At 35.7% G+C, this 144,179-nt stretch overlaps 4 protein-coding genes, 1 long non-coding RNA gene and 1 pseudogene across 7 annotated transcripts in view; 2 read left to right on the top strand and 4 right to left on the bottom strand.

Annotated features, from left to right (window-relative positions):
• The window catches only part of LOC129240251 (protein sarah), a 54,047-nt gene extending 9,426 nt beyond the window's left edge, over nucleotides 1-44,621 (top strand). Inside the window, exon 2 of the mRNA XM_054875937.1 lies at nucleotides 39,554-44,621. Coding sequence (XP_054731912.1) covers nucleotides 39,672-40,520 — 849 coding nt within the window. The 5' untranslated portion in view covers nucleotides 39,554-39,671 and the 3' untranslated portion in view covers nucleotides 40,521-44,621. The remainder of the gene's footprint in view (nucleotides 1-39,553) is intronic.
• Nucleotides 12,730-12,913, bottom strand: LOC129236590 (U2 spliceosomal RNA; annotated as a pseudogene).
• A 10,224-nt stretch (nucleotides 44,622-54,845) lies between the features above and the next one.
• On the bottom strand, nucleotides 54,846-107,729 carry LOC129250175 (organic cation transporter protein). 2 transcript variants are annotated; one of them, XM_054889813.1, is made up of 4 exons: nucleotides 107,616-107,729; nucleotides 107,049-107,153; nucleotides 56,296-56,918; nucleotides 54,846-56,239 (listed from the first exon to the last, which is right to left on the bottom strand). In XM_054889813.1, exons 2-4 carry the CDS (start codon nucleotides 107,089-107,091, stop codon nucleotides 55,250-55,252), a joined length of 1,656 nt encoding a protein of 551 aa, XP_054745788.1. In that variant the 5' UTR covers nucleotides 107,092-107,153; nucleotides 107,616-107,729; the 3' UTR covers nucleotides 54,846-55,249. The 2 variants fall into 2 exon arrangements, with proteins under 2 accessions (XP_054745788.1, XP_054745796.1); XM_054889821.1 differs by having other exon boundaries at nucleotides 107,557-107,728.
• Nucleotides 107,730-136,213: 28,484 nt separating this feature from the next.
• On the bottom strand, nucleotides 136,214-136,699 carry LOC129240391 (uncharacterized). Its single transcript, XR_008582070.1, has 3 exons — nucleotides 136,605-136,699; nucleotides 136,387-136,548; nucleotides 136,214-136,311 (listed from the first exon to the last, which is right to left on the bottom strand). It is a non-coding gene; the product is annotated as an uncharacterized LOC129240391 (long non-coding RNA).
• Nucleotides 136,700-138,333: 1,634 nt separating this feature from the next.
• Nucleotides 138,334-139,887, top strand: LOC129235585 (uncharacterized). Of its 2 annotated transcripts, none has more exons than XM_054869496.1 (4): nucleotides 138,334-138,602; nucleotides 138,672-138,963; nucleotides 139,062-139,173; nucleotides 139,633-139,887. In XM_054869496.1, the coding sequence occupies exons 1-3, from the start codon at nucleotides 138,414-138,416 to the stop codon at nucleotides 139,130-139,132; spliced, it is 552 nt and encodes a 183-aa protein (XP_054725471.1). In that variant the 5' UTR covers nucleotides 138,334-138,413; the 3' UTR covers nucleotides 139,133-139,173; nucleotides 139,633-139,887. The 2 variants fall into 2 exon arrangements, with proteins under 2 accessions (XP_054725471.1, XP_054725470.1); XM_054869495.1 differs by having other exon boundaries at nucleotides 138,672-138,986.
• On the bottom strand, nucleotides 139,727-140,888 carry LOC129235587 (single-stranded DNA-binding protein, mitochondrial). Its single transcript, XM_054869497.1, has 4 exons — nucleotides 140,754-140,888; nucleotides 140,612-140,690; nucleotides 140,441-140,549; nucleotides 139,727-140,240 (listed from the first exon to the last, which is right to left on the bottom strand). The coding sequence occupies exons 1-4, from the start codon at nucleotides 140,775-140,777 to the stop codon at nucleotides 140,021-140,023; spliced, it is 432 nt and encodes a 143-aa protein (XP_054725472.1). The 5' UTR covers nucleotides 140,778-140,888; the 3' UTR covers nucleotides 139,727-140,020.
• Between the last annotated feature and the right edge of the window lie 3,291 nt (nucleotides 140,889-144,179).

Here is a 144,179-nt window from a genome sequence, read left to right as displayed (position 1 = left end):
CTATCGTGTTGGGAGTTTACGAATTGCACAATGCTCGGAAATTGACCGCTTTCAGTCCGCGAAGCAACTCATCTCGCTCTCTCAAGTCTGACTTGTCGCTGCTTTGGTGTGAGATCATGCGCCTTTGGATCTTTTAAGGCTTGACTTTGAGATAATTTTTCAGTATGCGGCGGATACTACGGTCAGATATTTTCAGTTCTTTAGATTTAATTAGCACTTCGTTGGTGATTTCGCTCAAATCGCTTCTCCACTTTTTGAACCATTTCACGTGACTTGCAGTAAAACAACGGTAAATATTTTTGTGGAACATTTTAACCCCCTAATGTCCCCATGGATCTTTTAAGGGTTTTTTGTGGGAAACGGCAAAAAATAGTCATAACAGAGGGATATAACGGTTTAAAATGTATCACAAAAAATTTGTCATAAAATTCTGCTATAAGTCTCTTAATACAATAAAGCTCAAAATTCAACATAAAGGTCAGAGAAAAGTCGAAAATGTGGACGAAAAGGAATTAAATTTATAAAACAAAACTTTATGTGCTAAGTATAACAGCCAAGGTTTGAGCGGTGTTTTCCAAATGCCTCAAAGTATTGTATATATACTATATACCTATAAGTATATAAGCAAAATGCGTGTTAATATTTGATTGATTTGATTTTTTTAGGGAAACCTTGAAATGGAACATAAGTTCGTTTGGATGACATCCACGGCGGGCTTTACAGTAGCCTATTTGATTAGTACAAATTTTTAATTCTGCTTAAAGGCTCGGCATTTATATCACCATTGGCAATATCGATTTCATGTTCCAACTTTTGATACTCTCTGGGTTGTTGGCGTAATATTTATTTTTAATGTTGTCGGGAAAAATAGCATATTAGAGTCCAACCTCAGCTTCTAGGCGACCAATTAACCACCCTTTTGGCTGATTGTTTGGCATTGCATTTCATGTATAAATCAAAGAAACGATAGTTCAAGTTCCAAACGCTAGATTATCCACTCTTTATAATTAATAATGAAGAAAGGTATAAACATTGTTCATATAGCGAAATTTTTTAAATTAGATTGAGTCTAGAAGAAAAGGGTTTGTTTCACTTTTAATTGCATAGTCATTATTTATTTTGTTATATCTGTACCCTAGGATGGCGAAAAACTGAATTTTTTCTTTCTTTCCATCATTAAAGATAATTCTAATGGACTATGAATAAGTTCGTGCGGTTTTTTTTCGAAATTTGAATTTCGGATCATTCCCATGGCTTTTAAACGTTTGGAAATGGTTGATTGATCAACTTCCAAAGTTTTTGCAACCTCTTCTTGCGTTTGAGCCGGATCTTGATCGAGCAATTCCTCCAATTCGGTATCCATGAACTTTGGCGGCGCGGCCAAAATCACCACTTTTAAAGCGTGCAAACCACTTCTGGCACGTTCGCTCAGCTAGAGCATGCTCACCATAAACTTCCACCAAGATACGATGACTTTCGGCTGCTTTTTTCTTCATATTAAAATAATGAAGAAGAATTCCCCGCAAAAACACATTATTTGGCACGAAATTCGACATTTTCAAGTGTGGTAAAAATATTGTTGTTTACGCTTCAAATAAAAAACTTATACTGACGTTTGTGCCTTACGACAGTAGCTCTCCAATGAATGTTTGGAAATGTGGATCGATGGAATAATAATCAAGTTACGCCATCTGTTGTAAAACCGCACGAACTTATCCATAGAGTTCGTTAGTTAGGGCTTTCGTTAGACTTTTTTAAAGGCTTTTGTTTTGGCTTTATTGCATTTTCCGCTAACACGTAAGATCGTCTGCGTTGGGTATGTTAACTCATCACAGGAATAACCGTGACGAAGGTATACAGTTTTCCTTCGTTTCTAGTCTGCTCACTACATTAATCAAACTCATGAACAGGCCTTCCTGCCTTTGGGGAGGCCATTTCAAAAGAAAAGTCTTTGTAAAAATAAGTAATGCAATTTTTTTCGAGTCGGCAATTATATATATATATATATATTTCTATATTCTATATTCTATATAATGTATATACACTTTTCGAATCCTTGTCTTTATACTATTTAAAAAAAAGTATTTTAATCGGCTTCTGGCTTTCGAAAAAGACATATTTTATTGCACTTTTTGTCAAATGGAACTTAAAAATATTTTTTACTTTAATTGAGTTATTGCTATTCATCATTAAAAATTCTGTTACACAGGAGCAACTGTTTCAGTTTCTTCAGTTATCGAATTATTTTCTTTGCTGTCGAAGATTGAAAAGTGATCGCTTTATAATTTATGTATTCTCTGTACCTATCTCAATCAACAGTTCGCCGTTTTTTATCTGCATTTGAATTTAGATCGATTTTCGCACTACACACAGCCTCCCCACTCGTACGCCTTCTTCTTTTCATTCTCTTCTGAATAAAGCGTCGTTTGGCCTTGCAACTTGCTACCACTCAGCTTGCCTTGTGCTCGATCGCAATATGGCTTTCTATTTAAATTTATATTAATTTTCCTCTACATACATATGTATGTAAACACAAAACATACGCAAATGTTCTTGAATTGACAGCATTTTTACTCTGAATCATTATTTCTGTTGAAGTTTCAATGAAGCAGAGTGTAGAAATTATTCACACCATGGCTCATCATACGGTGCATCTCATCTCCGCACTTGAGAGAGTCAATCATGGGATTTTCCGCTTTATGTGAAGTGAAGAAAAACTGATAGACACTGGAAAGCAAAATCACTTAAAATTTCATGGACAGACAGTGCGTAAATCATGTTCAAGCAACAATAAAAGAAATTAAAAACAAGAAGCGCGTCATTGTAAAGCAGCAAAATTACAAATCACTTTATCTTAACATTTAATTGCCACAACTCGAAAACTGATGGAAAGTTATTACAATATTTGTTTTAATGTTTACACAGCTGCTCTGATCCCGTTGCGAGAAAAATAATTATTTGCTTTTTGACAGGAGAACTTTTCTCGTCAAAGATGACATGCGTGGATTTGATTTGGTTAGAGTTAAGATAAGGTGAGGAGATGTAAGGTGATGAGATATAATGACATGAAATGGGGCAGAACTATATTTCCTATTTAATTTATAATATTGCATATTGCGCTAGGCGGCGCTGTAGACGAGATGTCTTTAAAAACCGTATTTCCTTGCAATTTGCCTCAAGTTTTCATTTCATTTCGCTTATTCAGTCAATAATTACATACATTAACTCAAAATGTACGAGTAAGAGTATAAAAATTGCGCCAAAATGAGACCTCGGGGAAGCAAAATCTAATTCAAAGTTACTAAATATGATATTCTATTGAATTGCATAAGAGTTCTTGCAATAGAGTAAAAAATTACAGTTAGCTTTTATTTGTTCAAACTGATAGAGAGTGGCATCTTTGTCAAATTAAATATCAAAATGAACGAATAGTTGTGTGTTTGTTTCTTCAATTATTGTAAAGGTTTTTGCACAAAGTAAGTAAGATAAAATATTTCTTTATTTGAAATTAATATCTATTTAATACTTTTTGTACATATGTACATATATTGCTTTATGATATCGAAAAAGCCTTTCCACAGCCGATCAACTCAATAAAAAATTTCTTGTGCCGTTTGCCACTCCACTTGGATCATAGAGCAAACGTTGATCCACTGGTTGAAGGTTCACTATCTCCTAACGCGATATGTCATGAGCCAAATACACAAAGCACATATTCCTGTCTTCCCGTTTTTATTAATAGAATTTCAAAATTTTAATTCAAGCTACTACTCGTAATTCTTGTTTTCTCGTTTAACTTTTTTTTTTTTGTTCCCCCATTTATTTTATACATCTGTCCATTGACATTAAGTATGTTGTTTAACAATTTGGTCAGGATTTATATACATCGCTGAATGGCTAGTGTCAAAAGTGATAAAATAAAAATAAACAAAATAATATACAATTAAATAATATACAATAATACAATACAAGTTTCACTTTACTTGATTACATTTTACAACTATTTTAACTATTTTTAATTATTTTTTTTACATATTTATGGTTTTTTAGCATTTATCATGCTAGGTCGCTTGGTCGGGTTCTCTTTAAACGCCTTTGCCGTTTCTTTCCCTTTCAAGAAGTTTGTTGATTTCTGCATTAACTTTAACTTAACTTAATCTCAACAAAATTGTTGTCGTTTAGTTTGCGATAATCGACAGATTATCCAAATAGCTGATTTGGTTTTATCGATTATCGTTATGAAATATGTTACCGAATAGCAAAATCGTTAAAATTGGGACTAAGGAAAGAAAACAAAGCGAATATCATTGAAACGTATTAGTGAATCGCATTACACGATGTCATTGATAAACAACAGCGATTCAATGTTTCTTATCGATTCAAGCTACTTCATTCCTGCCAACGGTCAGTAAGGTTAGCAAAGGGTAAGAGAAATGAAGTTACTCGTGGGCAAAACGAATGAAACTCCGCTGCATTTTTTCAATTTGATAAGAATAAGTTAAATATATCGGATTTGAGATAAAGAAAACATATCCCGATTTTAATTGTAGGTACAAAAAAATTAAACGACATTTTCCTTGTATACGGATCTGTAAAGTCTATACAATAGTGGTGGAAAAAAGATAGATCAGAAAGATAACACAAAGAGGTTTAAGTTTTTAGAAAGAGCCCGGTGAAAACATTTCTTACGTATTAATTTTTTCTTCTACTCCAATTAACCAAGTCTATGAGATCATCTTGTAAATGCAAAATATCTGGCATGCAAGGCAAAATTGCCGTTATTGGTCACCAAACTAGTAAAACATCAACAGCCACTTCACAACAACAAAGTGACGGTTTGGTGTGTATTGTCAAACAGTAGAATAATTGAATTACATTTCTTTGAAAAACATAGAGGGTAGACAGTTTCTGTGGACGGTGTCTTTTATAGATGTTTCTTATATGCTAAACGATTATTTTTTGCCAATAATGAGAACAAAATCTTGCCGTTTCGGTGGCATATCCTGAACCCTATGGACTTTTTTCTGTGGGGGTATCTCAAAATTAAGTATATGTGATAAACCCGGCGACCATCGCATCACTAAAAGATAATAAATGGCGCGGCTAATGGCATCCCGATATCACTTCTTCAGCGAGTGGAGTACAGAGGCTAGACTCCAAAAGTGTATCCAACGTAACGGTCAACACGTTGTAATAGTTATTGAAATAAACTTTTATCATTAGTAATTATTTTTTAATGTAGCTTCTAATTCCCAATTCTGCCACCGGATACCATGTCCATGTAAATGTTTTGGCATTCTAGTGCCCCAACTCGCCTTGCTTTGTTTGTAACTTGTCAGTGAATACTAAGAGAAATGTCAAAAACATGTGACTACTTAAGCAGGTATGTAGGTACTTTCATAGATATCCCTATTGAAAGCTCTGTGCGTCTAAAACGAATACTCATTTTGTGTGCATGTGGAATAAGTATGCAGAATAAGTAAAAAAGGTGGTCGAAACTAAAATAATGTTCTGTAAACAATGCCAACAGCACTTGGCGATGCCACAACCTCTTACTCATACACCTTTCGGTGATCTCAATGTATTCACTCGAATGTGTGGATGTATGAACATAAGAATGCAGCTTTCTATAAATTTCTTTCCCTTTGTTAATTTCCTTGGGAATGTTTGTAACAAAGTTAACTAAGTGTTATTTAAAAGTTATTTTCTAATCTGCTGGCAAGCACCACTACATTTGCCAACCACAATCGAACAAATCTCTATTCCCTCGTAATCGTACTATAATATGCAAAGTTTCAGGTGGACGACAAACAAACAATATGAAATTTGTTGAATGCAATCAGTCATGCAGTATCTTCAGTTTTATGCCTGAATGAGCATTTTCCATGCTATGGTAGGAAAGTAAAAAAATGGAAAATAGAAAATACAAAATACATGGAATGCAACTAATCTGCGAAGGAAGGAGCAAACGTTATTGTTGAACAGTGAAATGGAATTTAAAAAAAATATAATACTTATGGTCTTGTCCGTTCTGCCGGAAATATGCTGAGATTTCACCTTGCTAAACGTCATGCATCAGAAATGTAAATTGCATACTTTGAGCTCTTATAAGAAAGAAAATCAGCGTCATATTTGAAGGTTAATTAATGAAAATTGTTACTCTGTATGAATAATATTCGTTATATTCCTTGAAAAAATTTTAATTTGGGCAAACAGTCGCTGAAGTAAATGTATGTAGGTAAATTTCGAAATAAATAAAAAATTGCTTGTCTATTAATATATGTACATATTTAGTTTAAAAATTTATTTACGAAATTCAATGATTTGCAGGGTTTTTGGTTATGCGGCACATTAATCTATCGTAGGCTAATGAAGAAAGGCATTTGTTTAACCCAAAATTTGCAAATATATGAACAATCATCCATTCTCCATATAAAAAGTGATCAAAGCCACTATAAGCACTAATCTGCATCGCCTTTGTTATACAGGTAAGTCGATTTGTCGCCGCGACTTAATTCTTCAAGATTTCTCGCTACTGAGAAGCTAAGCAGTTCTTCATCTTTCTCTATTTATTCATGATTCAGAAAATCTTTTGAAGGTAGCTTCTAAAAAGATTTAACTTTTCAGTAATAAGCAAAATTTAAACGAATAGTTTGCTAGTAGTGTCCAAAAAACGTAATATCTGCTGTATCGAGGAATGCCTGCGTAATATCGAGGAATGCCTGACTTCTCTCTCGACTGCATTCGACTACTTCGATATAAGGCTCATTTGGGTTCCTGGTCACAGCGTCATAGAAGGAAACTGTCGTCTTCGCCTGGAAGGATGGGGCTCGCGTGAACTCAGCGAGCGTTGGGCTAGTGCGCAAACGTGTGAAATCGCGAGATTCTTCTGGCCACGGGCAGATCGGGGGCGCTCGAAGGAACTTCTAAGGCTAACGAAGTCACAGCTCTTGAATTTGGTAGGTATCTTTACCGGACATTTTCCGTTAGATGTACATGTGGTGAGACTTAGGATTGCTTCAAGTCCTTTCTGCAGAAGCTGTATGGAAGACGATGTGGAATCATCTCATCACCTCGTCGGGCAAAGATTTAGGCATCTGGGCTCACACTTTTACCACACCTGCGGATATTTCGGTTTTAAATATCACACATTTGTTGAAATTCATCAATAGCTTGAAGCGGTTATACGAACGTAATTAGCCACTGTTGGTCGTCATCCTCTAATTCAAAGTCCCATTTTTCCTTTTTTCCACCTTTCTGTTCCCTTTGCTTCTCCTTTCCCCTCCTCGCCCCGTATGGTCTCACAAAGGACGAATTTTGAATATTTGTTCAAGTGGGCACCTCGCAAGGGCAGCCACTTATCCTAACCTAACCCTTAACTGAGCTCTGCATTCTTTATCACTTAAATTTGCATCCGAAAATAAATAAATAAATTTTTGCATAAAAATTACAACTTGAATAAGCAACGGAAAAAACTAATATTAGACTTGTCGTTTCTTTTAATTTATAGATAAATTGTCGACAATGAGCCAATATTAATGCAGCGTCGATGTGATGTCGACTGAAAAATGACGACGATGTCGACGACACCAACCATAATAGGGTGCTTGTTTATACAGATCAATCATTCTAAAAATAACGAATGTAAAAAATGAGCAAATATGTAACAACAAAATGCATTCGCTCAAAACCAATAGATTATTCCGAAATACACATTGCAAAAAAAAAAAATAATATTATCTAATAACAATAAAGTAAAAAAATAGAAAAAAGACTTCAACAAGACACATTTTCTGACATGTTTAGACCATTATTACAGTTATTGCTTTCACTTTTTTTTCCACCATTGCTCCTGACATTCCCTTTTGTTGTTGACACTTTTGTGCTAAATGATTTGCAGCGTTTATTTTTTCTGAGTGGTTTCAAAAAAAGGGCAATGGTGCATGGCGGCAAACACACAAGCAAGGCGCTTGTGTAGCTTTAACAGTTTACGGCCTGCAAAAGAAATATATGTACAGGGTGTCACAAAATTCGTACAAAATGTAATTTGACTAGGTAGCATTGGGTTTCAGCCTGAATTTGCGCATAAACTTCCAAACAGTAAAAAACAAATGTTTAAGGTCTATTTACACACAACAGTTCCTTACCAATTGAGCATTGGTGCCGATCGGTATTGGTCAGTAATAACAATTCACACACATCCATCGTATACCTTGTGCTTTCAGTGACTACAACGCACAACTTCGTCAGTGAAATATATTTACCGACGTATTTATAAATCACGAAATGGCCACTGAAGCAACACTTTGATGAAAAACGGCTCCGTACCTGACATGTCTGAACTGGCATATTTGAGATTTAGGCAACTATAAGTTAAAAAAATAAATAATTGGCGCGTACTCTTCTGTTAGGTGTTAGGCCGAGCTCCTCCTCCTATTTGTGGTGTGCGTCTTGATGTTGTTCCACAAATGGAGGGACCTACAATTTCAAGCCGACTCCGAACGGCAGATATTTTTATGAGGAGCTTTTTCATGGCAGAAATACACTCGGAGGTTTGCCATTGCCTGCCGAGGGGCGACCGCTATTAGAAAAATGTTTGTATTAATTTTGCTTTCACCGAGATTCGAACCAACGACCTCTCTGTGAATTCCGAATGGTAATCACGCACCAACCCATTCGGCTACGGCGGCCGCCAACTATAAGTTAGGGGGACTAAAATCCCTAGCCTATTCTGTGGTCGTCGTAGCCGAATGGGTTGGTGACTATGATTTGGAATTCAGAGAGAATGTATGTTCGAATCTCGATGGAACACGAAAATGAAAAAGAAGTTGTTTCTTATAGCGGTCGCCCCTCGGCAGGCAATTTCAAAGCTCCATGTGTATTTCTGCCATGCAAAAGCTCCTCATTAAAAATATCTGCCGTTCGGAGTCAGCTTGAAACTGTAGGTCCCTCCATTTGTGGAACAACATAAAGACGCGCACCACAAATAGGAGCAGGAGCTCGGCCAACCACCCGAAAAGGGTGTACGCGGTGACGATGAAAAATCAGCCGTTATTGTAATAGGTCTATCGATAAGTTCGTGCGGTTTTACAACAGATGGCGTAACTTGATTATTATTCCATCGATCCACATTTCCAAACATTCATTGGAGAGCTACTGTCGTAAGGCACAAACGTCAGTATAAATTTTTTATTTGAAGCGTAAACAACAATATTTTTACCACACTTGAAAATGTGGGGGAATTCTTCTTCATTATTTTAATATGAAGAAAAAAGCAGCCGAAAGTCATCGTATCTTGGTGGAAGTTTATGGTGAGCATGCTCTAGCTGAGCGAACGTGCCAGAAGTGGTTTGCACGCTTTAAAAGTGGTGATTTTGGCTTGGAAGACGAAGAACGCGAGGGTGCGCCGCCAAAGTTCATGGATACCGAATTGGAGGAATTGCTCGATCAAGATCCGGCTCAAACGCAAGAAGAGGTTGCAAAAACTTTGGAAGTTGATCAATCAACCATTTCCAAACGTTTAAAAGCCATGGGAATGATCCGAAAGGTAGGCCATTGGGTGCCGTATGAATTGAAGCCAAGAGACGTTGAACGCCGTTTTATGGCATGCGAACAACTGCTTCAACGGCACAAAAGAAAGGGTTTTTTGCATCGAATTGTGACTGGCGATGAAAAGTGGGTCCATTACGACAATCCAAAACGTCGGGCAACGTATGGATACCCTGGCCATGCTTCAACATCGACGTCGGCGCAGAATATTCATGGCCTGAAGGTTATGCTGTGTATCTGGTGGGACCAGCTGGGTGTTGTGTATTATGAGCTACTGAAACCGAATGAAACGATTACGGGGGATGTCTACCGACGACAATTGATGCGTTTGAGCCGAGCACTGCGAGAAAAACGGCCGCAATACGCCGATAGACACGACAAAGTTATTTTGCAACATGACAATGCTCGGCCACATGTTGCACAAGTGGTCAAAACATACTTAGAAACGCTCAAATGGGATGTCCTAGCCCACCCGCCGTATAGTCCAGACCTTGCGCCATCCGATTACTATCTCTTCCGATCGATGCAACATGGCCTGGCTGACCAGCACTTCCGTAATTACGATGAAGTCAAAAAATGGATCGATTCGTGGATTGCGGCAAAACCGACCGAATTTTTCACAAAGGGAATCCGTGAATTGCCAGAAAGATGGGAAAAAGTAGTAGTAAGCGATGGACAATACTTTGAATATTAAATTTGTAACCATTTTACGTCAATAAAGTTTCAAATTTCGAAAAAAAACCGCACGAACTTAAACATAGTCCTATTAATAAAATTTATTGGGGGTGTTAGGCTCATAGATATACTTTGAATCCATGATATCAAATATCGTTGAATCTTTCAGGTGTCAGGGATAAGTCCATCATAATAATAAAAGTAATATTTTATTTATTACTCACATTGATACTGAACTCCCACGGCACTGATGTGTGTAAATAGATCTTAAATTTTATAGTTTTTTCAGACTTATTAAATTTTTTTTTCGATTTGAAGGAATAGAGTTCCATGTACTAAAACGTATACATCTATTTGCGTTTAACCGATGAATAAGGCAATCATTATGTACGCAAATATCTACTCTACCTGAGGAAGATAAAAATTTGCAAAGTGCCTATCCATATGGCGTTTGGTACTTCATTTAAAATAATTAAATATAATAATAATAATTAAATAAAAATCAATAATTAGAGCGTAGACTTGTGTTAGGTATTTGGCCGAGGTCCTCCTCTTCCTCAAACGGCAGATATTTTTTACGAGGAGCTTTTTCATGGCAGAAATACACTCGTAGGCTTGGCATTGCCTGGCGAGGGGTGACCGCTATTAAAAAGAATTTTTTCTATATTTTTGCTGCTTCGTGCACGGAGGTTCGAAGCTTCCCCCTCCCGAACGTTAGTTACGCACGCACCAACCCATTTGGTTACAGCGGCCGCCTACTTCATTTAGCCGTAGATAAAAATGTATAAATATTTGTTCGATTTTTTTTTATTGGAAAGAGTAGACATGGTAAGGTAGACATGGAACATATTTCAATTTAAAGGACTTCGACGACTAGTTTTACAGTAGTCCATTATGTCAAGCCAATTTTCCAGTGCATTTTCGCGAGTTCCGGCACTTATCTCACCAATAGCAATTTCGATGTCATATTTCAAATACTGAATCGTCTCTGAATGGTTAGAAAAAAATGTATCCTTAACGGTTCCCCACAAAAATAGTCTATTGGAGTCAAATCACTGCTTCTAGGTGGCTAATTGTTTCGGCTGATTATTCGATTTTCCAAGACAGTGCGCAAAAGATTGCATGTAAGGTTGGCTGTATGCCATCCTTTTGAAACAAAATGGTTTATATGGCGCTGCGACTTTTAGTTCATTTTTCGAAAAAGGATAAAACAAGGTGAAAATGAGCATCACTTGATATTATGATTTTTCGATAAAAATTATCAACTTCAACCAAACGTTCTTCAGTCTTCTTGTTCCAGCGAAAATATATGTAAATATTTATTCAGAAATTAAATTGATTGTTCAAATTCCAAATGCTGGAAAGGTTATCTTATATAAAACTTAAGCGCAGTTTGAGAGGTATGTTAAACTGCAGAAATGACAGAAGCATCTGCAGCAATACATTTTTTCAAATAGCTGATTTTCTTGGAGGTTTATTGACAACAGATTTCTGCCAGAGCTGCCTGCATTTTTATGTAAAATGGGTGATGTAGAAGTTTGATGTTTTTTCTTTTTTGCTTTTTTTTTAACTTTTTATTTCTACATAATTTCATACTTCATTTATTACAGAACATATTTAGTTAAGCTAAAACTAAAGAAAAAATACCAGTCTAACGGTTAGACTTGATAGAAGTGAAACCTTCCGTAAAACAAACTGAGAGAGAATAAGACGAAAGCAGCATTAGGAGCGGGATAATTATAGGTTCATTATAATATTGCTATAAAGTTCATATTTTATTTTCTTCATTTTATCATTATTCATCCTCAATGTTTTCAATTTCAACAAATGATACGAGTGGCTTATGATAGATAAAATATGATACAAATGCTTTGGTTTCGATGTTGTCAAAAAAAATACCCAAACGGACCGAAGAAACAGACTTACAAATTTCTTCCATTTTCGTCTACTTGTATTCATATAAAAATTTATGTCTCTTCCCACCAAAGCTAAATGTATTAGTATATTTTTTCTTGTATTTATTCAAGGCTGAAATCCAAAAAACTGTTTTCAATAAATAATCAGAAATGTCCTACAATGCAAATTTCAAAAAAAAAAAAATTTTATTTCTTGTGATTCGAACCAAGAATTTTGGATCGGAAGCTCACATTGCTAGCCGCTCGGCAATCGCGGAATACTGTCGGTGTTGGCCTAAAAGTTATTTAGTTCGTCGCTACGTTTATATGTAATTCGTTTCACTTTTTCCCAAATCACTCCCAACAATTCTAAAGAAGTTTTCACTTCAAAAATTAATGTACGAAATATTTATACCGATTCACTTAAACTGACTTTCAGTATCTAAACCAAAAATAGAAAAGCCAAAAAACTGTTTTCAATAAATAATCAGAAATGTCCTACAATGCAAATTTCAAAAAAAAAAATTCCATTTTCGTCTACATGTATTCATATAAAAATTTATGGCTCTTCCCACCAAAGCTAAATGTATTAGTATATTTTTTCTTGTATTTATTCAAGGCTGAAATCCCGGCGGTACTGCAATACCGGGTCAGCCCGTGGCAGAGGCGGAGCAAGCCCATAAAACACTCCGCGCATTTCCAAAAATTAGTTTAACATTTGTTGTCCTCCGATGGAGGATCTGTCAGATGTTAAGCTGATAACCACACTACCTAGTCAATACATTTTAAATAATAAACCTAATAAAACTTTTGAGAATTACACGCTCACAAAAATTATTTATATCAACATATAATATAACGCTTCGTAACTAAATAACTTTTAGGCCAGCGACGACAGCATGGCGCGGTAGCCGAGCGACTAGCAATGTGAGCTTACGATCCAAAATCCTTGGTTCAAATCACAAGAAAAAATAAAAGTTATTTTTATTTATTTCGTCGCTACTTTTATATCAACATATAATATAACGCTTCGTAGCCAAGTTGGTCGCTTTTTTCGTTTCACTTTTCCTCAAATCACTCCCAACGATTCTAAAGAAGTTTTCACTTCAAAAAGTATTTTTCTAAAAGAAATTCGTCAAAAGAATTTTTGATTGCAATCCCAAAACCTTAAGAAAATGTTTTTTAATGAAACTAAAACTTTTTTAACGAAATAAATGAAACTACTTTTTTGTATAGGATACAGCTCTGACTGCGCCTGAAAGCATCTTAAAAAATGCATTTTACTTTTACATTAATAATACAGTTATCACTGTTAACATAACATTTAACTCATGATAGCATAGTTAGCTCTGTTTTAGAAAGCGAATTAACTCGCACACAATAGCAGTGAAACATTTCGAATTTGTTGTAGCTAAACATAAACTGTTAAAGGTCGGTGAAAATATGCATGCATATGTATGTATTTATATTAATATCATAGTTGGCCATACATGCGTACAGTATTTCTACTGTACTCATCCATCTATCATTTTGTCTCCAAAGCGTGTAATTTATCATGAACACTTGAACAATAAATTATAGTACTACATCAGCAAATGTAATAAAACAAAATCCAGCTGCTATTAAGACAAATGCTGGAGCACGGTGTCAATTATATAAATTACTTGCTGTCAGAAAGAGTTATCATCTTCCGCTGAAGTGTGATAAATGACATACTATAACTAGAAAGTATCCCATGAAGTTACCACCAACGATTGGAATTACAACTAAGAAATTACATCTTTGTAAGTTACTTTTCAAAGTGTGCCCAACTAAGACACAGAGACTAATATATTTTGCACAAAGTAGTCTTCTTTAAACTTGAACCTAAAGGACAAAATTAAACTTTTGTGAAAACGCAACAGTCCTTGAAAAGTTCAACATTTAATATTAGCATACTTTCTACAAAGAATATCCAAGAAAAACAATCAGCTTTCATTTTTTCGTCAAATGTGCAAACTTTTACCATTACGACCAAAACAACTCACTTGTTGTTGTTATATATTGCGCTATTTTGTGGTAAAAAAAAACACATATGCATACATAGCACCGCTAGAACATGCGTGTGTATGTGTGTACGTAATAAAGTATGCTTCGACGTGTAAGCATGCCTTGAACTAGTACTAGTATGTGCCTGTATGTTTGCTATGGAAAGCTTGCAATGCTTACTTAACATAATCACTTATACGCCCTGGGTGCTTTCTCATACCTTTTGTTTAAACGTCAACCTATTTTTCCTCAATAGACATTCCCCCCTTATTCAATTTCGTCTTTGTCTTGCATTAACATTTTCAATTAATTTCTTTTTACCGCAACGACAGTAGAAGCAGCCTGTAGGTGACTGCTCAGTTGGTTGAAGTGTGACTGACTGAAAGTCGACTACATACTTAAGCATGTACGAGGGCTAGTCAAAAAGTTTACACATTGAAGACGAAGAGGCGTAAATTTAAATATTGAATTAAAATTCCTTTTTAGAGGTTCTCCTTTCAAGCCTTCAGATTAGCCAAAAAAAGTGGTTTACTTCATGAACAAAAATTTTTGTTTTCTGAAGTTCTCTTTTGATTTTTGGAAATAAATATTATTCGGAAGATGCTAAAATGGATCATAGGAAAGGTGGTGGAATGTTTCAATGCCACGCTTATTTAAGACAGCCATCATAAGGTGATTCTTAAGAATGTATGCATATTCATGCAAAGTTAGACTTCAAATCATTTTTTTACTTTTTTTTTTGTTTGAATGGCATGAAAAAATGAACATTTTTTAAAAGTCTAGCGGTATTCTTCTGTTATATTGACATCTTCGTTGTTGTTCTTGTAGCAGCATAAACATTAGTTATGCGGTTTCTGGGATGACAGTTCTTGGCCGGATATAAATCGGGGTCGTGCCGGTAACGTCAAACCATGAGAAAGTGTCAAGCGTGAAAACGTCTGAGCACCTTCGTCTTTTTCATCGATTAAAAAATACGCCTTAATATGAAAATTAATAGACTTCCACTTAAACTCAGATTCCTAGTGATCAACTCAACTTTCGTCTCGAGTACCAATTCGACTCTCTCGCTGAGCGTTCAATGCGTTTGAATGCGTTTGAAGTCGTGTGAGCATTGGCCTTAGGTATGATTATGGAGGATGTTCCAGATGATCGCAGATGATACTGCAACTATTTTCGCGCCTTACTACTTTTTCAGGGCAAGTTTTTCGACGTTTTAATCATTTGCCTCAATTGGCTGGTCACCTTGAATTGACTCTCTACTTTGCTTGAACGAACCTCGTAGTTTATGGGTAAATGTTTTTCCTGGCTAGAGTCCTTGGATAGTGAGGAATTAAGTCATGGGCGAAATTGATTTTTCTTGATGTCGTAGTTGATGATTTCTGCTCGATTGACTTGTCCATGCCCGATTTGATTGAAACTTAGGTTTTATAGTTGTATAGCGATGCCAGATACTGTTATGTGAAATAGAACTCTCGTCCCTCTTCAGCCCCACAATTTCACCATTATCTCTCTCGTAAATTTACAGACACAAATAGGTATATGCATATAAATGTAGGCTTGACATTGATAAGAAACCGCATAACTAATATGTTTTCGAAATAGTCGTTTTTAATCGATATTACTGATATTCATTAAATTCTGCATTATAATATTCTCTTGGCTAAAATGTGAAACAAATTCTTAACAGCCTTGATTTTTGTGGGTCACAATTGTGTTCTTTCAAAATTCTGTAAAGACAAAATATTGTAGAATTAATACTCTAGGTTCTAATATTCTGTAAACGATTCTATTTTTCCCCATAATTCCGCATTTTTAGCTGCATGAGAAGTAACTATGTCGATAACTATTGTTTGAAAGCTAAGAATGACAAACTGTGTTGACATTTATGTTCAGTAAGGCTTGGGAAGCCATCATGAATCGTTTAACGCCACAGCAACGCTTTTACTTTGAAGAAAATAAATCTGTTCGCTAAGTTCATAGAGCGAAGTGTTGGAGAAGATGCCGAAATGTCGATTCGTCGTTCTCAACTTGATGGCCTTTGCGCTTCAAGTCGTCCGCATAGAGTAAATATTGATAGTACCTGAAACCATGAACAACGTCATTAATGAAAAATATAAACAATATAGGATTAATAATGGTACCTTATGGTACACCAGATATTGACACAAATGTATGAGATTTAGCATTCCCAATTTCAGTAAATGAGACTCTATTTGACATGTATGATTTCAAGGAAACCGAATGGAAGTCTAGATTTTCCAGTTTCCGTAGGAGTATTTTGGACCAAAGTTTCGAAAGATCGGAGTATTCGGTTTCAACTTTAGACGTACTTTTAAACTCAGAGACACAAAAAAACGAGAAAAATAGCTAAATTTGTTACAGTAGATCGTTCACCAATCAAATTAGGAGCATTTCTTTAGAAAGCAAAATTGAAATATTTTTTAATTGTGATGGAACTTTTCCTTTCAGCCTTCATTGATTTTCGTTTTCCTGTAGCGGCATCCATCTCATAGTCTAAGATCCGGCTGCAGATTTGGTGTAGTCATCGAGTACATGCTGAAATCCACATTTTTACCCACATTTATGATTAGGAGAATAAAAATTCACCACGGTGCCAGTAGAAATGTGGCCGAAAGTATTTTTAATTAAATTATTTTTAATTGATTTTGCGGGAAAAATTTAATTAACCAAGTTTTGAGATAAAATATCGTTCGGTATGTATTTTTGTATTAAATTGAAATTTTACTTACTGTAAGTGTTTTGAATCTACCGAGGATTTTGGATATCATACAGAGTGCCATAAAAAAATTACAGTTTTAAAACAAAAAGATAAAGAAGAATTTGAAAATTTTTGCGAAACACTTACAGTAAGTAAAATTTCAATTTAATACAAAAAATACAGGTTATAGTTATAATATAAATTATACAGTGCTAATTTCGAAGTATTTTTTGTTAAAAACTATTATTCTTATTTTCTTATTCTTAGCCTTAAAATGTCGTACAGCTGGCAATCGCTATCCTTGTTAGACTAGTGATGTTACGCGTTAGCTTCCTCTCACTCAACCTTCAATTTTTCCCATCTTTAACTGCTAGCAACCCTAACTTGCGGCCAGATTTAATTAGGTTGCCGTATATCATAATAATGAGAAAAAAATTAGCTATATTTTGATCTATAACAGATCAATATACGTTATGGATGTATAAATATATCGAAATCATACCTGTTTATACCTGGCTGCGGAGAGGTGCGGCCAAGCGCGCAACGGCAACTACGGTTTTTTTAAGTCTTTACACCTATTGCAGTAAACCGAACGATATTTTATCTCAAAACTTGGTTAATTAAATTTTTCCCGCAAAATCAATTAACAATAATTTAATTAAAAATACTTTCGGCCACATTTCTACTGGCACCGTGGTGAATTTTTATTCTCCTAATCATAAATGTGGGTAAAAATGTGGATTTCAGCATGTACTCGATGACTACACCAAATCTGCAGCCGGATCCCGTACTATCATAAAGAGTTTGTATTTGCCACTAGTCGATTGATGTGTTTTGTGATTGCGCATCACTTCTTCGACAGTGTCAGTTTTTACGTCACGATGTATATCAGCGTTCGACATATGTCCCATCATTATCTATTGTCCGAAGAATTTAAGGCTGGGTCCTGCGTAATGAAGTTTAATCTGCTATATCTAACATGGTTTGGTCTTGGGGCAGTTTTTAGTGAACACTGTATCTCACCGTTTTCTTTTAGATGTCAAGTCGACTACATCTACACGGATTTCTTCAAATCTTTCGATAAAGAATCTCATAACATACTGATTAACAAACTATCTTGCCTATTCTTTCACTAATTTTTTTTTTTGCAATGTCCTAAGTCGTATTTATTGACGATGTGACATCTGAAACCTTCAGTATGCAGTATTCTAGACCCGCTCTTTTCGTATTGTTCGTTAATGATATTAGCTCTTATTTTTCATGTGCTAAGTTTCTGTTGTACACTGATGAGTTGAAAATTTGCTCCTTAGTAAATTCTGCATCTTCAAGCTGAGATTGAAAATCTTTATGACATTATAAAGGGAGATTTTGACTGTGCTGCTCTTCTGGAAAAAATAAATATTAATGTTCCAAGATGGAAACTTCGAAATTCCTACCCATTAAGGTTGTAATAACAAAACAAATTAAGTCCGATACGCGCCAATTGCTCGCGCTCTAAATGAGCTCAACCAGAACTCATCTCTTAATCGAATTCGAGTTCTCTTTGTCTAATCATGTATTCATTAACCTTCTAAAATCTTGAATATAATCTTATTTAAACAGCTCTGGGTATGGCCGAAAGTTTGTCACAAATAAAATGAACAGCCATTGAGAAAACTATGCACAATTTTTTCTTTATTAACTTTTATTTGGCCTTGACGATTTTCTTCAGGTTAGAGAACGAAATAAAAGAGGTTTAGATGGGGACACAACAAGTAACTCCTGACAATGCAGGAAGTGTTGTTTGTATTGGTCATAAGCATGACGCTCTTTCAGTGAACCAAAAACACACACTTGGATGATGAAAATTCTTGACCTCAGTGCAAGCCATGAAGCAAGCGAATATAGAGCCACGTATAAAAAGAAAATGTAACAGATCATGAAGACAAAGCTATTCAAATTATGTAGCAGCTCAGAATAAGGTTTTCTGCACGTGTGCGTCCATGGCACTGACAAAAAAAAGCGTTTACTAAACTTATGCCTAACAAACTTTATGTTTACACTTTCAGTTACAACTTTGTTCAAAAATGTTCACAACATACACATTAAAATGTACACGAGTTAGCACGAAACAAAAAGTCAGGAAATTTGCAAAAATTGTGCTCAAAAATAACTTTTGTGTAACAATAAATTGCAAACCAAACCACTAACTCAACAAGTTAGCCACAGCCATTTTTTGTACTCGTAGTAGCAGCCAGAAGCAGATGATTTTCATTTAAAAATGCCACAAACTGTAATAAACAAGGATTCGTCGGAAACGGCATTGAAAACCCAATGCCAGTAGAGCCAGTAAAGAAATAACGACAAATTCACTTATTGTGTTAGTAGGTAAATGTACAGGGTGCTTAACATGAAAGTGTATTTTTTTTAATTTAAATTTATTGAATGGAAATTCATTATCAGTTTATGTTGTAGAGGGTATTCAATGTATGCAGGACTGCCTTTTCTAATTTATTTCATTTTATTTAAATAAATTCGCCGTGTCTGCATTTTAACGAGTATTCTCTTTCCTGTTCGCGTCCTCGTTCCCTTTGTCACATTTTTCATCTAGTCCGTTCCTTCTCCTCGGTAGTCAGCGTTGCATTTATCAATTAATGTGCTAAACAGAATTATAGGGAACAGCGGGTAACGGGTAACGCGCAGAGGGTACTCGTTGTCAAAATGAGAACACATTTAATCGTCAAACCTATATCCGTTGTCAGCTGCAATTCTGTTTTGGGCATAAAGATCAGTACGAGCATCACTAAGTGGTAATTGAGTATATTCGTCCTTAGTCGATAATTCATCAATCCCACATTTATGAGTGACAAGCGGTCTTTTAAAAACTTTTCCTCTGCGTCAGTTCCTTTGATGACGTTCAGGCATAATTGAGGCTCTGTGCTGGCAATTTCGCGCCGAGTATTATAGTTCAAAGCCTCAATTCTGCTTGATTTGATCACCAAAACTTTATCTTTCAGATGGGAATGCAATAAAATCTGTTCAAATAGTTCAAAGGCATTAATATTATTCTGCGCTGGAGTTTTGTTTGCAACTAATGTTTACATTTACATTTTTCTAATAGCGGTCGCCCCTCGACAGGCAATGGCAAACCTCCGAGTGTATTTCTGCCATGAAAAAAGCTCCTCATAAAAAAATATCTGCCGTTCGGAGTCGGCTTGAAACTGTAGGTTCCTCCATTTGTGGAACAACATCAAGGCGCACACCACAAATAGGAGGAGGAGCTCGGCCAAACACCCAAAAAGAGTGTACGCGCCAATTATATATATTTAATGTTTACGTTGCTTGTGTGATACTTGCACCATCTTATTGAAATCACTTATTCGCTATATCCATACTACCAACATTGGGCAATAAAACCGTTGTTAATATATAATATCTTGATATCGCAATCCGTTCACGGAGAGATATTTCCAACCACATTTTCGCAAAAAAGCGGCCCAATGAAACCACACACCAAAATACAAAATTAATTACCCTGTGCGACGAAATCAGACTTTCTCCAAAATAACAATGTTTCGGCAATGAATGCTGATAGAGAGGGCAAATATACGCGTATCGTCCATCGTAAATGCTAAAGGGTAATGAGTTAACTATAGCTGAAAAAATCATTTATACCTTCACATTGAAGGAAAATTTACGAAATACATTTGTTACATATTTAGTCGGTGTCGCAAAAAGATGGAAACCGTAGTAAAACGGTGTAATTTGGAAATAATGAAACGCAATGTTCGATGAAATTTGTTGACAGTCAAAGAAGAACACCGCATCGCAAAATCTATAAAAAAAAGGTTTTGAGAAAACGTAATCTTTAGTAGCAAGCGCAAGTATAACGTTTTTGGATCGTATGGTCGTTGTACGATAGGACGGAAGTCAAATGGAGAGCTGTGAATCAAAACCCTTAAACCCATTGTTAAGCACGGCGGAGATTCTGTCATGGTTTGGGGTTGTGTGCTGCTTGCTCAGGGAGTCGGAAAACCAGTTTTTGTAAATGGCTCGATGGGTAAAAGCACCTTTGCTTGTTTTTCGCATTCTAGTGTAAAAAAATGGTTCCGTCTAAGAACGGGGTTTTATTTCAATACGATAACCAGCTCAAACATACAGATTATGATGTTAAAATGTGGATACTTATCAACACAAAGCCTTGCAAACACTTTCGCAAAGTCCTGTCTTAAACTCTATGCACAGTTTTTAGGCCTATATCGAGGTGCGGAACACAAAATTTCATCAAAAAGTGACCTTAAGGCTCGTTTGCGCGAGGAGTGGGAAAAATACCCGCTGAATTTCATTGAAAGTTGATAGAATCTATGCCACGGTACATAGAGGCTGTTTGAAAAAAAAAAAAAAAAAAATTATCATACGAAATATTAAATAACTTGTACATAAAGTCAACGTCAAAAGGAAGTGTACAACACATATTGACAAGTTTTGACTATGTACTTATTTAATTATTTACTTTTTAGTTTCAATTATTCTTATTCAACTATGAAAACATAGTTCATATCACAACCAAAACCATATATATAAAGCAAAGTTTCAAACTTTGTATAAAATTTTCAAGGGTTCGGAAAAGTTTCAAATCCTTTCTTATAAAAATTTTAAGTATTCAATTTTATAGCTAATACCATTTTGGTAAGTAATTCTTAGAAAAGTTTCTGGTATGCAGTTGTATAGATCACTGAATTATGGTATAACGGGCAATTTTAAAGTAGGTCAAAAATCACACTGATTCTTGAGAATTTTTTTCGGTCGCGGTCTTTTGCATTTTCTCCATTTAACGCCTACTTCACATTTTTTTAAATGGAAGAAAACACTCAACAACGTCAGGAGAAAAAATTATCAAAAATCAATACGATGAACCACTTGAAACTTGCACTTCAGTATACCAAAATTCTCTGACTTTGCTTTATATGGTTTTTGTTGTAGTATGAACCATATTTTTATAAAAAAAAAATTGAAATCACAAAATAATTAAAAAATAGTCAGAACTTAGCAATATGTGGTGTACACTTTCCTTTTAAATTATAAAAAAGCAGAAAAATTTTAAGATCTACTTAATCGTCTTTATATGAAAACCACTTATGTGAGCCACTGTGTGTAAGTTACCGTACCCATTTTCAATTTTTGTATCGTGCAGTGTTATCAGAAAGTAACACGAGAGAAATGTTAATGCTTCGTCACATATTGTTTTGGATTTTCCAATGCCCAAATACGGCAATTTGGTACTTTACGTACTCCTTCAAATGGTAATGAGCTTCGTCTGAGAAAATGATTTTTCAACTAAACCATCTTAAGGGGTCTTTAATTATTTGTATACAACACTCGAGTAAAATCGAACTAATTTTAGTAGAATTGTAGTTTTTCTACTTAAAATCTGTCAAAAGATATACCTTCCAAGTTTGACAGCTGTCAAAAAATGCGCGTCTAAAATAAACTCGAACCCTGTATAACAGCTACTGTAGTCATTCATCCTCAATGAATGTTTATGTGTGTGTGTGCATGTATTTGTATGTAATGTAGCATTATGCTAAACACATTGTTCGGTGTCAAGGTTAGCGCCTACTTTGTTTCTTTTTTTTTTTTTTGCTATACTAATAATAAAGCTCAAGTTACTTTGGCCTATAAAGCGTGAGTTTTCGCGCACAAATAACTACATTCAACTAAATCCATATACACTTACATATATATCCATTAATGTAACAGAAGAATATCAATGGGTAACACATACATGCAAATGAATGATTGATTGATATTTGCCAACAAACGAAAAATGAGGTCCGAAAAATCTGTTTTTCATGTGCTGATCCCCTTGAAAGTACTCTCTAAAAAACTACATCGTTAGCAGAGTGGCAGGCAACGGTTTAAAAAAATACGGCAACCACTTAAGCACTCAACGCTTGACACTCTCTCTCGGCGTTTGTACGTGACATGTAATATCGAAATGAACACGAAGGCGCTGACTAAGGCGAAGAGGCAATCAATATTGGCGGATAATCCAATCCAACGTGAACATCAACCATCACTTCCGCTTCCAATTATCCTCTTTTTTCTCTTTCGCTTAATATCTACGAATACAAGTACATTACTGTATTTTCGCTATGTGTGTTAAGACTAATAAATTTTTGTTCATGTATGAGTGCAGTTCACTTTGCGTGCTAACTACTGTGTATTCTTCTGATGGATATTTGTGATTAATCGAAACGGAAGTAGAAAATGACTAATGGTGTGCTCCAGTCAGCGAATCAAGGCATGCGATGGTTTTTCTTGATGTTGTTGTTATATCTAAATCAAAAAGCGAGTGTGAAGCGTTTATCAAATGGTGTGAATGCTAGACTTCTTTGTGGTCGTGTGGGAAGGTAAAAGATGTTTCTGATATTTGTAAGCTACATTGCGTCGGCTGAAAATGAGCTGTCGCGTTGTGCTACCAATGACGCAGACGCCATTGAAAATGCCGAAGAAAGAGTGCATTAAGTTGTCAGTAATTTCCACTTTCTAATGCTATTTTTAATTTGTCGGGTTGCTTTAGGTATATTTTTAACATTTCACTATAATTCTGTGCACTCGTCTATTCATCGTGGCGCCTTTTTTACTGCAGTGGTTGCAGAAATGCAAAATTTTATTGAATAGAATTTGAAATCAACTTACGGTAGATTTAATATACCTATATTTCATAATAATCGAAATACCAGTATACCCTGGAAACGAGAATGTCCATAACTATGCCAGGAGGGGTTCCTTAAAAGTCTCAAGCGGAAAGCTCCCCCAATAGATTTGATTAACCTGCGCATTCCCTCATCATCTTCAGCGCGCCATCATAGGTCATAGATCGCCATTCTGCATGATCATATAACTTATCTGGTCTGAACATAATATTAAAAAAGTATCTATGCTGTTAGTAAAGCCCAGGCCCGACACATCTGAGCCTAGTATAATGACTGCTGCAGAAGTTGTGATGCAAGTTAACGAAGCACAATCAAGCACCTTCTATGTAAATCAAGTTTTCGTCGTAATTTCCTGAAGAATACCCTGGGTTCTGATCGGAATGTATCAACATTTCAAGTGTTTCTGGTAAGAAAAAAGTAAATATTCTTTTTTTAAATTTCGCCTACAGCTATTCACAACTTCTGCAGCAGTCATCATACTAGGCTCAGATTTCCAGCTGCTAGTGTCCGGCCTGGGCTTCGCTAACAGCGTTGATATTTTCTCGGAGATGAACTCAAAAGTAGGCTTTTGAAAATGTTTCTATTGCAGCTTTCTTGTAAAGATTTGCGGGGAAATTTAGTCACTAAGACCGGAAATGCTTGTTACGTGCTTCTGCGATTTCTTCAGAAACATATCCTATTTGCAACAACTCATTTTTATAATAACTGCGCCATGAACAAGTTTTTTGTGCATCGAAAGTGTCATGGATGGGATGCCACGGGTAAAGATCAACATATAAACGCGCAGTTTCTTTTGCGTAACTATCGGAATTTTACGAATCGATTGTTTGGCTGATTCATATGGTTTCTAAGATAACTTTTAATCTATAAACTAACTCGTAACTGGTTCCCGTAATTGCTGATGTCGCTTTTGGATCCTCGAAGAACTTTGGTCCTCCGTTTATTTCTGCTTTAGAATGGGCAAACTTATTTTATAATATAATATTTAGATTTGCTCATTGCTGTAGTCGTCACTACAACAAAGTTGGTTTTTTAAATAATTTAGTTTTGCCTCCAAATATGGTAAATTTTCATTTTTAAACAGTCAAATAAATGTTTTTTAGTAACGATCCTCATTCCCGATGTACCCATTGCATCTACGACAAAGAACATTTCGTTTAAAGCGACAAAACGAAAAACTATGTATTCATACAAATTAACACATTGAGTGCCAAGGGGTTTTGACGAAAACCTTCCCCGGGTGCCAAGAACATTTTTTGCTATAAACTGGTGTAAAAGTAGAAAATATTCAGTTCTGCTCCAATCCCGGATGATTTTGTGGTTTATTTTGGATTTTATAGCGGTTTTTTTATGTCGCACGTTTCCGTACGACATGGCACTGCACGACGGTATTGTAATCGTAAAAACCATTGTCGTACGAAAATGTGCGACGCTATTTTGTTTGCTATTTCTTAATTTTTTTTACGCATTTTCATTTACATTTATTTAAATTTTGTATTATATCTGTTTTTATTTCAATTTTTTTTTTATATGTCTTTTTTTTGTTTTCTTTATATTTATTTTGGAATTTTTGGAAAATTGGATACCAACAACAGATTTTGAAATGAAGAAGTTCCTTGGCCTTCTTTTGTGGATGAGTTTGGTGAAGGTCGGGAGTTTAAAAGACTATTGGTCCAAAGATTCGCTCTACAACTTTTCAATTCCGGGGAAAACAATATCACGTAATCGCTTTCAACTATTGCTTAGTTTCCTGCACTTCACAGACAATAACTCAATTGTACCAGGTGATAGGCTTGGTAAAATAAAACCACTATTAGACATGCTACAAATGAGATACCAAAGAATTTACGTACCAGGTGCAAACATAGTAATTGATGAGACCCTTATTCCATGGCGAGGCAGACTATCATTCCGACAATATATACCAAATAAAGCTCATCCTTATGGTATAAAGCTTTTTAAGCTCTGCGCTACTGAAGGATTCACCTGGTCGTTGAGAATATACTCCGGAAAGTCATCAAGTGGATTGAGAGAAGTCGGTTTGGCAAAAAGTGCTTGCGAGGATCTGATTATTGATTTGAAAGGTCAAGGTCGAACTTTATATGTAGACAACTTTTACACAAGCTATGAATTGGCTCGTTCAATGCTAGATCAAAAAGCACATGTTGTCGGTACACTCCATGCCAACAAGAAACATTTCCCAAAAAAAGTTATGATTGCACCTATAAAGAAAGGCGAAGTAGTGGCTAGAGAAGATCCCAATGGTATAGTTGTTCTGAAGTGGAAAGATAAACGCGACGTCAGAATGCTATCGACGGAACATGCCCCGATAATGGTATCCACAACAGATGGAGCACGTAATCCTGAAGAGCCGTCAACTAGTCGAGGAGCGAGGCGTAAAAGACGAGCAACAGAAAAGCCATTGTGCTAGAATATAATAAGGGGAAAGCAGGCATTGATCTTTCCGACCAAATGGCTTCTTACTCAAATACCCTTCGCAAAGGGTTAAACTGGTATCGAAAGCTGGGAATTGAACTTTCCGTGGTTAATGCCTTTACTGTGTATAAAGCAGCGTCGAATAATAAAACCATGAGTATACGAATATTCCGTGAACGCGTTGCTAAGGGCCTACTAGGCCTTACCGCAATCGAGTCATATCATGACCAAAAGAGTAGATGAAAATAATAAAACCATCCGACGTGCTTGCGTTTTATGCTAAGCTGAAGCAAAAAGAACACTCCCCAATTGTGCATTGAATGCTTTCCAAAATATACGCAATTAAAAAATTTATGTAAATTGAAATTATCATATCTTAATTTTAATATTTTTCTATCTTTTTTATACTTTTTTCGAATGAATTCTAATAAATTTTCAAAATTTAAAAGAACCTCCGAGTTTTTATCATAAAAACTGCACAAATGAAGATATCTCTATGAAGCTTGGACCAAAATTTAGGGCAAACATTAGGCTACTTGAAAAACAATAAAAAAACCCGGTAGAGTCAAACAGAAACGAACGACAATATCTAAGGCCAGACAATGCCTGTCGCACGTTTTCGTACGACGTGGCACCCCAGGAAGTTTTTGGTGTCGCACGAAAACGTGTAGCCATGGCACTCAATGTGTTAAGGAACAACTTTTCAAGTACCAAAATTTAAGTTATCCAGGCTTATCCGAAATCAAATTTTTGGTATTCTTATAAATAGATCATCAAACTAAGCTATCCACTGCAAAATAAATTTTTGCCGGATATATTCCGATAGTATAACAATTTACCTTTACAAATTATTAAAAAAAACAAGCTCTATAAATTAACTGCTAATAAATAAATAATAAGCGCATACACGTCTGTTAGGTGTTGGGCCGGAGGAGCTCCTATTTATGGCGTGCACCTTGATGTTGTGGAGGGACCTACAGTTTTAAGCCAAATCCGAACGGTAAATATTTTTTTGAGGCAGAAATACACTCGGAGGTTTGCCATTGCCTGCCGAGGGGCGGCCGCTATTAGAAAAAACCTTTGTAATGTTATTTAATTCGTATCAAATAGAACCTTCCAGAAGAGTTTCACTTCAAAAAATAAAGGCCCTTGTGCTAGTCGGAGCATTCTATGCATGCTTATTAGTCTACATATTTTAAGTCCTTATTTTATAGGATGTAGAGATTTGCTGTGGACTAGTGCAATTTCAGACTCATTAGTCAGCATGTAATTCTAGATATGTGATTAGCCATTATTTACTACCTGCTTCTTTCACTTTCTTTTGCAATAATAGTTTTGCTGACTGCTATTTACTATTTTTACGACTTTGTTGTTTTGCTCTCGGAATTATATGCCAACCGAGTGATGACGCATTTTTATACAAAAGAAATGTTGACGAAGCAAGTCGATATTCAAACAGGCAAGTACATGTATTGTACGTCATCAATTCTACGTCATGTAGTACTACTTTCACTCACTTAACATCCATTTACCATTTCGCTCCATCACTTAATTATGGGTATTTCGCCAATTATTTTTACCTGCCTTCCTGTTGTTGGCCTTGCCTGCCGCCTTTCTGCTATAAACTGCGTTTAGCAATTCAGCCTAGTGGCGCCCAGCTATGCTTCCTTTGACTTAGTAGTTTGTTTTGTTAATGTACTTTTTTATTTTTATTGTTTTATACTCCATCCCTCTATAGTTTTCAAATGTTTTCTCTCTCCACATGTATTGTAACTTTGTAGGTATGCAATAGAAATGTAATATTTCCATGGTACAATGACAACTGCTGCGACTGAAGAAATAGAGAAAATGTTCTCTGTACTTATTTCATACCCAAAACACAAATATCGTATTTTATAAAAAGTAGTTTATTACTTTTTTCATCTAATGTTAAGATAAATAAATTACTTAGCGTGCGGCAAAAAAAGTTCGTCGCGCACCTCGCAGTCTAAAATATTTCTGAAAGACAATTTCGATTTTTAAGGTTGCCGTTTGACATTTTACGTCATATCTTCGGCATTCACAGTCGCTTCTTATGTAAGATATATTGATGTTTTCGTCTCAGGGAGGGAATTTTTCTTGTTCTACAGTTCATTAACCATACCTTGTTCTAGTACCTACCCATAAAATCTCAGGTCGAACAACTCTAACGAACCAACTTAATTTCAGTAAGTTAAAGCACGCCAAAAATCATTGTATTTTTGCGGAGAAAATATTTCAATTCGAAGCCAATTTCGATTTATTTTTTTCGATTTTGTAACGATCGCCGCTTTACGTTTTTTCTTCCAAAGTGCATTGACCTCAAACATGTCTTTCTAGTACCCCACGTTCGGCAAAAAAAATCGATTTTGTCTAGCTGAAAATGTTAATTAAAAAATTTAGTAAAATTCTTATACATTTTTTTAATGAACCGATGCAAAAAGTCCAACATCACTCTGTGTAGAATGTATTTGAAAAGTTGTGTACCAGTTTTTAGGTCAATCGAATGGAAACTGTTTGAGTTGTCAAAACTATCGTTTTGAAAACTGTGGCTTCGAGAAAAACGCAAATTAGATAAAAACAAAGCCCTCAGCGCTCTAATGCACATTTTTCTTCAAATACTAATAACGTCCCTATATCTAACTATGTTTATCGGAAATATCTTAAAATATTTTTAAGAATTAACAAAACTTGAGGATGATCGTGCCCCTTAACCTCTTCAACATTTAGTGATCTATTGACGATTACAACGATCTATTGCACAAACACAAACATTTATTTTTTAGTATTAATTTATTGAAGTTTTGTCAAAACTAATCAATCAACTGTCTTTCATATTTCTCACTAAAACTTGCGTTGGGTGTTAAGTTTTGTTCTGCATGAATTTATAAGCTTCTGTGCCCTTCCATGCTTGTTATTGTTAAGGATCACCATTTTTCTTATTACTCACACATCTACATGTATAGGTACATACGCATACACACATATAAGTGCAAGATAAATGAGATACAAACGAAAATACACTGAGCGAAATAGCTCTATGGGACAAACCAACTTCATAATTTTTCTTCTAAAATACTTAGCTGGATAAAACATAAGTTGACTTGCCTTATAATGTATTGATATGTATGCACAAACTAGTGGTAGTTTTAAATTAATTTCTAGTTTGCTTCAAGTCCTGTTACGTTTGAGCGTTACCAGAAATTTGAGTTTCTTGAAGGAAATAGTTGTAAGGGACAAGTGTTTTCGTTAAGATTTTACTTGTTGTTGTGGCAATTGCGTGCTATTTTTATACACATTTCTCAATTTAAAAGATTCCTTAAGGTAAGTTGACTAGTTTGCACTAGCAAATACCGAAATGAGTCGAAAATAACTTTTTAGAACACTATGCCAAGAGAAACGCAGCTATGGATATGGACAAATTAAATGAACTGACGACAGGTTTAAGAAAGATACGACGGACGGATGGCTGTCAATAACAACAAATTAGATGTGAACTTTCTCTGAATGTTATAAAGGGAAGAATACCGCAAACTTTGAGTGAAAATTCGAATTTAAAATATCAAAATATACTGGCTAAACGGAAGTTTAGAACTCGCAACAAAGCAGCTAGACTTGAATTCGCCGATAGTCATAACATAAATTCTGTAATGATGAATGCGATCCTTAATTTTTAGCGATTAAACAAATTAAATCTCGATTGGCTTGATGGTTGTCAGAAGTATTGGAGAGATATACGTGAGCCACGAGAAACACGTCACTCCCAAAACGTCCACGGTTGCTCTCTTATGACACGAGGTGCTTTTAGCTACCGTGAAAAGAGCCCAATTTTTTATTTCGCATAAGATGAACGCAGAAAATGACGTAGAGGTCTTGGACAATGTTATATTACACAGCGCTAAGCGTGCAGTTTTTCGAGTCAAAAAATATTCCTGTCCCAAGGTGGCCCGCAGTTAGTCCATGGAGAACCTCTGTAGCATTCTTAGCCAGCAAGTTTATAAAGGAGGCCGCCAGTTTAGGAACCCATTGCACCTTAAAAAAGCTACTGAAGACGAATGAACAAAAATTTACCTTAGTGTCCTTCAGTTACTCGATGCCACCACGACTAATACCAGTTACAGTGAATGACGGTGAATAATAAACACACTATAAAACATGCAATATAAATACTATTTTATATTGTTTTTTTTTTAGATTTAATTTAATATTAGTTTGGTCCCATATTTCTATTTCCTTTTAGGCCCATGAAAATTATTAAATTTTTACAATAGAATTAATACAATTCTTTCATTTGTTTTCTTCCCTTATGCCGAAAGGTAAAAAGATTCAACCTCTCAACACTTTATTACAAAAAAAAAAAGAAAGTTTTGTTCAGTGTCTCAAATAGCTATTTTGCTTAGAATATCTTCGCTGAAATTGATAATATTGTTCGTTTAATATATTAAGCGAGTATTTTCATTGAAGTGATTAGATATATATTAATATATGGTTTCGATATATTGTTGTACATTAGTTGCGTAAATGTCGACAGTTTTTGGCACACATTTCGCCCATAAAAAGATTTATATTTTGTTTTGTATATTATTTCTTTTACGGGTGAAAGTTGTTGTGAATGCTGCTTGGCGACGCTAGGAGTCGCCTCGGGTATTATTAATACGTCTAATTTTATAAATGGAAATGATTAATTGAGCATCAGCATTAGTTTAGCAATAAACATAATAAAAGGAAGTTTAGCTTAATTAAATCTTCCACATTTTACTTACTTAGTCATAAATAATAGACAACCAGTGAAGAGAAATAATTCGAAATAAAGTCATTCTGCGTTACAAATACATTTCTGGAATGTGTCTACAGTTGTATAACTAGTAAACAATGCACACAGGTGCCTCCACTTGTGGCAAACACTTGTGTTGCCGGTGACACAAACGTTTTTTCATTGGAATATTCGCACCAAACTTACAACTGGTATTTTTAATGATCTAACAAATATGAGATAGATGTAAATGTTAATTAACTCCAAATCTAAGGCTATATTCTGTGCATCATTTCATCGCGAAAAATACATAACAGCAAAAGCCCAGAAAGGGCATCTATTTTAATTTATTAGTATCACTTGTAGTCAAAAATTTGTCCAATAAAAATTCTCAATGTAAGTAGTAGGTTTTATCCAACTACTTTTACAATTAAAGTATAAAATGTGATAAAATTTGTCAGTTTTTTGGTTTTGCAAACCCTAATAGCGACCCATGAAAATTGAAATTTCTGTTGATTAATTTATTTTGTACGCACGATATGAGATTTAAGTTTGTATGTGAAGTGCCACGCCCTTTTTCCAAAACCTAGTACATTTCGCCTTAAGCACGGCATTTGTAATTTATGTAACTGTGAAATTTCAGTACCTTAGGATGAGCGGTTTCAGAGAAAAGCTATATGAATGGTTCAGCTTGTATGGGAGCTGCCACGCCCCCTTTTCACCATAAGACAGGTATTGCCAATTGGTGTAGCTGCATTATGAATTCTTGCCGCAATGAATTTCATCGCCCCTCATTCTCTTCTTTTCTGTTTCTTCCCTCTTTCCTTCCTTGTAATGGTGTCACAAAGCACATTCTTTGATTTATCGTCCTTTCAATGGGCAACCATGTAACCAAGCCTAACCGTTGTGATTGCTGCTGGGCTTAAATGTTTCAAGGAATTGCATTAACGTTTCAATTTGCTATCCTCGTTTTATTCCTTGTACTTGTAAGCATAATTTTGCGGTTTCATTGCGAAATCGATGGAATTCTGTATACTTAAGATTTAGTTTAAGAAGGGTAGAACCTAGGCAGGAATACTCTAAAATTCCAATAACAGGTGTTATTTTGAATGGGATTGCGTTATTGAGAGATGATTAACGATTTTTTATGGCCGGAATTGGATGGTATTAATCTGGACAACGTTTATTTTCAACAAGACGGCGCGGTGACAGACAAGCAACGAAACCATTGATTTAGTGCGGGAAAAGTTTCCGAATCGCGTTATCTCTCGAAAAGGTGATCACAATTGGCCACCGAGATCTTGTGATTTAACACCTTGTGACTTTTTTCTTTGGGGCCACCTGAAATACAGGGTGGCTGATGAAAGCCGCTACCAAAAAAAAATTGAATAACTTTTTTTCTTTTTAAGTTATCTGTTCCATTTTTGTTTTAATTTGCAGATTGATCTTTAAAATTTGTTAAAATGGATAACTGGGACACGCAAACAAGAATTTGGGTAGTCCGCCGCTATCACGCACTGGAGTCCGTAGTTTTGGTACAGAGAGAGTACAGGCGGATGTTTGGCGGCGATCCCCCGAGCAGATGGACCATAGTGAGACTGGTGAATAATTTTGCTGAGCAAGGAACAGTCGCAAGAAGGCCTTATCATCGAAACCCACCAGTTAGGACGGAGGAAACGATCGCTGCTGTACTTGCAGCTATACAAAGCAATCCAAGGGTTTCAACAAGAAACTTATCTGCTGAACTTGGTGTCAGCCGACAGTCTTTGCAAACAATAATGCACAAAGATTTAGACTTATTTCTCTACAAAATTCAAATGGTTAATAAACTGAATGCAGCAGACTTGCCGATTCGCTTGGAATTTTGCCAGAAGATCCTGCAAATGGTGGAAGAAGACCAAAACATGTTAAACTGCCTTTTCATGTCTGATGAGGCCCATTTCGATTTAAACGGCAATGTGAACAAACAAAATTGTCGAATATGGAGTACTTCTAACCCACAGATACTCCACGAGACGGAATTGCATCCTCTTCGCGTGACAGTGTGGTGTGCGGTTTCTTCACGCTGTATTGTCGGGCCTTATTTTTTTGAAGAAAATGGTCACACCGTTACGGTTACTGGAGACCGTTATTTGAAAATGCTGAAAGAATTTTTCTATCCAGAACTACGCCGAAAGAGAGTTCCCCCGTCTCACATAGCCCAGACTGTTATGACAGAGTTGCGACGAAAATTTCCCAATAAACTGATTTCAAGAAACTCCGAATTTCGTTGGCCCCCCAGGTCGCCTGACCTTACTGCACCTGACTTTTTCTTGTGGGGTTTATGTAAAAAAGAAGTTTATAAAACAAAGCCAACAAATTTGGATGAACTAAAACAATCCATTCGGGCAACAATTGCGGCTATTCCTGTCGCAACTCTCAAAGCAGCAATGAACAACTTTTTACTAAGATGCCGCACTTGTGTCAACGAGCATGGGGGGCATTTAAATTCAATTATTTTTTAAACTAGTTAAGCTACATTTAATAAAATTTAATGACCTTCAACTTGAAAAAAAAAATAAATGAATTCCATACACTAAAAAAAAAGTTATTTGAGTTTCTTAATGTAGCAAAATCCATCAGCCACCCTGTAGAAGGTCTACGCCAACAGCCCAGGATCGATTCAAGGCCTCAAAGATGGAATTCGTGAGGCTGTCGAGGACATAGGGCAGCCATTTTACAATTCGGTTATGGAAAATTTCATTTCATTTGCCTGATGTTATTTTCCGCTATTAACGGCATACCTTCCTCTCTATAATGAAAAAAAAAAATCCGATAATTTATATTAAAAAATAGTATTTTTCTTTGAATATCAAAATAACACCTCTTATTGGAAAACCCTTATATACATATATATAGATAACTATAGTACACCTTTATTGGGTGTTTGGCTGAGCTCCTCCTCCTAGCTTTTTCATGGCAGATACACTCGTAAGTTTGCCATTGCCTGCCGAGGGACGACCGCTATTAGAAAAAAAAAGTTCCATCATTTGATGTTTCATGCACGATATTCAATGGTATTCACGCACTAGCCCATTCGGCTGTGGCGGCCGCCATTGTACCCAATTTACCTCCCATGCAAAAATAATTTATCTGCTCTTGTGTACGAAATGTGTGTCGTATATTCTTTTAGCTGTGTCCATGGCAGTAGAAAGATCTCATTACGGGTTAAAATGTTCAGAGCAATACCCCTGGGAATTCGAATAGTTCTTATTGATTGATAAAATTTATTTTAATTCTCATCACAACCTTTATTAACTTAAATTATATTTAATATTATGTTTTTTTTGTGTGAAATAAATAAATGCGTTTATTAATTAGCAGCTTTCTTAGTCCGATCGAATTTTTACATATAAATATTTCATTTTTCAATTATTGCAAAAAATGTTAATTATACAGATGAACAGTCATATAGAGTAGTAGTAAGTAAGTAAGTCCCATATTACAAATTTCCGCTTTTAAATAGCGTTGGTGGCAGTGAATTAATTAGTGCGCGCAGAATATAGGAAAATGTATGAAAGCCAATCTGCTGAAAGTGGTCAGACTCACAGCCGGGAGCTTAAAAGAGAAGCTGCGACCAAGTGTAAGAACATTCCAATTTCCATTTGCTGATGTTTGACTCTGACGGCAAATCGGCTTACGAATACGAGCAGATGGACATGGACTGAGAGGAGCGGCGGATGACCTATTTATGCTACTTCATGTGCAAATTCTCACATATGTATGTATATGTATACATTTTATTAATAGCATTAAATGAGCTGGTATCGCACACACCTACAAACAAATACATACATATGTATATGTGGAATTACTTATGACCTTTTTTTAACCATTGCAATGGCGAAAACTTTATCTTTGATGGGTAGGCAGACTTAGAGTGTAGGCTGAATTTTTGATCGGGTAAAGATGAGGAGGACGACATATACGCGTAATGTTTATCGTGATTTTGCGTTCTTTGTGGGCGACAGTTTTGAGTTTTCCCTCGTGCTGTGAAATATCAGGGGACATGATTCAAGCCAACTTTCCGTTTAAATGTGGAATATATTCGTTATATATATTCGAATCGTACGATGAACGTACAGTTGTTAGAAAAAAATTTTATTAATAATTAAAAAAAAACATTATTATTAATTAAAAAAACAATTATTATTAACTAAGAAATAAATAAATAATTATTAAAAAACAAAAATTAAAAAAGAAATAAATGATTTAATAAAAAAATTATTAATTAAAATAAATATTTTTTAAATAATTAATTAAAATAAATATTTTTTAAATAATTAATTAAAATAAATAACTTTTCAATACACACTGGCTGTTTTCTAACAATTGTACGTTGATCAATTGCACAGCGCTGTGGCGGAGGAGTGTGCTCGTGATTAAAACTCACTCGTAAAATTATATGTGTCTATATAAAATTAAAGAAAAATGTCCAATATTTTATTAAAAAAATCGAAAATGTCGAAACTTGAAAAACCATATAGACAAGCATTTTTTTACCAGTTTTCTTTCTACACACATATGGTAGCTTTCTCTGCATATTAAAAGGAAAATTCCAAGCTTCACTTACACTTAATTTAAAAAAATCAAAAATGTCTAGATTTGGAACTAATCGAAAAAAAAATCAAGTCAAAAATTTCCTCCAAAAAACAGAACTATGAATAAGTTCGTGCGGTTTTTTTTCGAAATTTGAAACTTTATTGACGTAAAATGGTAACAAATTTAATATTCAAAGTATTGTCCATCGCTTACTACTACTTTTTCCCATCTTTCTGGCAATTCACGGATTCCCTTTGTGAAAAATTCGGTCGGTTTTGCCGCAATCCACGAATCGATCCATTTTTTGACTTCATCGTAATTACGGAAGTGCTGGTCAGCCAGGCCATGTTGCATCGATCGGAAGAGATAGTAATCGGATGGCGCAAGGTCTGGACTATACGGCGGGTGGGGTAGGACATCCCATTTGAGCGTTTCTAAGTATGTTTTGACCACTTGTGCAACATGTGGCCGAGCATTGTCATGTTGAAAAATAACTTTGTCGTGTCTATCGGCGTATTGCGGCCGTTTTTCTCGCAGTGCTCGGCTCAAACGCATCAATTGTCGTCGGTAGACATCCCCCGTAATCGTTTCATTCGGTTTCAGTAGCTCATAATACACAACACCCAGCTGGTCCCACCAGATACACAGCATAACCTTCAGGCCATGAATATTCTGCGCCGACGTCGATGTTGAAGCATGGCCAGGGTATCCATACGTTGCCCGACGTTTTGGATTGTCGTAATGGACCCACTTTTCATCGCCAGTCACAATTCGATGCAAAAAACCCTTTCTTTTGTGCCGTTGAAGCAGTTGTTCGCATGCCATAAAACGGCGTTCAACGTCTCTTGGCTTCAATTCATAGGGCACCCAATGGCCTACCTTTCGGATCATTCCCATGGCTTTTAAACGTTTGGAAATGGTTGATTGATCAACTCCCAAAGTTTTTGCAACCTCTTCTTGCGTTTGAGCCGGATCTTGATCGAGCAATTCCTCCAATTCGGTATCCATGAACTTTGGCGGCGCACCCTCGCGTTCTTCGTCTTCCAAGCCAAAATCACCACTTTTAAAGCGTGCAAACCACTTCTGGCACGTTCGCTCAGCTAGAGCATGCTCACCATAAACTTCCACCAAGATACGATGACTTTCGGCTGCTTTTTTCTTCATATTAAAATAATGAAGAAGAATTCCCCGCAAAAACACATTATTTGGCACGAAATTCGACATTTTCAAGTGTGGTAAAAATATTGTTGTTTACGCTTCAAATAAAAAACTTATACTGACGTTTGTGCCTTACGACAGTAGCTCTCCAATGAATGTTTGGAAATGTGGATCGATGGAATAATAATCAAGTTACGCCATCTGTTGTAAAACCGCACGAACTTATTCATAGTCCATGTATATATATATATAATCGGCGCATACACTTCTCTTAGGTGTTTGGCCGAGCTCCTCCTCCTATTTGTGGTGTGCGTCTTGATGTTGTTCCACAAATGGAGAGACCTACAGTTTCAAGCCGACTCCGAACGGCAGATATTTTTATGAGGAGCTTTTTCAAGGCAGAAATACACTCGGAGGTTTGCCATTGCCTGCCGAGGGGCGACCGCTATTGAAAAATGTTTTTCTTAATTTTGGTGTTTCACCGTGATTCGAACCTACGTTCTCTCTGTGAATTCCGAATGGTAGTCACGCACCAACCCATTCGGCTACGGCGGCCACCAACATATCGTCACGAAAAAATCGAAATTCGAATATATGTAAGAATCAACTTTAGTGATTATAATTGCATTTTTAATATGAAAAAATCGCTAGAGTGAATTCATTTTCAGCCTCTTAAAAATTGCACTTCAAAATTGCATACGCGAAATTTTTCTGAAAATTCGGATTAAAAAATTCAAAATTCGTATGGAAATTTGTGGAATTTTAATAAATTTTGTTAAAGTATGAAAGTTAGATTGATATGGTTTTGGTTAAAGAATGAACAATAATAAAAAAAACAATTAGTAAACAAAATCATCATCTACTCACTTATGCTCGCAACTATGCCTACATACAAACGAGTATATCAGTAGTAAGTATGCAAATTGCAGGTGTATGTATGCAATCCCGTTTCGCGACAAGTCAACAAAGCGACCGCCTCGGTTCACCGGATGTGCTCACTGATCCGCTTACCTTGTAAAGACCTGGCTTCACTGCAACGTTTGGAAGTTAATGCCAACTACGGAAGGACATCTTCGTATTAGTGTGTGGGAAAGGCTATGAGTTTGTTGATGCAAACAAACTGATTGCGCTTGAGCAGCAAGGACACAAAAGAATAAGCCAACTTTCCACAAATATTTATCGTTGCTTGTGGAAAAGTGAATGAATTCAAATTGCCTGTTAGCCCTTCGTCACAATCAGGAAACAGCGATAGCAGGCCTGCTTACTCGCTTGTGTTACCGACCGATGGTATTCCCCTTTAAGCGGCATATCCTTTGTTCACCATCGCTTGTAGCGGGTGTTATACTCATAAAAATACTTGGTTCAGTGTTTGCTAAAATATATTTGACTTATTCTCCTACATACATTTGACATTTTATTTAAAAAACTTTAAAGGGGGGATGCGTGTCTTGTTAGCGGTAGGATCGCTGTTGTCATTAGAACGGGATACGTTTTGACAACGCGGCTGAAAATACATTAAAGAGACTTTAGCAGGAGCAGGCATATGTGGTCGTATTCTGCACTCCTTCAGTGACTCAGAAAAACGCATTAACGAAAATACATCTGCTCAACGATCGACAAGAACTTCAAGATTTTGCTGAACTGAACATTGGTGCGGAAATTTGTGCGAATAGTAGACAGCAATAGTTTTTCAGTGGGAAGTGTTTGCTCTCGCACAAACTTGTAAAGTAGCTCTAGCTGCGGAATACCCAGGACTAGTATTACCACATATATTTTTTAGGGCTGCAAGCAATAAAAGCTCTTGCTTTTTAGCCTTATTAAGAACTACAAACATGACGACTTAGTCTATTCGAATTTGGTCCAATCAATCATATTGAAGTATGACCCCCACTCGAAGTTTACGAAGTAATCTACTTGTGGCCCGAAGATTAGACGAATGCATCCCATTGCTCTCCGTAGGCTGCAACAATCTTCGTTTATCCATCTGAACATACAATCGGATTTCCCGGAATATATTGCAAAAATTCAAAATATAAGTTTATTTCTAACTAACAAAACAAAAAGCAGAACTCAGATCAGTTGACTTTGAGCGTCACTTAGCGATAACTTTTTGATCAAGGTGGTGCCATACTCTAAGGTCCGACTATAAATATAAAGACAAATGTAAAAAGGGGGTCACAAGGGCGGACATTCGGCAAAAAACTATATACAGTGTACTCTCTCATAATATGGACACCTCTCTTAAGCGGGCACCTCCCATAAGCGGACACGTTTTTCAGTCCCTTAGGTGTCCGCTTAAGAGATAGTACACTGTATATACAATATATATATATATATATTTTTTTTTTTTTAATTATCTTAAACCTAGGAGTGGACGGCGACCTTGTCTTCGGTACCGTTTAATGTATAGTACATCTATATATAATTTAAAATTAAGCTCTCTTGAGTTACCTAATAGGGAGTAAGTATAAATTCTGTATTCACAAAATAGGTGTGTACATTTAAAAATTGAAGCATTCCTAAGCAATTGTATTTTATGCAATACATTTAGTAATTTGTGGGGAATCTGTGCACAGCATTGCTGGACTCTAATGCAATATCTTAGCAATTAATGAGGCATGCATTAGTTTTTGTTTTTTATGAAACTATGGGAACAACAAAACCTTGATTTTTGATAATTTTTCTTTTTGTTGACGGTGCTATGCATTTTCTTCCATATAACGAATGCTCGAAAGTTTTTTTGAGTCGCTTTGAAATGGCACACTATTATGCCATTGCTCGTTTCTAAAAATTCTGACAAAACAGATTCAGGTTTTTATGCGACTTTTTTTATTTGTACTAAGTTTGAAACTTTTAGCTGTATGATTTTTGTTGTAGTCTTATCTATATATAGTTTTATTGAATAAATATTAGTCTAAACTTTGCAAAATCTCGCACTGTTATTATTGTGAATGCCTCCGTATGTGTACCAAAAAAACAAAAACTAATAAAATTTATATAAAATATTTGCATGCTAAAAATATACATTTATTTATACTTTCAGCTCCCTTCTCACCTCTGCTTGCTGCCCGAACTCGTCAACTCACCAATTTTCCAAATTTCTCTAATAAATTTGATCGCCCACCAGCCCGCGCTCACCCAGCCACACACACGCAACGAAAATGTCTGCGTCGCGCGCCAACACACCACCTTCCGAGTCGAATGAACCAACATCGCACAACAACAACAACAATAGCAGCAACAATGGTGACACAAATCATAACAACAACAACGCCAAACTGAAATCCACACAAAACAGTGGCGCCGGCAGTGTCGATAAACTTTCACCCGATCAAGATATATTCATAAATCCAGCCGATGGCTTACCCAGCCAACATCCCACATTGCCCGATGGCGAAGTGGATAGTGATAACGAACAAGAGCCAGTAGATCCGGATTCATTTGACGATTTGCCCACATCCATTATTGTGACGAACATACACTCCGAGGTTTTTACCAATCCAGCACTGAAACAAGAAATGGAGGAGCTTTTCCGTACCTTCTGCGATTCGGCGACCTTCCAATGGTTACGCAGCTTCCGACGTTTGCGCGTCAACTATGACAATGCCATAGCGGCAGCAAATGCGCGTATAAAATTGCATCAATATGAATTTAATAAGAAAACAGTGATAACCTGTTATTTTGCACAGCCAGTAACGCCAGTATCGAATAAAAATCTACAACCACCAGCGCCGGTTAAGCAATTCCTAATATCGCCACCCGCTTCACCGCCAGCGGGTTGGGAGCCGCGCGAAGAGAATGAACCGTTGGTAAATCATGATCTTCTAGCAGCATTGGCCAGTCTGACGCCTGGCGAGTCGCATGAACTGCATCCACAGAGCGAAGATCAGCCGGGTATTATTGTGCATACGGCAATGTTGCCGGAAGGTGCTGCTGCTGCAACCACACCAACACTGGCGGTCGGCCCAAAGCCAGCCATTGTACAGACCAAATGTCCGGAGCGTGCGTAAGAAGGGGCACTAACTAAAATGCCAGAATATGAGTATTGCAGAGGAGGATGTGCTGTGAGGGCAGACGAATTAGTTTTAAGTATAAAGGCAAGTGCCGAGCACTTGATATGCATACATACATAAATAGATGTATTGATTGAATATAAAACATAAAAGTAACTAAGTGCGTAGTTAATGCAAACAGAAATTTAGTACTGGAAATCAAATGACTATTATTGTAATTTTTTTAAATGAAGTTTGTAGCTGAAATCTTTTTCGAATTTGAAGTTGAACTTAATACTGAAATATTGGAACTCTACTCTGAGTATATTAAAGTGTAAACTAAAATGTATTCTATATACGTAAATATGTACACTGTGTGTGAACGCAATTGAATTTTAAGAGAAACTACCATCTACTTGTAAAATTCAATTTTTGAAAATATGAATATATTATATTTATTTTTTGAAGTGCTAGTGAAAGTTATTAGCACATTTTCCTCAAGCTTTTAAGCAATTCGTTGTTTTATTCATTTTATTAAATAATATTTGAAAAACAAAAATGTAAATGTTTTCTAGCTCTAAGCAATTATAATATTGGAAAGTAGCAAAATGCAATTTTGAATGCTCTTGATTGAGCTAAACAATTTGATTGAACAAATACACTGAAGAATTAAAGTATAAGAAAAAGTTAAGAATATAAATATGGTATGTACATGATTTTTTTTTAAGTAATTAATATTTTTGAGTTGTATTACTTTTTGTATCAATATTTTCAAATTCAAAAAATGCTTCTAGTTTGCAATGTTATGTTTATGTTACAAAACAGAAGGTAGTTTCATTACTAATATTTTTTTATTATAAACAAGGTACTTTGCACAGATAGCAGCAGTAGAGCAAAAACTTCAAGAGCAATGTATTTTAGTTTTGCTTTCGGTCACTAAAATGTAAAAATTTACAGGACGCGCCATCTTTTATGTCGGTATGAAAACATTGAATAACTTTGCAGAAAAAAAAAGAACTGATTTGTATAAGTGAGGTATTTTTATCTGGTTTGGTTATATAATATATATATAATTGGCGCGTACACCCTTTTTGGGTGTTTGGCCGAGCTTTTCCTCCTATTTGTGGTCTGCGTCTTGATGTTGTTCCACTAATGGAGGGACCTACAGTTTTAAGCCGATTCCGAACGGCAGATATTTTTATGAGGAGCTTTTTCATGGCAGAAATACACTCGGAGGTTTGCCATTGCCTGCCGACGGGCGACCGCTATTAGAAAAATGTTCTTCTTAATTTTGGTGTTTCACCGAGATTCGAACCTACGTTCTCTCTGTGAATTCCGAATGGTAGTCACGCACCAACCCATTCGGCTACGGCGGCCGCCTGCCGGTTTGGTTACTTACAATTTATTAAAACTATTTTTTGCATACATTATCAATCAAGTGTCCACCTTTATTAGCAATCACAAACTGCGATATTTTTTCTGCGTTTGTAAAGCGATCCATGGTTGAAATTGTACTGAATGGACGTATCGAAAACATGTATGTTGAAGTCGATCGGTTCGTAAATGACAAAGTTATTCAGCGTTTACATACCGACATAAAAGATGGCGCACCCTGTATAACCAAAGATTGAGAGTTTAAAGTAAATTAAACGAAATTTCACAATTTAAAAACCAAAAATATATAAAAAGATCAAATCAGTTGCTCACTGTACTATGTACTTGTTTAATGTACCTTGATTACGAAGCAGATTTTTGACATTTCTTACAGATGTAAACATAAAATATAGCGTTGCCACATAGGAATTTTTCGAAAGGAGATTATTTATGAATTTTTGGCAGATTTTTGACATTTCTCACAAAAGTAAATATGAAACACAGCGTTGCCACATTGGAAACATTTGAAAAGGGAGATTTTTTATAAAATATTTGGCAAATTTTTGACATATCTCACAGAAGTAAATATGAAGCACAGCGTTGCCACATTTGAAACATTTGAAAAGGGACATTTTTTATAAAATAATTGGCAGGTTTTTGACATTTCTCACAAAAGTAAATATGAGGCATAGCGTTGCCACATTGGTGTTACTTGAAAAGGGAGATTATTTATGAAATATTGGGTTTTAATTCAAGAATAAAATTTGTATACTCAAAAGGCAAATCAATGTGCTCAGTAAACAAGTTTTAGAGTTTTTCTCAAGCTCTTAGAAGGTCCTTTGAAGAATATTGATGTGTAGAGATGAGGGAATAAAATAAAGTCCATACTTTTATTTATTAAAAAGTTGAAGATGTTAATAAATAATGATTGTTTTACTAAGCCATTTTTTTATGAATCATTTATTTTTCTATGAAGCAACCGTATTTTAAAAAAGGGGCCCGACCCAAGACACAATGAACAGGTAGTAACAGTAAAATAAAAACAGCATTCGGGTTTTGCTTTTGAGCACTAGAATGTCAAAATCTATAAACAAAAATTGACAGTTTAGAGTAATTCAAACAAAATTTCACAATTTAACGACCAAATAAATTAAAAAAAAAATCAAATCAACTGAAAACTATTTTAGAATTTTTGTATCCAATTTTTTCTAGCAAATTTTGCGTGTAATTGGGAGCCGTATTGAGTAAATAGTCATCATATTGATACAAATTAAATTGGTTTCCTCTAAGAGCATACAAAGTAAAAGGGAAGCATATTTTTAATTTATCTTTTCAAATGTCTATAATTTTTTTGTTGCACGTTGGTTGGTTACAAATGTCAAAAAATGTTGCCACCTCTTTTCTAATTTTTTTTTTTTACCAAAACAAAAAAAAAATGATGCTTGAAGATTTGATGTGGTAGCAGGAAATGTCAGAAACTGCTACATTATCAGGCAGTCAATAAGGCGCCAGAGAAAATGACAATGAAACAACCTTCTTTCTTATATAAAATTAAGCGCAAAATTAATCATCCCATTTTATTTTTGAATAACGTTTTTTACTAAATAAAAGAAAAAATATTTTGAATGTTGAAAATTTTTATTTGGACCTTTACGCGCTTCATGACTTGCCTGTTTGTATGAAGTGTCAAATATGATTGACATGCGACGTCATTTCCAAAACGTATAAATCTTCCGATAGGGTGATTGATTTTGCACCACCTTGTACCTCAATTAAATTTTTTTTTGGTGTGTTTTCTTTTCAATTTTTATTTCGAATAAAAATTTTTCAGTTACATTTCATTGGTTTATATGGTTGGTAATAGAATAATATTCTTATAAAATTTACAAATATTACTACTTTAAATATCATGCAAGATGTTAATTTACAAACTATTTTTATATACCACTTTGACACTCAAAATCAATCAATCGACAGTTTTTCAATAATCGTACTGCACTTTGGGATGCAAAAAAACGACAACAACAAAAACGTATCACCAGCAGTTGTATGAAAAATTATGCAAAAAAATGCTAAAAAAAAGTTTATGTCAAACAAAAAAAGTATGAGTGAACTGTAAATATGCCTGTGTTTGTGTATTTACGTAAGGTAAATGAAACTTATTTTAAATATATAAAAAATGTAAAAAAATAAAAATCTATATATAAAAACTAATCGTTGTAAATACTTGAAATATATATTGAAATAATGAAATTGTGATTAAAATTTTTAGGTATATTTATAACATTTAATATGTTAAGCACTAAAATTGTTTCATAATATGAAGTAAAAGCGAAAAATGTTTGCATTCTGAGATCTAAGTTCAAAGAATTTTTGCAAAATGTTTTATTTTTATGCTAATCACTTATTTTTTAAAAATCCGTTAAATTATGTAGGATATTCAGTGCTTTTCTAGAGACTTCCAATAGTTCATACTAAGCAAGTACAATGGAGAGATTTTATTTGGCTACCATTATGTTTAGTGTCGGCATCATTTGTTGCACCAAAGTATAAACATTTTTTGAAATGAAAGTAATGATTATCGCACAGATTTGTCTTTTTCATACAAATATTATCCCGATAACCGGACACTCCAGTAACATTACGCGGAACCGTTTCGAATAATAAAAATACCTCATCAATATCAATGGACAAAATTGAAAAAAATTCTAAGCAATCAAGAAAAATAAAAGTCCAGAAACGAAATACTCTCTTTTTTTTGGATAATGCAGCACCTCATCGAAGCGTTTTTTTCCTCTTCATTTTCAAAGACTTACTGCCAACCACTTGATCAAGATATAATCCAATATTATACAATTTTGTATAGCTTACCTTTGCTGCTTAAATCTGCTACCTAAAATTGACAATGCAAGCTCAGCCTCAGTGTTATCAAAACTTATTGATGCACTTGGAGCTGTGTATTTCATCAAATTACCTTGGGATAAAGTAGAAGCCACAACAATTCAAAATGCTGCCGTGAAACAGAATTTGCTTGATGGCAGTCCTCCCGATTTTGATACTGAAGATGAAATTTCACTGGCCATCGTTGCTAAATTTCAGTAAGAACTCGATTTGGCGAATAGTTTTGACGGTTTTTTACGAATTCATCAAAATGTCTGCAGTGAAGGCAACAATATAAAAATTCAATTTGGAGAACAAGGGATTTTTATTACGGATATGAGTGATTAGAAGAAGAAACTAATGAGTCCCTAACATCGTACGGTGAGGCGTTAAAACTTGTTGAATCATTCACTGTCTTTAACGAGTCTCATCAAGCCTTTTATATAAGAGTTCACCGACGGACTGGCGCATGTCGAGGTTGTGCTTAATTAGCAGCATCTTTTGGAAGAACACTAGCCAGAGTTTTCGTCAGATCGGTCTATTTCTCTGTGATTGGCATTCGTTTGAATCGCGAAAGTCAAGTGATTTTTCATCACGACAATGTACCAGCTCACGCTTCAGCAGTTGTGGTCTCAAAATTAATGGAAATAGGGTTCCAACTCGTTTCACATCCACATTTTCTCTCCAGACTTGGACTAGTATTTGTTCTCCAACAAGGCTTTGTTGTAACTGCATAAAATACTCCCCAAAAATGTTTATCCCGAGGACTGGGAATAAAGAGAAATACATTTATTCTTAAATATTCGGTTTGTCCGAGTATCTATAGCAGATTTCATGAAGTTCTTACTATTACTGCGGCTAAATACGATGAAAAATGTTTATATACATAATAATATTGCCATGGAATTTTGTGGAGCTGATTGGTTAAAGCCTGGGAAACTATCAAATGGGTGTCATACCCCTTCAGTTTAGCAATTGTTCTTATCGTTTCTTTTGATTCCAATTCTATGAAGACACCAAAAAATGCGCTGATTCGTGGATAATTTCGAAAGATGAATTATGTTATTAATAGGTGCAAAAAGTGCTTTATTTTCTGCAGATTGTAAGAGAACTGAGAGATTGATTTGTTTCCTCCCATACTCGATAAACTTTGGAGTTCTCGTTGAGCGAATTTGCGAAGCCTGTCAAATTGTTAACTGTTTTATATTCCCCCTTTTGAGATCATTTTGCTCTTACTTTCCGGAAAATTTCTACAAATTGAAGGTGCAGACCTATAATTCGTAATAAACAGCGTCGTGTTATCGGTGAGCCTCATTTTCTTACAGTTTCTCGAACGAAACTCGGCTGGGAAATTTTCACACACAAACAACTAAAAAAAAAATATAAAAAAATTATAAAAACAAAAACAAACAACTAATTGTTCATAAAAGTACTTGAATTTTTAGAATACCAATGACCTTTTTTAGACTAGAAACTAGTCTCATCAGAAAAGAAGTAAATGTATGATTTTACATGCCTTCCAAAAATTGAGAAAATATGAAGGATTATAGAGTACCGGGTTTGGCAAACCGCAGCAAAATTGTGAGAGCAACTTCGGCTGCCACGTCACCCTGAAGTCGGCAATAGAATTCTGCCCGCTCATTTCACACGTAATCGCACACTCGCCCAATCGAAAGTCGTTGTTCAGGAGGCAAAGAAGTGAAATGAGTATAAATGAGAATATCACCAACCGCTTTAATGACTCCACTTACGTCAGCCAATCAACTGATTTCATTAAAATCGCTGAGAGCCAACGAATGATCTGATGTTGGTCCCACCCCTGCATTCTGTACATCGTGAGAAAATATAGTATAATATGATGCTGCAGTTGTCGCTCTATCGTCAGCGTATGAAGAGCGAGCTGCACACTTTTGAGATGAAATAAATGAGCGAAGTACTTAAGAACTTTTTGGAGTGTTACCTCTATAGAGCGGCAATCACCTTAACCTAACCTGAAGTATTAAACTTTACACTAATTGAAATAAAATTTTCGGAGCGGTCTCGACTTGGTACAATTTTAGATGAGGTGTGAGGGAGAGTTGGTGAAAGGTATCAATATAGCGGAATAGTGGAAATAGGTGGAAGGTGTCTAAAAATTAAAAGTTAGGTTAGGTTGATTTAGGAATGAAGAGTAATAGAAAGAAAAGTTGTAACCAAAACAAAAAATGTTATCGAAACTTTAAAACCAAATCAGCACCTGATTCTGTCGAATTCACTAAGAACTATGTAATGGTATGTACAAGATTCGTTGTATTCGCCGTGCATGTGAATGGCATATGGTTCCAATAAAATCGATATGGGGCAATCCACTTCATTTGTATCGAAAGCGAGTCATTTTTATGACAAAACAGGGTCGTGGATTTCGTTTATTCGACTCAGGTCCACTTCTCTAATTTAATAGGATAAAATTGATTTGTTCTTTAAAAAACTCTTCGTTTCATGGACTCTCTGTTGTAATCGAAAAATATTAGTCACTTTAATCTCGTATCGTTCCAGTGCTAATAGATAGTGACACTAAACTGGATAGTCTAAGAAAACACGCTGATTAAGTTTTAGTAATGAAACTTGTCTAATTTCAGAAAAGAGATTTGCCAGTAGTTTTATGAGGTACAACCGAACACGTTTGCGGCGAAATTTTTTCTATAGCTTTGTTGTTGCTTTCACATGCAGATATTTCGTCAAGCGAAAAGAGCCCAAACATAGCGAGCAGACAAGTGTCGAGTCGAAGACGGCTAATATGACTGACTGATGACAAAATGAAATCCAAATCCAGTCCAGAAGAATGTATATTTAACAAACTTGACATCAGACAAAAGCTTAACTGTCGCTTCTAAAAAACTACAGCGATACACTCACGCAGTTAAATGCTAGAAAGTGAAAGAAAAACTAAAATAAGTCTAAAGAGAACTCGATCAAGCGACCTAATGAAAATTACAAAAGAATAAATATTTAAACATAGTTAAACTGTTATTATGTTGTTGTTAAATTATAATTATATTACGTCGTACGTCATGTCAACAGACATTCAAGGCGAAGTCCAAAATAAACCAGACTGGCGTCCTAAAAATGTTTCTGATGAGTTAGTACGTTGGAAGTTACATCCCTAGCTGACTTCCAGGGAAAGCTTGGTGACATTTGGTTCAGTGGAAGCGAAGTTATTGCGCCTAAAGTGTCAGTATGTTTGTGTCATCGGTACAAAAATAAGTTTCGAACAAAGAGCTATTATCATGGTTTGGTTTAAAATCGGTAAAAAGTTTACCGAAACATTTGAATTGATAAAAAAAGTTTATGGCATTGATTGTCTATATCGTGCCAGAGTACATGAGTGGCTTACACATTTCAGAGATGGTTGTGAGGACATAAATGACAATGAACATATGGGCCGCCAAAAATCAGTAATCATCAAAAAGTCCATCGAAATTGTAAATTTATCAAAAACGAACCGAAATTATCGTTAAAATTTATGGAATCGGAGTTGAATATCTCCAACATTTCGATTTATCGCATTTTAACTGATCATTTGGGCTTACGAAAGGTCTGTGCACGTTTCTTTCCGCACAAGTTAACTGAGGAGCAAAAATTGTTCAGAATTCAACATTCGAAAGACCTCATTAAAGAGACGAGAAAAGACGAGAACTTCCTTTACAACATTGTAACTGTTGATGAAACGTGCCAAATGGAAAGCTCCAGACGAGCCACCACGCAAAAAATTGCGTTTGGAGAAGTCAAAGATCAAGTTGGTGCTCATTTGTGTTTACGATTTCAAGGGAATTGTTTACAAGGGGTTCGTCGGCACGTCAAACGTCAAACCGTCAATGCAATTTTCGATCTTGGTGTTATGAATACCTCGAAACAAGCGCTTATTGCATGATAATGCACCAACTCATCGATCTACTTTTGTGACTGATTTTTTGACTAGAAATCGCATTTTAACCATCAATCACTCACTGTATTCGCCTGATATGGCTCCCTGCGACTTTTATCTATTCGGAAAATTGCATTTGGCCATGGAAGGAAAACATTTTGAGTCCGTAGAGGCCATCCAATAGACTTGTACCGACATCCTGAACGACATTCCGGTGAATGACCTGAAACACTCTTTCGAAAAGCTTTTAGATCGCGCAAAGCAGTGGGGAATACCCCCACGAGGCCAGAGAGGAATATTTTGAAGAAATAAACTCGAAGTTATCAGAACAATGCTCCTGTCGTTTCTATTTTAGCTCAGTCCTGTTTATTTTGTACTCGTATGTATGTATAAAATAAATAGGGAAAATAAAAAAGATTATTTAAAGTTTCACGGCAATATCGGCAAATGTTCGTGCTACATTGCAAGCGTATTGGTTTTTTGCACAGAGTACGCATTAAGATGACTAAATGTATTTCTAATTTCTGCCAACTTGACATTAGTCCTCTTCCGAAGGATGTCCAGTGTATCATCACTTATAAGCGATTCGAATATATCTAATGCCGAAGTGGACTCAGAACTAAATTTTTGTTCGACATTTGGGATTCGAAAAATATTCTGAGCTGCGATTTTCACGTTTTGACGTGGGCCATCCTTAGCTCATTTTAAGTAATTTTTTCCGTAATATAATTGTCTTTTATTTCCACGTTTTTTGATTTTTTCATTATAAAACGACATATGAAAAACAATTTCCTCATCGTTATTGGCAGAAATCGACTATTTTGAAACTTTTTCGTCATGACTTTTTTCTATATATTTTGTATCTATAGTAAGTGTGATGTAGCACTACATTCGCCTTCATATGCTCCATTTAACCACGTTTCTATGGTTTCGATAAATTTTTCGTCGCTGGATATAGAGATCGATGCCTAGCGATTCATGTAAAAATTAGTTCAACGCATTAACTTCCTGTTGCTGCGGTAAACACTTGCGTGCAAAATGCCTGATCCCTTAAGACTGTCTAACTGAAAGCTAATGGGATTTTGAGTTGACTTTAAGGGAAAAAAGCGGTATTTACGTTTGATTTTGTTTGCGTGGTCTAACGAACCAACATCACCACTTAGGTGTTAAAAATGTTCGTTTTAGCGAAAAAGTCTCTTCTGAAACTAATTAAAATTTCAAAATTTTTACTAAAAAATTTAATTATCTAGAAAAAAAAAAAATTCTAATCTTCATTTTGAAACAATTTTTTTTATAGTAGAAAGAGATGTATCCATGTAATTGCTTCGAAATTCAAATGAAATACTAATCTCTGCTGCATACATTTCTCTTCATGGTGCAATTCTTTTGATTTTGTATCCCGTTTTATACATTTTTACGATAAGTCAATAGCGCCTTTCAGGTGATTTTTTCCTTTCTTACTTCTTACTTTAATAGTTTAAGCTGTATTTAGTTAGAATTTTCAATATTAAAATACGAAAATATATGCTAACCTTATACATAAAATAAGAAATTGAATTTAGAATGGTTGAACTTGCACAACAAAAAATAAAAGAAATTGAACAAGGAAACTACTAATTACAATAAAATAAAATAATAATGAAAACTTGTTATTTGTGTGTATGTACGTATGTTCAGTTATATGTGTATATATACATACATGCATGTGTCTATGTATGCACTGTTGTGTGTTTAACAGAAAATCGAAAGGCACTTGTGCATTCACATGTTGATGTAATTTATGTGCTGTGTCGTTAAATATAAATTGAAAACTGTAGCTGGACAGTGAGAAGTGTGAAACATAAATTAACGTGAAGATATCATACAGTAATCGTAAAACTTCAAATGCAAACTAAAAATAAAATTAGTAATTACTTATGTATATTTATAAATGTACTCACATTATCTATTGTTAAACTTAACGAAGAATGTTGAACTAAAAATTAAACAATAAAAAACCTAAGGAATGAACTCATTAAGGCAGTTGTATTATTGGCAACAAATCTGATACTGTTGAATTTTTTTTTTTTTTGCAAATGTCATGAATTGAATAATAAATAGTTAAAGCGAATGTACCTTAAATTCTATAAAAAAGAATAACAAACGGAATAGCTACAACCAAAAACATGTAAGAAATTTTATTTTTAGCCACTTTCAACCGAATGAAATGAAATTTATAGATGAATAGGCAGTTCAAGTTTGCTTGTAATGCGATATTTGAGTATTTTTCAACAGCAAAAAATGTATAAAATGAACTTTCTGAAATTAAATGATTTATGAAAAATTTATTAAAATAGTTACTCAAATATTTACTTGATCGAAAAGTTTCCGGAATATATTCAGAAAATTCAAAATACAAGTTTATTTCTCAAAAGATTTATTATTAGTATTATCGGCTTCAAAGTATCGCCCCGTCAACTGCAACGTACTTATGCCAGCGTTTGATCCCGCAGGGGTCGCCGCGTCACTGCTTATAGTCCGGGAGCCAGGGGTCATTTTGACCTCATCATTTCATGCCGACTGATTTTAATACTGAAGGCAGACGCCATCCAATGGATGACGAAACCAACCGTCAGTTGGTCCAGTAGCGGTAGGTACACGCGTGGGATATTGCAAAGCATGAATGTATCATTGCGTTCATACATCTCGGCGGCGCGCGGAATTTTCAATGATTCGGCTGACGGTCTTTCCACCGCTATAAACGCAGCTGACCATCATACTATATATTCATATATATTTTCATATGTGTCCAAAATTATGTAAAAAAAATTCAATCGGCATAAAGTAGTTTTACTTTTCAATTTTTTTTACAAGTTCACTTGTTCAGCTGACGTATTTTCCCCCCTCTACGGCGCAGCTGACTATTTTTTTTTTATTCTACTAAATGTCAACAACACGTGAAAACAGTTTCAGCCGGTATAAAATGAGTTGGTAGAAATAGGGGTATATACCCCGATAGAACTGAGCTAATTCTCTTTAAAAGAAAACAGAGACAGCCTACAGTCTCCCCGCTAATTTTCAAGAGTGTGGAGATTCCTTTGAAGGAGAATTTTAAATACTTACGACGCATATTAGACAGGAAAGTTAAGTGGAAACTTAATATTGGGAACAGTGCTCAAAAGGCCAATATAGCATTGCATACATGCAGAAAAGCGGTCGAGATCAAATGGGGATTAACACCTCGTATTACACATTGGCTTTACACTTCGGTAGTTCGACCTATTTTGCTATATGGAATACTTGTGTGGTGGCCAGTTATATGAAATTGCTGAGCAAGATGCAAAGAACTGCGTAGGACTACCCCAAATAAGGTGCTGGAGGTGTTAGTCAACTTGCCTGCTCTAAATCTGGTAGGAAAAAATGTGCGCCGCTTCAGCGCTTGGGGTTAATAGTATGGCGCTATGGAAGCCCCGGCGGTTCTTTCACGGTGCTATACTACATTCTATGAGTAGTTATGTATAATCAAGAAATCGAATACTCTTTCCCTAAACCCACCTGCGATACGCTCTTCAAGACTAACATCCCGCCAAGAAAAGAGAGGCAAATTCAAGTACGGAAAAAGAAGAGGGGAAATCAATTTTTACACAGCTAGAAAATAAAGTTGGCTATGGACTAATTAGGACTAGAATTACCTCTCCGATTTCTGCGCTATTGTAGCGTTTACCAGGCAGAAGTCTTAGCCATGAAGAAGGTAACTGTGTACATTAATACACACGCCGCGAGAAAAACTAGGATAAATATATTCTCGGATAGTCAGGCGGCCATCAAATCAATGGTGGCAGTTATACTAAGATCAAAGATTGCTCAGGAATGCCTGGCGACTTCAAATGATATTATCACCGTTCTCAAGGTCAGCCTCATATGGGTTATGGGACATAGAGATATTAAAAGAAATTGCAAGGCCGATGAGCTAACTAGAAAGGGCACCGCGGCTTGCAACTTGTAAATTAAGATTAAAAAAAAATATTCTCCAGGAGACCACTAGGTAATGGAGAGAAGAAAATACTTGTGTTACAAAAGGCTAGTTTGGCCGTAAAGAGATAAGAAAAGGTCACGAGAATCGCTCAACCTCTCTAGAAAGAACATTTCGAAGGTCGTGGCTTGTACCACCGGTCATTGGCTATTAAGTAGGTACTCTTTTAGGTTAGGAGTACTTTCTCATGAATACTGCAGATGTTATACAGATGAGGAAGAGGAACTCCTTTGCTAGGACTACAATATGAAAATATTCTTTTGGCCCTCTTTCGGTGTTAGGATAAAACCTATCCTACGCGTCTAAATGGTTCCATGATGAATAAACACTGAGGTTGCCATGTTCCACAGTAGTACCACAATGGACCTACATGGTCTAAGTGAGTTGACTATTCTAAACCGACTGCCACAAAAACTTAACCTAACCTAGCCATAATCCAGCTCTCGAAACAGTTCTGGAACTTTATTTTCGGTATAGCCATCATAGCCGTCTTCAATTCTTCATTACTTCCTTTCGGCTGCTAAAATGTGTTACGCGTGGTAAGTGAATTCGATGGTTGTTGGAGGGTACTTGTTTCGTTCTTGGTCAGAAATTCACGGATAATGATGGCACTGTGCGACGGTGCGTTCTCATGATGCATAATCCACGAGATGTTTTCTCACAAATACTTTGCTTTTGGCAAATTGATGTACGTAAATGTAGTTTCTGGCGGCCGCCATAGCCGAATGGGCTGGTGCGTGATTACCATTCGAAATTCACAGAGAGGTCGTTGGTTCGAATCTCGGTGAAAGCAAAATTAATAAAATCATTTTTCTAATAGCGGTCGCCCCTCGGCAGGCAATGGCGAACCTCCGAGTGTATTTCTGCCATGAAAAAGTTCCTCATAAAAATATCTGCCGTTCGGAGTCGGCTTGAAACTGTAGGTCCCTCCATTTGTGGAACAACATCAAGACGCACAACACAAATAGGAGGAGGAGCTCGGCCAAACACCTAAGCGAAGTGTACGCGCCAATTATTTATTTATTTTAAATGTAGTTTCTATTAACAGCCTGACCTTCTGGCACAAATTCGTGGTGTACAATACCGGTTTCTGTTTTGACCGAAAATTACGTGGTTTTTTTAATCTTGGGTCATTCGGAGCTGTCCACTCACTCACCTGTTGTTTGGATTTCCTCGTCTCCAGTAGGTCGGATTCAGTCTTGAAAATCATGCCTTTGCCGATATCAACACGATCCCGTTTTTGCATGAAATTCAGGTCCTTTGGGACCAACTTTGCAGCAACATGGCACAAACCGAAATCATTAACTAAAATTGATGTTTTCATCAGCTTTCCATGCCAACTGGCAGGCCGTTCGCCATCCTCGAAGCTGTCGCCTGTTTTCTTTAGAGTATCATTACCGAAACAGCTTCCCAGCATTTCTAAGGTTCTCGCAGCATTTAATCCATTTTTAACGCAAAATTTAACACAAACTCGTTGGAAATTCAAATCCATTTTCAAAACTCTAAAAAAATCGAAAAAACCTGCAGAGGTAGATTTACTCAAGACGACGTAACTCTTACAAATGCCAAACAATGATGATGAAATTTTGGTAGGAGTACTAATTACAGATGTCGTAACCTAGCAAAAAAAAACGGAACTCAAATCAGTTGACTTAGGACGTCACCTGGCGGTTGTTCAGGGTGTTTTTTGATCGGGGTGATTTGTTCTTTCCGTAGTGCGATTTCATTAATGTTACTGGCTTTGAGCCATTCAATCGTAACCGAGATGGCGTTTCCACTCCACACTCTGCACAAAACTGTAACTATCATATTTGCGGATGCGGATGGATTTGCTTGATTTCCAAACCCCAGCTATAGCAATTATATATGTTAAATGTTCATACAAAGGCGCATCAGCTAAGAGTCTGATCAAAAACCAGATTGCATGGGACTAAAGTAGTTACACTTGGTTAAAGACTGTAAAAACTCTACATTTAACTGCTTTCTCAAAAACTTTTCAGTCCATTTTTCCCTCGATGTAGTATAATTTGGAAATCTCAAATACCATCACTGATTGAGATCTTTGATATGCAACGCTCAATGCCACAAAATTTTATACGTTTTGCATTCAAGATAATTTTTGCTCATAATAAACCACTGTAACTCCTAAAGTTGTTGAATTTTAAAATTAATATTATATTTTAATATTTATTGTGTTTTTTATTATTTTATTCTTGAGTTCTAGTTATCAAAATATATACTTAAAATAAACATTTTTATTCGTTTCTAACAAGGAATGTACTTTATGTTGCATCTCTTGGAAAGTATCGTTCGTAAAAACATTTTCAAACTTGACATCTTCAAATAGTTATTTTCCTTTCTTAATTTGTAGCTTCACTTCTACTGTAAAATGGCGTATAACACTAAGCCCAGGCAACAATTTAAAAACAATTTACTACTTATCGAAATATATATAAAGCAATGTACAAAAGAAAAAACAACAAACATTCAGAGTATCAACAGATTTAACTTGGTATCCCAGCTGCGTTCTTTGCTCGCTTGCGTACGATCGGCATGGCGGCTTTCTCAACTGCCAAATCACTTTGTCCCCATCACCTTCAGAGGCATCATCTGTTCGGGGTCTTCTGGGTAAATACTGTCTTTTCTGGGCTTACGGCCCGCACATTGCGCGAACCAGGTATCACCTTTGCCGAAGTTTTCACCATCATCCAATGACTCGGGCATAGGTTTGTTCATTGTCTCCGGCAAGAACATCACCCAAAAGCCAGACAGAAGTGCGATAATACCGAACACCACCGCTGGTATTTTCGGATCAAAGGAATCGAGCAACGTAATGAGTGGCGTGAGTGCGCCGGAGAAACGTGCGCACATAGAACCCAGACCCATTGCCGAATTGCGTACAACTGTTGGGAACAACTCCGCCGAGTAGTTGTAAATGACGGCAAAGGAACCGGCTATGAAGAGTTTGCCTATCATGACGATGGCCGTAGAGATGGTACTTCCTTGGGCAATGTACGACGCCACGATGCAGCAAGTGCCACCAGCAAGCATAAGTGTGCTGGTGATGGGACGACGGCCGAGTCGATCCAGCACGAGCACAATGATAAAATAACTGGGAAATTCCACGAGGCCCATAATGAAGAGTATCAGATAGGGATTGCCGTACAACTTGCCGGCGCTGAGTGAGAGTCCATAGTAGACGAGCGAGTTGGCAAACCAACAGAGACACACATTGAGTGTCTTCATGCGCAGATTGGGTGTACGGAAGAGACCACCCAAGCCGCCGGAACTTTTCTCCTCAATTGTAGCTTGCTGCTTGGCTTTTTGTATGTAATAATTCTTGTCCACCGATATGCCTGAGTCATTAATGCGCAGACCCTTGATCACAATGTCGACTGCCTCTTCGGCGCGTCCCTGCATCCATAGCCAACGTGGTGATTCATCCAACCACCACCAATGACCAACGAAAAGCAGGCCATGCAGTCCGTAAACGATTTGCAACAGCTGACGATCCTTGATGAGTGCACCCCAACCGGCTACTAACATAATGCCACCAGCGAATACGGCCTTAAAATAGAATTTAAATAATGAATTATCACAAAATTATTTTATAAATTACACACCTGGAATGTGATGCCACATACAGTGCGCTTACTAGCGCCCACCAACTCCATAGTCAGCACGAAGCCACAAATATAGGCACCGGCTGAGCCGAAAATGCCCAAAAAGAAACGCGCTGCCATAAAGGAGAAATACTCTGGTATGAAGGCTACGGCAACGCCTATTATCAACTGCAGCAGCGCCGACCAGCAGAATACCGTCTTACGTCCGATCTTATCCGCCAGACCGCCCAAAGTTACAGCACCGGTAAATACACCCAACATGAAAACCGTCTGCACAACAGAACCGAGCCATCGGCGATTGCAGACGAAGTTCCAATCGATCGCACGTGAGTCGTGATAGTAAGTGCGATCGTAAACATACGAAGTGCAGGCGACAGTGTTATTTTGTGCATCGTACATGTGACAGTTGTCTAATTCACCGCTGGCTTTCAATGGTATGGCAGCAAGTATATCGGAGGAGTTCCAGGGTGTGAACGAGTAGCTGCTGTTGTCGACGCCCTCAATGAAGCAACGATGTTCTGGCACGGCAGCAACTGTGACCAACGAGAGCATATGCAGACCAGCCGTTAAGCCAGAAAAGACTTGCAGGAGGAATTGTATAGCCTGGTAACGTCCAAATTCGCCTGAAAAGAATGAAATGAAGTCAGACAATTACGTATTGCATTGAATTAGCGCTTAAAATTATTTTAATTGTACAAATGTAATTGTGAATCCAATTTTGTGAAGTGCTTTTCTAAAAGACGCTACATCTTTTTAGGCTAAACGTTGCCTAGTTGCAATCCATATTCATTCAGGAAAGTACAATTCAAGTTCAGAATTTCAATTTTAAGTTCAGAGACTGGTTCGCTGTACCTATTTGAATATAACTCGAAAAGTTATAGGAGTCCCATTATGAAACCTGCTTATATTATTGAGTATATATTAGGCCGGGTCGATTTGTGGGGAGGCAAAAAAGTCACCCATTGCTCTGTGAAAATCATATTCTAGGGATCAAAATAAGAAACTTTGCCGAAGGAACCATACCTCTAAAACGAATTCTGATGTCCCCCAATTTGGGTCGAACTTTTTAGTTTCTTTTCTCATGTAAAGGCCAAAAATGGTGATAATTTGAAATGATTGTATGGGGAACACCCCAGGGGAGTTCCAGGGGGTGTGCTACTGGCATGGGTGGATCGGCCGTCTAAAGTTAGTGGGGGTCGGTCATACATTTGGACTCGATTGGAGCACTCTAAATGGGTCGAAGTGGGATTTTTCGTTCGACCCAAATTGGGGGACATCAGAATTCGTTTTAGAGGTATGGTTCCTTCGGCAAAGTTTCTTATTTTGATCCCTAGAATACGATTTTCACAGAGTAATGGGCGATTTTTAAATCGACCCGCCCTAGTATATATATATGTATATATATATAATTGGCGCGTACACCCTTTTTGGGTGTTTGGCCGAGCTCCTCCTCCTATTTGTGGTGTGCGTCTTGATGTTGTTCCACAAATGGAGGGACCTTATTGAGTACAGTCTTGGCTATTCTGGTTCACAATTTATGGGGAACCCATTGATAATTTAAACAGCTTCACCTATCCAGGAAGCCAAATTACACTGGACGGTGAAGCAAAAGATGATACCGATGCGAGAATCAAAAAAGCCAAAAAAGCTTTTGCAAGCCTCAAAAAGATCAGGGTTTTCAAACAGCTGGCAACGCGTACCAAACCACGAGTTTTTATTTCGAATGTTAAATCCGCCCTATTATATAGATGTGAAGCACGTTTGGTGTCTATGTCTGCCACGCGGATGTGTGAACCGATGTCTAAGAACATTACCCGTATAGGGTGGCCAGACAATTGGATTTGAAACGAACAACTCTTCAATCGAAACAGACAAAAACCAATTGACATTGAAATACGAGAACGCAAATGGAATTGGATTGGCCATACGTTGCGCAAGCCAGCGACCAACATAAGTAGGATGGCACTGGACTGGAATTCACAAGGATCGCGCCGCAAGGGACGCCCTAAAGGATCTTGGTGGACTAGCCTTAACGAAGATTTTTTAGAACTTGACGAATCTCTCTCATGGACCAAATTAAGATGAAAGCGAGAAGTAGACAACATTGGAAAACATTTGTTTCGGCACTATGCGCGCAAAGACGGCACGATATCAATCAATAATAATAATATTATATTATATGTATATAATAATAAATCTTGGCTGTTAGGAAAAAAAGTAGAAAAATAAAAATTGTAAATAAAATATTTAATTTTTCCCCAAACAATGTATCATAAGGCGAACTGGAAAAAGGGGCATCCGCCATGAATAACATTCTTAGAGGATCGGTATTCACACCCCAGGGTGCAATCAAGAATACAATCTCCTCAAAATATCTACGAATCGCGGATTGTAGATGGAGAGACCAGACGACATGCAAAATTAGCAGAACGTTATGACTCACCTGCAACTACAAACAAATATGAAACGAACAGATGCCAGCAGACTCACGGCAGTGATAACTGGTTTCTGGTTCATAGGAGAGCAGGGCACCGAAATGGGTATTCCTTACAAAATATACTGCCATAGTTGCAATCAACCGGAGAAAAATGAAACTATCTTCCACTTTTTCTGTGAACGCTCTGCCCTATGAAAGGTGAGGATATTAACCCTTGGCAAACCGCTTTTTGAAAACCTCAAAGAGCTGGCCAGTATAGATGTAAACAACCGTATGAGGTTTCGCAATCACACAGAATGGATGTAGTCATAACTTGTTGGTAGCGAGGATGTGGCAACAAAATGGTGCGGAAGCCCTAATTGGATTCCTGATGAATCGCCGCTTCAATCAACCAACCAATATTTTATCCAAAAAAATTTATAAAATAACAGAAAATTCTAAAAATGTTGGAAAGAAGCCATCAACAGCATTCAACAAATTTAAAAAGTATTAAAGTTTTTTCGAAATTCTTCAGTTTACTTCTTATTATACTCAAGGCTACAAATAAACCTATAAGGAACTACCGAGGTAGAAGAATATGGAATTAAAAAGCAATTCCAAGCAGGACTTAGAAAGAATTTCCCGACGGTTGACAATATTTACAATCTGGCGTCAATAGTTCACTTAAAGCTTCGTGAGAGAAAAAATGTGTATGTGTTTTTTGTTGACTTTAAGGCCACCTTTGACAAGGTACCTATATTAGGAAACTGCTAATTTACAAATTACACAAAATGAGAATGTCAACAAAATGTGTTAACTTTAGAAATCTATCTTAATCTTTTGTCAGGCAATAATGTATCTCAACAATTAAAAACAACTTCTGGGGTTAAGCAAGGCCTCCGCCTTATACCTCAATGGCCAGCATAAGGAGGCTTGTTAATTGGTTTGTTAACTGATAATTACAATATAAGATGTTTACTCTATGCGGATGATTTATTGCTTCTTTCGGACGATATACTCGTATATATATAAAGGGTTTTCCAATAAGAGGTGTTATTTTGATATTCAAAGAAAAATGCTATTTTTTAATATAAATCATCGGATGTTTATTTCATTATAAAGAGGAAGGTATGCCGTTAATAGTGGAAAATAATATCAGGCAAATGACCACCACGACCACGCTTACAGGACAATATCCTTTTCATGAAATTTTCCATAACCGAATTGCAAAGTGGCTGTCCTATGTCCTCGATGGCCTCATGAACTACTTCTTTGAGGTCTTGAATCGATCCTGGGCTATTAGCGTTGACGTTCTCTTTCACGTGGTCCCAAAGAAAGAAGTCACAAGCTGTTAAATCACAAGATCTCGGTGGCCAATTGTGATCACCTCTTCGAGAGATAACACGGTCGGAAAACTTTTCCCGTAAAAGATCAATGGTTTCATTACTTGTGGGGCACGTAGCGCCGTCTAGTTGAAAGTAAATGTTATCCAGATCAATACCATCCAATTCCGGCCATAAAAAATCGTTTATCATCTCTCGATAGCACCGAATAACGCCTGTTATTGGAAAACCCTTTATTACGAAAAACGATACAAAAATTTAAAAAGGTATTGCGAAAAATGGAATATAGAGGTGAATTTTACAAAATCGGCGATAATGCTTTTCGGACAAGGGGGAAAGTTAGGAGAGAAGAAAAATGGCTGTACATGGGAAAAGAAATAGTAATCGTAAATGAGTATTGCTACTTAAGGGTGTTATTTACACCAAAATTGTCTTTTAAAAACATTTCGAAAATAAAAATGCGGCAATAGCAAGCATAAATAGCTTATGGAATAGTTTTTTTAGGACAAAGAAAATATACCTCAGCGTTAATTGGGAAATGTTCCAGGCTGTTTGTCGGCCCATTTAAAGTTATGCAGCTCAGGTGTGGGGCATGGATTATTTGAAGTAGTGGATAGATTTGATTTGGATTTTATAAAGCAGATATTCAAATTACCTGCCTGGGCGCCACCTTATTCTATCTATCTTGACGCATATTAGAACACGAATACATTTATGATATATCACTACACTTGAAATATACTTATATATTATATTATATATTATTCGAATACAGGAATGAAAGACTGCCTCATATTCTGTCAAAAACGGTTTCAAAGCAAAACATTTTCTGGGGCTGTATAAGAAAAACTGCTCCATCTGTAACTTAAATGAAATGGAAACAATCCAGCATTTTCTACGAAGCTGCCGCATATTAAAATTTTATCGACGCGCAGCTTTTGGAAAACCCTTTCTAGTCTAATCTGAAATTGTACAAATTCTCAATGGTATCGATGAGCCGAATTGGAGAAATCTTACGAGCTTTGTTATTGGTGCTTTACGATGTACGCAATTTATATTAGATGAACGTACATTTAAATTTTTATGAAAGTGTAACTTAAATATCACACATTTCCTTTTGAATAAAGAATCACGAAAAAGCTGTGAGCCTCTCTATGTACATACATCGTAATATGTTACTCGGTAACTAATACTGCATAAGTATTTATATTACTTTTCTATAACATTTATAAACTAAAAAAATTAACATGGTGAACGTTGCCGAATATCGAAGCACGTCAGGAACGGGTTCGGCCGAAATTCTTCTCATATTTATTCAATTTAATTTATCTATAAGTGCATATAAGTAAAGTTCATAAAGTATAATGTATTAGAATTCAATCATTTTAATTCATAATGGTGATTTTCGGTTTTGGCAGTAACAAATGAAAGTTATTTGTATAGACGATAGCGCGAGGTATTCCACTCTAAATCCCTTTTTCACTAGTCACAAAGTTGACACGAAATGAGTGTGTGGAATTTAACACTTTGAGAGGTTTTACTACTTTATAAATTTACTTTAGTTTCCCTAACTACCCGATTCCAGCATACTCATTTTTTATTCAATACTGCAAAAGGTCTGAAACGCTACAGATGCATGTGAAATTTTGCGCGTGCCAATACCCGTTGCCTACCTTTAGGCTGTTTTGTTAATAATTAGCAACGCTCGCAATTTATAAAGTGAAAGTATTAGATAAGTGGTATGCATCAGTTTAAATATTTATTTTGCAGGCTAGCGTTATTGAAATGTTGAAGGAACACAATCGTGCAAAGTTCACGCATAAATTACCGTAAAAAAGGATATGGAATTCCAATTATATGTAAACATTCATCGAATGCAGGAAATGATCTAATAGTTAATGCTTTGCCAATAATTTAGTAAATAGCATTTCAAATAACCAGCATGCACGGTTCGTTAACTTAATTGCTATTACAGACTAGTAATGTCTGTGTCTGAACGTGACTTGTAATACGTTCACATATTGTTTTTAGAGCTTAATTTACCAAACCGCCATACAAAATTTCATTCTCGACAGTGAAGAATTAAGAAATATGCGAGATAAATCTTTTGAATTCTAAATCAAGATTTTAAATCTTCTGATTTTTGAGACTCGATGCTCTAGGGTGCTAACAGAGGAAAAGTAGGCCTCCATTGCGTTGAAAGAACCAAGTGAAGGACTAGGCTTCACTTGGCATTTCTATTTGACGTCAGTTAGCACGTAAAGCAGAAGAAGTTTTTAAGGAAAAATGTTTTTTTTTTGCGTTTTGTATGCCTTGATAATACATACATACATATATGCTTTTAGATGGCATTTTTAAGAATATCTTAGCAACTGCTATCAAAGAAATTCCTTTCTGCACATATTACCGCTGCTAGTCGAAGCATAAGGCGAAATGGTTCCAGCACATCATAATCTCCAGCTTCGGCTAGGATAGTTTCTTTATAAATTTCTTGAACTAATATGAGAAGGTGACAATCACAAGCCTCCCAGGCGGCAAAATTTGCATTAATTATCTTTAATTTGATATCAAACTTTTTTTGATCGGTTAACAGATGTTATACATTTTTATGATGCACTTTTTTTTCTTTAATTAGAGTAGTGCGAGTAGCTCAATACTCGTTCGAAACTCGTTCATTGCTCAAATACTGAAATATTAATATAGTTCGAGATTTTCGAGCTGGTGAACAATTTGAGTAGTTAAACAAAAATTGTCAACTTTATTTATCAACATTTCCTTAGCTTCCCACCGACTTTAGCACTGTGTATAAATAATTTGTAAAATTTAAAAAGAAGTGCTTACAAAAGAGTCAAAATAATCAAAATGATTGCTCCAATTACCCGAAAAAGCTCCACAGCTCTACATACTTGAGTTCATGCTTCGAGCAATCAGCATCGAAGAGATACCCGAGTATTCGTTGCTCATATGCCCGGGCTATTCGAAAATGTGCGAACCAAATCTAGAGCTGTATCTTTAATGTAAACCCGTTAATTAGCGATATCTCGAAAACCTCCTCTCTTAAGCGGACACCTAAGGGACTGACAAATTTGTCCGCTTAAAAGAAAAATATAAAAAGTGTTCATAAAAATGTGTAATAGATGCTTGTTTAAACAGTTTTATTTCCCAAACAAGAATACTAATACATACATACATACATATAAGGCAAAGAAAGGATTGTCATCAAAAATTCTTCAAGCATTAAAAAACAAAATTTTTTAACCCAGTTAAACAAATTGATTTAAAATAGACAGAAATTTTAGCTTGGCGAGTTTTTCCTTTAATTTCAATATCTTGAAGATGTATTTGAAGATCAGTGAGCAGTTCAACACCTTTAAGGTCGTTGTGGTTTAGAGAAAAATCGTTTAGTTATCTTATATTTAAATAAGCCTCTTTATAGGAAGTTAACTTGTCGTCAATCTCATTTTCTATTTTACTTCATCTTCGGACGAGATGGCCAACGATTCTTGGGCAACAGTTAATACTTCAGTATTGATATTTTTTAAATCTTCATCTCAATTAAGATAGTCTTCCACGTCAACTTGGATTTCGCTTTGACCTCGTTTAATATCGTTGGAGAACTGAGCAAGTGCTGATAGTGGAAGCTTATCTTCTGCCGTCCAACCCCTATCGTTATTGGGCATATCTGTTTTCCCAAACTCAGCCTTATCAAAACATTTTTTCATTGCCTGTGGACTGACTTGCTCCCACGCTTTATGCATGAAATAAGCAACATCTAAACAGTTGATTTTAACAACTCCATAGCAGAATTTGTCTCTTTCATCCGAAATAAAATTTGTTTTAAAAATAACGACTTATACATGAACTTAAAGTTTTTTATAACGCCTTGGTCAAAGGGCTGACAAAATGCTGTTGCGTTTGCTGGGAGAAAAATGACTTTAACAGTTTTGAATTTTAGATCGCGAGGATGGGAAGCCGCATTATCTAGAAATATTTTTCTATCGAACTGCACGAAAAAATATGTCACCAAATCAGACGTCATCCAAGCCTTTTTGTTTAATCGTTACGTAACGGGTGAACTGTTCAAATATATGTTGCAAAATGCCCGAGGTCTTGCAGATTTCCCAATACCAAAAAGGTGTTCTCTTTCTCCAGCTATATTGACGCAATGTAAAATCGTGAGCCTAAATTTAGCCATTTTTCTACCTGTGCATTTTTCACCTTCTACTGCAAATGCTTTATCGGGCAATGCTCGGGAAAACAAACCAGTCTCCTCTACATTATAAATGTTGCGCGATTCAAATCCTTCAATCAAATATGGTACATTTTCGGTAAAACTTTTGACATCATATTGATGGATGATGCACTAAAATCGTCGTAATTGAGTCTCACTGAAATTTCTTTAGCTTTGCTCCTTAGAAATGTGCCAAAGGAATGCCTTTACTTCGTACCATTACAAACCATTCGTAGCACAATTTATCAATATTAAAACTTTTGGGGCTTAGCAGACTAGTAAACAAGTTCCTAGTATTTAGGGGGATAGTAAACAATGTTGTAGTCTGTCCGATTATGGGTAATTAAAATACCCTTTGGGTATGGTGCCCGCGTCCTGTTATGAGAGGGCTGGTCGTTCAAGAGGGAAAATTCTCAAAAACCCTTAAGAATTTTTTAGTACCGAAAAAATTGTCCGTTTATGGGAGGTGTCCACTTATGAGAGGTGTCCGTCAGGAGAGAGTACACTGTACATGACTGAAAAAAACCATGCGGGTTTAGACTCAACGACCAATTTTACATAGAAATTCAATGGTTTGATTCTAGAACTTTTTCGTTTCTGTAAACTAATGCATACAGCGCAACATGGAAAAATGACAAAATAGAAATGATTTATGCAAATTGTAATTTAAACTTTTAAAAATTATTTCTTCAACTTAAATGTTCTTAACTAATAGGTGGCGCAAAATTAATCATTCAATTTTGTTTTTAAAGAATTTTTTTACTAAATAAAAATAATTATTTTGTGTGATGGAAATATTTATTTTGATCTTTCCGCGCTCCCGCACTGTGTATTATTATATATCAAATATTTTATATATTTTTACTAAACTTCCTTTATCGGAAATTGTAAATTGCATTCTTTTTCAAGCCACCTTGCAGCCATCACCCCTGCTTTTTACTGTTTTTTTTCCTGTCACACATCTTATGAAGAATAAATCTCACTTGAGGGTTATACAACGATAATGTCCCAAAGGACTTGCCTAACCGGTGGAAATGAAAACACAGTCGGTTATGACCGGTAGGATAACCTGTGAGAAATCTTAATTCGGCGCTTCGGAACTGATATCGTCATTCTTACTGCAGAGGGATCCAAAAAGTTGTGCTAGTCTACGACCCGCAGCTCGACTCAGTATTTATCTACCCCGCTCTGGGTGGATGATGGAATTTTCTTGCAGTGTGATAATATTTTTTTGATTTTTTTCAGGCCTTTCGAAACTGTCCATTGGCGTTCAGGTGAAATCAAATTGCTGCCCATGATTGGGCAAATTATTTTTGGTTTTGACTCTGGTTTCGATATCTCTCTAGGGATGTACAGTTTTTTTTTCCTCGATGTTCTCGGTATTCTTATTTCGTAGGTATTCATTATTTTGAAGAAACTTAACTCGAAAAAATTGCACCAATATTGTTTGAGAAGCTTCCATAGCAACCATATAATAAATAAATGGGATTTAAATATACTGTTTTATTAATACGCAGTCAGTTATACGAGGTGTGTTCAAAAAGTATCGCGAATTTTGAATTTTCGCAGGTTACGTATATTCGAATTTCGATTTTTTTGGTGGCGATATGTTGGTACTCATGTCTCTCACTCATGCCGACGAGTTCGGCCATTTTGAATGTTCAGTTAATTGTTGACAGCTGCTTTGCTTGCACGTGTTTCGGCTCGTCTTCGATTTTTACCTATTCAAAAAGATGGATCAAAGAACCTGTATCAAATTTTGCGTGAAAAACGAAATTAAGTGCGCGGATGCATTCCGAATGTTAACAGTGTCATACGGAGAATCTACTTTGGACCAAAGTAACGTTTATCGGTGGTACAAAATGTTCTGAGAAGGCCGAGAAGATGTGAATTACGAAAAGCATGCCGGACGCCCGAGCACTTCAACAACAGACGAAAAAATTGATGAAGCGAAGAAAATGGTATTGGCCAATCGTCGAATCACCGTTAGAGAAGTTGCTGAGGACCTAAACATATAGATTGGCTCATGCCATTCGATTTTTTTCAATGATTTGATCATTCGTAGCAAAAGTGCTCAATTTGGACCAAAAGCAGCATCGCATGAACATTGCTAATGAAATGTTGGACTCTGTTCGCGACGACCCAAATTTGCTCCAGAGGGTCATAATTAGTGACGAATCGTGGGTTTATGATTATGACGAATTATGATTATGGAAACCAAAGCTCAATCATCTCAATGGAAGCTGCCGCACGAACCAAGACCGAAAAAAGCGCCCCAAGTTCGGTCGAATGTAAAAGATTTGCTTACCGTTTTCTTCGATTGCAGGGCCGTTGTGCATCATGAGTTCTTGTCACAGGGTAAAACGGTCAATAAGGAATATTACCTGCAAGTTATGCGCAATTTGCGCGAAGCAATCCGCCAGAAACGCCCGGATTTGTGGAAGAACAAAAATTGTCTCTTGCATCACGATAACGCCCCTGCTCATACTTCGTTGCTTGTGCGCGACTTTTTGGCCAAAAACAACACACTAATGATGCCACAGCCACCGTATTCCCCAGATCTGGCCCCCTGTGACTTTGACGTTGGCACAAGTGCATAATATCTCATGGGGATTACTTTGAAGGGGACAAAATAGATATTAATGAATAAATAAATAATTTTAGAAAAAAACAAAAAAAAATTGCGATACTTTTTGAACACACCTCGTATTTATACGCATTCGATAATACTTTACCAAGCATACACAGCCGGCGACAAACGATAACTCTAAATTTTGACCTGGTTTTTCTTGTTTGTTTTTTGAATGTTCAATGTTTTGTTTAAGTATATCTCATTGTCTAACAGAAACCATAAGTGAAAGTTTCGCACTTATACAAAAATCAGAAGATCTCCACAAAATTTCCTCACAACTCCATGGTTTTTTATTTGAATTTTTAGGGTAAATTTGCGTATACAGTTTTATATGTATATTTTATTAAATTTTAATACAATAAAAAGCAAGTTTAAAGTAGCTAAAAAATTCGTTTGATTTTTTACATTTTTTTTAACTGACGGTGTTGCATTTTCTCTATATAAAGAAAGCGCATTTGTTTTATATGCGTAAAAGCGTCAGGCAAAAAAATTAAAAAGCTATAAAACTTCATATAGAAAATGTATATCCATAATCCTCACCCAGTATGGCCTCGATTAAGGCATTTTCAAACTTTCTTTGCCTGTCCAGTGTTCAGGCGTCCAGGCGTACCTTGACCTCTCTGTATAAGCGAGTGATTTGTGAATTTCAGCACAGGCGAATGATGATTGCACAAGTATTTGTGTACTATCTTCGAGGTTTATGCACATTTACATGTATATTTCGTACCATATATTATATGTATGTATGTACGGGTATGTATGTGCTCCTACATTAATATTGCATTAAAAAACAAGTTTAATAAGTCATTTCATTTGACAAGCAAATGACGAGTTCAACTGTTTTTGCAGTCTCTCTGAGCAACCGCTGGCTTCGACTGCCAATGCGGTTAACACAAAGTTTGCATTTAGTAAAAAGCAAATACTTGTGGTTATGGCTGATTGAAACCGTACAGTTTTCAATTATTACTTACTATTTTTATATACATTTGATTTTATTTTCATCTTTCTGATTAAGTGTTAACCAATGATTTCCCACATCTTAATTACTTCGATAAAACTATAAACTTTTACTTACTGTACTTATGTATATAAGTATACGCATTTACATACGAACATTCGATTGTATGTATGAGCGTTACAAAGCCATAAAAATAAATATTTTGCACTTTCATTTGCGGTTTTAATGATTGTCTAATGCGATTCGACTGTACGAGTACAATTTATTCGGCTCAGAATATGCAAAATAATCATTAGGTAGTTTAAGTACAAGGTGGTCCAAAGACAAGTGTCTTTTGAGTCTGTTGAATCATGGTCGCGGAAATGTCGTACGACGTAAAATCAGGAAGCAATAAGAAGAAACTAGGATCGCCCATACGTCGAAATTTCGACATTATTCGACGTTATATAAATACGGTGAGCAAAATTTAGTCATACCTTTTATTAGTATTTATAGTCATAGAAAAAAGTTGAAACATATATAAATGGATAGCTTATGTTGAAACTTTTTACATGATATATGTGAACAGATGTAGTAAAATTAAATGTGAAAAATATCCCATTTTACCTACATTAAGCGATCCTATATTTGTGTATTTCAAATATAATGATTTGTTTTTATTCATGAATTGGAAACATTTAATTTCATGTATTACGAAAAAAAATTGATTTTGTTTGAAAAAGCAAAATAAAAAACAATCATTAATTAATCCATGACCATCATAATTTCTGAATCAAATTTATAATAGTATTGATTCACAATATATTATATAAGTTTCCAATTGTTTCATAAACTTTTATATTATGATACAAATATATAATATCATGATACATATTATAGCATGATATATTATAATACAGGCAAAATAGTGTGATTAATTTTACCTGCACCTATTCACTTATGTATCTATTTTAATACATTGTGCAAACCGTCTCCACATATGCTATCTATGGGTATATGTTTCAACTTTTTTGTCTGACTATAAATACTAAAAAAAGGTACGACAAAATTTTGCTCTCCGTATTAATATATATAAGAAGAAATAAGTATGCAAAAGTCGCTAAATTTGAAAATATCGGATATTGCTTTTAAAAGGTTCCATTGACGTAAATGCCCATTTTCTTCCTTAACGTCTCTCAGTTTGTGCTATACAGTAGTTCGAACTGTAATTAAACTTTGGTTTAAGAGTACTCTTCAAAAAATAAAATTGTTGAATCTGGAGATCAGAAAACTCACGCTTAATCACCAAGCAGCCAATGCACTTGCAGGGATTAGTATGAATTTTGAAATGGAACATTTTTGACAATAAGCTGCTAGAAACGCAAACTATAAGAGTCATGTGTACTAAAATTGAATTAGTAGAGTTTAGTTTTAAAAGAATTGCATAAAATTCCAAGCAGTCAACTCAGCAATCAGTCTTCCTCGCAATCGATCTTCTTTTCAGTGTCAGCAGCCACCTCGAAGCAGAGAATCGACCTCGTAGATATTTTGGAGAGTTGCATTAAAAACCGAAGTTATATGAAAAACAACCCAAAATCGATACAGGGCTCCAGAGTCAATATCGTCAGATCTAGGCAAAGGCACAACTAAGAAACTGCTAACAAGATCTTGAAATGTCCAAACCAGCTATATGTATACTGGAAAGCCCTCCATTTGCTGCAACAGTGTCTTAATCCAAAAAACCAAAATGCCGAGAAAAACGACTTCAACGCTTTCAACTTACCGTGTCTCTCTAAGTAAAAGTAAGGATATGCATTTTTTACATAGCATTAAATAAGAGACTGTGGTCATTTCTGTAATATTAGGTACTACATTTGGCAGATTTTTGATCGAGTTTCTTCTCCGATTTGCAATAAGCGTAAATGTTGTCTTAGGATAGGAGGGACCCACAGATTTAAGTCGCCTTCGAATGACCAGTGGTATTATGAGAACTTTTTTCGTGGCAGAAGGGAACTCGGAACATAGTATTTTCCTCTGAGGGTGACCGAAAAAATTGGCGTTCCCACGACAGTCGGTTCTACGTAATCAGAACGACCCGGATTTATATCCGGCCAAGGACTGTCACTTCAGCAGCATTCCCTGTATACATATGTATAGAGAATGTTTATGCTACAACAACAACAGAAAAAATTATCATGGTTTTAGATTACTTCCATTTTTTTAAATGAAAACTTATATTTGGGTCACCCTTTACTATTCAACTCATTTCCAATTGTTGTAGCTAAAAGCGTCAAATTATATAAAATTAATTTAAGAAAATCAGAAACATTTGATTGCGAATTGACACTTGCGCGAACTTTGCTTCTTCGTCTTGCAATTTAATGAAGAAAGTTTCTTTTTCTATTCAATTGAAACATTTTTATATTTAATTATATTGTTGTTTGCTGCAATAACGTCATGGCTCAAAAAAAATATAGATTCAAGAGAAACGAAAAATAAAAATAAAACATTTTTTTCGAATGAGAGTGAGAGATACCGCTAAGAGTTGAAAGATATCGCTATGAATTTTTTTCACATCTTGGAGGAAGAGCTGTCTGTAATTTCTAGTACAGGGTGGCTGATGAATTTTGCTACATTAAGAAACTCAAATAACTTTTTTTTTAGTGTATGGAATTCATTTATTTTTTTTCAAGTTGAAGGTCATTAAATTTTATTAAATGTAGCTTACCTAGTTTTAAAAATAATTGAATTTAAATGCCCCCCATGCTCGTTGACACAAGTGCGGCATCTTAGTAAAAAGTTGTTCATTGCTGCTTTGAGAGTTGCGACAGGAATAGCCGCAATTGTTGCCCGAATGGATTGTTTTAGTTCATCCAAATTTATTGGCTTTGTTTTATAAACTTCTTGTTTACATAAACCCCACAAGAAAAAGTCAGGTGCAGTAAGGTCAGGCGACCTGGGGGGCCAACGAAATTCGGAGTTTCTTGAAATCAGTTTATTGGGAAATTTTCGTCGCAACTCTGTCATAACAGTCTGGGCTATGTGAGACGTTGCCCCATCTTGTTGAAACCACACAGAGTTGAAAGGAATTCTCTTTCGGCGTAGTTCTGGATAGAAAAATTCTTTCAGCATTTTCAAATAACGGTCTCCAGTAACCGTAACGGTGTGACCATTTTCTTCAAAAAAATAAGGCCCGACAATACAGCGTGAAGAAACCGCACACCACACTGTCACGCGAAGAGGATGCAATTCCGTCTCGTGGAGTATCTGTGGGTTAGAAGTACTCCATATTCGACAATTTTGTTTGTTCACATTGCCGTTTAAATAGAAATTGGCCTCATCAGACATGAAAAGGCAGTTTAACATGTTTTGGTGTTCTTCCACCATTTGCAGGATCTTCTGGCAAAATTCCAAGCGAATCGGCAAGTCTGCTGCATTCAGTTTGTTAACCATTTGAATTTTGTAGGGAAATAAGTCTAAATCTTTGTGCATTATTGTTTGCAAAGACTGTCGGCTGACACCAAGTTGAGCAGATAAGCTTCTCGTTGAAACCCTTGGATTGCTTTGTATAGCTGCAGCTACAGCAGCGATCGTTTCCTCCGTCCGAACTGGTGGGTTTCGATGATAAGGCCTTCTTGCGACTGTTCCTTGCTCAGCAAAATTATTCACCAGTCTCATTATGGTCCATCTGCTCGGGGGATCGCCGCCAAACATCCGCCTGTACTCTCTCTGTACCAAAACTACGGACTCCAGTGCGTGATAGCGGCGGACTATCCAAATTCTTGTTTGCGTGTCCCAGTTATCCATTTTAATAAATTTTAAAGATCAATCTGCAAATTAAAACAAAAATGGAACAGATAACTTAAAAAGAAAAAAAGTTATTCAATTTTTTTTTGGTAGCGGCTTTCATCAGCCACCCTGTATAATAAAATTATTCATAATTTATTTATTCATAATTATATTTCTAATAAATAAATAAATAAAAAAATTCTACACATACATGCATATGTATGTATATTAGGCCGGGTCGATTTGTGGGGAGGCAAAAAAATCGCCCATTGCTCTGTGAAAATCGTATTCTAGGGATCAAAATAAGAAACTTTGCCGAAGGAACCATACCTCTAAAACGAATTCTGATGCCCCCCAATTTGGGTCGAACTTTTAGTTTCTTTTGTGGGGAGGCAAACAAATCGCCCATTGCTCTGTGAAAATCATATTCTAGGGATCAAAATAAAAAACTTTGCCGAAGGAACCATACCTCTAAAACGAATTCTGATGTCCCCCAATTTGGGTCGAACTTTTTAGTTTCTTTTCTATAACTCACTTAAATTAATTTTTTCATTTACATATGTTCTGACTAAATAAATTTCTTAAGAGAAAAAATAGATATTATCATAAATAAATAATAAATATTATTATAAATAAATAAAAATAAAGAAAAAACATAGCCATTTAGCTGATTTTTTCATGTAAAGGCCAAAAATGGTGATATTTTGAAACGATTGTATGAGGAACCCCCCAGGGCAGTTCCAGGGGGTGTGCCACTGGCATGGGTGGATCGGCCGTCTAAAGTTAGTGGGGGTCGGTCATACATTTGGACTCGATTGGAGCACTCTAAATGGGTCAAAGTGGGATTTTTCAAAATTTGCCCCTACCCAAAAGTTCGACCTAAATTGGGGGACATCAGAATTCGTTTTAGAGGTATGGTTCCTTCGGCAAAGCTTCTTATTTTGATCCCTAGAATACGATTTTCACAGAGCAATGAGCGATTTTTAAATCGACCCGGCCTAATGTATATACACATATACAGTTGTGACCACATAATTAAGCCAATTCAAGTCTAAGTTTGAAGAAGCTTAAAAATTGCATTGATTTTAAATTTTTTTTCTTTGCATACAATGTTGAGAATTTTCTTAAATAAATGCTTTATACTCGAAAGGCTTTTTTGTAGAAGAAAATGCCCAGCATCGTATCCAAAAAAAAAAAACAAAAAAAAAATTAAGCAATCAACGCAATGTTTGTGCGACCTTAAACTTTCACTTTATTGTTCTAAAATTAACTGCATACCTTAAATTTTTCTGATTAAAAAGTTATAAATTTTAATGAAATTATTTTTCTAATACCATTTGTGAAATTTGAATTTGTGAATTTTGTGCAAAGTTAAGAGCTTTGATTTGTCAGGATTTTGTTATACAATAACTCTATATATTTTTTTTAATTAACGTAAAAACTTATTCTAAAATATATGCCAAGCATTTTATGTTGGGTGTTTGGTTGAGCTCCTCTTCAATTTGCGGTGTGCGCCTTTACTCTATGACGCCTGCGAACGGCAGCTGCTTTTTTGTGAGATGCTTTTTCATGGTAGAAACACACTCGGAGGTTTATCATTGCCTGCCGAAGGGCGACTGCTAATAGAATATAATATAATTAAAACGTTTTCAATAAAAAATCAAAGTGGGAGAAATGGATTTCTGTGAAGTAATTAACAAATTTACATCCATGAAAGCGAAGAATGTAATATTTGTTTAGTTACTTGCATTAGTGATTCGGTCATTGAAAGCTTTTGCATGTAAATATTTTTAGATATAAAATGCATGTTATCCTATATTGTATTCAAAGAAAAGATATACGCGTATGCCCCTAGAAATTTCTTGAATTCAGCACATAGGAATTACTTAAAAAAATAGGGCCCGCATATCTAGTTTAACCCTTGAGTAAAGTATCACAAAATGAGCGCCTAATATGACTTTAATATTCGGGCGCATCTTTAGTTGCATGACAACTATAGATATCGATGGTGAGATAACTATAGTTTGACAGCTGAGAATGGCAAATTGTGTTGACATTTCTGTTCAGTAAGGTTTAGCAAGTCAACACGAATAGTTTAACGCCAGAACAACACTTTCAAATAGTGGAAATTTGCTTTGGAAATATAAATCTATTCGCAAAGTTCATAGAGCTCTTCGTCCATTTTTCGGTCAACATAATCGGCCTATCCAGGGATTTTGTATTTTTGTTTCACTAGGAATTTAGGTTTATGTTAACAAACCAAGAACTCTTGTACGCATGTGTAGCCAATAGATTATGACCTGTTAGCATACCTAAGATAGTTCTGCAGCCCTTTCGCGAGAGCGTAAGTACGAATTGAGTCAGTTTTTTGTCGTTAGTTCTGCACATGACTTTTGCTGTTTGGATGTGGTCAGATTAGTCCACCTAGCTTCCACTCGCCTTTTCATGTGGTCGTCCTTTTTAAAAGAAAGTAAATACATTTTTATTAAAGCTTAGCTTTGCCATCTTTCCGGCAAGTTCATTAATCCGCGTTAACTCGGATAAATGCAGGAAATGCAGAGAGGATGTTAAGGAAACTTTAGAATACCTTCTGTGCGTTTGTCCGGCATTATTAAAAACGCGACTAAAATGCCTGGGAGCGCCACGGTTTGAGGGTCCGAAGAACGTCTCAAAAGCAGAGCTTCCAGCTCTACTTAGATTCGCCAAAAGCGCTGACATCCTACATGATGTATACTTTCGGTATTCATAGAGGTCAGTCTCCATCTGGTATCGCTAGGGACCAAAAGGTCTATGCGTGGCTTATTGCCAACCAGGCTAACCTAACCTAACCTTCTTTTAAAAAATCGGCAATTTCTTTCCGAACAACCCAATAATTCGATAAGATACAAAGCGCTTAACATTTTTGATCGAGCAACAAACTCTTTTTGCTAGAGAATTTAGTGCAAGTAAGTCATGGTTTGAATCACTTGTATGTGACCATAGTGCTGTAAACTTCGAAAATTCAGTTGTGAAGGACATTGTTATCAAAAAGAGAAAAAAGACGTATTGCCTTCATGGCCAGAGTCACTCACTAAAATTAATATTAACTAATTTACGTTCGTTCAAATGCTAAAAATTTAACTAATTATTTCATAGAGTATTAAATGATCTTCATTCCAACCTATTAAATATTTTTTCAGACTTTTTTTAGCAACATAAATGATTGTTAATTATATTAAATTATTGAATTGATTTACCTCTGCAATTTCTATAAATTGCATGTATGTACACATTTTTGCATTCAACAAAAATAAAAAAAATTGGGAGCAAGTGCTATCACCGGCATATTAATGATGTGAATAGTGTTGTGGTAATCAATTTCAATTCAACGTTGTCTATAATCACTTGTTCATCATTATTATATTTTCTCCATTGAATTGCTTGTACAAGGTGGCGCAAAATTAATCAACCTATCGGTGGATGTATAATTTTTCCAAACGGCGTCGCACGTCAATCATTTTTGACACTTGTCAATTAGAGAGCTGCAGTACTCGTATACAAACAGACAAGCAATGGTGCGCGTAAAGATAAAAATAAAGATTTCCATTACTCAAAATCATTTTTATGTTTATTTAGTCAAAAATTTGATGGATGATTAATTTTGTGCCACCTTGTGTATATGTACGTACTTAATTATTTAAAGCTAATCAATTTTTTCCCAAAAAACAAAATAAACAAATAATTTTCACGTGATTTAGTGGCTTTGCAAATAAATTGTAAATAAATTGTTAACACTTGCTATTGACTGCTTAGATACAATGCAATCAATTATGATGGAGAGCACTTAAACGCTTAAATTGATTTGGATTCGTTTGCATTTCGATTTGTGTTCTTACTGACAATATACGTAGTTGTGTGCATGTGTGCTTGTGTGTTTTTATGTAAATAATAATAATTGACTTTGTAAATTTCGAAACGGCGTGTGTATATACAAATAAATATACCTACGTACTCACATGTAATATTTACGCACTCGAATGTACAATTTAGTTCATAAATGCGTTGATTGGTCTTAATTAGGCCACCAAATCGATAAGCAATAATAAAATGTATACAGTTAGTCCCACTTCAAATGGGACAAACATCGCGTGTAGGTATAAAAATCAAATATATATTAGATAGGGTGCCCCACATACGTAGTAGTTTTTGCAACGTACTCTGTTTTGACACTGGCAATTCTTTCCCAATAGAATTTAATGCAAAGAGAAGATCGAGACAGGCTTTTTAGCGAGCAGTCGTGCTCCCCTTTGCTATCAACAATGATCTGTTAGAATCGCGTTAGCTCAAGCACCAGCGTTTTTCAAATGATCTCGGACTATCGGCTTATAAAATCTGAGGTCGAATCATAACATCCCTGCAACGATCAACAAGCATACGAATGAAAATTCATGATACGCCAATCGTATAAGCTGAACCGCAGTCAAACCAACGAATGCAAATGGATCGGTACTTATTTTCGATTCACAATAGTTTTCAAGTTCCACACAGTTTTAGGCCCCAATGACGTGGAACTGTCAAAATTTAATAAATACAACTAAAATATAACCATGAATGCAACTTTGGTTTTACATAAGAGTTTTAGTGGCAGTAATGGGGTAGAAAAAATAGTGCGGAGGTAGCTAAGAGAAAAGTGCATTCCTCTGGCACGCCCAAACACAGTGTAAATAATGTAAATGGTTAATTATTCAAGCTCATTTAGAAACTTTTCTCTGCAGATTCCTTAACGTATCTTAGCTTAACTTAACTTAACACATCTTAAAATAAATTAATTTGGCTTGACTCAAGTAACGTCTAAAAAGACATTTTTAAATTTTGTGTGCCCTCGATAGTAAAAAGTTCAAAATGGTATAAACTATATAAGAAATCTGTATATAACTTTTTATTATCAATAATTATGGTATACAGTTTACAACCTAAGAACCAGATCATCCAATTCTTATGTACCATAAAGTCAACTGTTGTGCTGACATTTTTTTTTCTGTTATGTAGGTTTCGACATACCCCCAAATGACGATTTTGGATCAAAGAAAAAGAGATAGATAAAACAAATTTCTAATAAAGGGTGATTTTTTTGCTATTATTTTTTTAAACAGTTTGTTTAAACAGATGACACCCGTTTCGTGTTTTGTTTCACTGTCAAACATCTTCAGTTTGGTCTATAATTTAACCATGAATCGTCGTACAAACGAACAACGCTTGCAAACCATTGAATTTTATTATAAAAATGCGTGTTCTGATAAGAAAGTTTATCGCGCGCTTCTTCCTTTTTATGGTCAGTTTAATAGACCCACTGAAGCGGCTATTCGAGCTATTGCGACTAAATTTAGAACCAAATTTACATTATTGGACATCAAACGCCCAACACGCTTACGTAGAGTGCGAACTGAAGAAAATATCGCAGCTGTATCGGCCAGTGTTAATGATGACCATCAATTATCGATTCGTCGCCGTTCGCAGCAATTGGGCCTTGGCAACAACTTGGAAAATTTTGCGAAAGGATTTAGGTGTGAAGCCTTTCAAAATACAGCTGGTGTATTTTGGACCTACCGCAACGCAGAAATTTTGGTGAATGGGTTCTTGGAAAGTTGGCCGAAGATCCACTTTCTTATCGAAAAATTATGTTCAGCGACGAAGCTCATTTTTGGATCGATGGGTACGTAAATAAGCAGAATTGTCGATTTTGGAGTGAAGATCAGCCAGAAGAATTGCAAGAGCTACCAATGTATCCAGAAAAGGTCATAGTTTGATGCGGTTTATGGGCTGGAGGTATTATTGGACCGTACTTCTTCAAACATGCTGCGAATCGTAACGTAACTGTGAATGGTGAGCGCTACCGTGAAATGATATCCAACTGTTTTTTGCCCAAAATGCAAGAGCTTGACTTGCATGACATGTGGTTTCAGAAAGACCGTGCCACATGCCACACAGCACGCGTAACAATGGACTTGTTGAGAGGCGAGTTCGGTGAAAATTTTATTTCACGTTCGGAACCTGTGAATTGGCCACCCAGATCGTGCGATATAACGGCCGAAACATTGGAAAGAGTATGCCAAAATTGGACTAAGCGGATGGACCATTTGAAGCGCAGTCGCGGTCAACATTTGCATGAAATAATCTTCAAACATTAAATTATATGGACTATACTATCGATTTAAATAAAAATTTTCATTTTTCTGAATTTTACGTGTGTTTTTTTTGAAAAACTTTTGTATGGCTCTTAAAAAATCACCCTTTATCTACAGAATCCATCTTTTTGTCGATTTCAAAGCTGCATTCGACAGCACGAATTTAGTATTTACGCAAAACCAATACGGCTATGCAAGATGGCGTTATTCAATACGAGAAGCGCGTTTGATACCGAAAGAGATTTGAAACATCTTTAACCTGTTGCTGGAAAAGACCGTGCGAGCCACTGAACTGCATCGCTCAAGCACAATTGTTTATAACAGCGCACAATTGCTGGTATACCAATATTGTTTACATCATCTGGCTTAATAACCGCGCTGTTAGTTCTGCCTTTTCCAAACTGGATAAAGAAGCAAAGCGAATTGGTCTGGTGGTGAACGAAGACAAAACGAAGTACTTCCTGTCATCCATCACAAACAGTCGGTGCACTCGCGTATCGGCACCCGCGTCACTGTTGACAGTTATGATTTCAAGGTTGTAAGAGTCTTCATTTATCTAGGATCCAGCATTAACTCCGACAATAATGCCAGTTTTCAGATCCAATTGAGAGTCTCTCTTGCCAACTAAGTAGGCAAAACTAACACTCTACAAGGCTCTCATCATGCCCGCCATGTTATATAGCGCAGAAGTTTGGACGATGACAATATCCGATGAGGCGTCACTTGGAGTATTTGAGAGAAAGATCCTGCTGAAGATTTTTGGATCTTTGCACGTTGGTGACGGCGAATATCGCAGGCGATGGAACAATGAACCGTATGAGCTTTACAACGACATAGACAACTACTTATATAGTGCGGCAAATAAAGATCCAGTGGCTTTGTGGGCTGAGTCATGCCTACCGAATGGATACAAATGCTCCTGCACTGAAAGTATTTGATGCGTTGCCAGCTGGTGATAGCAGAGGAAAAGGAAGACCTCCTCACAAGCATATAATTAGAAATTATTAGATCTATCCGGTTGAGAAGACCTTTTGGGAGCCATAGAATATAATTTGGGCATAGGTTCAAAATTAAAGTCAGCGCAATGCTCACATCCGCTTTCGTTATTGAATGAGTATAAATTTTTGGCACAGCTATTTTGCAATAAAGTAATTATACCATATTTATAAATGTATCTACTTATGTGCATTTCTATGCACATACAAACATATATACTTCACGCTCTAAATTATTCTCATGGCCGATACAAGCGCAAACTGGATAAAAAGCCTTGAAACTGAATTATAAAAACTTAATTACAATTTTAAACAATTGCAATTTTTACGATAATATGGAAACGCATGCACAATGCAATAGTTGAATAAATTACATATGTATCTATATGTAGGTATGAATGTACTTATACATAGTTATATATATGGAGGCAGTGAAGCTTCAGCGGTGCCATGAACGTTTTCTTGACTAACTTAATTTGGGCCAGACGTTGAGTTCTTGGTTTCATGGATTTGGACAGCTACTTCAACCTCAATGCGCAGTTGTGATAAAAATTCTACCTTTACTCAGAACAAGGGAACGAAAATAATCATTTTGTTAAAAATTTGTTTTTAAAATTTAAAAAGCTTGCAAATATCGAATAACAGTCTCGAATGTATATATATACTCCTATGTATGTATCAAGCGAGTTTTTAGCTGCATGAGAACTATCGATATCGACAGTTCAAAATGGCAAACTGTGTGGACATTTCTGTTCACCATATTTTTAACGTCTGACGTAACATATGCACGCTCTTAACGCTCTTTATGAATATTTTACGTTTTAAAAAATGTTGAGCGATATCTATAAAAAATATTTTATTATTTAAAACTTTTTTATTATTATAAAAAATAAAATATATTTTTCGGAAATAATTTCTATGATTATTTTGTGGGTGGTCATATTTTGATAGGACATAATCATTAATTCGCATATCAGAAGATATGTAAATGCCTCGCTACTTTTCTTACATTTTGATAATTAAATGGTAGTGTTGTCCTATTGGCGCATATACCGGAATTCAATTTTGGTTTTGTTATCAAAGAATCATTAGCATTTTTTCTATATTTGCACTTAATGCCTCTCTTATAACCCGTTCACATATAATTAGATGATATATTCTTCTTCTTCTTAACTGGGGCGATAACCGCTTACGCGATTTTGGCCGAGTTTAACAAAGCGCGCCAGTCGTTTCTTTCTCGTGCTAACCGGCGCCAATTGGACACACCAACTGAAGCCAAGTCCTTCTCCACCTGATCTTTCCAAAGCAGAGGAGGCCGTCCTCTTCCTCTACTACCACGAGCTGGTACCGCAACGAATACTTAACTCCCAATCCGTAATTAAAAAACGATATTTTTCATACAAAATTTCTCGCCCGAAATTTGAGATTAAAAAGTAATCCTAGAGTATTGCGATACTTCTTTACACACAACCCTGTGTTTTCTGTGTTACAGATAATTATTTTTACGAATGTAAAAAGAAACGCCAAGTAAAATAGATGCCGACAAAGAAAACAGATTTGTAGACATAATTCTAATAAAAATTTTGATAAAAATTAGTTATGCATTCATATTGCAGAAAAAAGCGTGTGTCCATAGACGCTTTGGCTTCTTATTACTTATTATAAAATGTAATATCGAACTTCGAGTGCGTATTGCAGCCATAATTTTTGAAACCTCAGTAAACGTCGTTTACGGATTTCACCCAACTGTTTATTATTAGCAGCCAAATGCGCAATTAAATTAGCTATTCCTTCTCCTTGTATTTTCTTCATATCGTTAATAATGATTAAACAAACCAAAATCACCGAGATATTCCAGCAAAATAAATTCTATGAAGAAAAACCTTTCGAAACAGTCTTGACAGCTGATTGCCAATTTTGCATGTAATTTGCCATATGTGAACGGGTATATTAATTTTGTGGATTTATTGGTAACTAACGCATTTGCGAACATATTTCAACATTCATATCCTCAATCCAGATACCACTATACTAAAAATCACACTATTCACCAAGGCAATCACTGAATATTCACAAACAAGGAACTTGCAAACAAAGGTTTGTTTATTTTCAGTACTGAGTCCACTCGATTGTCAAATTCTCAAATATAAAAAAAAAAAAACAAATGTAGCGGCTTTCGGAAAGTGCCACCTTCTTTATTCTCTTCTTTACATTTGCATGGTTACAAAATAGAACCGCCAAGTGGCGCTTGGTTCGCTAGAAATCTTATCTACAGAACTATTTGACTCATACCCAATTTATACACATACATATCGCACCCTAAATACAAAAGGGTCACAACTCAAAATTTTCCACACTCGAGCTTGACTTGTTTACAGTAGCACAGAAAACAAACTATGTGACATATCACGCTGAAATTTGCCATGTAAGCTTATAACAGTCCTACCAAAAAACAAAAAATTTATTTTTGTCTCGTTCATATTTGAGCAGAAGGAACATTTTGAGTTGTGACCCTTTTGTATTTAGGGTGCGATATGCATGAATTTCGTGAAGATAAACAGTACATATGACGCAAAATTAATCACCCCATCGCAAGATTTATAATTTTTGTCAATGGTGTCGTACTTCAGTCATATTTGACACTTGTGAACTTGACAGCTGCAGTATACAAACAGACAAATGATGGAGCGCATAAAGGTTAAAATAAAGACTTAAAATTTATTTTTCTATTTAATAAAAAAGTTATTGAGAAACAAAGTTGGATGATTAATTTTGCTCCACCTCATACATATATAACACCAATGAGAATATTCCATTCAACCAATTTCAAACTTCAAATTGAAGGAGAAGTCTAGCTTAAACCCGTCAAGTACCTTATTATTATTTTATTATTGAATGACAGACTAGAAAACACATTGGGATGTCTCACCGTAATATTTCAAAATGTCAATTTGTTTATCAACACATCAATACAGAAAAAGTGGATTTCAATTAATGGGCGCAGCACAACTGATTTCACTTTCAATACTGTTATTGGACGTTAAATGTCTATCAATGCCGAATGTGTTTATGATGTGCCTAATTATATATGTACATACATATGTGTGTAAATAAGATTGTGGAATAAAAATGTGACATTTACGACGCCTCTAAATTGAGGCAATAATTGTGTATTAGTGATTTGAGAGCAATTAATACATGTGATGCAACCTGCGTATTTGGAGTGTAAACTCAAGGGCGAACAAAGAATATGTAATGTAGGATGGTTGTTCGGATAGAAAGTGCAATTGAGTTCTTCTACATATTGTATATGATATATGTACACATTTAGCCCTGCCGGGAAAAATGAAATAATAAATCACTATAACGGTTTGGACTAATTGGGGACTACTTTTAGCAAACTACAAAGTGTGAGAGTGTCAAAGAATTTACGTGCACGGAACTAACGTAAGAGAACTTCGAGCTGAGCATCAAAATAGTGAAGTGTTGTAAACAAAAAAAGATAAGTTAGGTTAGGTTAATGAAACAATCGTTACAGGCCTTCCCAGAGAAAGCATATTCCGATCTGCTTTTTTTAAAAAATACCAACGTCGCCTATACAAAAAATTTTCTGTAGGAGGAAAAATTGGATATTTCCTTACATTATGTGAAAATGTATCTTCTTCGTTTTCGTCACGTAAGTCGTAAGACGTAAAGTCAAAATATATATTATATAAGTTTAATAATATAGCCAATATTATTATTCCCATCTTTAGCCTAATGTCCAACATTCATACCATCTTTTTAGAGGTCTTCCTGCCGATCTAGTTGTGGTAGGTCTCTCTAACGTACTGATTTCTCGAGTCGTTCCGTGGGTAATGTTCGTTTTTTTAATTGACAACATTTTTATTCGTCTTATTTTTTTTAACTATTGTATGTGGCAAATACTGTAATAATATAAAACGAATAAAATAAAATGTATATCCTGATTCAATTTAATGTAAAGCCAGCAAAAACAAACAAGCAATGATTATCGTGAAAATTTATAAAAAAAAATATTCTCACTGAAATCGAAACATCCTAAAATGAAACAGTTATTTAGTTCTTAACTTTTTTTAATTTTCTTTGCTAACTGCACACTTTAGCTTGTCTAAAATATTATTTAAATTTTTTTATTCTGAGGAATATGCGGCATTTGGCTTAACAACAATATTCGAATAACCTCAAGCAGTATCTGGGATGTTTTCTACCTTCATTGGACGCGCATCTGCCACCGCACTGAATTTTGCTCCGTAAAATCCAATTTGTTAAAATGCAGTTCAAGTATTATATTTTGGCCGATCCACACAACTGGCCCTCACTTGCCACTATCCATTTTTTCTTTTATTTAATTTTTTTTTGTTTTTGGAGGATGCTTACAGACCATGACTTTTGACACAACGCTCAACTTGGACATACTAGGCAATCTGAACATATTGAGGCTGTGTCTTTTGTTATATATTTTTGATGTTTTAATTCCTATATGGAACATAGGGCCTCAACAAATTGTTTCCACTGGTCCCGATTTTGCGCCAGTCTTTCAAATTCATTCCATGTATTGATCGTTTTATCCATTTCCGCTTAAATAATTCTTCTTCACGGCCTTCTTCTGCGGCAGCTGTCCTGCGAGTACCACTCAATTGCAGTTCTGGTGACGTGGCTCTTAGGCCGGCATAGAGTGTGCCAAGCCAGTTCCATTTCTGTTTGGAAATTTCTTTTGTAATAGATTCATGCTTTGTAGTTAGCTAAAGCAAAGTGTTTTGAATGGCAATCGGCCTTTTGTTATACATACATACATAATAGTATTTTAAAATATTAGGATTAGCTCTTTGACATATTGAGATGAGACATAAAACAAATAATTTAAAAATTTCAATTCAAGGGAAACGAAAACTAAAAACAAAGTAAAAATTAAAAGTAACAAAAAAACAACACGGAACTGCTGAAAAATGGGAATACAGAAGCATGAAACTTTTTGTGAAGCAAAAATCTCTGGGAAGACAATACCTCAACATCTAAATCTGTTAGTATCCTCTCAACTGTGTGCTAGCTCAGTTTGTGGATGCTTAACTTAACTTAACTTAAGAAGTTGGCAATCATTACTCAAGACGTACATTTTTTATTTTTGCATTATATTTGCTTCAATAATTTTTTCATTTCCATAATTTTTAATTTTATAACTTTTTTCCCAATAATTCTTTTAAACATCAAATAAATTCTTTTCAAAAAAATTTTCCATTATTTTTAAGCATTCTAAGATCGAAGATATGGCAAACTCGATTACCGCTAACATAACAAAATATTTTTTGAAGTTAAGTTTATTTCCAAAATAAAGGTCAAAATAAAGATTTTCATCATTCAAAATAATCGGTTTTATTTAGTATAAAAGTTATAAAAAACCAAAATTGGATGATTAATCTTGCTCCACTTTGTACTATAGGAAATAATTAGTCGCATTTAACATTGGTTCAAAACTCTGGACCAGGAAATGAAGCCAAGCAAAGTTGAAACTTTCTAGAAAAGCGAACGAAAGCGTTCTAGTCATGATCCTAAAGCCACTAGAAGTGTTCCAGTTGGCCAACAGTGCATTTCCTTCCGGGGTACTTGCACGATTGTACGTATAATGCATGTGTATGTGCCTATTATATTCTACAGTCTTTAAAATAAAATTGTATTAACTTTAGCGACACTTTTAATTAAATATCAACAAATTAAGCAATTAAATTTGTTAATTAATTTTGACGCTTTTAAAGACTTTTAAGCTCATGAAACCCACACTCGATAGAATCTATGACTCAAATATGACATTTACTTATGTACATATATACATACATACTAACATTATATTACTTATAGGCACATACATACATATGTATGTATATGTATAGCAACGTCCACGAAAATGCATTAATGAGTACAGCTTTAATTACTTATCCAGTCGAATTGTGAGTGCCTAATAAATAATTCTTATGACTGCTGTATTTAATTATTAAATTACTTAAAATGCTAAATTTAAAAACGGCAGACTTTAAAATGTATACGAGTATACACATGTACATAAATATGTCCTTGTACGTTGAATTGGAATGTTAAAAAATAATATTTTATAAGTTAGAAAGGTTTTTCAAAATCAGGGTTGAGCAGGGTAGCAGAAAAAGTTGCTATCGGTAGGATCCTTTAATGAGATAATCACTGCTAAAGAAGTACAGTACGGAAGTACAGTCACAGTTCGTTGGCTGGTTGGTTGGTTAGAGTGGTGACTCATCCAGAATCCAACTAGCACTTCCGCACCATTTTGTTGCCACATCCTCGCTACCAACTTGTTTACCAGTTATTTACGGCATGACTATATCCAGTCTGTGCGGTTTAAGAACCTTATTAGGTTGTTGACATCTAAGCCAGACAGTTGTTCGAGACCACTTAAAAGAGAAATCTGCCCACAGTTCGTAATTGGATATAAATCTAGGCCGTTCCGGTAACATATAGTAGAACAGAATGTCGTGTGAATAACAGCATCTAGGTGGTACTGCTATAAGAGCCTGGTTACATGAGGTGGCGCACAAGCAATCACCATATCGAAAGATTTATTACTTTTGCAAATGGTATCGTACGTCAATCACATTTGACACTTGTGAACTAGACAGCTGCAATATAGTACAAACAGACATGCTTAGAGGTCAAAACAAAAATTTCCATCACTCAAAATAATTTTCTGTATTTTTCTTAGTAAAAAAGGTATTCAAAAACAAAATTGAATTATTAATTTGCCCCACCTTATTTTAAGCAAGCAGCGTGCGCTTTCAATGAGTTGTCTCATAAGCGAATATGGCGAATTGCAGACAAGTGTTTTAGCTGAGTGACATATGAAATTATATGAACTTACATCACATAAAGATCAAACAATGGAGATAGCACATATGTAAGTGCACAAATTTTGCCACGATGATAGATTCAAATCTCGGAAAGACTCACAAAAAGTGGTCCGCCGTCTCATCTTCCTCTCCACATGCTGTGCAGAGTGCACTGTATGAGTTGTCTACCTTTTCCATGTGCTTTGCATATAGAAGGTGGCCCATCATCAGTCTATCCAGTTGCCTACAGTCCCATATGCTTAATGATAGGAGGATCTGTGACAGTCGATCGGATATGACAGGTAACATCAGTTTAGTCCATCTGCAGCCTCTCTCAGCCTGCCAAGCTCGTTGGTGGGTTGTAATAACCCATTTCCTAGCCGTGACTTTGATGGCTGCAGAAGGGAATGGCAGAACGGGCTTCGGGTCAAAGAAGATGGTCTCAGAGTCCGTCCTAGCTAAAGAGTCAGAGGTCTCGTTAGCCGTGATACCCACGTATCCCAGGACCCAGAATATTACCGACATGGCAGCCGGAATTTACAGGACTCAACTACACTTGAAGTGGTTGGAGGGCTGTCTGAGGCCATGAGAGCTGCTTTGCAAAAGCTTAATTTATGATGTACACTTGTGTTTACATAATCAAGTCACTTTAGCTTTTTCAGCATTCGTAATATATTCCATGTTAAATGTTCTCCTAAATTTTTCATAACAGTTCGGAAGTCTTGGCTTACATGGAAGAAAGAACTCTGCATCGAATGCAAAAGAAATTGTAAAAAATCCACGCGATTTATAAAATTTTTGTTATATTATTTATTTTTTTTTGGTTTAACATATATTGTATTTTTGTAACGTAACTTTTTTTTCAATTAATGAACAAATTTTACATAAGAAATATTTTAAATATTGTAAAAAGGTAAACTGACGTATTGTAATTATGTGAGCACAATTGTTAGGTTAGATGCTGCCAATTAGCTTATAATTAAAAAACGTATAGGAATAAGTATTATAGTAGTTGCCACTTAATTAAAATATAGTTCAGCTACCTTACCAACTATTTATTAATGATTATAAGTTTTAGCGAACGCAAGTATGCATGTCACCAAGATATATATATATCTACATGAATAAATAGAACATCAATAATCACCACCACTGAAGACTCAATGTTAGTATTGCTTAAACAACAACCAATTTATACACCAACTTTATCTTTCATCGTAAGTCGTAAAGTACTTATGAATATTTGTATTTTTTGTCTTAAAACACACACATCTGAAACTATTTTTTAATGACATATAATTACCTTTAAATAGTGGGAGCTCAGTATTTTAATCGCATAATCACATAGTATGCTTTGTGTGGTGCGCAAATGTATTTTCATATCTATACAAATTTTATCATCACACTTAAGTAAAACAAATATAGTAAATGTGTAGCGCAGATTAGACATAGATATATAGACACCACTCACGGACATACTAATCGAAATTGTATTGTATGTAAATACACCTCAAAGTAAAATGTATGCATACATGTATATGTATATATATGTATGTACAGTTGCGAACACGAAAATAGCAGTACCAAAAAATTTTTAGATTTCTTCAAAGAAAATGTATCTATCATACATATGATGTGATTAGAAAGTTGTTATTATTGAAATATTTTTCTATTCTTTAACTGAACACAAATTTTTAATTCAATTCTATAATGAAAAACAAACTTTTTATACCAAATATATAAGTAACGCATTCTGACCGAGTTAAAAAAAATATAAAAACAGACAAAGCTGCGTTGACAAAGTTTGCAGATACAAATTTGTAATTAATATTAGTTTATGGGAAAAGAAATCCAATATTTTTGTGTAAAATTCAAAACTTTATATAAGATGTTTCGCATTGTCCGATTTGGGTAAAATATGCACCGTTTTGTTGCCATTGTAAAGGTGGCCTAATAATGCCTTCTTATTGGCGAAAAACTTTAGTAATCGATTTTCACAACCTTCTCTGATACCAATTTCTGGGCAATCAGAAAGTTTTGCTATGAGAGAAAAAGGTGGTAATCGCTTGGTGCCAGGTCCAGACTAAATGGTGGATGCATTCAAACCTCTGAAGCAAGCACCCAGAATTTTAGGCGAGTCCCTACTGACGTGTGTGGTCTTGCGTTGTCCTGATGGAACAAAACACCTCTTATGTTGGCCAATTCTGGCCGTTTCTGGTCAATCGCTGGCTTCAAGCGGTCCAGCGTTTGACAGTAGAGATTTGAGTTTAGTGTTTGGCCATAGGGTAGCCACTCATAATAAATTATTTCTTTCAAGTCCCACCAAATGCACAGTAGAGCCTTCTTGGCCATTAGTCTTGGTTTGGCCACCGTTTGATCTGCTTCATCACGCTTTGACCACGATCGTTTTCGCACAATGTTGTCGTATGTGACCCATTTCTTATCCCCAGTCACCATCCGTTTAAGAAATGGATCGATTTAATTTTGATTGACCAAGGCTTCGTAAATGGAAATTCGATCCATCATGTTTTTTGCTGTTAACTAGTGTGACACCCAAACATCGAGATTCTTTTTGAATCCATTTTTGCGCACATGGCTTAAAACTATTTTGTGGTCGCTTTTTTGCTCCTGGGCGGAGCTGCGACTACTAACATGCCGGCTAACTTCTGTTATTTCTGTGATTTTATCGACATTTTCGACGACAGTATCGGCACCATAAACACCATTCACAATTTCTGCGGCCTGGCTAGGATTTTCGCCTTTATCAAAGAAAAACTGTAAAATGTAATGAATTTTTAAGTCCCTTCACAGATTTTCTATAGGATTGAGCTTGGAGGACTAAGTTGACCATTCCATAACCTCAACTTTATTTGCGCAAAGCCAATCCTTCTCTTTGGATCTAAAGAATTCTGCGGGTTTCTCGCAGGGAAGTTTTTCGTTTCGCTCCTCTTTTTCCGGGTTTTCCATAAATTTGATAAATTGAGTTTTGCGTAACATGAACGAATATTTTGCGTTTCTGTGTAAGATCTTCCATCTGCTCTCAACTTCACTACTGCTATTTTCATGTTCACAGCTGTATATATTTGAGTTTACTACATAATAGTGTTATAAGTGATGATAAGCCGTCTATTGTTGTTAACTAACAAAGGTTTTTGCTTACTCTCTCTGGTTATCTCTCAACTCTTAATTTAGCACATGATAGATGTCAACACCTTTCTGGCCTATTTTTTAATGACCTATATTTATAATTGTTTCAAGATTTTCTCCTCAAATCTGCTGTGTGCCTTTTAATTATTGCGTATTAATGAAAGAATCGACAGTTTTAATGCCACTATAAACGCTTAGCACGTCATTTCAGAGACTTCGTTGCAGTTCACGGACATTCTGAAATCGCATACTATATATCACTGCTTACTCCATACCTCAGACCTGCCAGTACCGAAAACATAAAAAATGTCCACATTTGCTGACAATAGGTACTTGTTGTTGGATTAACCGAAAGTGAATCCATCACGAAATTACAGAAATCCATTGAAGAAGTTGTCACATGGAAAATTGGAATATAAAATTGAATGAAACCAAATCAGTTCACGTGGATTTCACTAACAAGAAAATTTTATATAAAGCTGTATATATTCTGTCAGTGATAGTGCCATTAGCCAATAGTGCCAAGCATCTGGGCATGACTTTCGATGCAAATCTCAAGTGGAAAGAGCACATCAAAATCAAAGCTGTTGAGCTCAACTCAAGAATGCAAAAGCTTCAATAGTTAATTGGCAGAAATTTTTTGAGCTGTCAACTCACAACAAGCTCCTCATTTACAACCACATGCTAAAGCCGGTGTGGGTCAATGATCTTCAGTTATTCGGGTGTACCGCAAAGACCAACATTGCTGCTATACAGCTTTTCCACAGGTAATCTTTAAAGCTCCCTGATACTGCGTAATGAAAATTTTCACAAGGACTTAGCCAAAAAAACTGTATCAGATTCAGACAATCTCTTTGGCCAGAAACATGCTGAAAGGATAAAAACATACATTTAAGCAGAAGGTTCCGTACTAAGTGATGAAAGAACTGTTACAAGAAGATTAAAGAGGAAAAAATCTCACGACTTAGTTGTCAATATTGTATGATTCGTATTTAAATTTTGTTGATGGAAAATTACTTATAAGTTTTAAACTAGAAGTAGTGCATAAAAAAAAAGAAATAACAAAAACATCTAGAGCGTGGGGAATACTGAGGAGTCGCTACAAGATCTATAGCCTAAGTTGCAACAGCGGTAAGTACTCAAGAACATAAATTTTTGCGATCACCGATTGTGACAGAGTCTATATGAAAATAATGATGCAATGCGAAAGGAAAGTTGGGTATACTGGTTCATAAATATGTATGTAAAACTATGCATAAGTACTGTACCTGCACGTATCGTAAGAGTTTCATTCATAACATGGACATGTTTAGACTTGAATATCGCGAAAGCTCAATGCAAAATTTACTTTCTACGCTCTAATATTTCTAACTGTAAGTGTTTTAGCAATGAGATTAGTTAATTAAAATTGTAAATCAATTAAAAAAGGGCAAATACGCGGCTGACATTTAAGCAACAACGCACATGACACCATATAAATTTTGTTGTGTTTGTATGTAAGCACATGTCCACATACATACGCATACCATAATAAACTGCCTACACAAATAAATATTCACATTCAGTTACAGGGTGCGTTTTTTGTTGCAGGGCGAGGTTTTTTGATATTATTTGAATGGAATACAATTTTTAATTTTTTTTTTGCGTGCTTTGCTGCGCCTCATAAGCAAACATTTTTTGAATTTTTAATCTACAGTGATTAGATATGCAATGTTGGAAGTAAAGTGTGAAAAATGGCATGAAGATTATAATATCAAATTAGGGCACTATTTTCACGATCAACCGGGCATGATCTCCCATTAAGATCCTTTGATTTGAAAGTCAAATTTGCAAAATCTCACAATTTCAAATTTTATGCCTCTGGCTGCGCTTATTATAAATTTTGCGCGCCCTCTATATGAACATCTTATTTATAGGAAAAAATTATAATTCATAGCTTAAGAAAGGACACTTAAGTATTATCTGTGTGTACTGCTCAAGGTATTAGAAAAAACTTTTTTCTTCATTTTGGTATTTCATGCATAAAGATTCAAAACAACGTACTCCGAATGCTAAAATAAAGTCAAGATATTGCGCTAAACGTTTTAACGTTTAAGTTATGCACCTGTAAAAACCCCATCGAAATTTGTCCCGTAATTTAGCGTAATTAGATGGCAAGGGACAAAGAAAAGCTCGTGTTTTGGGAGCCCAACCTTACCCCTTCTTGCGTGCTTATAAACGATTCAATTCTACTTGTTAGGTTCCATTGCGAACACTTTAGTCAAAATTGAAAACCCATTGACCACGGAAGTGCATAATGACATCCTTTTTCTGAGCGCGAGATTTTACCATGCTCCACATGCCATTCAAGCGACTTTAGCCTTTGAGTCCTTGAAGTATGAGCTCACCTCATTCGCTCTTGACCCCGTCGTACAAATAAGAATCCCTGTCTAATTTCTCAATTTCTACGCTGATGGCCCTAAAATACTTGCAATCATCACTATTTACTCAGTCTCGGACTCAGCCAATCTTCAGCCCTGCATAATAGAGTCAATGATTGATTATAATATTTCGAAATATCTTGATCCGAGCGCCTCATAGCATGTCGATTTTCAGCAGAGATATCTTTTTCCATATAAGTAGCATGCAAATGAAGATATATCCTGCCTTCGGACTAAAATGAGTCATTGTAAATATCTGGGTCTGAGAGCCACCCCTCTAATTCATTTATTAACAAAATATAATATTTGTTTTCACCTATCCAAATATGCACTAATATGGACATAAGTAGCAGTTTTACAAATACATCGACACCAGTGAAACCAGGATAGTAATATTTTCAAGATACAAATTTATTATAGGTTATAAGAAAATTACTCTACCTATTAGTGAAAGTCCAGTCAAACTCAATTTTTTCGCACCTTAAAAATATTTATAAAAATGCTCTGTTCATATTTTGTTCGCATCCTTCCATCAGCACAATGATTGATGCAATTTTTTTATATACCGGCACGACGAATCAACAGATTCATTGCAATATATATAGATAATAAACATACATCATACGGCCGCCGTAGCCGAATGGGTTGGTGCGTGAATACCATTCGGAATTCATAGAGAGAGCGTAGGTTCGAGTCTCGGTGAAACACCAAAATTAAAAAAAAAATTCTTTTTGCGGTCGCCCCTCGGCAGGCAATAGCAAACCTCCTCATAAAAATATCTGCCGTTCGGAGTCGGCTTGAAGGTGTAGGTCCCTCCATTTGTGGAACAACATCAAGACGCAGCCCACAAATAGGAGGAGGAGCTCGGCCAAACACCAAAAAAAAAAGGGTGTACGCGCCAATTATATATATATTATATATATATATATATATATATATATATAATTTCATGTAACATTTTTTGCATGTTTTATGTTGGCGATACATATGGTCGCCTCGAGAAGACGAACTTCTTCAAGCACATTTTTCATTTCCTCTGCACGATTTAGATACGGGGTGCTTGCATATTCATCGTCACATTTCTTCCACAAATTGCTTACTCCATAATACCTGCCATGAAGAAAACTATTTTTTGAGTTCTTATTTCAATATAAAAATTTGCTTCTTTTACATAGTAAAGAACCAAAAATGTTCAAGTTTTCTTTATACTCTTTTTTTTAAATCGATAGATAAGTTTTGGAGTTGACAGACAGACAATACGCTTAAGTTTTGAAAAGCGACTTTTTACTAATATGTACTTCATTTGTTAGGCATAATACTGAGTTCGCGTTTCACATGAAATGATTGTCAAAATCCATACAATTTGCATTGCCGTGAAATACTATACGCATGATTCTACATACTATACGCAGATTTCGCATGTATCTCACGGTAAAGTAGTACTCAGTTCACGCCGTGAAAACAGCGCGCAACATGCCAGCAACATTTTTTCATAGCTATTTAAAACGCACATGTCATTTGAAATTCAGCGAAAACTGACAGTTCACTTGCTAGGTGAGCTGAGCTGAACACTCCTTCCATTGTCTAGGTGTTGAGAATTAGGCAAAAAAATGTTTGACACTATTTGAATAAGGATAGGTTGGGTTGCAGCGATTGTCTACTGTGGCACACTCAGGCTCATGCCGCGTGGGGAGCTTGTGCCTATCTCTCCTAAAACCAGCGAAAAAACCGTCATAAATTTTAGAAGATCACTTATTTCTAAAGTACTGAGATCTTCGAATTCATTCAAGAATTGTCTACCTAAAATAGTAAATCTACATACGTCTAGATAAAGCAGGAAAATGGCACCGCAGGTGCGAGATCATCTCTTCACCTTTTTCACCTAGACAGCTTCTGCAGAAGTCATGTCTCTGCAAATTCATCCTCTGGTCGTATCTGCTTATAAGGTGTCCTGCTATAACCGAAATATGTATGCTAAGACTGTGCTTATCTTGGCTTAGATGAAATTCTGTGCGTTCAGCATTGGAGTCGTAATGAGCGTAGTTTAAGTTCGAGTTGCTTCCACGCTAAAAATATGTAAGACACCTGTCTAGCAGAATACCTAAGTATTTAGCGTTATCGGTTTGGCGAATTTGCCTGTTGTTTAAAGTCACAGGAGAGATACGTCTTCGCAAAGGGTGTAAGTAAATCTTCTTTATAGTTTTTTTGGGTGTCAATATACATGTATGCATATGCATAAAAACACTTTTCTTACAAGAATTGTCGAATTGCTTCTGGGGCTCATAAATTTGACGTTTCGTCTCATTTGACCATCAATGTTGCTAGCGAAGTTTTACGGTTGCGAAGTTAGTACCTATGCTGAAGGAGTCGCTCTGTAACATAAACGGCACCCTGTGGTGTATGCGCCTATGTGTGCATAGATGCACTATTCGAAATGAGACAATGCGAATATATTTCTATTTGTATTCGTTTTCCATAAGCACAAGCACAATGCATATTTTCTAATAGTGAGACGCCGCCGCGAAACCAAATAAAACGAAAACAGAGCAAAAACAAATAACAACAAAACTGTTGTGAAAGTGACATTAATAGGTGCAACAAGGTTGAATTGCAACTGACGATCGGATGTTTCTAAAATTCCTCTTCAGTTGTTTTGTATATAGTAGGTAGTTAATGAGTCAATTAAGTATAGATTTTAGTAGACACCAGATTGAAAAATTTAAGCGTCACATACTCGTACATAGGGATGTATGCAAGTCGCTCACAGCTAAGCTGAGATTAGAATAAGCCCCAGAACGACCAATAATAAAGCATAGTTTTATATTTACTCTAGTAATTACGTTTGAAAGGCCAGTTAATGATAGATTTGAAAGAGATTAATTTGAAAGAATTTTAATTGATGACTTCCATCTTTTCGTATGCCTTAAGAACCAACGAAAAGATTTCAAAAGTCTAGTGAAAATTGCAGGTGCAAGGGGGGCTTATGGAAGGCAGGTTATGAAAACCTGGAACGTTGCATCTAAGGTACTGTACGGATATTCTCAAAGTGTTCGTGTTTACTAGCGAAGTAACAAATTTTTTATCCGACAGTGGGACTTACAATCCCGCACCATTAAAGTATGTCAACATATAATCTTCATCGCGTTTAAGTTGCGTTCAATGATTCACCCGTTTGTATAATCAGTTCGACACAAAATCTCTCAAGTGAGTTTCGTTTGCATTTTCTTGGTGAGACTGCATTTTTCTTTGCTGTTAGAGAAATAGAAGTGCAACAAAAAAGTAAACAGTTTATTTCCAAACTTGTTGCCAGTACAAAATTGGAAAAGAGCTCACATAACTCCAATCTTTAAAAGTGGGAACATGAGTGACGTCACACAACAGGCCTGTAGACGTATCATGAAATTGACAACAGTTTCGACATTATTTGAGAATGTTGATAAGACAAAGCTGATTTTTGCTGGGTCTAACCCGTCATGAGCCCGAATCAACATGGTTTTATTAGAGGAAGGTCTACGGTGTCTAACCTTGTAATTTTTTCTGAGTACTGTTTCGATAGCTTCAACATGAACTATGAAGTACACTGATTTTTCGGAGGCTTTTGATAGGGTCTCTCATAAAATATAGCTGAGAAAATTGGCTTATTCAGCATAGCATTCCACCTTCCTAACTTGAATAGTATAAATTATATTTATCTAGTAGGACCTGCACAGTTTCGGCCCGCAGTGGGATTCGATCCCGCGCACTAACAAATGATTGGTACACATCAACCCGTTTGGCTACGGCAGCCGCATTACCATCATACATATAATATATATTTTTTAATGTTATAGCAGTATCTCAAAGTATATTTGTTCATCTTCTAATTTCGATAAATAAAAAAATACTTTTTTGTCTCCGAGATATCGTCTGTTAAATTTACGGTATTGGCTTCGATAAAGAGAACTACAAACCTCAAGTAGCTGTATGTAAATGCGAAAAGGATATCTCAGAGGTTAACAAAGACTTGTTTACCTACGGAAATAGGTTTTAAAGAAATGGAAAAGTGTTGTTCTTTTACATGCTGTTACGAACTTTAAGAAATATCTCATGGTGCTGTATAACCTCAAATACATCCTTTTGAGTGAAGCGCACATTGCGAATACGCCGTGTCAGACTCTAAATGAGCTAGCGCCCCACAGATTTGCAATGTCAGCTATTCACAGCAGCATGCGCTTTATTTGAGACCGAAATATATCTCAATGTATCTCGTGAGAGTAGTTTTACTTTGAGATCATATTCGGATCAGCACATCCAGAACCTTCGAAACAATTTATTTTAGTTCTTGTTTTTGAAAGGCAATACAATTGTGTCGGCCTATGCCGATAAAGGGTACCATGCTTCCAAAGCGCTGAAATTTTTAAGCGATCTGAGTTAAAGAACTCGTTTGAGTCAAAGAAAAGGAGCCATAACTATAGTTATTTAAACATAACTAAATACATTTTTCAGACATCCATTGGGTAATAAATGCCCTTTTTATCATTGGCGTTACAGGTAACAATGGTGATACAGGTGAAATATGTATATATATGTATATTATCATAGTTGTTTTGCTGCTGCTTGAATAAGTGTTATCAAGCTGTTTACTTATTACAATTTCATTTTTCTTGTTGGACAATTGAAGTAGTTCTAGAGTAGTAAATAAAAACGTTCAATGCAAATGCTTTATACTTGTAAGCAGCTGTATGTTCATATGTACCTACAAATTTATACGTTTTGTGTAGTTTTATTATTTTTCTTATCTTTTTAAAATACCTTGATATTATTATTTATTCATTAATAATCTGAACTAGGTAAACCGGCTTATGTCTAGAAAGTTGTTGGCTGATTTAATTTATCACCGCAGCAGGGAGATTTGTAGTCGTACGATTCTGTGAAAAATCGGGGACTTTTACATGTTCATTTTCCATAATTAAAAAATTAAATCTTTCCCTAGACATTTATTTATCAAGCAATGTTAGTTAACAACAGAATGTGTACCCAATAGATATTGTGGCGAGCGTTCGAGAATGCCCTTCGATATCCAATATGAATACCGCACTGAGATCGAAATCATAACGCGCTTTAGTTTTTCAACGTCGATAGTATATTGGAAAAGCATTCGAAATGGATAAAAATATGAGAACCATTGATATAGATGCTACTCAGTGGCAAAGTGGAAAAGCGTCCCTCTGGGCAGTATTTTAGGTTCGCTCACTTTCGTATTGTTCGTTAATGACATTAGCTCTTGCTTTTCATATGCTAAGTTTCTGTTGTAGGCTATTGACTTGAAAATTTACTCGTTAAGTACACTAGTCTGCCATCCCAAAGGTTGTGGGTTCGAATCCCACGTGCTTTTCCACTTTCCTGTTTCTAAAAACAAAAAAAAAAACATCCTCCAATTCCATTCCTCAACCCCAAAAAACTTAACCTTTCCATCCTTGCTCTCGCACAAAACAAGCAAAAAAACAAAGAAAAAGACACAGTTACAAATTGCAAGAGTGGCGCCAGCAAGAGGAAGCGGGCAATCGCGGTATTAGCGCAGACACACCTTACCATCTGTGTGGTCCTTCTGCCAGAAAAATGTGACACATAGATGGCGCTTCAAGCATTAAGAAGGCGTTGTTCCTAATCAACGGCAGGCTAATCCCCTACCCTGTCAGAAATCAAAACAGATTAACGAAACCAACGCAACATTGAGTCTTGTCGAGGCATTATGCTCCGAGAGGAGTGAATAAGGAAAAAAAACAAAAAAAAAAAAAACTTCACAGGATATTTTGAATATTCAAGCTGAGATGGAAAATCTTTATTTATAAATATTAAAAAATGTGTTCATACCACTTACTCAAAATTTATTTGAAAGCTCCTATACTACATATTGCTAGCCACGTCCTGCATACTGACTGACTTTGGTCTTGTTTTTGATACGAAATTTATCGTTTTAAAAATTATGCACTGCTTAGTCTCATTCTGCGAAATAGCTCCGTGTTCTAGGACCCATACACATTAAAACTGCTTTACTCTTCCTTTGTACGTTTTTCCCTTGAGTATGCCACTATTATTTGGTGGCCTTATCATCAATTCTGAATCAGCAGAAGGTTTCTCAGAAGGTTTTTTTTGAGTATGTTTGCGGTTTTTACGATTTACTGAAGCTCTTCTATCATATAATGCTCGTTTACTTCTTTTAAATCTTAAATCTCGAGAAAGTGGATGATCTGTTCTCTCCTTAACTTTTGTATGTGGCATTATAAAGGAAGATTTTGACTGTGCTGTCCTTCTGGAATAACTATATTTTAATGTTCCAAGAGGAGAACTTTAAAATTTCCACCCTTTTTATGGAAGTAATAACAAACAAAAAAAAATAATGCCCGAAATGCGCCAATTGCTCACGCTTGCTGAGTTCAACCAGATCTCATCTTTTATCATTCTTGATTTTTCTTTGTCTATTTGCTATTTTCGTTAATCTTTTGAAATCTTGTATAATTTGTTTTGTTTTCCTTGAATTTTTGGAAATTTAAACTGATGTTCTTTTTTCCCTAATCACAGATCTTTAGTATTGATAAACGTAAGATGGCATAAATGTGTCCACTATATATAAGTATATGCATATATAATGTTTATGTTTGTCAACGTCTCTGCTTTGCCCGCTCGTAGCGCGCTATAAAGCTTCCTGGAATAAAAATAGCCTGATTATTATTATTATTTTTAATTCGTGAGATATGAGACAAATGATGCGGATTCTTATTTTGAAAGAGCTAGACACTCGCCAAGGCAAAAATCTGGATTTCTTATATATTTAATATCTATGCAAAAAGGTGTGTATAAGTACATAACTTCTGCTCAAATATGAACGAGACGTTATCAATAAAACGGTCCGCGGATGACATATGGCAAAAATCAATTTTTTGTTTTTTGGTAGGACTGTTATAAGCTTACATGGCAAATTTCAGCGTGATATGTCACATAGTTTGTTTTCTGTACTACTGTAAACAAGTCAAGCTCGAGTGTGTTACTTGAAATAAATTAAAAAAATTGTATAGACGCAATCACAATATGAAAACAAACAAAACGAAACTTTACCCTTATTTCATTTCCCTCAATCCAGAACTCTGAAAATACAATTTTTGAAACTTATGAAAATTCAAATTAAAAAAATCGCGTGTTATTCTAATTATTGCAATGGCTCTATCCCATTTTTCTTACGCATTCGCCTTAGTCCGTAACACTAGTAAAAGCTCCTGCTTAAAATTTCTGTAGTTAGAGGGTTAACTAATTGCCGTTTTTAGTAAACTTTTCTGAAACTTTCAATAAAGAGGGTTAAAAAGAAACACTTCGGTGTTTTCAAGGAATTTCCATTTCTTCAAATATTTTATTGCAGGGTCACAGGCACTCGGAGATTGTTTATGATATCATTGACTACCACCTTAAATGACAAGATTGTAGTGTCATCATAATATGACAGATGGAAGTTGTGCAATTGTTAAGTGAACTAAACTCGGATGTATAGATAATATGAGATACATAGAACCCTTGGGCCTCCTACCAGGGTCTCATATATTTAGATGAATGTCTTTGTCTTATATGCACCGAAAAAAGCCTTTTCGGCAAGATGGTTTGAATTATTTTATGAATTCGGAGAGGCAAACTGTAGTTGGATATTTTATTTGTAGATAAAAGCCGCATAGCAGGTACTTAGAATCAAATGCAGCTTTGATGCCCAATAGTAGAATGCCAGTAGAAATTTTGTTGTTGAAAATCTCCTTCACTCATGTGCGTATCCCAACGAGAAGGTTGGTCGTGTTATGCCAATTTGACAACTTGGTTGTTAGTTATTATGTTCGACAAAGAAACTCAGTTCGTTTTGACGAATTTTTCGAGTATTTATTATTTTGCTTATGAATGGGAGTAAGTACGTGTGCGATTGGATTAGCTTGTGCAACATACCAAGGTGTATACGAGCGCATGCATTTTTTAGGCCTGAAAACAGGTGATTACGGTGGATGGCCCATTAATTCGAACTTTAATTCATGGATTTTAGTCATTCTCAAAATGCTCTTGTGACGCGGTGCATTGGCTTGGTGAAAAATAATTTTTTTCTTTTGCTTTTTTCTCGAACTTTTTCCTTCAGCTGGTCGAAAAAGTTACAATAATATTCAGAAATAATTGTTTTACAAGTTAGCAAGTAATCCACAAACAAAATTTCTTTTGCATATGGAAAAAAACTGATGCCCCTTCTTGGCCGATTTCAGGACAAAAATTCCTTTCGGGGTTGAACAACCAGGTTCACATCACTTTTTACTGTTTTCTTTCATTTAGGATCATGGTGATAGACCCAAGTGTCTTCCATAATGATGAATCGACGCCTAAAAACTACTTTAGCCTTCCGAAAACGCTCTACATGTTAATGAGAAAGTCGAATTCGAATGTGTTTTTTTCCATTGCTAGCGAATGCGGCACCCATTGTGCACACAGATTTCTGAAACCCAATACTTTTGTCAAAATATTGCCTTTTCTACCCAATGAGATACCTAGGGGCTTAGGGTTTCCACTAAATCTCTTCGATCACTCAAGGATTTTCCACGATATCCGGAATTTTTTCTACGATTTCCCGTGTTGTTGCTGATTTTGGACGTCCACGATCCAGGTCAAGATCGTCTTTAAGGCTTCTACCGCCACGTTTAGGTTCCGCAACCCATCTCTCCACTACAGAAATTTATGGCGAAAAGTCCTTATACACTTTCAACATTCGCTCATACATTTCCTTTGCTTTTAAACCTTCCAAAAATAAAAATGCAATCACTTCACAATACTTGATTTTTTGCATTGTAGAAAATACTGTGACACGTCGATACTAAATGGCTGGTAAACGTAGTATGAATCGATAGATTGAAATGAAGCTTCACATGCCTTCATATAAAGAATGTCCAACATAACAAAAACAAATTTAGTAGCAACGTCCTCTTTTATCGAACCGCAAAACTTATTGAACAACTTAGTATGTAGGTATTTCGTTATTTGTGATTGTAGATCGAACGCGAGTAATTATAATAAAATACAGCTTTTTCTTAAATTTGGATACAGGGGTCGTTCAAAAGTCACGTCTAGATGTTGTTTTATAATAAAACTTGTAAAAATTTAGATTATTTCAGGTTTCATTATTTTTTTTTTTTAAATATGGCTCTTAACAATTTTATGTGAAAATGACATCATTTAAATGTCCACCATCAGATCCACATGTGCAGGTAAAATGCAGTCCAGTTTTTGGTCTGAGAGTCCTTTTTCTATCCTCGACAGAACCAGTTTCTTGACATTTTTCACCAAATTTTGAATTGTCAACATATTCGAACGACAATATCCACTGAAAAACTTTCGAATTTCGCCCTATTTTGTTCTTAAAGATCGACCATTTTCATAATAAGTTTCAATAATTTTAACGCGTAAAATTGTCTGTCTACTTCACAAGTGTCAAAGATGGCGTACAAAAATGTATCCTCTAGGAATTTTCCGCTACCGACATCCAGGCGTCACTTCTGAAAGACCCTTTACATATACACACACCCGGCTTGCGTTAAAACGCTCGCTAAAACCTAGTTGTTTGGTATATTAAGTGAAGGTATGTATTTATTTCTAGTACTTCCCATCATCTTTATTTGTTTTTTCATCATCCGTAAAAATAAATAAATTTCTTGGTTTCCCAACGCCAGAGTGGACTATCTAACTATAAGCGCGAATATTGAACAGATTTAATCCGCAAACGTTTATTGATTGCTCTTGCGCCATTTTTCTTTTTTTGTTATTGAAAAAATAATTAAAATGAGTAGCTCGTGGGGGCTTTAGACTCAACACTTCTATTGTGGTCACATCGATAATATTGAACTTTAGTTCTTTTATGGCGAGTCCAGTCTCGTAACGAAATCGAGATGCATTTTTGATTTAAATAAAAATTATTATGTGAACCAATCATGTTTATTAAATTTGCAAAATCAAAATAAAAAATTAGTTTGCTGTGAAGTACCTTTTTATAATCTCAAGGGTTCTGAGATTTAAAAATAATCAATAGAATTAATTTAGATATGCATATCAATAGATTCACGACATTTTCCGCTCGAAATATGTCACGATGCCAAGGGTACATACCCAGAAACCACACCGTACATGTGAATATACTTATGTGTATATATGATACTTTAGGCTTTTTGAAGGCGCGTGATGCGATAGCGGCCTCCGCCCTGTTACTAACAGAATTGGGATTGTCACGTTTTTGTTCATGGGAATTAGACAGAACACAAATATTGAACACTTAAAGCATATACAAGCACTTTTAGTTTACTCAGAAAACACTTAAATTGAGTTAACTTTAACCGTAAAAAATCAATTTCATTTGCTTCGTCAGTTAAATAGAATCTAGCACCTTAGTACCTGTGCGGAAGTCAATGAGTTGCCAATGCAAAAAGTTTGCCACTTAATTCCAAAATAACACTGTTCATTTAATTTAATACTTTACTTTAATACTTCAAAATTTAAAATAAAATATTACAGATACAATCCAGATGTGCCGCTGCGCGTAAGATCGTTATTTCCCATGACTGCTTATAAAGTTCAACCCTTAACCAACAAACTGGTAAGTTATACAAGGTGGCGCAATATTAATCACCAAATCAGAAGATTTATAATTTTTCAGCTGTCACCACATGGACGACAATCATTTTTGACACTTACGAACTAAACAGGTGTAGCATACAAGCAGACAATCAATGGAGCATATAAACGTCAGATAAAGATTTAAATCACTCAAAATCATTTCTTTTTTCTTTAGTAAAAGGTTATTCAAAAACAAAATCGAGTTATTAATCTGGGTCCTTCTTACATACATATATGGCATTTTCCTATTAATATTTGATGAATGAATTTATCACTTTTTACTTCACTTCTTGACCAACCCAATGTTTTTTTAATAAATAAATTACAAACGATTTATATACCCTATATATGATAAATAATAAAAGGAACACCTTATATTAAAAGTTAGGTGACAACCTAATGGTGGTATATTCAAGGCCTCTGAAGTAGAACTTTGTTAACTTCTTGTGTTTTATTATCTACTTTTTAAGTTGAATTGTGAAAATAAGCTTACAATTAAAAGTATTACGCTATTGGAAAGAAAGCCGGTTTGGGTAAGCCTCTATTTTGATACTCACAAACAAGAAATAGACTACTCTATTTCTAGACTCACCTAAGAAGAGAGTGGCAAACACCAAGATCATGAAGAAGGGGGGAATTAAATGTATATACAGATGGTTCCAAGCCAGACTATATAGGTTTGGCTATGGAGTATTTTTGAAGGAATTAGGACTTGAGTTATCCTTTCGACTAGCAGACTACTGTAGTGCTTATCAGGTAGAAGTTCTAGCTATAAAAGAAGTGGATACGTATCTAATTACGCATGCCTTAACAAAAACTACAATACAATTAATATATTCTCGGATAGCCAGGCGGTCATTAAACCAATGAATGCGACTTTACTAAGATCAAAGGTTGCATAGGAATGCCGGGCAGCCCTATATGATATTAGTGTCATATTCGAGGTCAGCCTTATTTGGGTACCGGGACACAGAGACATTGAGGAAAACTGTAAAGCCGATGAGCTAGCCAGGAAAGGTACTATTCTTCAACTGCTTAGTGATAGAAGTAGCATTGAGATACCCATGGCCACGAGCAAACTAATAATTAAACTCAACATTTTCAAGAGACTAATAGGTCAGGGAGATATGAAGGCACATGTGTGACTGCTAGACTACTGTGACCGCAAATAAATAAGAAAAAGACAAAGGAACTGCTTAGCCTCCCAAGAGAGAATATCTCGAAGGTTGTGGTTTGTATAACCGATCATGGGTTATTTCATGAGACTAGAAGTTTTCGCCCATGCATTTTGTAGGAGCTGTATAGATGAAGAACAGAAAGAAACAGTTGAGTACCTACTCTGCAATTGTCCAGCCAGAGCAGGACCATAACTTAACCTAACCTTATATTGAAAACTAAGTGGCAAACCTATTCAAAAATACTTATGATTTAAAGTTGGAAAAAACAACCTTCATCTGCAGCCTGCTTGCTTGTTTTATGCAGTATACCACTGCTTCTCATACATATATTATATATGTACAGCAATTGCTCATTTAAACTTTACAGTAGTGAGATGTAATTAAAATTATACGCACAAAAGCTCCAATCCTAGTCACATCGTAACACCGTTTAAACCTTATCGTTTACTTGAAAGATAAGATCGAATATTCCAACTAAAGTGTCAGCGGACGGTTGACCCCCGATACTACAAATGAAGAACTAAATACCATATATACGTAGGAGTATTATATATAAAAGTACACTCCCGCCAAAAGCACAAGTTATTCGCAGATCTGTTGTCACATTCTGTTTCTGATAAGCGGAAAATCAGCTGCGATGCAAGCAACTACCAGCTACTTGCGGCTCGCCAACGACAGTAATCAGCAACTCCGCCAAAACCTTCAACTGATAAGCGAAGCTGTCTAGCTTTAGTGTAGACGTACGTACGAGTACAAAATAGGAACATACGTAAATATTTGCTCAGCCTTGGTGAATACGTTGCTGTAATGGAAGCATTGGCTCTGTTCGTATGTATGTAGGAAAGTATTTATTTGCCTTTCACATGACAGTGGAAATTTGCAGCTAATCAGAGAATCAATTGAATAGGTGATACAAATTTATAAATGTACACAAATGAACTTGTGGATATCGCTCAGTGCAAATTTCCTCTCCAAAAGTTACTAATTATATACGTGTGTATGTATATGAATGTCCGTTTTATTTAATTATCATTGACTAGCAGAAATATGGTATATATAAGTATATGTATGTACACCTGTCTTCCCAATAATAGCAGCGCGAAATATTGCAATGGTTTGTCTATTTACTTATCTTTAGTTTATTTTTTTATTTTTTTTTTTTTATGAAAATATACTTTATACTGCAACAAAACCCATATAACTTAAAGTATCAAACTTTGAAGAAGGTTTTAAAGAATTGAAAAGATCTCAAACTTTTCAGACAGACTTTTTAGAAAAATTTCGAATATGCAGTTTTGCAACACATTGAATTTTGGTCCAATGAAGTGAAAGTCTGAAGTGGTTCAAAAATTCCGTTGATTCTAAATTTTTTTTATTTACATATGGAAGAAAATGTATAATACCGTTAACAAAAAAATTATTAAAACTCAACACAAATTTTGAGACTCTTTACACTGGCACTTTATTAGTCCATAATTCAATGGGCTACAAAGCTGCATATCTAGATTAAAATGATTTTGGGCAATAAATGAAAATGAAATCTAGATTTTTTTTTTTTAATTCTGACTAAAAAATTTAAAATTTTAATGAAAACGAGTTAATTTTTTTTGAATTTTGTACAAAGTTTGAAACTTTGAGCTATATGGGTTTTGTTGTACTATGAACTCTTTTTAATAAAAAATAAAAATATAAATAAATACTAAAAACTTGGCAACAGATCGCGCTGTCATTATTGTGCACACAGCTGTATGTATTTAAACAGTATCAGATGTCTGAATAATTTTGCATAAATCAGTACCTTCAGAAACGGGAACGTGGTACCCAAATAATTTCGCGAACTTTTGAAGTTTACTTTTGCCAAAGGCCATGTTTGAAAATTTTTTCCAAGAAGCGTCTTATAAAAGAACGCATGCAAATTTTTTAAATGATCTGTCCAATACTGGCGTTAGAGTGCTCATTAAGCATTATTTTTGCGAGGAAAAAAAAACCAGGAATTTAAACAAAAGCTTCAAATATATTATTGGGCACTCTTCATTATCGATTAGAGCCATACACCTTCAGTTTACTCAATTTCGATGCGGTTTCACCAGCATAAATGGTGATAGACCTGAATCATAGATGACAGGCAACTGAAGGCTTGCGAACTTGGAGCGAATAGAGGCTTACCAAATCAATCAGTGATTTTAGTTTTGCATAAATATTTGGATGTGAAAAGGATGTCCGCAAGGCAGATGCCGCGCTTGCTCATCATTAGCAACAATTCTCGGATAACTTCGGAGGAATATTCAATTATAGACTCCAAACGAGATTTTACGCCATTCCATAACTGCGGATTAAAATATGATTAAACGCAATACAATAGAGAATATGGAATATTCGATACGATGCATTTCTCGTGGTGAATCGGAGCCAAATAAGACCAAGTAGCTGACAGTTTGTTTGCAGAGCTTTGAAACGAATAGACTCAAATTTGAAGCAAAAACGGCGCATTTGACGAGGAAAAGCGTTTCAAGTGCACAAGACCTCAATCGAAATTGCAACCTTAGCAATCATGTTTTCCAGGTTTAGCCCCTTGCGGTAATCTCCTGTTATTGAAATATGAAGAAATGTAGCTGAAAAGGTTTTCAAGCGGTAGATGACAAACTTCTGCTGTCTCATTAGACCCACGTTATTCTGGCACACTTTTTTCTGGATATTGTAGCAAGTTAAACTTCTACTTTTCCAGAATTGACCCCGACGTACACAACATATGTGAAGGTACCCCACATGACACTAATCAACCCTTCGCTCACTAATCACTTCTTCTCTTTCCCTGCTTACACCTACTCATCTAACAGCAGTCGCTCTATGCTTCTTACCTATCAAAACCGCGCGTTTCGTGGACTTAACATTAGATGATATTGGCGACACCATTGCCTGATGGCTCACAGTTCTAAGCACGGATTTGTAAGTGTTATAAAACCACAATAGGGTTTCTTTAAATTGTATTATTTGAAGGGTGTCGAGGAATTGGATAAAGTGTATGGATTTAAAAGTATATTATGTTGAAATACAAAATGTATCTTTTTACCGAATAGAGTATGCCTTATTTCAATTGACACACACTTGTTAAACAAATATCTCAACGTACCCACAATAGTTTTTTCTACGTTACCAGAATTACCTGGATTTGTATTTGATAGAGAACTCTCATTCCCAAAGCTTTTAAGATGCACATCAGCGCAATACAGGCTTGGTTTCATTGCCTTTCTTGCTTAGCTTTGCTTAAAAAAAAAAAAAAACAGCAATAAAAAAAACGAAACGACGAGTGAAATTTCTATGCCAAAGGCCGACAAAGTGCTGTCAAATAGAATATTGCGCTATTTGAATATTTAAAGCGCGTGAACCAAAGCTGCCATTTGCCCAATTTTTCAAAGATTACAGTACATTTATATTCTCTTTCGACAGTTGTCGAATCGAAGCAAGTAAAGCAATGAGTAAAATGATATATTACACTACTCAACGTTGATTTTTTAATTAGCAAAGATTCGGAAAAATTTGATTGCGTAAGTGTGATTTAAAATTCCGGTAAAAAGTTTAAATGAATAAATTTGAATTTAATTAATAACGGCGATAAAATAAAATCTTATCTAAAAATTTGTATTATAAATTATGATATTTTGCCAGTGATTTAACTACAGTAAAGATGGAAAGTAAAGTCATTTTTGGGAAAAGCCAAGGGTTACTAACTCATAATTTTTCTGCATTTTTTTTATCGGAGAACGGCAATATTTTTTGTGGGTTATTTTGCATGATACGGGATTCGTTGGTTAATAATTTAAAATACATGTGTGTGTAAGCGTGGCAATACTGATAAGATGTACGAACACTTTATTTGCACTTGGAGTTGATTGCATAAAATTTTTATTTTTCTCATAGTTCCACATGTATGTGTGTAAATACACATATTAAGAGTAAATGTAATTACTGAACTTACCAAGTTTGGCCATTAAATCTTCGAGAACGTAATCCACAGCCATTTTTCTTAATTTTTAATTCTTTCTCTCTTCACTCTGAACTTAACTGCCACTCTATAGAGTATCTTTTTTTTGATAAAAATAGTTACAAAAAAAAAAATTAATACCAATTATACACTTTTTACTAATTCTACTAAAATTCAAAGTCAGCACAATTTTTTTGTAGTTGAAATACAAAAGTGTGGTTACTACAAGTCGTTAGACGTATGCGAAAAAATTTCAGCAAACGCGCATTCGCAAAAACTAGTTAGACCACTTTTACTAACAGCAAAATAATTAACGAATCCAATAATCGAAAGAAAATGGTAATAAGGTATTTGAATGAATCTATGCAGTATTGAAATTTTAATATATTCAATAAAAAACATTAAATACAATTTTATTTTTTTTTTAATCCTCACAGTTTCATTGAGTTGTTTGTATTTTCTTTCTTTTTTTTAATATTTGGCATATTTTATTTTCACTCACTTCGACCCACACTGAATGAAAATCAAATACAAAAAAACAAGAAACACAAAAATACCGACCACGTTGAGTGCGCGTTTGTTGTATTTGTACGCGCCGTGAAACGCACGCGGTATACAGCAGAACACGGAGTGCCAAACACTTTAGCACACGACACCAGTCAGCACCACAATGAAACTGCGTGCGCGCAGCGGTACCGTTAAGAGTAAAATCCAAATCGAACGTTGAGCAACATAGCAGCGCTAGCAGCAGAAAGTCAATTTAGAATATTGCGCGCCGCTGCTGCTACCACTGCGAGCATCGCTTTGGCAACATTATGTATTAGCTATGTATGTATGTATGTGCGTGCACATGTTCGCAAAAAAAACAGTGCAAATTACTCATGAAGCGGTGCGTAGCTGCGCTTTATGCCGCGCAATGGCTAAAAAGTGCAAAAGGCCACCTACTCATACTCTCCTTGACTCTCCTCATACAGATTTGCACTGTAGTTGGCTAGCCAACGAACAGAGCGCGCTGCGCACTCACTTATCAACTTGACGCCGTTGACGATTGGCGCTCTTCTCTTTATTGGATTGGATTTCATTCGGTTTAGTAATTTACTAATTTCTCGGCTAGTTGTGCTGCTGGAGGCGCTTGTCTGGCAGCATTAGCGATAAAGACGTAGAAAGTGTGCTTTTATTTCATTTCTTTTTTCCTGTCTTTTGTCATTTTTAATGTTTTCAAAATATTTCGCGGAGCGTATTGTTTCAAGCTATTGAAGTGGAAGATAGACAACTTTTGCATTGTTTTTCTTTTTCTTGTTTTTATTTTTTTTTTTAATATTTTTAATACACACACTTTTAAGAAAATATGCATATGTAATATTGTATTTAAATAGATGGTATGATATGTTTTCCTTTTACATATGTATATTCCCTCTGTGGTACTGTGATTTGAAATTTAGTCGTTTAGTTATAAAAGTTCAAAATGGAGGTAATCGGTCATGAAATTTATTATAAAGTATGCAACTAAAGTTTTTTTTGACTTCAAAAGGTATGAGTTACATACACTAAGGAAAATATTAGGCGAAGTAAAAGTTCTCAACGTTTTCCGCTAGATGCTTTTAGTGAACCGTATCCCATGATGTATTTGCTCTAAGTACTAATAATTCGTACCCCTACGAGTTTTTCTCATGTACACACCGTTGCAAAATTATAAGCACATCGCTTGTTTTTCATAAAAATATAATTCATGCTACACCAAAACATAACCAAAACCATATAACTCAAAGTTTCAAATTTTGTACAAAGTGTTTCAAAATTGTGCATAATCTCACTAAAGCTTTCAACTCTTTAACCAGAATTTTTAGAGTTTCTCTGAGTATACAGCTTCATATCGCATTTAATTTTAGTATAAAAAGTACAAGTTTCAAATGACTACAAACTACCGTTATTTTTATATTTTTATAAAAATAATTACCAAAAATTGTATTGCATGCAACAACACAGCTGCGATTTCACAGATTCCATTCTGATCAGGCATTCACATACAATTTTTATGAAATCTTGGAAATCGTCCTTATATGTTGTCAAGTTCAAATAAATGAATACGTAAACGAGCTAGCCAGAAGAAGATCAGGTATCACTACCGCCGTTTTTAATTCCCCAACTCTCCCTAACCTAGTCAATTGATTATACTGACTACCAAGTTGTTAACCGCCTGTAGCTTATTCGCTTGAAAATGCGATCTCAGCCATTCGAAAATGAGTTATAACCGACTTGCATCTCAATGTGAAAGAAAAACTGAAAATCAGACTGTCCAACAACTTGTGATAATTATTGAAAATTTTCACAAATTATCAAGTTTTCGCGTTCATTCATGCAAAAACATATAAAGTAAGGGGACATTGAGAGCGCAAAGTGACAGTTGACTTGAAGGGGAAGTTGCTTATTTGATAAGAATTTGCAAAACATGAAAAAGCTGATTAAAGAGAGTTAAACAATCAAACAAAGCGACAAACTTATTTTAACATACATAGTATATTAAAAAACAAGAAAATACCCAATTTAATAAAGGACTATTAAGGTTTTATTAAGGTTTCCATAAAAAAAGTTGCCTACAAAAATTGTGTCATTTTGAAGTGGGCTCTGCATGCGATTAACGTAAACAAGATACCAATCAACTGTCAACGAGACTTGCAAATTTTCGCAAATTTTGCATTCGCGTACTTTTCTGGATATTTTTCTATTAAAAAAGGATGTGCGTTATCTTGCAAGTTGCAGCTGGATTAGTGAAGATCTATTCGAATAGATTAAGTATTAGAATCGGCAACGACGCATAGTTAAGCAATAATATTTTATTTGTTACATGAGAACTAATTATAAATAATTAATACACTAAAGATAAGCGCCAGCTACTAGAACCTTCGGCTCCACCAACAGTGCATAATTCTATTACATTTTTTGGGAATGAGTTTTTTCTGACTTTCGCATTTTCTTATCATAAATAAGCCCAAGATAGCCGCAAGCAAATCTATCTATCCAAAAAAACGGTATCTCTACTAAATAAAAGCTGGACTTAAGGGCTGTTGACATTCAACTTTTGCGTTACTTTCGCTTTGGCTTTACTTTGACGCAATAAGAGAAATTTGAATATTTACTAAGATGAGCATTTTACAATAGTAGACAATTTTATGCTGAAAAATGCATGAATTATGCAAAATAAATTTAATAAAATAAATTATTTACAAAAATATATATATATTTACTAAATTTTTATTTATTCAAATTTAACTCGGGTTCAAAGCGTTTGGAATAATTTTATTTGTTTTCATCTGATGACTGTCGACGCAGCGAAAATACGAGAGCTCTCCATCTCTATGCTTTGTTGCCGTTGTTGGTGCTTAACTGTTGTTATAATATATGAACGTCTTCATATAAATATGTGTATTCATAGTCAGCTGTCAAAGCAAACGTAGAGCCTAAGCGACGGGAAAGTTATATATAGACATATTTTTAAAGTCTTAAGCTTTATCAAAGCAAAGAGCCAAGCTCAAATGCATAGAATCCGATCTTATGACACGAGTAAAAAATGTAACTTTAAAAATTACCTAGATTCACCTATTCACCTATATGAGATTACATAGAATTGTATCTCGAGATATCTACAATGACGCGGCTGCCGTAGATGAATGGGTTGGTGCGTGATTACCATTCGAAATTCAGAGGGAATGTAGGTTCGAATCTCAGTGAAACACCAAAATGCAGAAAAAGTTTTTTCTACTAGCGAACGCCGCTCGGCAGGCAATGGCAAACCTCCGAGAATATTTCTGCCTTGAAAAAGCACCTCATAAAAAATATCTGCCGTTCGGAGTCGGCTTAAAACTCTAAGTCCCTCCATTGGTGGCGCAATATCAAGACGCACACCACAAATAAGAGGAAGAGCTCAGCCAAATACCCGAAAAGGGTGTACGCGCCAATTATATAATATATACATATATATAATGACACTTGATGGGTGTGGCTTTAAGTTACACGCGATACACTTTTCGCAAAGTATGATGAACAATTTTCGACTTCTTTTTGGGTAGGCGCAAGTATTGCTTCTTCTCGATTACTAAATTTTAATTATATCTAAATTATCAAAAGCCAAATTGCTGATCAATGCGAATTAATCAAGGCAGCCAATCAGCTTTAAATCCATAGTAGAGCCCATCCCAAACATCCCATGAATATCCCGAACATTCAATCGAACTTTCGCCCTGTGAAGCACAGAAACTATATCACCGCAGGCATAAAACGCAAAAGTAAGTCAGCGAAATTGTTAGGCAATATCTGCTTAGTGAGTATAATTTTTAACTGAATGATAGTTGGAACTACACCCTCGTTGCTCATTGCTTAAACAGCTCTCAGGAGGAAGTCCGTGGCTCTGAGAGCAACCACTAATACTATGACGAGAACTGCATATATGGTCTTAAATGAACGATTTTCTTATTTCAAGGTTCAAAGTTTTTGAAAGTGTTTTCAAAGTGCGTTCATTAAACTGTCGCTCAGAAGAAAACTCTGAAAATTCGAAATTTTTTGACAAATTCCAAAAGCGTACTTTCCTGCTGTGATATTTACAGAACAGCGCAAATCCTATTAAGCGCTGTCCCAAGTTCAAAAAACGTATCCCTTAAGGGCTACAATTTATGAGCAAGAACAAAAAAATGCCAAAACTGTCAGTAGCTACTAACTTGAGCATACCTGTGCATTTACAGCTGTATACAGGGCGTATAAGTAACCTACGAAATCTGAGTTACAGTACGAGTACGTGCATCAAGACACGTTGAACAGGTAGTAGAAGCAGTAGAGCAAAAACCACAAGGGTAACGTAATATCAAATGTCAAAAGCTGTAACCAAGGATTGAGTAATTTCGAGTAATCTAAACAAAATTTAACAATTTTGAGATCAAATAAATAGAAAAAAATCAAATCAGCTTATCTACTGCTCCTACCTGTTCAATGTGCCTTAATTTATAACTTAATCAGAAAATCGCTCTATATATAAGTGAATGAATTGCCTAAACTGTTGCTGGGATTAGAGTGTTCAAACGGAAAGAATCACAGTGGAATGATATGAAGTGTGCCGGTAGCAATAGCATTCTTTTTCAGTATGTAGACTTGACAGCTACACCGTAATTTTTTTTTATCATTGTGCCACATCCTTCAAAAAATATTTATTCCGCCTAGTGAATATTTTTTTATAATTTAAAAGTAGATAAATAAAAAAGAAAAGCCTCACGTATGCATTTTAAAATTATGCATTTGAATAAAGTATTAGCTTGGGCAAAAAGAAATCCATTATTTTTGAGTAAATTTTTTGCGCAAACGATTTAAAACTATTTTCTGGTCGATCTTTAGCTCCTAGGCGATGCTACGACTGCTAACATACTGGCCAACTTCAATTAATTCTGTGATTTGATCGATATTTTCGACATTATCGAAACATCAAAAATGCCTGAACGGAATCGACGAAAGCAAAATTGCACGTAATTAACTGTTACAATGTCGGCACCTAAATACCATTCATAATTTTAGTGGCCTGGGTTATATTTTCGCCTTTATCAAAGGATTGTACCGAAATTTCTCTTTGTTGGCTTCTATTGTTAACACCCTGTAACTCACAACTGAATGGAGCAAACAAACAAAAGCAAAATAATTTTTTTAGTGTGAAATATCACTTTGGCAACGAGCATAAACTTTAAATTGCTTGATTGATACTTTACGAAATACTAACAATACAGCCATCTACAGAGGAAATAATGGATTTCTTTTCCGCAAAACTAATATTTAAACAAAATAAGTAACTCAAAAATGTATACTAAATAAAAAAGTGTTTAAAACTTCTTTATAAAAATGCGCATGATGTAATTTCCATCATTCGAAATTTTGACAGTAAGTCAGTATCATATTTCTGCGAAACGAAATGAATTGTTCTACGTTTGAACAAAGTAGGAAAATATTGCAAATTTCTTTCCAGAGTGAAGGTTGTGTAGCCCTTATTAGAAGGAAGTAAAATCGACTTTTCTCACAAACATCATTTCCATCTCGGCGGCTATGTTAACAAACAAAACTGCGGCAGCTGAAAATCGGAAACCTCGCATGTGATTATTGAGAAGCAAATGCATCCTCAAAAAGTGACAGTTTGGAGCGATGACAACATGAATTCGTTCGTCTTTGAAAATTCTGCCGGTCGCCATTTCGGTCAACGGTCAGCGCTGCGCAGACATTGTTTGTGGCCGGATTGCACGCCATGCCGCACAAACCATCCCAAAATTGATTTTTTTACACACAAAGTTCAATAATAGTGTTATCAATCGTGTTCGCAATATCATTTGGCTACCTCGGAGTTGCGATTGTTGCCGTTAGACTTTTTTGTGGGTGGGTGCTGTTATGACCGATGTTATGCGAATAATCCATTAACAATTCAGGCATATCGAACAAGCCAATTGTGAAATGGAGACAAAAGCCCTAATCAAGGCCTTGGAAATCTGAATTAAGAGGATGCGCTAGTGCGAAGCCACTCGAGGCAGCCACATGAATAAACCAAACCATTGCACAGTGCGGCCGATTCCAAAAAAGCTGGCCAAAAGTCGAAAAAAAAAGTTTCTAGATAGGGTTTTTTTGTCTTTGGGTTGGCTACAGTAATGCCTTGAGTAGTGAAAACCATTCATAGCAACGTCCTGTACCCTAAGTATCCTCTGTATTTTCAGTCGCAACGTGGCCTTCGTTTGAGCATCGTATTACTGTCGATGAATAGTGAAAGTTGTACACATTTGAAGGATTTTGTAATGGAGTAAATTGAACAAAACCAAATGGAATCATCTTCGGAAGGTTAGTAAAATACGAGAAATCTTTAGTACATATCAATACCTCGACACAAAATTTTTAGCTGCAGCAATACGTAGATACATTTTTTGCAATTTTTTTTATAAAATTTGAGTTTTCAAACTGTATAGTAATACAACGCCGCACACTGGGGATTTTGCGGAAAAAAGTCAAATTTCCAACATACCACCTACGCAATGTTTAATGGTATTTCTAAATTCCAGAATAGAACCAACAATAAAATCAAAAAGAATTACTAAATTCCGACTTACAGTTTTTTTTTTATAGATATGTGAAAAGTATAATTGTTTTATAGTATTGAACTGACTAAGAAAAAACTTCAAATCCCAAGGTGGTTTTTTTCCTTTTGCTTGAGCCGCTTCGAATTTTTTATTTTTCATTTAGGGTACGATATTTTTATATATTTTAGCCGGAAGAACAAAGGCTGTGAAGCATTTGATTATCTATTTATAATTAATTTTACAAAAACAAAAAAAAAAAAATCATATTCCTTCATATTCTTGGATCTGCAAGTTGAGCTACATTTACCTACGGTCAGAAACTAGTATCAACGTGTTCCTTAATAGCGTCTCTTTCAGTTTTAATCAATTGCAGGTGCCACCAGGCGCCACTGCCTTTTTTTTGGCAATGATAACACAGGGCAACAAAAAAAAAAAAAATCTGCGGCAATAATTTTTTTTTTCAGAGAAACCGAAGTCACAGTAAATAATCGTGAATTTAAAGTAAAACATAAATTATATTTTTCGATGATCGACGGTAAAACAGCGCAGTTTGTGACAGCAACATTAGCAGCATCTTCTTGTTTTATTTGTGGAGCAACAACCTCAAAAATGAATAAAATTGAAGAAGTTCAATCCAGGCCCGTAAATGAAGAAGCTGATGGAGTGTCTTCTGCATGTAGCCTATAATATGGAATTTAAACGAGGACGAGTCGACTCACATACTCGCCCAATAAAAAAAGCCAGAAAACAATTGATAAAACGAGAGCTGAAAGATAAAATTGGGATACAGGTTGATACTGTCAAGCAAGGATCCGGCACAACAAATTCCGGAAACACGTCACGAAGATTCTTTGCCAATCCAACCTTAGTTTCTGAAATAACAGGTTTGGACGAAGATTTAATTAAAAGATTTGCTGTTATTCTTGAAGCCCTAACCATACGTGTGCCAGTGAACCCAACAAAATTTGGAGATTTTTGTATGGAGACAGCAAAAAAGTTTGTTACTTTGTATGAATGGTACAATATGCCAACTACTCTCCATAAAATTCTCATACACGGTAAGGATATAATGGAAAATTGTATTTTCCCTGTGGGTATATTGTCTGAAGAGGCTCAGGAATGTCGAAACAAAGACTACAAAAAGTATAGACTCAGACACTCCAGAAAATGCAGCAGAATTGCCACGAATCAAGACATCATGCACCGAATGATGGTGACATCAGACCCGTTGATATCACATTTGACACCTTCTTTCAATAAGAAAAAGCACAGTGATTTAAGCAAGGAAGTAATTGCGCTTTTACAAGAATAAAATTTGCAAAAAAATATGTTTTATATGAATATGTAATGTGTATAATTTGTGTATGTATAACATCATTAAAAATAAATATTTGTTCATTATTTATTCACTTGTCGGCAGCAAAAATGTTCATATTTTTACAAATAACGCAGTAGTATATATTTCTATATGGAAAAAACATTGATTTTCAACATTTTTTTAAAACAGTTTTTAAACATTGTTTTAAATCATGTTCTTTCCATATATTTTTAAAAATAAAATTTATGAATTTTAAAAAACATTATTTTTTTAAATTTTTTAAAAAAATTTTTTTAAAAAATAGTTTTAAAAAATAATGTTTTTAAACATGTTCTTTTCATACACAAATATATACAACTTCGTTAGTAGTAAAAATGTAAATATTTTTTGGTATGTATACTTTTTTCCGCATCTCAGTACAAAAATCCCCAGTGTGCGCCGTCATATGCTGCTTTGAAACCTATTAAAGGTTACTCAAATAAAACAAGATTCAGCTGCTACCACTTGCTACCTTGCGACCCCGAAAACATGTAAATTTACATGCATCTTGATTATGTTCTAGAATATACGCTATTTCACGTGAGGGGGTGGCCAATAGGGGTGGAAGGGGGGTGGATTTTCAAAATTTTAAGATCGAATTCGTAATCAGCGACCCCGACAACCCCCGAGTAAGAAATTTTGAATCAATTACTTAATTTTTTGAGTTTTGGCCAGCTTTTCGGGAATCGGCCGCACTGTGCATTGGAACAAACGAAAAATTGGTTTTCCTTAACTTTTAAAAGGAAATCACAATATGGATCACTCTGCGTATGTAATAATTCAACAACTAGAGCTTTAACGAGTGTAAATCTAATTTTAACATACGGAAACTTCAGATGCGCCTACGTCAAACTGGCCGCCACGTTTTATGTTATTGCTAGAGATCGGATTTTTATGCAAATTGAATATTTTATTATGATGAGTTTCTACCTAGGTGCGAACTTCATGTGATGTTAAACAAAAATATGCACTTGCATAAGAATCCGATTTCTAGTTATTGCACTATAACTACATCAAATACCACTAAAATTTATATATAATATTAAAAATGTGTGATAATAATTACTTTATTCAAGAAGAGTTCAGCTTCTTTTTCTTGTTCATTGGCACGACAACCGCTTACGCGATTTTGACTGTGATTTTTGAACTATTAAGCATTAATGATTGATTTTGAACTCGAATTTAGAACCGAAATGGAGTTAATATTTTTTTAGTTCTGCTTGATTTTGCCCAAAACCCCTTTTTTACTTGATTTTATTTTATTTCTACTACTTTGAATAGCTAATTGAGGCTTAACTCTTAAAAAGTTTACTCGGTTACTAAAGAAGCTCGTTGTGGTGCCTATTTCTATATGCTATGTTCTTAACCCATCTTGAAAATTTGGCGAATCCAATTTGCCCTTTCAGCGATGAAACTTCTAAGCATTTCAGAATCTTGAACAAAAAGATTTCCTACTAAATATGAACTACAAAACTTTAAGACATCGAATCATTATGCAGACCTCCGACCATGTCATTCGCAGTGGCCCTTTGGTATTTCCCCGAGAAGCGGTATATTCCTTTTAAGAACCTTAGTGTTCCATGCTCTTCGTTTAAAGAGCGTTGGCCGATTTCCGGCTCAGTTATAAGCAGGCAACGTAAATTTTGTGGTTATGCAGTGAGACGATTCATCGCATCGTGAAAAAGTTTCAGACCTCTTTTTTTAGACCTTAAACCTCACATCAGCTAGAGATTGCAGCGAAATGAAGAAAAATTTGGCGCCGTAACGGCCAGTGTCGAAGATTCAGAGCCGGCCAGCTGAGTTGGGTAAAGCCGGAAAATTAACCCAGCTTATTTTGCTGTTGCAATTAAGCCATATAAAAATGCCAGTTAAGCCAGTTTTAGCTCATCGGTTGTGTTCTTAAGCAAAACTCTCTTTTTGGAGCTAACACAATCCACAAATTAACAATGGTAACCGACTACCTTTACTCAAAGCTCTACAGCTTTGCTATGTTTGTGCTGTGGGTCCAACAAGACGGTGCTATATGCCATACATGCGACGCAGCGGCTGCATTTTTTAAGAGGAAATTTCACCCCTGAGTCATCTCACGGCAAGTGTTCATCAATTGGCCACCACGATCATGTCTACGTCACCTCCTTAGTCTATGCTAACAAGCCAACCACTTTGGTTGAGCACGAGGCTCACATTCGGGAGGCTATTTCCAGAATAATGTCACAAATCTTGTACAGAGTCATCAAAAGTTGAGCCAACAGCTTCAGGAAGTCGAGCGAAATCGAGGTGGCATTTCAGCGTTTGCTTTTCCATACATAATTTCAGAAATGTAGTCTCAAAATAGAGGCAAAATCACTTTGGTATCTCACACCGTTGGTTCATTTACATAAATATATATGCCCATCGGCCTTATCTGGTCACCCATTACGTCTCTGAGGTACTCAAAAGTTCACTAATGACATTGTTACGATTAGTTATGAAAAGAATACAGAAAAAAAGGAAACATTAAGGGGAGTAAGTGGACGCGGTAGGAGCCGGTTCTTCTTATCTCGTAAAGCCGAGCTTAAACTCTCAAAGAAGAAGCGAATGGCATATAGTATATGAATTTGTTATTGTCTTCATCTTATCTTTAACGCTACGCAAATCGCTTCTATCGTCTACTTAAATTTACACAACCTTATAAAGACATTTTCTTTTACTTTTACTTTATTAAATAGGTATGTCTATATGTCTATACAATTGTTTACTTTGGTTATTGTTTGCATATTTTTATAAACCTATGGCTTTTCGTAGCAGTGCTACTACAACAAAGTTAACCGAACTGGAATGTGCTTTTGCATTTTTGCACTTTGTCCGTCTTTTGTCAGTTCCTTCAGAGATAGCCATGCAGGGGGCAGTAACTCCTAACAATTAAGAATACAAAACAAAGATGTTTAAATTATATAAATTTAGAATTCATTTATTTAAAAGCCTTTTTTGGATGTGAAAAAATAGAAACGTTAAATATTTATTTGTATGCCTAGTTGTAGAGCTGCTGATATCACCCCGCTAAATAGAATTTTCTTCTTTGACTGTTTCTGAAAATGCATTGTGAATGAAAAAGCTTTATACTAAATATTTGCTTGTTTCTCTATACTCACTTTTTATCTCTTCGAATTTTGTACCTTAAAGTCAACATATATTCTAAAATGATTATGATTTTAATAAAAAGTGTATAAAATGAAAAAGTTAACACAATTTTAATAACTGTGTTCGATAAAATGTCTAAAAGTAGGCATTCATTAACGCCAAAAGATTATCCATCACTCAAAAGTTAGAGAGCAAAGTGACAGTTCGATGCACGAGAGACGCTATTAAAAAATGAAGAATAGGCGATTTACAAATTTCCTTAGTGTGGGGAAAATATTCTTCGGAACTAATATACAAAAATTTAAAGGACTTGAGAAATCTTCTCAGGAAGGAATGAAGTTTTTGTTACTTTGGGCATTTATAAAATCGGAAAGTACCCTTTTGCACCAAGTGCCCTTGCTAACCCACGTTGCTCTTCGAAATTGGTAGGTGAATGTAAGACAAAACTGAACAGTGTCTTATTTGGGTGTCTGGACATTGTGGTATTATAGGGAATGAGTTGGCTGATAAACTGGCTAATGAAGACTCTGCATATATACCACCTTGCCCTGAAGCTTTTCTGTGTGTCAATTCTGTGATACATCGATTCAGCTATGGTTCGACGACTAAATGAGGTCTACCCATAGAAGACGTAACGGCTGCAAATCAGCTGATTTCCTCAAATTCGCTGAGATCCTGTTGTTGATCGTACCTTCTGAATTTTTTTCCTCCATGATGGCTGGTAATGGCTAATAAGCCTGCCTGAATAAGTCCGTTGTGTCCTATTGCTGCATCAAACTGTAATATTTATTTACTACAAACAAAGGTACTCTTTTCAAACAGGAAAGTACAGACAGACAACAAAAATTTAAATTTTTATTGTTATGGTTTCCCTCGCCCATGATTCAATGGTATTGAACCTTTTCAATTTTCACGGCTTCAGCAAGTAGGGGAGTGATAATGCAACAACAACAAAGGACTGAAAAACTTTAAAACACAGACTATCAACATTCCGGAAACACCTCGAGAAATGCTTGGTTTTTACAAATAATGAGGCAATTAGCGCAGCTGTTACCTGCTCCCAATATATAAAAATGGAAAAGGTTCAAGAGCACTGAATTAACGGCGAGCACAACCAGTAAAAAGTTAGATTTCTATTGTCTCTCTGTACTTTCATGTTTTAAAATAAACGGTGATTTTTTAAGAGCTACAGGAAAGTTTTTCAAAAAAAACACACGTAAAATTCAGAAAAATGCATGAAATTTTTATTTAAATCGATAGTATAGTCCATATAATTTAATGTTTGAAGATTATTTCATGCAAATGTTGACCGCGACTGCGCTTCAAATGGTTCATCCGCTTAGTCCAATTTTGGCATACTTTTTCCAATGTTTCGGCTGGTATCTCACATAAAAATGCTTTAATGTTGTCTTCCAATGCGTTAATTGAAGCAAGCTTGTCTGAATAGACATGAACTTTAACATAGCCCCACAAAAAATAATCTAAAGGCGTTATATCGGACGATCTGGGTGGCCAATTGACAGGTCCCGAACGTGAAATAAAATGTTTACCGAACTCGCCTCTCAACAAGTCCATTGTTACGCGTGCTGTGTGGCATGTGGCACGGTCTTTCTGAAACCACATGTCATGCAAGTCTGGCTCTTGCATTTTGGCCAAAAAAAAATTTGGATATCATTTCACGGTAGCGCTCACCATTCACAATTACGTTACGATTCGCAGCATCTTTGAAGAAGTACGGTCCAATGATACCTCCAGCCCATAAACCGCACCAAACTTTGACCTTTTCTGGATACATTGGTAGCTCTTGCAATTATTCTGGCTGATCTTCACTCCAAAATCGACAATTTTGCTTATTTACGTACCCAATGATCCAAAAATGAGCTTCGTCGCTGAACACAATTTTTCGATAAAAAAGTGGATCTTAAATTTTCTTAACAGAAAACGCATTTTTATACTAAAATTCAATGATTTCCAAGCGTTGTTCGTTTGTAAGACGATTCAGGTGAAATTATAGACCAAACTGAGGATGTTTGACAGTGAAACAAAACACGAAACGTGCATCAGCTGTTTAAACCAACTGTTTTAAAATATAATAGCTAAAAAATCACCCGTTAGAACCATTGTTTGAAGTAAATATTCTGGAAATATCCAGCTTGTTTGCATCTACTCCCTGCTGTTGCTTGCACAATATTTAAATAAAAAAATATTCAAATGACCCGATTTACACGAGGAGACATCTGGAAGGGAGACACTGGAAATTCTCTTTTGATGTTTCATTCGCGTTCACACGGGTAAAAATGTTTCCGCGACATTTTGGCATTTAATACTTTAGCATCGTCTGGTTCGGATGTATTCTAGCACGCGCTTACATGTAAAGCAGAGAGCGTTCGACAACAGTTTCTTAAATATATGAATGAAAAATGCAAACTGCAAACAAATAATAAATAATTTGTTGTTTTTTTTTATTGAAATATATTTATAAATTCTTATACTTGAATAAAAAAAATTAAATTAAAAATACTTCATATGTAAATAATTAACTTAAAATTAACTTGAGTATCTAGAAATGCAGGGAAAAATTAGAAATCAACATAAACATGTCCCATAACTATTTTAAATTATACCTACTTTACTAGCAAAAATAATCGTGCATTTCTCAAGCAGCGTTCGGATGTTTGTCATCGTTGTTATCTTCCGTTTGACTGAAAACCAACACATAACTTAGAACTTTCTTCCACAAAAGAAGAAAACGAATGAAGCAACTGTCAAAAATTGGAAAGATTGGAAATACGAATAAGAAGAGCAAAGCGTGTCGCCGAGTACGGGAGACAAAATCCCTTCTCTCTTCCCCGACCGTCCTTCACCCCCGAACAAAATGTTTCCCTTCCAGATGTCTCCTCGTGTAAATCGGGTCAATAAGAGTTTTAAGTACAAACATTCTTTTGTTAGTTTGCCTATATACATACATACATATGTACATATAATTACCGTTATATTTTCAGTGTAACACCGCAAAACCGCATACAAAATTCTTCTAACAAAACAAAAACGAACACTGCTCAAGTAGCAGCTATGGGAATAGTAGTATCGCAACTAGAAGTGGGAGTACTAGCGCTAGCTGGAGTACACATTGAATAATTTCACAAGTAGCGCTCTGGCCGAAGCCAAATTCTCTCCTGGTTCAATTTCAATCCCTGGATCTTTTACATACTTTTCATATGAAACTTTGTAATAAAGGGTGGTTAAGTTTCAAGGGTCGGTGTTGATTTTAAATAAAATAAAATTTTTTTAAGAATATATTGTCATTTCTCTTTATTAAGATAATATTGATCAATTACGTATAGAAGAAGATATCGGCACACCTGCATCCGATGGTCCAAATTTTCGATGACGCTGAGACATAATTGAGATTCTATGCCGTTAATGTGCGGAATTATCTCATCCTTTACCTCTTGAATTGTTGCTGGCTTATCGACGTACACCTTTCCTTTCAAATAACCCCAAAGAAAGAAGTCCAACGGTGTCGTTGACGTTTAGGTGTGGTTCACATTCAACATCGGCCCTTGAAATTTAATCAGCCTTTATATCGTTGAATTGTATGGTATTCTTTAAGACAGCCAAGCAGAACATCTTATGCTGAAAAGTGTAATTACATTATTTTTTAATCATTTTCATTTTTATACCGCACAGAGTGCACCCGTGGTACCAAAGCTCCCATATATTTTATATGAAAACTTAAAGGAACCTGCGCTTGCGCCTGCGGGATATTAAAAAAACATCAGCTTGTTTAGTTTTGGTAAATTTGGCTTGTTATTAATTTATTTTATTTATGCAATGGACTATGAATAAGTTCGTGCGGTTTTACATCAGATGGCGTAACTTGATTATTATTCCATCGATCCACATTTCCAAACATTCATTGGAGAGCTACTGTCGTAAGGCACAAACGTCAGTATAAGTTTTTTATTTGAAGCGTAAACAACAATATTTTTACCACACTTGAAAATGTCGAATTTCGTGCCAAATAATGTGTTTTTGCGGGGAATTTTTTAATATGAAGAAAAAAGCAGCCGAAAGTCATCGTATCTTGGTGGAAGTTTATGGTGAGCATGCTCTAGCTGAACGAACGTGCCAGAAGTGGTTTGCACGCTTTAAAAGTGGTGATTTTGGCTTGGAAGACGAAGAACGCGAGGGTGCGCCGCCAAAGTTCATGGATACCGAATTGGAGGAATTGCTCGATCAAGATCCGGCTCAAACGCAAGAAGAGGTTGCAAAAACTTTGGGAGTTGATCAATCAACCATTTCCAAACGTTTAAAAGCCATGGGAATGATCCGAAAGGTAGGCCATTGGGTGCCGTATGAATTGAAGCCAAGAGACGTTGAACGCCGTTTTATGGCATGCGAACAACTGCTTCAACGGCACAAAAGAAAGGGTTTTTTGCATCGAATTGTGACTGGCGATGAAAAGTGGGTCCATTACGACAATCCAAAACGTCGGGCAACGTATGGATACCCTGGCCATGCTTCAACATCGACGTCGACGCAGAATATTCATGGCCTGAAGGTTATGCTGTGTATCTGGTGGGACCAGCTGGGTGTTGTGTATTATGAGCTACTGAAACCGAATGAAACGATTACGGGGGATGTCTACCGACGACAATTGATGCGTTTGAGCCGAGCACTGCGAGAAAAACGGCCGCAATACGCCGATAGACACGACAAAGTTATTTTGCAACATGACAATGCTCGGCCACATGTTGCACAAGTGGTCAAAACATACTTAGAAACGCTCAAATGGGATGCCCTACCCCACCCGCCGTATAGTCCAGACCTTGCGCCATCCGATTACTATCTCTTCCGATCGATGCAACATGGCCTGGCTGACCAGCACTTCCGTAATTACGATGAAGTCAAAAAATGGATCGATTCGTGGATTGCGGCAAAACCGACCGAATTTTTCACAAAGGGAGTCCGTGAATTGCCAGAAAGATGGGAAAAAGTAGTAGTAAGCGATGGACAATACTTTGAATATTAAATTTGTAACCATTTTACGTCAATAAAGTTTCAAATTTCGAAAAAACCGCACGAACTTATTCATAGTCCTATTATTATATTTCGTTTGTGGTAGGTTAGGTGAGGTTAGCCAAGTTGCTTGTCTAGGACAAGACACTCGGTAGCTCTAAGTTGTTTAAACCACTCAAATCTTTTTAAGAAGGTAATTAGTTCCTCCAGTGAGACATTTTCCTAATTTCCCAGCTCCTCAAAGAAATAATCGCCAAGATATTTGGCCCGACTTATTTGAAGTGCTGGGTATTCACAAAAGAAGTGTTTTACTGACTCAATTTCTTCTTCATCTTCTCAATTCTTGCAGAAGTCATAGTGAGGTACACACATTCTATTGACTAGAGTGCCAATAGTGCAGTGACCCGTTATAACACCTGCGAGCACGCTGGTAATTGATCTATTGAATCCAAGCAGACATTTTGTATTGTAAGTTTCAGTTTTGGTCAGAACGCTTTGGAGACCCTACACTTAGTAATCAAAAACCATCTTCTATTGGTTTCCGCTATTACGTTCAAGCCAATCGCAGTATACAGTTCGTTTAGAGAAATGCTAATGCCCTCTACCACTCGTTGAAGGTCAAGCTCAGAGTCTTTCCTTGCACACTCATCCGCTCTTTCATTTCCCTCTACTCCAGAGGGGCCGGAGATCCAACAAAGTGTGGTGTTGTGTTGTTGAATAAGCATCTTGAATGAATAAGCATTCTTTAAAACATCTTGAATTGATGGTCAGTGCTTCGATCGCGGCTTGCCTATTAACAAAAATGTACGGTTTCCCGGAGTTAAGTCCATTAGTCTTATCTTTTGCTGATTTGTCTATAGCGTAGACCTCAGCTTGGAAGACGCTACAATGGCTTAGAAGTCTAAAGAGCAATTTAACATATAAGTACATCAATGGATGGAATCACTTCCAGCGCCGCCTGAGACGTCGATCGGAGTGCACCTGTCATTCCTATACATGCTAATCGTGGGACTTTTATAAGATTCTTTAGGTAGTATTGTGTCTGAACCACCTACGACAAAACGAAAGCTCCATATTCCTAACGGTTTCAGACCCCATTTTTTGGTAAATGTCCTCTTGCAGATAAAGATGGCATTACAAGTTTTCTTCATCTTTTCCTCCTTTTCATTCCTTTTCCAAGAAAGCTTTGAGTCCAGAATTACGCCAAGATATTTGACTTCGTTCGGTAGGGTTAGTGTTACTCCATCTACCCACGGTAGTTGAAAACTCTGTATTTTATATCCTCTAGTGAACAGAACTAGTTCGATCCTAACTGGGTTAACCATTAGATCGTTAGAGGTCGCCCATTTAGAGAGTTCCCTTAATGCTGATTGCATGATTCCGCTAATAGATAGAAACTTCCTTGTCATCGAAATGACTACATCGTTCGTATAAGCAACTATCTTGATCCTTTTCTTGCTCATGTTAATAAGCAATTCATTTAAGACGGTTACCTTAGTCTCACAGATAATCCCCTTGCAAGTTCGTCTATCTGAATTCCAGATGGGCTAGAACTTCGTGTATTGTTCGTCCATTCTTGGCATCCAGAGAAGTGTATTTGCATGAGATACCCAAGTATTTCCTATCCTCTCTGTGAAGCTGCTATCCGATCTTTTCAAAAAAGCTGGGTTTGCAGGGTTCCTTGGAGAGACATTTTCTCAGTCTTGAGAGTTCAGATGTGTCATCCAGTTCTTCACAAAACTTCCTCCAGGATTCTTCCTTTGCTTTCTTTATTTGCCTCGTATAGGTATTGAAACTATTTCGATAGCAGTCCCAATCCTCTGTCGTCTTTGACACCTTTGCTGCATTATGATGCCTTCTAGTTTCTCTTCTTAGTAGTTTGAGCTTCCTGGTCCACACTGAGTTTGTTTGGTTTTTTCGGGGCCTGCTTACTGAACAAGATCTACGAAAAATTGTATCTACTGCAGATGTTAACAAATTGAAGTTATTTTCCAAGCTGGAGACGTTAGTTGTTTCCTCCTCCTCAGGGATCTTAACACGTTTAACTCGTTTGTGAAAGATTGGGTTGATTATTAATGCTGCTCTGCTGTTTGATCAACTTTTGGGTTGCGCTTGTTGGGTTGCTAGTATTTTTATGTTCAGTCATGCAACCAATAGCGTTAGCTTATATTCACCATTCCTGAGTTTAAAGATGTATTTACAACCGCAATGAGAAATGAATGAAAAAAAAGGAATTTAACATCTTTCACAAAATCTTAAACACCAGAATTTCAATCATACTTTTTATTTTTTCACTTATGAACACTTGTCAGAAATACAATATTAATTTCAAAAACATTAATTTCAAAAATACAATACGTAGATATGTATGTTCATATGTATTATTTTTAAACATGAACCAGCCATTATTATTTTATTACAATGCATTTATAAATGCATACGCATGCACATATGTACATATGTAAGTAGATTTGGCTACATGTTTGTGAAGTGCGACTTGTAAGTCTAGTCATATCTAATCGGTGATAAGAATGCATCTATGGAATTTTTTGTTTGTATAGCTGTTGAACGGTGTTTCCGCGGTGCATATATAGTACATATAAGTAATTCCAACTGAACCCTATGTGGGCTAGTATGACTTCCTAGGAGGTACAGGTACAAAAGGCGTAATCGTATCTTTGTACATTTGGAGCATTCCACTAGAAATGGAACGAAATATAATTTCATATAGCTGATTTCTATCGTATTTAGGAAGCTGGGTATTATCACGCAATACGGCTTCATTTTATGTGTATTTTTTAATGCAAGTTGATTTGTTTTCCATAAATTTTCAGACTCCTTTTACTTTTCCGTTTTTGATTGCTTAAATTTTTGAGTCAAATTGACATTTTCTGATGTGTATATACATATATGTATGTAAGTACATATTATATATAAATATGTAATTTTGACCAAGTTCTTTGAATATGCCGAGGTAGTATGCACTAATACATAAACAATTATACTTACACATGGTCCTCATCCTCCTTATACCTCATGGTCTTTTTAGACGGCTTATTGTGATTCTCAAACATTTACAATTTTGCCCATGAAAAGTAAATTAGCTGACAAAGTTGAGCATTTGTGAAAAATTGGTCTTTGGGGGATCATTTTGATAGACTATTCACTAGACAGGAGAATGCCGTAATCGTAGTCCAACATCCACCCATTGCAGATGAACAGCTCCAGCTTCCCACAATTCCGTTCTGGATATTGTAGCACTCCTACTTATCCAGAATTGTCCCCGACATACCCAACATATGTCCGGCATGTGAAGGCACCCCGCACGACACTAACCACCTTTTCACATGCCCTTTAAAACCCACTCATCTAACACACCTCTCCCTCTGGACCCATCTTGTCGAAACAGCATGTTTCCAGGGCCTACCTTTAGATGAGCCAGACGAAGATGACCGGTGAAATACTCTACATTGACGGGGCTTCTATTACTGCTACAACAACAATATCGCCGCAATACAATTCCTATTTAAAATTACTCCAACCCATACCCTTCAATTGAAGCTTCGCTCATAGAATCCCAAATTTCTCAACATGAATTCGATTCCACGATCTCAAAAATGACAGGAAAGTCACCCGGCTTGGATAAAATATCCTATGAAATACTAAAAAACCTACCCAGCGTCCTCAAAATCCGACTCCTGAATCTTTACAATGATATTTTCAATGCTGGAATCTTTCCTCAAGAATGGAAAACTGCTTTAATTGTCCCTATCCCTAAACCTAATAAACCCTCTACCCTCATTACGAACTTTAGACCTATCTCCTTACTCCCGTGCATGTCCAAAATCCTTGAGAAGATCATTTCCGTCCGAATTCTGTGGTTCGCTAAAGCAAAGGGACTTCTTAGTTCCAACCAATTTGGCTTCCAAAAAGGCATAGGAGTGACCGAGTCGCTTTTATACTTTGAACATTTCGCATCCTCGGCATTAGCGTCAGGTAATCACGTTTCCGTATTAAGTTTAGACTTCGAGAAAGCATTCGATAGAATTGGCATTCATGTTATCCTTAACCAACTCAAGCGCTGGAAAATCGGAAACAAAATATATAAATTCGTTAAATCCTTTTTAAGTAATCGCAAGTTTTCAGTCAGCGTTAATAATTGTAAATCACAGGCTCATAGACTCTTTAATGGTATACCACAAGGTTCACCTCTCTCAGTAACATTGTTCACAATAGCTTTCAATGAAATTAGTTCAATTATCGCCTCTAATGCCGAGGTGGAACATGTTATATATGCTGATGATGTTTTAATATTTTCTAAATCAAAAAACCTTAACGAAGTCACTTATACTTTCCTGAACATTTTAAGCAGTATAAGCAAATGGTCAGAAACATCAGGCGCTAACATCTCAGCAAATAAATGCGCTACTTTTCATATATGTAGAAAACGTAAATGTTGCTTCCCCAGTTTGTCCTTTTCCAATGTACTAATCCCACATTCTAACACACTAAGGATTTTAGGCTTAACATTCGACAAAAAACTTACATATAAAGAACATTGTAAAGCCATTAGAATAAGCTTATTTTTAAGGCTTAACATAATTAAGTTTTTATCTTCTAAGCATTCCCACGTTCATCCACACACACTTGCTAACGTAACAAAGGCCTTACTGTTATCCAAAATCGATTTTGGCCTTTGTATTTACGGTCACTGTGCCAAAGAAAATATCAAACTACTAAATGCTCCTTACCATGCGGCAGCTAGAAGGAGTATCCGCGCGTTTCCAACATCACCAACAAAAGCTGTTCTTGCAGAAGCAGGATTACCGGATATACCACACAGAGTCAACCGCAACACAATAATGCTCCTACCCAAGCTTCTTCACTGCAGAAATAAAATATTACTTGGACTAGTCAACTCAGCGAAGCAACAACATAAAAATACCCGCAAACCGTCCACCATACAACGTTGTGTTGAACTAATGCACAAACTGAATGTCACATCAGATGCGATTTTGCCACCAATCCCAGTTTTCCCACCAGGCTTGAATCCAAAAATTAGTTTTATCGCGGATTTGCTGAAATTCCCCAAAGAGTCTACCTCCTCTAATGAATACGTCCAACATTTTAATGAAATCGTTGCTCCTTTAAGAAACGAATGGGAGTTCGTTTATACCGATGGATCTAAAACAGACACCAGTACATCGTTTGCAGTCACAAACCAGCTTGGTGTCACAATTTCAGTCGGGGCTTTACCTTCCTACTGCTCAGTATTCACAGCGGAAGCAGCTGCATTGCTTGAAGCGGTAGTTTACACCTCCAACAAAGGCGGAAAATTCATTATTTGCAGCGATAGTAAATCCGTAATGGACGCTATATTGAACCACTCTAACGAAACTCCAATAATCACTGAAATCCGAAACAATATCGCATTAAATAAAAATTCCATAAGGATCATGTGGGTTCCGGGTCATGCCGGAATACAAGGCAACGAATGCGCTGATACTAGAGCCAAAGAAGCTGCCCAAGAACCCCTTCACATCAGTGCACATTTTACTACCAAAGATATTCGAAAAATTGCACTAAAATCTCTTCAGGATGCATACAATAGCCAATGGTTTAATTATCAACACCACTACAAGAAGTTCAACCCTACTGGCATCAAGCCGATATATCCTACACACATGCCTTCCAAGAACCTCAAGATATTTACACGCCTTCGAATCGGTCACACTATAGCCACCCATGTTCACATACTAAACAGCACAGTCAAACCAGCCTGTCCTTTTTGCAACTCAGACGACTACACGACTTCACACCTCCTCGATACCTGCCCAGGATTGAAATGCACTAGAAATGCAATTCACCCTAACTTTGAACTTTCGAAGCTACTCCACAACACAGATGAAAATAGCATTAATTTAATTTGTAAATTTATTAAACTTACTAAATTAAAACTTTAACTCTTTGCGAAAACTAGATATGCATACATATATAAAATTATACTCCGGTCAAACTCACACTACCCACTAATCTTTTAAAACTCCCTCAACTCCTCTCTCCCATCCTCTTGTTTAGTTACTTACCTATATTATTACTCTAATTAAGATACCATAAGCCGAAGGCCCTGGCAGCCAGTGCTTATTTCGTAAGTGGAATAGTTATTAATAACTGTTACTCTTTTAAATAAATAAAAAATAAATAAAAATAAAATTCATTACAAATATTTTCATCTTTATGTAACTCTTCATAATCTCAAACTCAGCCGTAATATAAAAAGGTGCGTCCACATTGAATGGCGCTCTAGGCTTTCTCATACTTCGATGTCAAGTTTGCAGCAGATTAAAGAGATTACATTTATTAGGGACGCGCAATTGCATTCAGCTCATGGGCATAGCTAGGAGCGAGGTAGCTTAGCCATTGGCTAGAGAGACTACGGCCTTGAACCAATAAGACCTGAGCCACTCCCAGACATGGGACGAAGTACCATGTAGGGACGCTCAAAAGTGAAGATCTAAGGCTACGAGACGTGAGTTGATGCCAAACTGTAGATCTACGCCAGGCTAATTCCTTACTCGAAGGATATAATAAAAAGAAATTTAAACATCTCATAAACCTCGCCTACTGGCATTCTCACTGTTCTTTGCAGACTGCGCAGTTATGGTCTATGTAATGACTCCTGTCGATTCTGTGTTTTATTTCAGAAAAACATCATTTGCTTCCCGAATGCGAAGAAGAAGAAGAAGTAAATTGCGGCAGGTGCTGTCTCCTGGTAGCCAATCGATGACACAAATTCTCGTTTGAACGGTCGGTCAAATAAACGCTATCATTTTGGGAGTTTACGAATTGCTCAAATTGCTTTGGTGTGGGATCATGCGCCTTTTGCATCTTGTAAAGCTTGACGTTGAGGTCATTTTTTATTATGCGACGGATGCTACGGTCAGATATTTTCAGTTCTTTCGTTGCAGTCTTTTGATGAGCGCCTCCATGATGTTTCGCGATGCTACCAGTTTCATTGTAACAAGTAATGGTGCGGTAAACAAAAACTTTATTTACTTTAAGGTGCTTGAGCTCACGAACAATCGCTGGTTGTGAGTTTCCAGCCAAATGTAATGCAATCCCAGTATCACCCATTACTGATTTTCTTATTTCGCATTTGCTCACGGCAAAATGCTTCTGCGCGCTTGCAAACAATACTCGGACTGCCATTTAGCCAACTAACAGACAGCTGATGCCTGAACATAAGATGCGCGAGCGGTCTGAAGTTGCTTACACTTCGGGTGCTGGACCCTGTAATTGCTCATAAATTATAACTAACTAAGAAATTAAAACGGCCGCCGTAGCCGAATGGGTTGGTGCGTGATCACCATTCGGAATTCACTGAGAGGTCGTTGGTTCGAATCTCGGTGAAAGCAAAATTAATAAAAACATTTTTCTAATAGCGGTCGTCCCTCGGCAGGGAATGGCAAACCTCCGAGTGTATTTCTGCGATGAAAAAGTTCCTCATAAAAATATCTGTCGTTCGGAGTCGGCTTGAAACTGTAGGTCCCTCCATTTGTGAGGAACAACATCAAGACGCACACCACAAATAGGAGGAGGAGCTCGACCAAACACCTAACAGAAGTGTACGCGCCAATTATTTATTTTATTTTTAAGAAATTAAATCAGATTTCTAGAGAGAAAGCAAACTTATGGTAACTGGCCTGAAATTGCTTTTTGGATTGGTTCAAAATTGAAGACCTAAAACTTTAAGTACAAAGAATTTTCTGGATAAATTTTATGTATTATAAAAGATTCTCATTACTATATTTGAAATATGTAAAGGTGGGCAAAAAAAAAAAAGATTGAGAAGATAATTAATCGTCTGACTATGTGTTTGAATAACTTTTTTAATAAATAAAGAAAATTATTTTGAGTGCTAAAAATCTATATTTTGACCTTTACGCGCTCCATCACTTGTTGTTTGTATAAAGCATGACGAGTAGTGTTGCTATCGTTCGATCTAGCAAAACCACATATTTTGTGCTTATTTCAAACTGCTGCATTTTGCATTTTGCACTGATGGCTTCTTCTCTTCAGCTTCTTTTTTTGTTTTGGTCTTGCCTCTTATTTGCCATCGTCTTGCATTGCCTTTGTAATTTGCATTTCAACTCAAAAAATCCTACTCAACTGCGAAAGCACTCTTATTTCCTTTTAAGTGAATATTTTTGATACAATTTCGCGCCATTCCCCGCTCTATCGGATAAATTGTTACTACAGGACACAAAACTGCAAAACAAACTATGTCTTAATACTTGCAAGTGTTATCACTTGAAGTTTTCCAAGTCCATGAATCCCCTTTCGTCAACCTATTATGTTTCAAATGTACATAAATAACTCTTGTCTCAGTCAATGAAATTCGTAATCGTGATTATATTTTTGATTCGTATTTTACGTTTGTTATCCATTGACTGTTCAGATCTATTCGGCCAAATAAATTTCAATGCTCCTTATAGAGTACTTCGCTCTTATAATACATTTTATGTTGAAGATCTCAGTTCTAATTATCTTAATTTCGCCCTTCTTACAAATAAACTATCCATTTAATTTTAGTTCTTAAGGTTTTGTTATTTTGAACTGTACTACTGACTAGATGTCAGTAAGGTTGTTACCATTGTTAAAGAAATAAAATACTCTTGTGATATTGGAAAGAGAAACAATTGGCAATTCTATCCAAATATATTTTTATTAAAGATGAATTAAAACTGCCGAGTAAAAAGTTATAAAAAAACCAAATTGGACGATTCATTTTTTCACTCCATTTTGTTTGCCTTCCTTTCCATATTCCAAATAAGTGAGAATCTTTTACAGAAGATTTGCCTTGAAAAAATAATTTTTTTTTAACCATCACTAGATATCATAATTTTATTGTGTAATGATTGTTTCTTAGCCAAGCCCATGATTCAATTATACAAGGTTAAGTAAAGTTTGACAACTGATTTCGGATGCTACTTAATCCATTGATGCAATTTGGAAGCAAGGGAAAAAAGGGCATAAGTTTATCCCCTTTCTGAAAATGTATTATAGTAAAAAATTAAAAAAGGTCGTTGTAAGCCATAGAATAATTTTATGTTATTTTATAAGTGGTACTTAATTATTTATATTTTTAACTTAACTATTCCCATGGATTTGTGTCATATACCATATATATGTATTTTGACCATGCATCGGATTGGAATCTACATATATGTTCCACTTGTAAACCTACACTGAAGTAATACATAAAACAACTTGAGAATAGTGGAAACTCTTAACGAGGAAAAACCACTTTTATTTCGTTACGTCCGCTAATCATAGATTTGATTTTTTAATGAGATTACCTGCAAAGTTACAAGTATAAAATCTGTGTTAAAAAAAGATAAATTTATACATATATACGCAGAAACACAAGTAGACGCCCAAAGCATTGCATACTTTACTTACAATTATCTTATCGAATGCTCATTGTTCTCTTCTTTTGTTTATTGCACCGGTTAAGATGCTTTATTCGATACTTGTTTATATTTCGATCAATCATGGTTTGCCCACCCAGCGATAGACGGAAAGGTTTTCGTGTTCGCAGATGTTCCACATTTGCTGAAACTGTTAATTGTCATTTCATCGACACCGGGTATTTATACAAAGGCACGCTCTTAACGGCAATACCTATCGCTCAGATTCTTGCGTATACGTCATTGTCCGATGCTCGAATAACGCACAAGCTGACGGAGCTGCATCTAACCGTGCATCATTCAGGCCGCCAGAAGGTGAAGTTAGCAGCACAGTTGTTTTCGCACACCCACAGCAAGTGCAATCCGAAGGTGTTATGCGTTGGGGTTCGATATGTATCAGCCCATGGAAACAGCTGAGTTCATTGATACGGTGAATGATTGGTTCGATATTTTCAATACAAAGTTTTCGAATTTTCAAACTGCTGCTGCAAAAAAGCCCTATGGGATGGACTTGGGCCAGCAGGATGAAATTATAAGTAAGATGGACGCCTTGAACGATGAAACACGCGCTTATGGACGAATTTCAATGTTGCCTTTTCAAAGAGGCATAGAACTAAGCAACAAGTCCCTCAGGGACTTATATCATTATGTTCAGGAAAAGTACTGCTTTCAGTACATTCTGACTTATCGATTAAATCAGGATGTACCGGAGCATATTTTCGGGGCGATGCGTGCCAAAGGCGGGTTGTATGACAATCCTAGTCCTACGGAATTTAAATATAGATTACGAAGATATTTATTAGGTGAATGAATGCATATATTACTCATTTCTGAATAACTTAACGCTTTCTATTAACAGCACGAAATACTTCAATATTAGTTGATCGTGGTAATGTTGAGGCCGACGAAACTAACTGCCTCCGTTTCTTTTACAGTAACTAGGAATTTATTTTATTATTTTGCTATCTTATGAAAAAAGCATTTACAATTGCCGACTCAATTTATGGATCTACGTATTTCAGTGCACAATTTGCTACATAGTACAGGTACATATATATATTATGAGTGCTGCTAAGGGATAAAATACCCTTTTATACTTAATGATACACTGTTGGTCTGAAATATATCTATTAGGGAGTACCATCTGGCACGCCAATGCTAGGATACACTTCCATGATCCCTAAAGTCTCTGAAGCTCAAGCAGGTGGACCATCGCATTAATACAGCGAGTAATGTTCTGAGGGCTGAACTCGATAGGACCACCTTCATGAAGATTGTCTTACCGAAGCATAATTGTTCAAAGGAATGGATCGTGTGATTATATCAACAATAGCCCCAAATGACCCCTAGCTTAAGTTCCACTTCAGCTTTTAGGATCTAGAGAGAAACTGTTAAAACAGTTCGTCAATAGTAAAAAGAAATTTGAAGTTTGGTCTATGTGGGACGTCAATGAACATTTTAGACTGCCGAAGATTTTCAAATGAATGAATTTCTTCACCAAAGTACTTCTTTTAAATATTTCTTTATTTTTTCCGTTCTTTCATGGCACCCACATTATTGGAATATTGTAGTAGTTGTACTCGCCAGCTCGTTCAGTCTGTATATGTCCTCGCACTTTATTTTGAAGTTTTCCCATATATCCAAGGTGACCTTGATAACTGCTTGTCTATCCGACTATTTCAGAAGCACGACCACCATCGACCCAAATAATTAAAAACGTTATTAATTTGAAAATTAATTCAATTTTATCGCAATATGATACTTACTCAAATGTTTACAGTTTGAATGGTTACGATTTTCAACGAATAATGAATAAGGCGAGGCGTCAAAATGGAAACGGTGTTGTCGACATAATAATTTGCACCAAAAGTTTAATTTTTACTACAATTTAAAAGTTTTTTCATAAGTCACGTACGTATATTTGTAAAGAAGCAACATGTTTTCAAATAAAGGAGCCGATTTGTCAAGAGGAAGCGAGAAAGCTGCTTACTTGCCTAACCTTCTATAATTGAATCATGGGCTTGGCTCATTGGCGCTTTGACACTCCCTTGTTTTAGGGCTGCATTTACGAAGGATGAGAAAAAGGGAAAAATGTTTTCCCCTTCTTGCCTAAAGGTAGTAAAAAAGTACGTAAAGTAGCTAATTAGTCCTATAATAAGAGAAAAACTAAGTAACCAATAGGTTATTACTTCTACATTAAAACAAAACAACAGAAAAATTATTGTTTTTGTTTTTAAAGCGAATATAATATTTATTTAGAATATTTTCGATATTTATCTCACACAAGAGCACGCAGAAATATGTGATGTTACTTCTGTATGTGTTTTAAGTTAGTTCGCAGTTGTAAAACAAATACTCGTATTAGTTAGATGGGAAACGAGACAAAAGTAAAAAAATGGAGTCTCTAAAGGAGTATTTTCAATACATTAAAATGGAAATGCAGCTAGTAAACAAAAATATTTCGGAAAATTATTTCACTCTTATGCATATAAAGCCATGTTTAGTAACCTTTGCATTCCTTACATTCCTCATTTCAGTATCGTACGAACGTAAATGTACGTTTCATAACTGTTTTTACAAACTTTTATTCCTGAAATAAATGCTGACTTTTAGCATCCTTCATATGCATTGAGAGAGTAACTTGTTAAACCATTGAATTTGATATAGATTTGGCTGCCATGATATGTTAACGACAGGAATGAGATAAAACAGAAAATTTAATTTCGTATTTCGAGCATAACAATATATGTATGCCCATTTGTTACCGTAAAGACATTGCGAAAGCAGAAGTTCAGTCGATCATTTCTACACATAAGAAAAACATTGGAGTTAGAAGAGTTAAAATTGAAAAAATTACAAATTTATTAGTTTATTGTTTAAAATTTGTCTACCTTAATATACTTGGCGTCCCTAAAATTATATTAGTAAGAGTTAGGAAAATATATTCATATAGTCTAAAACTAATACATCGAAAATTTTCTATATTGATAATATAATTTACTTTTAGTAATTGTGATGATTCGGGCAGAAATCAAAAACCTGTAAACCAAAAATCTTAAAAATTGTTAATTCATAAATATATCACTACAACTTACGTGTAAATGTAGACGTAAAACGCGAGGACTTGCTCGTGTAGGTGTTGCGCATGCATCTACGTACAGCATATTGTTCTAGACCGGGTAGGGTATCGACGTGAAGAGCTAGTTCGGAAGCCAAATTGATTTCAGTGGTATCAGAACTAGGCACATAATGACTGTCACATGTCAAACACTTACTAGGTATTTGCGCCATCATACACAGCACGATCAATGTCATCTATGAAATTGTCCGTAGCACCACATGTGACGATAGTAGAAATACGCGCATACTTGCCTCCGTTTCTAAAAACCAGCTCTCTTAACACACACCTTCCGCTGCACTTGCTCGTCTGTGAAGTCCTACAAATAAAAATTTTTAAAACCAATTTATTAGCAAATATTCTAACAGAACTTACTAACTGTAGTTTATGTATTGTATGTTAGGTGGTCACTATTATATTTGCAAAAACGCTGAAAGGCGACTCCAAATAATCGACTACCACCATACGTAAAACATAATCGACCTAAATAGTGAAAAATGACATTAATTTACAAAATAATTAGCTTTTATTATTATACTTACTTGAACGTTTACAAGCAGATAAATGATTTTCAATGAATAATAACAAAGCAAAGCGTCAAAGTGAAAACGATGTTGCCGACCACATAATTTGCACCAAAAGTTTAATTTTTACTACAATTTAAAAGTTTTTTCATAAAAAATGTAATGTAGGTATATTTTTTTCTAAATTTATAGTGAAGATTTGGTTTGATTCATCTGAAGATGATAGTTGTCTTATTCTTTTCCATTTCTTGAAAGTATTACGTGGTCGTATAATGTCTGCGGATCACATCATAATAATAGTAACTTATCTGAACCGCTATCTGTTGACATAGTGCTGAAATATCTAAATTATTTGCCACCAATAATTAGTTCTGAGGAGCCGAACTGAATTCTTTGTGACATAAACCGAAATGAATTCACGTCTTCGTTATCATTTATTTTATCAGCCTGCTATGTGCATAGTTCAGAATCGCATCGAAGTGGGACACGCGCTATTTTCAAGTTATGTTTATATGCACTTTCTTAAAATTTTTAATTTAGACCACTTTCATAATTAACACTAAATGAATTTCGTATAACGTTGAAATTACATCCACTATCTGAAGGTTCATTTTTGACGATATATACATTAAATACATATACAGGGTTGGCCATCTTAAACTGACCCATGTGATTATTAAAAAAATATGGAAAAAGAAACATTTTTTTGTGTTTCATTGTGAAAAACATTTAATTTAGTTCAAGGAGATTCGTTTACATCACTTTTTGAATATGATATCGCGCAAGTGGTCGCCCTTAGCTCGTATAGCGTAATGTGCCCGTTTTTCGGCGTTTTCCATAGTTTTGGCCAGCGTCTCGGCCGATATGGCGGCTATTTCCCGTCGGATATTGGCCTTAAGTGCGCCTAGTGTCTTTGGCTTGTTGACGTAAACCTTAGATTTCAAATTACAGTAAAAAGTTATAGGGTTACTCAATGGGTCAGTTTAATATGGCCAACCCTGTAGTTTAAAATAATTTGAATGTGAAATAAGTGATAAACTAATTTTTTTCGATATTTTGACTAGACCACTTTCATTATTATTATTAGAAGGCCATTACGCACTGCGACCAGAGCTGATCTATTGTGAAAGGCCTATTTTGTAACCCTAGAGTTTAAGGCTTTTTAAAAAATTTAGCACAGTTTTGGGTTTGTTGTTCCAAAGATTGCATGGAGATACTACGATACCACCACTTTCATAATTATGGGCTCAGGGATTTAAACCATAAGGCAAAGTATATAGATAGCAGTGTATCAGATCAAGAGTAGCAATACGGGAGCTCCAGCGCCGCTTCTTGGTTAACAGAACGACTCAGATTATACTCAGCCTATCACTGCCACTTCGGCAGTAATCCCGAAAAAGTTATGTGGAATGTTTTATGCTGATACAACAACAGCAGCTTTTCGTAGATTATTCCGAGATTCTGGCATGTTTATATTCTTACTACGATACCAACAACTTCTAAAATTTGATTCCATATAATTAACATGTCGTGCTTTTTCAAAAAAAAAATTCAAATTAAATCGATGAAAATAAATGGAAAACAAAATAAATCTATAAAAATTATAAGTTACGCAAAAAAATAAAACACGTATAATAATTTTAAAATTTTTTTTATAAAAATGTCAAAATTTTGTGGTGTAATTTCAAAGCATACAAATGCCGAAGATTTCGAACCGTTGCGTTTCAGTCACTTGGAAATGCTCACCAACTGGCTGGCTAGTGAGACGGAATCGCTCGAAACAGACTTTCAAACTAAAGGTGAAGCTGTGCAAGATCAGCAACTGCGAGTGATACAGAATGAAAACAATGTAATATAAAACTTGGAATAAAAACTTAAACTTCTCGCGCTCTTATTCACGCACTCTACGCCATTGCAGCTTACACAAATTCACGATATAATGCAGACGCTTAAGCAAAGAATAGCAGCCACAGAACTAGAAATTAATGTGAATGAGTCGAGTATAAAAATGCTTGAAAACAATATTAGAGCGCTGGAGGAGTATGCCAAGAGACCACTTACGCCAGCTGGCGTTACCTGTGGTTGTCCTCTCGTTTGTAGGCAACATCAACAGCACAACATGTGGAATTTGTTGCAGGACACAGATCGCACCATGGCACAGCTCAATACGCTGATGGATGAGATACATGAACTGGAACCATATGTGGAGCGTATGAGTAATCCGTATTATACTGTGAGAAATGCTGCATTTTTCAATATATGTTGCGTTAATGCACAACTAGCAAATGACAGAATATTTTCTCTTTAGATAAGCAGCATATTGGATTGCCATTTGACGACTTTGAAACAAACCGAAGCGAATCTAGATCGTTTGGTTGATAAGATGAATGCGGTCGATGGCCTATTTCAATTGATGATGCGTGAGTGCAAAAATATCTATATAATTTGTGTATTTAACTCCCAGCATAGACACTCTAATGCAATGTGAAGTCATAATGGATTCCCATAGGAAAATCAGTACCACGACAGTTGGGCATATGTCCAGATTTATATTTGACCACAGTCTGTCACGCTAGAAACCTCCCACAATTACATAAATAACAACATTTTGATCCTTAGTGATCCATTTTAAAATATAAATGTTGCTCATACTTCTCTAAGGAATGATCTATGACACACATTCGGTATATAACAATTTGCGATTGCCGACGGTTAAAAATACTACTCAATAGTATTTTTTATCTTTCGATTTAAAAATAAGAGCAGCTAATGATTTCCATTAATGCATTCTGAAGTTCACTCACTCACAGTTACAATTAATTATGTTTTTCCTTTCAAAGTTTTCCAATTATTGAGATTTGCTTAATTTACTTATACAGGACATCTTGCCGATTCACGTCGAAACAGAGCAAATCCCGTTCCACCTAACTGCAAGCTGAACAGATGACGATTCCATTTTAAATATGAAAATAATTTTCGTTTAGTGTAGTATTAAATGCTTAGTATATTGATTTACTTTTTAGCTCATTAGCGTACTCAAATTCACTTTTTAACATAACAAATAATGTATTTTCGGTGCAATGAAAAACAATTTAGTAAATGAATGAGTTCCCTGAACCATTGCGGCGAGATGATGTTTGACTGTATGAATTCCTATATACTAACGAACGCTTTGTAACTATTTTTGGACACTTTTAAAGTTTAGTTACATAAGAATAGTGTGTGAAACGGCTTAAAAATAAGTGTCTAACAACTTTCATCGTATAATCACGAGTCAGTGCGGAAGAAGATTACATCATCAGCTATAATGCTTGTGGTTGTCTTTTGGTTACCCTGCTGATCAGTGATTTCGCCATAAGTGATTTTTCCTTGCACCATCGTGCGTTGACCTTTCTTCAAATGCTCCATGACAGTGTCGCGCAAATTTGGTTTGAAGACCACAATACGATGCCAGTCCGTACGCTGCGCCCAGTCACCGTTTTCGTATCTGCAAATTGGAAACTGAGTTAATAACTAACTTAAAAGTGGAGTGCGGCTGCAAACGCGAGAATGCTAGATAAAACGAAATGCAATGGAATTATAAATGCGCTCTATAAAAAGTGTACGACTTATACCCTCAAAGATCTATTGAATTATGAAAAATTGTGTGTAATAATTTCACTTTCACAGCATAAAAATTTAAATAACCTGTAATTAGTGTGGGTCGCCACTGAAAACATGACAACCGGATGTTCAACGGACCCGCGCATTTGTGGATCAGCGCCAACTCGTCCCAGAACGGTTACATTGTTGACAGCTTAAAGAGAATTGGATTTATTTGTAACTAATTAATTTATTATTGGTTGAAAAGAAACAAACTTTTTTCCACACGAGGCGGAGCGTCTGTGGAGCTGCAACGTGCTGCTTGTACCAACGCCATGCGTAGTGGTGAAATTAACTGCAATGAAAAACAATTTGTTTCTGATTATTTTACACTAAAATCTAAAATTATAGACTTTACCGAGCGTGCTTTCTGTGATAACATTGTTTATTTTCAATGATTGGAAGTAAAGAAAATTATAAAATATGTTAATCAAACGATTTAAAACATCGCCGGTATATCAGCTGGTTGTCAAAAATGCGTAGCAGCAACGGGCCGCGATTGTGCGACATCTGTCGCGGAAACAGGAGAGTTAGAAACTGTCGCCAGCAGATGTCACGAAGGGTAGTAGGTAATTATTTTTTACATATCTGCCCTTCAAATTAATAAAATTGAAACTTTAATAAACAGAATTTCGTACAAATTACTTGCAACAAAAGCAAAACGTTTTGTTTAATTGCAAAAGGGATTGCAAAAAAAGGGGTTTATTACATATTCGGCCTTGTAGTCGCATAGTATTCCTGGCAAAATTTACGTACCCCATGTCATGTTTCTCAGAGAACGTATACAATTTACGTTCTCTGTTTCTTTGTACTACAGGGTGTCACGTCATATTCAAGACAAGCACCGCCTATTGAATTCTCTAACACAACACTAGAAAACGTGTAAATAACGGCATACCAGAATACTCCGCTAATATAGGTATGTTTCTTTAATCGCGTGGCTACATGGAAGAAGAAGACGTCATATTACATTTGAGAATTTTATTCATTAGAAATGTTTGCGGTGAATTTCTTGTGACGTACGTAAAATACTTTGCCTTTGTGTGTATTAGAAAAAGCTCATCATAGTATTGCTTGGATTACATCCAGAATACCCAAAGTTGAGACGCCAGTAATACCTATTTTTAAAGCTGCCAGAGCTTTGCATACCCAATAAAGTAGACTTTGTGAGGATATTGGATCTCGTACATTTCTTGAAATATGTAAAATGTCATATTTCTTAGTTTAGGGGCAGCACTTCCTTTGCGAGTTGCCGCCAGCAAGAATAGAAATAGTTTTAATTAACCAACAACGACAATTTGCAGTTTTGCTGCCTGATGTCGTGCTGTCGTCAAAATAATTACGTTCATAAGAACGTATGTGTGTTATTTCAATATTTGATTATTATTAATATATTATTTCACTCAAAATTGTGGATCACTGACGTAACTGGGATCACAAAGCTGGCTGGCGTATCCCCCGTGATAAATCTGTCATCCTTGGTTGCCACGTCTCTAAGAGATTCAGCCCAACTCCGATGATCATTTCAGATGTATTCACACACTCGCCCAATCAGTCGTTGTTCAGACAGCACCCAGCAAGAAGAGTGGCGGTCATGTTACCCTTCACGTAACCGCCACGCGTGGCCGTTAAACTGTCACTAACCACGCCCCTTTACAATCACGTTGTTAAAAGCGTTGGGAAAATCGTGCCAAAAATTTTGTGTACGTGTGATTTTTTATCCCTTTCATACATCGTTCCCTTAGTATTAAAATAGCCTATAAATTTTTTGATGTTTTGAGAAAATGAATTTCAAACTTTTTGTCGAAAGTAGCTCTCACTCAAATCTCGTTATGTCTGTAAATATTTATTATTTTTTGACTGACGTTTTGACCCACTTTGTGGAACTAGAATTTGACAAAATTTTGACCACATATAAAATCGACGATGGAGAATCCAAAAATTCAATAAAAAAATAATAGCCTATGAGCACATAGGCACTTGTTATACTAAGGGGACGACATATGGATTCGTTTGCCAGTGCCAGTTTCATATAAACGTAGCGACGAACAAAATAACTTTTAGGCCAGCGGCGACAGCACAGCGCGATAGCCCAGCGGCTAGCAATGTGGGCTTCCGATCCGAAATCCTTGGTTCGAATCACAAAAAAAATTTTTTTTTTTATACATTTATTTCATTTTGTTTTATGATATGTTTATGAGCAGATTTTTTTCATGGTAGAAATACACTCGGTGTTTTGCCATTGCCTGCTGATGGGCGACCGCTATTAAAAAATGTTTTTATTAATTTTGCTTTCACCGAGATTCGAACTGACGTTTTCTCTGTGAATTCTGAATAGTAGTCACGCACCAACCCACTCGGCTACGGTGTTTGTTTACTTTGACTGATTCAAAAATTAGGAAAAATATATGAATGAAATTTGCTTACTGCTTACATACAGTGCACTCGCGATAACTCGAACTAATTAAAACAGGCGCTGTTCGATTTATCGAATTTGTTCGACTTATCAATTGAGTGTGCCATGTTAAAAAAACAGTCATCGATATCGATTTTTCGATCGTTTGTTGAAAATGGAAGCCAGTAGAAAATTTCTGTAGTATAGTTTCGTTATACGAATTACATTTTGGTCCATTGGCTGGATCAATGGTGTCGCATTCGGCGGCATAAACATAGTTAAAATTAAACCATCCTCGGACTTTAGTTCGATTTCGTTGGGATGTGATGGGGCATTATCAATTAGAAGAAGAGCCTTCTCAGGTAGTCCCCCATCTTTCAAATATTTTCTTACCTAAATATTAAAGTCATTTAACTTGGTTAAAAAAATTGTTTTAATGAATCTGGATTTTACCTGCGGCACGAACGAATTATGAAACCAGTCTTTGAAAATCGCCGACGTCATCCAGGCTGATTTGGAATTTTTGTACTCCACCGGACAGTTAAAATTTTTGAAAACACGAGGATTTCTTGCTTTGTCAATAACGAGAAGTTTAAGCTTATGGTTGCCGGTAGCGTTAGTGCAAGCCATAAATTGCCTTATCTTTCTTTTTTATAAGACTTATGGTGGACTTGGCTACCAGATATTCCTTCGCTAGAGAAGTAACACTACGTCCACGTTTAATTTTGTTAAGGACTTCAGCCCTCTCTTTTAATGTTAAACACTTCAACCTTTTACGATCCATTACTCACGTGCACTGATACACTACAAATGACAAATTTAAAGCAATTTGGTCAATGCAAGATGTTGTTACCAGAAAACTAACGGGATATTAACGCCGAAATATTCATATGGACAATACACTAGTATACATATAATATATATATTTACATATACTATTACATATGTATCTATGTACAAAATGTACATGTTTGAAAAGAATGTGTGTACAAATAAATTTGTTTTTTTGTTCGAGTTATAGCGCTTTTTTATTGTTCGAGTTACAAAGAAGTCAATAGGGGAAAAAATGTGTTCGAGTTAGCACGTCGTTCGACTTAGCGGCTATTCGAGTTACCGCGAGACTAACGAGTCCGAGGGTTCCGTAAGTAAAAAAAAATTATTTTTATTTATCAATTCATTTTACCTGTTCTAGAGCCCAGTTGAAACTGAAGCTGAAGCTACAAATGTAATACTTATAAACTAAAATATTATTTAGAAGTTCAGCTGACGTCTGTTGAAATAAGTATTGCAAAAAAATAATAATTTATTAAATTGTTATTATTGCGGAAATATTGTTAAGTGAAAAAAAACAGTTTGTCGAACTTTGCAGTTTATTGACATTTGAGTTCA

This window comes from Anastrepha obliqua, chromosome 1 (genome assembly GCF_027943255.1).
Source record: "Anastrepha obliqua isolate idAnaObli1 chromosome 1, idAnaObli1_1.0, whole genome shotgun sequence".
Classification (NCBI taxonomy): Eukaryota; Metazoa; Arthropoda; class Insecta; order Diptera; family Tephritidae; genus Anastrepha; species Anastrepha obliqua.
The sequence above is the reverse complement of the archived record's forward strand: the minus strand, read 5'-3'. Positions and strand labels throughout refer to the sequence as shown.

Coding starts and splice junctions, on each gene's coding strand:
- LOC129235587 (XM_054869497.1), bottom strand. CDS start 140,777: ATGTTATCACAGAAAGCACGCTCG. Junction 140,691..140,753: donor TATCACAGAAAGCACGCTCG/GTAAAGTCTATA, acceptor TTTTCATTGCAG/TTAATTTCACCACTACGCAT. Junction 140,241..140,440: donor GCGACCCACACTAATTACAG/GTTATTTAAATT, acceptor TCCAATTTGCAG/ATACGAAAACGGTGACTGGG.
- LOC129235585 (XM_054869495.1), top strand. CDS start 138,414: ATGTCAAAATTTTGTGGTGTAATTTCAAAGCATACAAATGCCGAAGAT. Junction 138,987..139,061: donor TGAGTAATCCGTATTATACT/GTGAGAAATGCT, acceptor TTTTCTCTTTAG/ATAAGCAGCATATTGGATTG. Junction 139,174..139,632: donor CCTATTTCAATTGATGATGC/GTGAGTGCAAAA, acceptor TTACTTATACAG/GACATCTTGCCGATTCACGT.
- LOC129250175 (XM_054889813.1), bottom strand. CDS start 107,091: ATGGCTGTGGATTACGTTCTCGAAGATTTAATGGCCAAACTTG. Junction 56,919..107,048: donor AGATTTAATGGCCAAACTTG/GTAAGTTCAGTA, acceptor CATTCTTTTCAG/GCGAATTTGGACGTTACCAG. Junction 56,240..56,295: donor TATGTGGCATCACATTCCAG/GTGTGTAATTTA, acceptor TTCTATTTTAAG/GCCGTATTCGCTGGTGGCAT.